This window comes from Heloderma suspectum, chromosome 7, assembly GCF_057233095.1.
Source record: "Heloderma suspectum isolate Gila_16-S chromosome 7, 16-S_ref, whole genome shotgun sequence".
NCBI lineage: Eukaryota > Metazoa > Chordata > Lepidosauria > Squamata > Helodermatidae > Heloderma > Heloderma suspectum.
Genome location: NC_139464.1, coordinates 56,608,845 through 56,753,023, shown reverse-complemented (window position 1 = coordinate 56,753,023; position 144,179 = coordinate 56,608,845). Strand labels below are relative to the sequence as shown.

Here is a 144,179-nt window from a genome sequence, read left to right as displayed (position 1 = left end):
TTTTAGGTCTATGACAGTGAACCAGGCGTGCTCTTCCGGAATTCCTACAAGGAGGGTGTGTGGGTTGGGGACCACAGGATGGGGGGCCTCAATCTGCTGATTAATGAGCCGGAGGTCTTGCACTAAGCGGTAGCCCTTGCCCCCCCCCTCCCCTTTTTGGCACAGCGATGATGGGCGTGTTATAGGGAGACATTATCTCAATGAGCCGGCCTTCTTCTCGGAGCTTTGTTATTACTGGTTGTAGGCCCTCCTTTCCTTGGCGGGAAAGGGGATACTGTTTCACATGAACAGGCCTTGCTCCCTCCTTGAGGGGAATTTTGTATGGTGCTGCCGACTTGGCACGAGAGGCCCCTCCAATCCCGGCCCAAGCTAGAGGGTTGACTCTGTTTTCTATTAAGCTCCAGTCCTCGGTGGCCTCTGGGATGGATTCTTCTGCAACCTTCAAAAGGGCCATTTGGTAGTTACTACTCTGCTGTTTAGGGAGCCGTATCTCCATCCTTCCGTCAGGAGTAAAAGCAATCTCAATTTGGAGTTTAGTCAATAAGTCCCTCCCTAGCAATGCCACCGGACAGGAGGGGGTACAGACAAATGCATGTTCTAGGTGTGTTTTCCCAACCTTGGTGAACAGGGGACGAGAGAGGGGCACTTGAGTTGCCCTTCCCTCGACCCCCATTATGGTGGTGAACCCCCCACCTCCCGTTGGGGGCTCACTGAGGGGGAGGACGGACAGGGCGGCCCCTGTGTCCACAAGGGCTTTGTAGGAGTGGCCCCCAACCTTTATTTTGACCATGGGGTCCCGTCTTGCCTCAGAGACGGCTAAGAGGGGGCCGGGCCCCGGTCTGTCCTAATCTCTTTCCTGTTCATACAGAACTCTCTGCGCTTCTCCCGTATTTTCCCCTCTCTCTTTCTGCTTCAAAGCCTCACAGTCACGCTTCCAGTGCCCCATTTTCTTACAAAAGGCACATTGATCTTTCCCCAGGGGAGATCCTTTCCTTCCCCCTTTCCTCCCCTTCCTAGCTCCCTCCTTGTCAGGTTTAAGAACCGCAGCAAGGAGCTTGGCCTGCCTCTTGTCTTTTTCTTTTCCTTCTTCTTCTTCTCACCTCTCATAAACCTTTTGAGCTACTTCAACTAAAACTCCTAAGTCAGCTGCCAACCCTCCTTCAACTTTTTGCAACTTCTTTCTGATGTCCTGGCAGCTATTTCCCACGAACTGAGTCGTGAGGATCCTTAAATTATTTGGATCATTCAAGTCAATGTCAGTATATTTAGCGAAGGCTTCCCTTAGCCTTTGGAGGAACACAGCAGGAGGTTCGTTTTTGTCTTGCTTTAGAGTCAGGACTTTTTGCAAATTGGGGGCCCTTCTCGCGGCTTGCTTCATGCCTGCTAAAATGAGTCGAAAATAGTCAGCATGTAAGCGTCTATGTGCCGCTGTGGCCACCCCCCAATTGGGTCACCCTGTGGGCAGAACCTCCGCCGTCTCCTCCTCAGTTGCTTGGGGATTTTCCTCCCTATACTTGGCTCGTGCCCCTGCAAGGATGGTTGGCTTTTGGCTGAGAAAACAGGTGTTCAATAGCATTTGTGTATCGTCCCATGTGGGGTTGTGAGTAAGCCTCACATTCTCCATCAGAGACAGGAGTGGCCCGGGATCCTCTTCAAAGGAGGGGTTAAATTGTTTCCAATTATACAAATCAGATGTTGTGAATGGGACATAAACAAACATCGTCCCTTGAGGATGTTGGGCGGTAGGGTCGGGGACTTCTCTGATGGGGAAGGTGAACTTCACCGGTGGTTGGGGGTCCTTTCGCAGGTTGTAGTTAGGTCCCCCTTTTGCCTCTCTCTGTAGGACCTCCAATTTTTCCTCTAGGGAATATAGACGATCTTGGAGAGTGTCCTGGCGTTCAACTAGAGGGGTGGGGTCCTCCGGTACTATTTCATGAGAGGGATCCTTCTCGGGGGCATCTAACCGCTGGGCGGGCCCCTCAGGAGAGGGTGGTGGTTGCAACGAGCGCCCTGCAACGGCTGTCCCGTAGGGAGGAGGAAGCAGTAGGTCCTCCGGTGCCGTGGCCACGACCCTGGGTGGTCCTTCTTTTGGTGGTTTCCTTTTGACCACCATGGGAAGGGCAAGGGACATGCATTTAACAACCCACGGAGCAGGCCTGCCGCCAAGGGGCACACAAGTTGCCCACGAATCAATATAAGGGAACTGGTCCCAACTTCCCCTCTGTGCTACTATTGTTCGCACATCAGATACCAAGGTTGGGTCAAAAGACCCCTCGGGTGGCCATTTGGGTTCTAATATTGGCCATTCCCGGGTGCAAAAAAAGACAAGACGATCCTTTGTCATCTTAGTTCCATAATCCTGCTTAAAATGTGACCAATTGCGCAAACAACACTCCAAGGGCGTATGGGACTTCTTCGCAGACTTAGATTGGGACCCGCCCATGACGGTGGGAATTTCAGTCAGCAATTCTTGCGCTTCGCCCTCCTCTGACCTAGCCCGTCTCCGGGGTAAGGAAATGCAGATCGGGGCTCCTCACTCGCTTCGCCCATAGGCGTCTCACACAATCACAAACACACCACCGTCCCGCGTTTATCCCCTGATGTAAGCTGTTTCACTTACCCCAAAAGCCTCTTCTGTCCCGCCCGCAGCTGCGTCCAGCTGCTTTATTGATCCACTGCCGGTGCCTAAAAGGAGTGATCACGTCTCCCTCTTCCTCTGGCGTTGGTCCCCAGGCACTTCTGCCGCCACCGTCGTGAGGAGAAGGCAGTATAAAACAACCGCCTGTGGCCACTTCTCCTCCGCGGCCCCTCGGCTCAGCGCGAAGGGGACGCGCCCCGAAGCAGGATCCGAGTCACGGCACCAAATTGTTAGATAAAATAGTCCTTGCTTTCGGTTTAGAAGAAAAGAATGCCAGGCAGGCAGCAGTGGATCCAACACTATTTTATTGAACGTTTTGCAAAACGGGTGCAGAGCAGTCTGGACCCCGAGACACGTGTGCAAAAGCCTTTTATATCATATCGCTTCTATTGTTCTCACCAGTAACCAATGAAACAGTTAGTACATCGGCTCACTAAGTTAATATCCAATAAACAGTCACTATCAGCTTACCAAGCCGTTAGTCATGAGTGCGTCAGTATGATTCCCTTTTTGCTCCGCCTATATTTTCCCGCCACTCGGGCTCTTACGTAACTTGAGACGCCAATGGTTATGGAGTCTCCTTTTTCTAACACCACCAAAGGGGGTGACACCAAAGGGGGTGTGCCCCTTTGGGTCACTTCTTTGGGGAGTGACAAGGGTGAGGGCACCATCCCCTTCTCGAGCAACTGTGTACGTGTGTACGTAAATGTCTTGGGTGAGTGAGGTATCCCAGGGTGAGAGGATGGTTTGTTTGTCTGGCTGAACTGGCCTTTTGTTATTACTTCTATATCATTTCAAAGTTGTATATGTGCTCAGGTGGATCCCAGAGGAGGGGGGAGGAATGCGGTGCCCCTATTGGAGTCATTTTAGGCAGAGGGAGGTATGGCGTTGGGGGCTGGACATGTCAGGTAAGCGAAAGACAGATCAGATATTTGAAATCTGCCCCATCTTTCAGTCCTTCCCCCATACCTCAAAATCTAGGTTGCCCTATCAGTCCACCCTCTGATTGTTGGTGCTGCTTTTGAATGCCAGATAGGTCCATAATAAAACAATTGCTATCCATGACTTGATTGTGGATGAAGGGTTGACCTGGTGTGTATTACTGAGACCTGGGTGGATGACCTGGGCAGGGTGGATCTGTCTCAGCTTTCTCCATCTGGGTACTCAGTGGGCACCAACCTAGATTGGAGGGTTGTGAGGGAGGAGTTGCCATCATCCATAAGGATTCCATCTCCCTTATGAAGAAACCCATAGAAATCATAGACATCATAGAATCATAGGGTTGGAAGGGTCCTACAAGACCATCTAATCCAACCCCCTGCTCAATGCAGGAAGCCTGATTCCCAGGCAGTCTCCCATCCAAGTACTAACCAGAGCTGACCCTGCTTAGCTTCCAAGATCAGACGAGATCAAATGTCTCAGTGCTCCATCCTAGCACCAGTTTTGATGGTCTGTACCTTGTGTTGGGCCAAAGAGACAGAACAGGTATGCTGCTGATGTACTGCCCACCCCGCTGCCTGAGCTGCCTGAGGTGGTCCTGGAGTTGGTGCTGGAGAACCCTAGGACTGTGGTTCTGCGGGACATCAACATCCATGCCAAGGCTATCCTGACAGGGCCTGCTCAAGACTTCATGGCAACCATGACAACCATGGGGCTGTCTCAGTACATCACTGGCCTGACACATGTGGCAGGACATATCCTGGACCTGGTTTTTGCTGTTGGGTGGATGAGGAATGATCGGGGGGGGGGGTGTCAATAACCCCGTTGTCATGGTTAGTTCATTTCCTTGTGAAGTTTGGTTTGGCAGTAGCATATCCTCCCTGCAGGGGTGGGGAACCAATTAAGATGGTCTGCCCCTGGAGACTTATGGAATCCAATGGATTCCTGAATGCTCTGGGGATTTTCCAGCTGATAGGGCTGGCGATTCAGTTGGGGCCTTGGTCTCACTATGGAATGGTGAGATGGGAAGGGCCATCAATACAATCTCTCCCAAGTGCCCACTCTGGTGCTGTGGAGCCCATAATTCACCTTGGTTTACAGAAGATCTATGGGCAATGAAACAGGCCAGACGATGGCTAGGGAGCAGGTGGTGCAGGTCTCGGAGCGAGTACGACTGAAGATTAGCAAAGACTCTTCCTTGTGCCTATCATGTGACAGTGAGGATGGCAAAAAAAATCTTATTACACCTCTGTTATCTCATCCTCAAAATGTCACCCAGCAGAATTGTTCTGAGTGGTGAAGAGCCTGTTGGGATCTGGCTCAGGCTCAGAGAAATTGGGATTGGAACCCTCAGTCATTCGCTGTAATAAATTTGCTAGGCATTTTGAGGAGAAAGTTGCTCGTATTCACTCAGAACTTTACGCCACGGTTATCGCAGAGTCTGGGGAGGCGTCCAGTATTCAACCTGCTTGTGTTTCCTGGGACCAGTTTCAGTTGTTGCAGCCTGATGATGTGGACAAGACACTTGAATCAGTTCATCCCACTACATGTAAGCTAGACCCTGGCCTTGCCCATCTTGGCTAATACAATCTAGCAGGGGTGGATTGATTGGGTGGGTCCAGTGGGTGGTAAATGCTTCAATCTGTCAGGGGGTGGTGCCTGCCACCTTGAAAGAGGTTGTAGTGCATCTTCTCCTGAAGAGGACCTCCCTGGACCAAGAGGTATGTGAGAACTATCACCCCATTGCTAATACCCCCTTTTGGGACAAGGTGCTTGAGCATGTGGTGGCTGGGCAGCTTCAGATGTTCTTGGAGGAAACTGATTATCTGGACCCATTTCAGTCTGGTTTCAGGCCAGGGTACAGCACTGAAATGGCCTTGGTTTCTCTGACTGACCACCTACTCCAGGTGAAAGACAAGGGGAGTGCTACCCTGTTGATCTTCCTGGATCTCTCAGCAGCTTTTGATACTATTGATCATGGTATCTTACTGGTTCAACTCTGCAGGATAGGAGTTGGGAGCTCTGTGTTACAGTGGTTCTGCTCCTACCTGCAGGGCTGATTCCAGAGAGTGGTATTGGGGGATTCCTGTTCCACCCCATGGCTATTAAGCTGTGGGGTGCCTCAGGGTTCTATTCTATCCCCCATGCTGTTCAACATCTATATGAAGCCATTGGGTGAGGTCATTAGGAGTTTTGCGGTGGGGTGTCACCAATATGCTGATGATACTCAGCTCTATTTCTCCTTGTTGTCAGAGTTGGCTGAGGCAGTGAAGGTGCTGGACCAGTGCCTAGAGGCTATAAGGGGCTGGATGAGGGCCAATAAATTGAAGCTAAATCCTGACAAGATGGAAGCTCTGTGGATTGGTGGTTCCGAGTCTGGGAACTGGGTAAGCAACCTGTCCTGGATGGGGTTGCACTCCCCCTGAAGGAGCAGGTGCATAGCTTGGGAGTACTCCTAGATCCATTACCAGCACTGGAGCCCCAGGTGGACTCCATGGCTCAGAGTACTTGGGGCCAACTTTGGCTGATTTGCCAGCTATGGCCTTTCCCAGACAGGGATAACCTAGCCTCAGGGGGTGTCCCCATGAGCAATTGACACTGAGCTGGCAGAGTTTGGAGGTCATTAGGGATATATGACATCGAGGCCATCCAGCAGCCACCCCGGAGATTATCAGGGAAAAACTGGATTTCCTGAGACTGCTTAAAGTCTGATTCTTTTCCTTAAGCCGGTTTCTTTCTCCCCAGTATAGTTGCTGTGTGCCCCAACCCCTGCATTTACCTTGGTATGCTAGCCCTGCCCAAGGGTGTGCCTTTCACCAGTCAAGGGGTGTTTCTTGTGTGTTTCCCGTCTCTGCACAAACCAATTAGTGTCAACTCAGGAGTAACTCCCAGTGTGTTCAATAAGGCTTCTCCCCTGAATGCCCACATCAGAACTTACAGAGATCCCCCTCAATTGAAATGGCGCAGTTTAAAGTTCAAGGAAAGCCTTTTCCTTTGTTGACACATATCATACTACTAATAAAGGCACATAAAGAAGGGCCTCAGAAGGAGATCTTAATGTCTGTGTAGGCTGTTATGAGAAGTTTTTTGGGTCCCAGGGCATTTAGGGCTTTAAAGTTAAGTACATAAACATGATGAATTGGAGCAGGAAGCAAATAGGCATCCAGTGACATTTGTTTAAAACTGGTGTAATATGCATAAACCTGGCTGGAGCAGCCCAAACACTGGCAGCCATATTCCACACCAACTGAAGCTTCTGAGTCGTCTTCAAGGGCAGCTCCTCATATAATGCATTGCAGTAGTCTGAGCAGTATACCTTTAAAGCAGCCAATCAATTCCTATGTTAAACTTGAACTTGAGCTCCTGCAAGGGGTGTTTTAGTAAGAGGCTTTAAATTATCTACTCCTAACCACATCCTTAAGCTATCTCAACAGTTAGCTTTTTTCTCACACACTTCAAAAGATAATCTTCACTAAATGTCTGAATATCTCTCATTCCTGTCTCCACAATCTGTGGTGGAAAAATCCATGCATATGTTCAACTGGAATGATGCATTTTTCTAGCACAAATTCACTTGGAATAAATCTAACAGAACTAGATGTTCTGCTTATCTTTGTAGCTGGGGAAAAGGCCAAAGCTTTCACTGAAAGAAATTCTAGTCGGGTGAGGTGGGGGAATAAGAATAATGTTTTGTATGTAGCCTTGTATTCATTTGCCAGAAAATGAGATGCAAATGTGATGAGTGAGAAAAAATGTACAGTGTTCAATTTTCAATGTTATTCAACTCTACACAGGACTATGCCACTCAAAAGGCACATGGGGTGTTGTTCCTTTGAAAGCGACTGTCTGTCAAATTCTCCAGACCATATAAAGGCAGTTTGGTGTGGTGGCTAGAATGTTGGATGGAGGGAGCAATCCTATGGCCACTAGACAGCGGCTAGACGGCCATAAGATATCTGGTTTTCTAGAGAACTGACCCCCCCGTTCTGTGCTGCCTCCGAGGCAACGTGGAACAGCCCCGTCCTCCACGCTCACAAGAGGAGCATGGAGCGGCCAAAAACAGACATTCCAGGAGGCGTTCCAGGGCAGGGAGGGCGGAAATGCCTGTACGACACATCCAAGGTGTTGTACAGCAGCTTCCTTCCCCGCTCAGCCCTCCTGTCTGGGCAGAGGAAGTGCGGAGGGAGCGATCCCCTCTGTGCTTCTCCTGCCCTGCATTGGATAGGCGGTCACCTCCAAGTTCGGAGGTGGCCACCTATCCCCATGGGATTGTGCCCTTAGGCTGGGAAGACCCAGGCTCAAGTCCCCACTCAGCCATGACACTCACTGGATGACTTTGGGCCAGTCACTGACTCTCAGTCTAACCTACCTCACAGGGTTGCTGTGAGGATAAAATGGAGAAGAGCATCATGTACACTGCCTTGAGCTCCTTGGAAGAAAAAGCAGAATATGAATGAAACAAACAAAGCTAGTATGATAGCTCAGTGACAAAGGACATGTTTTGCAGGCAAAAGGTCCTTGGTTCAGTCCTTGGCATCTCCAGGTAGGTGTGTGAGAAAGCTTCCTGTCTGAAACCCTGGAGAGTTGTTGCCAATGAGTGCAGGCAATACTAAACTCTGACTCCTCCTGTATATGCTAGTTGTGTATGGGCTAGGGAGATTATGGAGAGGTGCCATGGGGGGAAGGATGGTAGGGATGTCAGAGAATTCCGCCATGGATCTCGGTGAGGCCGAATGCCAATGCATTCGGCCCCCTGAAATCTGTGGTGGAATGGCCTGCCACCCCTCCGCCCCCCCCACGGATCCCCCCCGGGACGAGACTTACCTGGGGCGGAGGTTCCAGGCGGCGGCAGCTCCGGCGGCTGGTCTTCCAACCGGCTGCCATCGCTGCCATTTGCAGTCCGGTCGTTAGAGTTTTTTTTGTTTTTTTTTACAGAGACGTGATAGGCTACGTAAAGACTTATGTAGCCTATCACATCCCGGTTAAAAAACAACAAAAAACGCGTATGCAAATGGCGGCGCCTACGGCCGCCGCCATTTGCGTTCCTTATTTTTGGCCGTCTTAGTCTACGTAAATATTTACGTAGACTATTACGGCGAAAATAAAGGGGAATGCAAATAGCGCCCGCTACGCTATTTGCGTTCCAATTTATTTTGGCCGTAATAGTCTACGTAAATATTTACGTAGACTAAGACGGCCAAAAATAAGGAATGCAAATGGCCACCGCCATTTGCGTACGCTTTTTTTTTTTTTTAGCCTGCCGTGATAGGCTACGTAAATACTTACGTAGCCTATCACGGCCTCCACAGGGACGCAAAAGACACCCCTGTGTTAGCCATGATAGGCTACATATGTATTTACGTAGCCTATCACAGCATGAATGAAGAAGCGAATGGCGGCCGCAGGGCGGCTGCCATTCGCAAGTCGGTGCCGATGGGAGCAGGTAAGTGCTCCGTTTCGCGCTATTTTCGTGGGGTGGGGGCTTCGTGCCTCCCGACTTTCGTGGGTTGGGGGAGGCGGGGGCTTCGTTCTGCGATGGATTTTGGGCGACTGAATGCACTTGCATTCAGCCTCACTGAGATCCGTTGTGGAATTCTCTGACATCCCTACCCATGGGAACTCTGGCAGATGCAGAGGTGAGTGAAGCCCGGCCACTGTGGACTCCAGAGGTCGGATTCTTTGGGGTCTGGCTTCATTTGATTCCGCAGCAGATTTCTCCAGTATTCCTCATTCCAGGAGACAGGGTTAAAAAAAGAAAAAGAACAAAAAAAGCCTCCACTGGAATCAATGAACTGAAGGCTTCCCACTCAGCCTGTTTTTTTGGTTAACCACTTTGTGTGTGGGAGGGTGGAATTTTAAGACAAAAATGGGTGGGGGGAAGGTTCAGCCTCATGTCCCACATGGTCCCAATCCAAATTGGGCTACATGTGCTTTCTTGTTGTTGTTCAGTCGTTAAGTCATGTCCGACTCTTCATGACCCCATGGACCATAGCACACCAGGCCTTCCTGTCCTCCGCTCTCTCCCGGAGTGTGCTCAAGTCCATATTCATTGCATCAGTGATGCTATCTAGCTATCTCATCCTCCGCCGTCCCCTTCTCCTTTTGCCTTCAGTCTTTCCCAGCATCAGGGTCTTTTCCAGGGAGTTTTCTCTTCGCATTAGATGGCCAAAATATTTGAGCTTCAGCTTCAGTATCTGTCCTTCCAATGAGCACTCAGGGTTGATTTCCTTTAGGATGGACTGATTTGACCTCCTTGCAGTCCAGGGGACTCATAAGTGTCTTCTCCAGCACCACAGTTCGAAAGCATCGATTCTTTGGCGCTCAGCCTTCCTTATAGTCCAGCTCTCACAGCCATACATTTCTACTGGGAAAACCATAGCTTTGATTATACGAACCTTTGTTGGCAAGGTGATGTCTCTGCTTCTTACTATGCTGTCAAGGTGTGCCATAGCTTTCCTCCCAAGGAGCAAGCGTCTTTTAATTTCATGGCTACAGTCACCCTCTGTGGTGATCTTGGAGCCCAAGAAAATAAAATCTATCACTGCTTCCATTTCTTCCCCTTCTATATGCCAGGAAGTGATGGGGCCAGATGCCATGATCTTCATTTTTTTAATATTGAGTTTCAAACCAGCTTTTGCAGTCTCCTCTTTCACTCTCAACAAGAGGATCTTTAGATCCGCTTCACTTTCTGCCATTAGGGTGGTATCGTCTGCGTATCTGAGGTGGTTGATAATTCTCCCGGCAATCTTAACTCCGACCTGTGATTCATCCAACCCGGCGTTTCTCATGATGTACTCTGCATATAAATTAAATAAGCAGGGCGACAATATGCAGCCTTGTCGTACTCCTTTCCCAATTTTGAACCAGTCAGTTGTTCCATGCCCGGTTCTTACTGTTGCTTCTTGACCCTCGTACAGGTTTCTCAGGAGACAGGTAAGGTGGTCTGGTACTCCCATCTCTTTAAGAATTTGCGACAGTTTGTTATGATCCACACAATCAAAGGCTTTAGTGTAGTCAATGAAGCAGAAAGAGACATTTTTCTGGAATTCTCTTGCTTTCTCCATGATCCAGCAAATGTTGGCGATTTGATCTCTAGTTCCTCTGCCTCTTCGAAACCCAGCTTGTACTTCCGGTAGTTCTCAGTTCACATGCTGCTGAAGCCTAGCTTGTAGGATTTTGAGCATAACCTTGCTGGCATGTGAAATGAGAGCAATTGTATGGTAGTTTGAACACTCTTTGGCATTGCCTTTCTTTGGAATTGGAATGTAAACGGACCTTTTCCGGTCTTGTGGCCACTGCTGAGTGTTCCAGATTTGTTGGCATATTGAGTGCAGCACTTTAACAGCATCATCTTTTAGGATCTTAAATAGCTCAGTTGGAATACTGTCATCTCCGCTAGCTTTGTTGTTAGTAATGCTTCCTAAGGCCCACTTGACTTCACTCTCCAAGATGTCCAGCTCAAGTTCAGTGACCACACTATCATGGCTATCAGGGACATTAAGATCTTTCCTGTATAGTTCTTCTGTGTATTCTTTCCACCTCTTCTTAATCTCATCTGCTTCTGTTTGGTCCCTGCCTTCTTTGTCCTTTATCATGCCCATCTTTGCACAAAATGTTCCCTTGAGATCACCGATCTCTAGTCTTTCCCATTCTGTTGTTTTCCTCAATTTCTTTGCATTGTTCATTTAAGAAGGCCTTCTTGTCTCTCCTTGCTATTCTCTGGAACTCTGCATTCAGTTGGATATATCTTCCCCTTTCTCCCTTGCTTTTCACTTCCCTTCTTTCCTCAGCTACTTGTAAAACCTCATCAGACAGCTTCTTCAGCCTCAGTGGTTGGAGCCAGTATGGTTTGCTTCCGTATTCCGTTAATATGGAAGCCCTGTGGGAAAGTGGCTCCCATGGATGGGATTATTTGGTATTGCTGCCTTTCCTGGACAGGGCCATTCCTGTGGTCCACGTGCACCTGTAATCTCAGGATTGGACTGTTGCAGTGCACTTTATGTGGGACTGCCCTTAATTCTGGTCCAGTCTGCTGAAGCCAGGTTGATAACAGGAGCGACGTATAGCCAGCATAATATACCTATGCTGAGGGAAGGGAACTGGCTGTCTATATGCTGCTAGGCCAGGTTTAAGGTTTTGATCCTCTTAAATGGAGATACCAGAGATTCAGCCTGGGACCTTTTGCATGTAAAGCGTATGTTCTACCACTGAGCTATGGCTTTTCTCATTATGGTGAGGTCCCCACCTTCCAGAAACATTGTTTTAGCAACATTCACTGTGTGGATCAGGATGATCGTACAGTGAATTTTTCAATCACCATTCCATGTCACAGGCAGCCATTTCATACACGACAATGCAAACTAACAGAAGAAAATCCTAACACAGAAAGTCTACTCACTGAAAGAAATTCCTTATTAGCACATTTTTTAGCATTTTTTTTAAATAGTAATTAACTGCTGAAGTTTCCAGTTCTGAAAGTGTTGCTAGCACAATATCTCAGCAGTATTTTCTGATGGTTCCCAGTTTAAATATATTCAGGAGATATATCCTATGCCTCTAAATGTTTCCCTAAAGAGAAAATTGTATTTTGGAGAAGGGCACCTGATAGATATTCAGGTTGAATTGTCCTGACCCAAAAAAACCTTCATCCCCAAAACTCCAATGACCAGTGGGGGGGAGATGCATGAAACTATTTGGGAATCAGCATTGCATAACTAGAACTAAAAAGAACCAATTCTTACAAATGCAGCAACAGTTTATTTAACAAGTTTCATAACACTATGATCCGTTATGAAAGAAGCGGGGGGGGGGGGGATTCCTTTATGTCTGTGTAGTTCAGTAATACTGCATGACCACAGAGGAAAACAGATTTCTTCCCTAATCATTTGTTTCAGCAGCAAACAAAAGATGTTAGTGCCTCTGTTGAAGAATTTAACGTCTGTGATAACTTATAAGATTGTCCATGTTTTTGTCCTGCTATAGCATTAACTATGGTTTTAATTTGAAATCAAAGTTGCATTTATTTATCCCTTAGTATTATTTTACTTTGAAAAAGCAAGAAACATTTTCATATCAAAGTCCACTAATAAGCAATGCTTTGATATCAAAGTCTAGTAATAAGTCAACACTTGATTTCTCTTATTCCCATTCGGATCTGTGTTGTGCTAATTTTCTTTGGAAAGTCTTTCATGCACTGGGATGAAGGCACTGTCAGTCTGAATTTTAACAGCTGTTCCAGATAGAACAGTCTAACTATGACAGCACAGAGTAGCTCTCTAAACCTATTTTCTTTTCTTCACTCAGCCAACACCCTAATTGTTATAAGATGCTGCTTGGAATGAAATTTACCGCCAAGTAAGAAGAGCAGAGGAGACTCAACAAAAACTACAACTGAAAAAGAGGAAAGAAAGGGACAGTTGAAACCAGAGGCACAACATGTTCTAGGTACGTAGCTAATTATAGGTCTTATCCTGCACTGAGAGGGGGTTAAGTTAGATGATATTCAAGGTCCCTTCCAATTAAATAATTATTTGTGGATGGTATTAGTTGCCATTTGGGGACTTGTAACATGGAATGATAGCTTCAGTTGCATAGAGTCCATGTGTCTATTCCAGGCAAATCTGTGACTTAGGTCCACCATTCTGCCACTATCAGCCATCCAGCTACAAGGCAGTGGTGAAGCTGGAACTAACCACAGAATGATGCTGTGCTATATGCATATTGCCTAAATAACATGTCTGTTAAGGCTGTGGCCCTTAACAGCTGTAATTTCCCAGCATTTTGGAGCTTGAGTGAACATGGAAAGCCCTTAACACAATATGTTGAACCAAAAGATTTTTGTTAATTGCAAAATAGCAAAAACAAAATAGCAAAAACAAAATTGCAAAAACGCTAATAGCAAAAACAGTATTGTCATTTTGTCACAATATAACTGGAAAAAATATAATTACAGTAAATTAATGTAAATGATAAAATACTGAAAATACAAATACATATAGCACATAGATCTTTCCAAGCCTACAGTCTACATAGAAGCAAAGTTACGCAAAAGGCTATCTGTGCAGATAAGATATTTCTAACAGTTTTGTGCCCCCCAAATTTGCCACAAGATATCTTGCTTCCACTTGTTCAAATTAGCCCATAGTGCCTCACAGGAACTGTGTGTGACACATCCACTACAGAACTTATAGCAAGTGTGCAACTCATCTACCAGTCATGGCATGACATAAGAAGCTCCCTTAGCAACTGGACAAGGAAACCACTGTCAAGACATCTTATATTGCTGGCAACACATAAACTACCCATCCTTCAGTCATGGGCCACTTTGCCAGTGAGTGTGGTTGGAATAGGGGGACAGCAGCACCTCTCCCTATGTTACTTTAGCCCTGATGCAGAAGGCCAATATTCCAGGGTGCTAGCTTTGGAAGATGGGGACATGAATTCAAATCCTGATCTTGGTCAACATGGCCACTTTTTCTTCTCAGCTCCAAACCACCTACAACTGATTTATCAAGTACAAAAATTATTATTTGTGGTCATTGGAATAGATCTGAGGTTTCATATTATGAACTGGGAGGGGGAATAATTTCCTACTGTGGACCACTCCTTTACAAGGGCTCCCCCCACCCAGAAAAGAATTACTGATAGCCTGCCACTAGTCAAGATAAATACCCTAGTCTGCTTGGGAAGTTTCTGAGCCTTATTGCCAGGGACCCCTCCCTTCAGCCCATCCCTAGAAAAAAATAATTTTTCTTTGGATGTTCTTGCCCAAAGCCCAGAAACTCAGGACCCAACAGAAACCTTGTGAGAATCCCAACATCACAAATAGTAGTGTTGCAACGGTGTTGTCCTTTGCCTGGGGAAGAGGTTTTAATGAGTATTCCCTTTTAAAACAACACAGCCAAATGTCCAAATATAAAAAAGGTGTTTATTAGGGAGGGGAAGGGGAAGAAACAAGAGAAGGTAACAATCACATACAGAGAATTCCAAATAAACCCCCAAAGTCAGTCTAACTTAGCTAGTTACATGCTACCTACTTGAATAGAGTCTTGGGTTCTAGAGCATATGCAGGGTTCATTGCAGAGAGGATGGTGTGTGAGAGATAACATCTTGATTGCCAGCTAGATGGTATATGGAAGGATCTACAAGGAGTGAGTAAATTCTTACTTTTATAGGAATCTGAGTTCAGTAAAAGCCAGCCTGTTAGTAGAGACTGATCGTTTTGTCCAGTCATGCAATAGCCTCCATTTCTGATGTCAGTGGTCCAGCCAGCAAATCAGAAAATTACTTAGTGGCTGGATCCACCATTCTAATGACTCTAAACTTACATCTCAAAAGGCCAAAAGAGAGCTTACTTCTTTGGATATATATTGGAGAACCAGAGGTGAGATAAACTTATCCAGGCATCCTGGCATGGTGTCAATAGGCACTGTTGAGCTACATCAAAATATAGGCATTTTCTCAGATCTCCTTATCAAAAGAGCAACTAATGTCCTCCAGCATGCAGCAACACCTCTTGTATTTCTTTGGCTTGTACTATAGCACCATCACTTCTTTGATCCAATGCATAGGCTATTAGCTTATACCCAGAAGGAGGTGGGCAAGTGGCTGCTAGAACCTGCCTGATTCACCATTTTGGAGGGATGCTGTACCTTAAAAATTGGAAGGGAACACTGAGGTAAGGTATCCAGTGCTAAAGCCACACTTTCATTGGGAAGGGTTTCCCATTGTGGTCACATACAGGTATGTTTTGTGGATGAATCTGTGGGTGTTGGGAAGATCTTTCTGCATTTATAACAACCATGGAGACACAGTTGCTCTTGTTAAGACGTTTATTGAAAATTGTGAACGGCAAGTGAGGCATTGCAGAATCATACACAGTCATGTGCTCCATGGCACTCTCTTCTAGTATTGCTGTGCAACATGGCTCCAGTAAGAAGAACAACTTTATCTCTTGGAGTTTTGGCTGGGTGCCTCTCCAATTGAAGACATAGAACAGGAATGTATTAATAGTAGAGGTCTCTGGTTCAGAATTGGAATGACTAGTCCATGTAATTAAGTGCCAACCAATGCAGATTTGCCACATCTTGCCCATTGTCAGTTTACTTGCCAGAGAGCTCGACCATGTTTCAGCCATTTTGTGGAAAGAGGCCATCTTATGAAGAGACCTATTTTCTTTGGCATGGAAAAACATATAGCAGGATGCTGTAACTAGCTGTCTAGGAACAGTAAAATAATAGACAAGGTTTCCATAGCATGAGATAGCTCATGTTCATATTATTGAGTGAACTGGTTTCCATGCCATGACTACCATGTTATGTAACATCTTAACTCAGGGGCAAACAGCCTGGTGCCCTCCAAATGTTTTGGATTACAATTCACATAATCCCTGACCATTGACCATGTTGGTTAGGGTTTATGGGAGTTGTAGTCTAAAACATGTGCAGGGCATGAGGTTACCTATTGAAATATAATTGGATAATTGCTTTTGCTGAGGAATGGACTAATGTGATTCTCCTCCCAAGAAAGGAGATAAATATAAGATATTAGGCTAGTAGAATTTTGTATTTTTTGCACCATACTTTAAAGCAAGGTGGGCATTATTGAGAGGTCTGGGGGCCATTTTTTGCCCCACAGCAAAAAAATTAAAAATAAAGACAGGTGTGTATGTTTTTTTAAGTGTCTGGAGCAGCTATGGAGTACCAAAAGGGTCAAAATTAGTTTGTTTTCAAAATTAGCTTGTTTTTTACTAAAAGGGTAAAAAAAAAGTTTCAAAATGGCTGGTCTGGATGCCATTTTGTTTTTACAATATACCTTTTGAGGGGTGGTGTGGGCCACAGTGGGGGCCGCATATGGCTTGTGAGCCACGTTGCCCACCTCTGCTTGAAAGATACCATGAGTGTCGACACCATGAGTGTTGACAATACTTCCAGGGGTTCCCTGTTCCTACCTAGTGAGGCAGACAACAGTAGTAGAGTAGTAGATTCAGTCAACTACACTGCTATATACTAGTATAAACTATCTCAGTGCATTAGTCCAGCATTATGAATTGTATCCATGTAGTGATTTGCCCTTCACATTTACCCACCCACCATAATTGGTAGCACACCTTTTATTCTGGCTGGGCTCTGTGCCTTTAATAGTTGTATTATGGGTAGAAATTGAACAGATAAAACATTCCAATTATAGACATTAAGGAGGTGAGGAGGAACCTGTTGACTTGCCTCTCTCATGTAGGTGTTAAACAACAACAACCACAGAACAAAGGGGCCAACCCTAATCAGGGGCAATGACATGTCCTGTATCCCTAAGGCTCATACATACTTCTAGGTTGGAAGGAAGCCATTTTCTCTTTTCCTTCTTTGTTTCTTCTGTTTTGATTCCTTCTTATTTCAAGGCTTTAGCAGTAAGGAGCCTTCTAAGTAGAGTCTGCCTAGCAACAAAGAGTAGAGCCTACTTAGCAGCAAAAATGCTTTCTGGGGGCCTTCCCCAATTTTTACTTGCATGGGGATAACAAATAAAGTCCATGCAGATCAGTAGACAAACAGAAATAAGTCCATTTGGGGCAACCAAAACCTTTCCATTTTAAAGTAAAGACTCCTTTTGCCTGTGCCCACTCTCCGTGAATAGAATTGAAAATATTTCTCAGTTACCTTTACAGCCTCATCTGGGATCTGGGCCAGCAGACTACTCTGAGGATCAGGCTGGCTGTAATCATAAAAATGTTCTTCATTAAAGTCTTTAACATGTGAACTAGGGATTTTTCCCTTCAAGCTCTGACCTTGAAGCAGCCAAGCAGATAAAATCATACAGACTCATTTCAAAGGATTATTATCTTTTTTAACCATCTTTAAGGATTTCAACCTTTTAATTAGAACACACATGTATACTGAGTAAAAAACTGATTAACTGTGCCTCCCACATGAGACCAACACCTTCTTTGCTATATCTTGATAAAGAGATGGGTTACCAGAGGAAAGTGACAGAGTTTTCTAAATTCATGCACATGCTGTCTGATTAAAATGAGTGTAAGCAATAGATCTCTCTGCAATAGTTTTTGGGGTGGGGGAGAAATACCATTTTTAAAAAAACGAGAGCAGGAAGTTTCTCATTGCCCGAAGAAAATAATTTTCTAACTAACGATTTTTAGCATGTGCCCAGACTCATGAAAGTAGTAAAACTATTAGATACGTCCTTTGCAGGTATGTGAAGCAGCCCAGTGAAGGAGACAAATGGCATTATATTCTCTCATTGCAATGAAGATTGCATTAACTTCAAAGCTGTGTGTATTGCTTCATTAGAAAGGCTACTAGATACTCAATTAAGTGCTCATTAGAAAGGCAGTGACATCAAATGGAAATAATAATAGAATATTCAAAAGGAATTAAAAAATGCCCAGTAAAAGGTAGACATCGTCAAGCAGAGCGAACATTCTGGTTTCTGCTATCCTCAGTTGACATATTGTTTGTGTCCTTTCTTGATTTCATTTGTACATGAAACTTGTTTTATTAATTTGGTTTCTATGGGTGTTTAATCCATTGCACCTTTGATCCTGATGGGTTGAATGCGGCAATGTGCCCCAAAACAGCAACACCAAAACATGTTCCCAGAGGCATGTCAGGTAATGCTACCGCCACCCAGTCTGCCTTCCAGTCTCTCAGTGGGTTGGTCCTAGCTGAGGTTGGTAAAAAAAAGGGGGAGATTCCCTGTCTGAAGAACAGTAGTGCCTGCTTGGAGAACTAATCCCAACACCGACTGTGTTCAATAAATGGTGGCACCATTTTTAATGGTGCCACCATTTATTGAACACGGTCGGTGTTGGGATTAGTTCTCCAAGCAGGCACTACATAGAAGTGGGGTTGCCAGGGTTGCCACAGGCCCCCTGTGCTTGCTACCGCTGCATGACAGACAGCAGCTGTGACTATGAGCATTCGCCTTTACTGCAATGCTGGGTACTGCTGCATTCATTACATTCCTGTCTTTCATGCACTATGTAAAGGCAAAGGGCCCTGAAGGGGACAAAGGGGCCTCCCCATAGAACATCTATTTCAAAGAAGCTCTCAGGGGCTACATTCCGGTAATGGAGCCAAAAGCCAAAATATGAAGAATACCAGCATTTTTATTTATTTTTTTTGCTTAAAGCTCTTGCTTCCACTCACTAAGCCTTAGGGGAGGCATTTCAACCTTTTAGATTGGGGAAAAAGCTGTGCAAATGCCAGAAAATCACCAGACTATTGGGGGTCAGAGGAAAGGGGGTGGTGTCTGGAAGGGGTGTGGGCATCCGGAGACTCCAAGAGGGCCAGATTTGGCCCTTGGGCCAGCAGTTCTGCACCCCTGCCAAAGAAGCAGAGCTGGTTTCTCACTGGCCGAAAGGCAGGGGCCCTAGCTCCATGGCCAGTACCATGTTTTGCACCCAGAATGTTCTGGGTCCAGTTAGGCCCATCTCCACCTCCAAGGATCATAGGTAGAAGGGCTGGAAAGTCCCTTTTCTGAGTCCTCGGAGAGCTGCTGCTCATCAGAATGAACAATACTGAGCTAAAGAGACCAGCCTTATTCTCACTAAATGGAAGCTTTGTATGGGTATTTCATGAGGCCTGTGTTTGGGAATTCGCACGCCAGGCAAGATAATGTGGACATTTGGACAATAACTCAGTTATCCTTTTAAGTAGCTTGTACTGGAACTCTGTCTGTAGTTTCCACATGTTTCCCCATCTTGCAGGGAAGAGGAGGCAAAGCAGGAGGGTTCAGACAACCCTCCCCATAAAAGCATGTGTGAGGGGATTGTGGGGCCACCTGGGCTAGCCCTGCCCCAGTCCACATGTCCTCATGCCCCCCCACCTGATGCACATTTGGCAACTGTAAGCAGGGGCCTGACATACAAGAGGCCAATGGGGATCCCACCCTCATACCGAGGAGTTCTATACACATATATCAGTACATCTGTAGGGCCCTTCTCATTGTTGACAAATATGTGACCTTGGGGGTGCAGGCACATGCAGCCCCACAGCTACCTCAGATGTGTTTTTAATACATGGGGGGGGGGGTGAATCCACTCTGTTAGTGGCCTTATGAGTAGTATGAACACCTTGCCTGAGGTGGGACATAAAGAATTTTTAGGATACCCACACTGAAGGCTTCTCTTCTTCCCTTGGTTACTTGTTGGGGATGCCTTGTCCTTGCCGGCCCGCTTGCAGCGGTGGAGTTGGAGTTCCTGGTGGGACTTGAGAGTGCTCTGGCAAGTAACAATATTGCTGATGATCAAGAATAGCTAGGGTGGCCACTTATGAATCACCAAAAAGGAAGATATGCACCACCAAAATTGATTTGCACATGCTAATTTATATATAGGGGTGGACAGACTCACCCGTGCCCGGCTTCGTCAGGTGCTCGCTGAGCCGCTGCCACCGCCCGCCCCTACTCGCGGCACTGCATGAGCTTCATTGAGGCCCGGCATGTGCCCGAGGAAGCGATGGGGCCACCTGTCCTCCCTAGTGAGCCGCCGTCATGCGCAACAATGCTTCAGTCACACCTGTAATGTTGCATAAATGGGCCCTTTACAGCCTCCAGTTATGCAACATTACTTACACAGAAGCTCCTGAGCTGTCATTGTTGCTCACAATGGCAGCTCACTATGGAAGACAGACAACTTCCTGGTGCTCCCTGAGCCATGGGGTGCTTGCCGAGCAGGTCTGGGAGGGTGGGTGAGGACTCCACCACCACCACCACCCCGTGGACTCTCACAACATCCCTATTTATATGTATAGATGCACATTTAGAAATAATTATTATAATTTAAATAGTCATAAAGTGCATCTCAGCATAGAGTACAAAACTGTGACCAGGAGGCCTGTGTGCCTTGCTCAGTCTGCTGTGAAGGTGCTGTTGGTGGGCAGCTTTGAGGCTCAGCTCTTCCTTCTGTTGGTTCTTTATCTTTAAACCAGACTTGTACTGGACAGCTCTTCAAATGGAGGACAGTCCTCTGGCAGCCCTTCAAATAGAAGACAGTCCTCTGTAAAAGAGGACACATGGCCCCCCTAAGATGGCTAAGCAACTGCTGTTAGCATCTGGCCCAACAGGGATGAAGATACCTGGTATAGTTCCATCTCTGAAGTTAAGAAGGTCTGGGTGGGAAACGCCCTAGAAACCTTGAGCTTCTTAGAGGAAGAGCAGGCTGCATATTTGTATTGATTTTCATTGATTTGTATTCCTGACCAATGCAACCTATCAGTCAGGAAGGACTTGGAGACCACATCTTTCTCTGTCTTAGCTCCTCATTTGTGGAATGTTATGTTATCCAGTGAAAGGCACTCCAGTGCCTTTCAGAGAGTGAAGATGGATTGATTCAGCAAGGCCTTGAGCAACTATTTTGTGCTATTTTCTTCATTTCAGTTAAATTTCTTCTGTGGAAATATATGTCAGAATTAGATATTAGCCACTCTCGACTTTTCAAGAGACAACCCTGTAAGCTAAACAACCCTGTAAGCTAAATTTTAACACTGACAGGTGTGAATCTTTAATAACCTGTCAAACTGATTAATGTAAATTGTATAGATATAATTTCCTAAATCTGTTTCAACTTGTTGAACCAAATATTTCGGTTTGTTTTTCCTTGTTATTTTTCTGGTTGCTTCAGCACTGGACAAGAGCCCATCCCGAGTTCATACTATGGTTTTGCTATTGATTCACTGGTAAGTCTTTGGCAGACTTTGATTGTAAACCTTAAAATGTTTAAATAGTGGAGTGGTTAAGGGGGCAACCCTATGCTAGTTTAGACAGAAAAAAGTCCTAGAACTCCCACCATTCCCCAGCCAGCATAGCACTTTGGATTTAAAGTATGAATCTTTGTACACTTACCCATTGACCCATGCTAAACGTTTTATATAGATCTTAGTAAACGATGCCTCCCGAGGTGGGGGGGATGAGAGGAGTGAATATAAAAATTATTACCCTATCTCATGAATAATGCTGTATGTAATTTTTAGTATAGTCTACACCTCCAGAGATCGAAAATAGGTAGTAGACCCACAGCAGTCATGGTTTTGTGTGTAATCACAATTCTGTAGTAGTTGTAGAAGTATAACATTTATATCCCCCATTTTTTTCTGCTTGCAAAGAATCCAAGTCAGCTTACCTGGTCCTCCTCCTCTCCATTTTATCCTCACAACAACCCTGTGTGGTAGGTTAATCTGAGAGTTAGTGACAGACCCAAAGTCACCCAGTGAGCTTCATAGCTGAGTGGGGACTAGCTCTCCGGAGTCCCAGATCTCCAGGGTCCCAGTCCAACACTCTAAATATTCAATCATCAAAAAACCTGCCAGTTTAAAAGACCAGGCAATAAGGTGATCTCACCTTATCTCCATTCCCCCAATCTGGATTTGGGACTGAAAGACCCAGGAAACGTGTGGGTACATGGAGGGTAAATTGTAGGCAAGCACAATTTATGACATTGCACAACATCATGACTGATCTTGGGACATGTCAGATAAGGCATCAGCCTTTGCTTCTGATTTCCTGGCTTTGTGGAGTTTGGACCAACGTGAGATAGAATATTGCAAAGGGTTACATCAGTTTTTTTCCAGGCTGTATTACACCATTCTAGTGTCTGAATGATCCTGTGCACTCAGACCAGATTTGGATCTGGTCTGTGTTAACACCTGCCAAGATTTCAATGTCCTGGAAATGGCACAATCCTCCATATTACAGAATGAATGTTTTCAAAACACATGGGGCAATTAAAGGGCACAATAGACCAGGGTTTTGTCTCTACAAGAGGCCAAATTAAAGCATTATCCAAAAATACTTTGGCACGTGGGCAAGGTGATGCCAGGGGAGGGGGGACCTACACATGGGCCCTGGATCTTCTGAGCTGTGTCCCATCTCTTTAGAGATGCCCCAATTGCCATCATCTACCTTAATACAAGCCTGCTTCTTCCCTCTGGACTCAGTAGACTTGCAATTTCTAGGAGACCTTAGGACTCACTCCCTTAGCAGACTCATAGGGAGTGTAGCATGAAGGCACCGGCCCTTGAAACTGGAGGGGGGACTGCCACTCTTCCTCCCACAGTCCACTCATTATTTTCATGAAGTCAAAGACCCAACATTTCCCAACAGCACCACGGTCACCTGGCTTTCTCTGAGTATGCCTGACTCTGCAGAGACCTGCCCAGACCATTGCTTTTGTGCCCTGGGCTGCTGAGGCTCTGAAAAGGGGAAGAGCAGGCACATTGGCTGCTCACATATCAAATGGAGTGCCAGAGGACTTCTTCATCTGTTCTTCCTCAAAGATGGCCCAGACGCATTACCTTGGGGGGAAACACAAGTGGATTTGCTGGCAAAAAGGGTTTGAATGAGCAGCAGTGCCTGAATTTGGGGCAAGGCAATTAATGTCTGCTTGGCTTGCTGGCTACCTGGAGTATGTCTGGTGCTCCCTGGTTCTGCAACCATCTTTCTGGAGTGCACTTGCTTTTTGCATGATCCATGTGGCTGGATTCTGGTGGGTGCACGGTCCTCCTTGGCATCAGAGGTTTGTACTAGGCTAGAGAAAGTTGCATACATGCGGGAAGAGGACAGGGTCTTCTTGCTGCTTTGTGTTCAAAAGATACAATGCCTTGTAGCACCTTGAGGACTCCAAATTGACTGTGGCAACATAAGCTTCATGGATAGGGCTCCGCTGAGCAGAAAGTTATTTGGAAAGGTATTGCTTTTCATGTAACTGGAGAAAAATGCCCTTGCTGAAATAAAGGCACAGGAGCCCTGATGATCTCTGTTGGATCAAATCCCCCTGGACTACCTGGCTTTTTGCCCACATGTGCCTCCCCTCCTGCTGTCTCCTGGTTTTTTTTTTCCTGAAATCTCATGCCCTCCTCTCCCCTGTCCATGCATCCCTTCTTACAAATAGTGCTGTCCTTAGGAGACAGGTCCTTTAAAGACACACAGAGACATACCTTTTAGAGCTTGAGGCGACTGCTTCAGACAGCTGATTTGGGGCATCATGAAAAAGTAGCAAATGTGTCACTATTAATTAATTAATTAATTAATTAATTAGTTAATATTGCATTTTCAGGACCAGGGAAGGAGAGAGGTGCTTGTCGGATTTTCTGCCTCAGAGGCCAATAACAGCATACAGGAAGCATGTGAGACAATAAAAGAATCTCATCATAGGAAATTTTAGATATAGATATAGATATTCCTCCTCTCCACCCTTGGCTGTATTTAGGTTAATTTAACAGCATTATGGCCACGAATGGCGTCCACTACGCCATTTGTGTCCGGAGTTAGCCCTCACTCAGTCAGCCAGCGATATGGCATGGCAGTGGCGGCTGGCCGTGTCACCAGCGATGCGGAGCTGGTGGCCAGCTCCATGGGATCGCCGCACGGAGGAGCTGGCAGTGGCTCCTGAGAATTCCGGATGGAGGTGGAGATAAGTGCTTCATTCCGCCACAGACTCCGGAGGCCGGATTCTTTGGAATCCGGCCTCATTGCGGTCCGTGGCAGAATTCTCCACCATCCCTATCTACATGGCAGTTATCCCCACCCCCACCCCCATCCTCAATATTCCAAGTGCTGGCTTATGAAATCTCATAGGGATTCATTACACCAATAAAAATTATTTAAGAAATAAGTAAATTGATTTAAAAAAACAAAACATTCCACCAACTACAACAGAAAGGAAATAGGAAACCATATGTGGTTTTTATATATAGACTCCAGCTTTTGGGCAAATGATTGACACAAACATTTGCCAACACATGTTTTCAGTGCCAAAACTGTGTGACCTAGTATTTATTTTATTTTTTTCTGTTAACTTCCCTTTCTCCCTCAGTCTTTACCCAATATTCCTGAAATTTTCAGGTTATGTAAAATAGACATTTCTGTCTGGCACAAGGAATTTTCAGGAAGATTGATGAAACCCTTTCGATTTTATTAAGGTTAGAATAACCCAACCCACTGGTTTTCATTTAACATGGCAGAATCCTTTTTTGACTGATCACCTTATCTATTGGAGGCACAACTGTGGCTCCAATAATTATACCACACTGGCTTTATATAAATTTCACCCAAGACCAGCTCTGCCATGCAGCAAAGTGTAGTGACCGGCAGCAAGGGAGGGGTGGGAGGAATACAAGACACATGGTACTTTGTGTGGTCACCTACAGACCCAGTACAGTGTCATCTATGGCTGCAGTGGCAGGACTGGCTCATTGCTTTGTGTGCACACCAAACACTCCCAAGTGTATTGCACCAGCTAGTTAATGTTAGAACCTGGACTTAATTATCTGGGGGTGCTTTAGAGGGTGATATGTTCTGCTTCAGTTGTGAAACACACGACTGACATTTCTCTTCTCTATGCCCCCTCCTCCCCAAGTGCTTCTATGTTCCTGATATGTTGGGGGGGGGGAGGACCTGTTTGCCAACTATGATTACCAAAAAAGAAAAACTGTGAACACTATTGCATTTTAAACTCACTTAAATCATAGCACTATCATGGCTACATTGTTAGCAATGGCCTGTGGCTGCAAGCATTAAGTAGCTTCTGCTGCTCTGATGCTAAACACATTTACCTGGGAATAAGTGTTATTAGGGTATAGAAAAAGATAATATATTTTTGAAGTAAAAAATGTAATAAAAATGAGCATCCATACACGTTATGTACATGCCTGGCTGGCTGCCTCCAAATAGAAAATGTTTTTTAAACTAAGAAGAGCCAGTGTGGTGTAGCGGTGAGAGTGTTGGACTGGGAGCCAGGAGATCCGGATTCTAGTCCCCGCTCAGCCATGGAAGCTCACTGGGTGACTTTGGGCCAGTCACAGACTCTCAGGCCAACCTGCCTCACAAGATGATTGTTGTGAGGATAAAATGGAGAAGAGAAGCATCATGTATCCTGCCTTGGGTTCCTTGCAAGAGGAAAAAGGTGGGATAGAAATGCAGTAAATAAATGCAATAAATAAATACTATGGTGAGCATCAGCTAGCCCTGGTGGGCTCCAGTATGGCCCTGCTGGCCCAGGGGCCAGTGCCGGGCTGGTTTGCCCTGGCCTCCAGCATCTACTGCTTTCTGGGTGATCATTTGGGAGGGGGGTTGCTGTGCTGGGCTGTGGGGCCCTGGATGTTGCCCTGGGATCCAGCTCTAGTTCCAGCACTGTTTCTACCATGTCAGTAATGGCCAAGATGTGCAGAAATTAATTAGAAAGTGTGAATGGGCACTCCAGCGTCAGCTTCAAATCGTATACACAAAGCCCAGGGAAAGCGATCTCTATGAGAAGCCATCTTGTGTCTTTAGTTGGGGTGAAACTTGGCAGCCCCATTCCAATAATACCCTACTAAAAACTGATAAGGAACCCCCAAATGTGCACCCCCAAACTAAGCTTTCAGCCACCCCAGATCATATATCCAGCTCCCAGGAGAGGGAGCATTGCATCTGGGCTAATGCTTTGTTGGGTTGCAACAAAGATTAGCCCTGCTTTGGGGGTTAAAAATAATCTTTAAGCAGGTATCAGAATTCATTCTGATGGTATTGGAAGAGATGAGCCCAAACTCATGGAAGCAAAAAATGCAACTGGTTGTCATGAGTTTGGGATTTTCCGCCAACATGGGTCAGCCCATGAAGCTGATTGGTGGGCAATTCAGGATAGATAAAAGGAAGGACCTCTTCACACAGTGCACAGTTAAACTATGAATTTGCTACCACAAGATCTGGTGATGGCCACCACTTCGGATGGCTTTAAAAGGGGGTTGGACAAATTCATGGAGGATAAAGCTATCAATGGCTACTAGTCCTGATGGCTATGTGCTGCCTCCAGTACCAGAGGCAGTATGACTGTGTACCCCAGTTGTGTGCCCCAAAACAACAAACAAAGGAAATTTGGGATGGCAGCAAATGATGAAATACAGAAATTTATTTGGAATGGGGTGTGTGTGTCAAGAATATGTGTGAACCTTTCTGCAGAATTACCTTGTAAAATTCAAGTTGTCTGACACTATAATAGCCCACCCTCTTGCATCCTTCGGAAATGTGCTCACTCAGGAAGCCTGCACTTAACTGATTAAATTTTAAAAAAAAACTAGACAGGAATATCCTTCCAGAGTAGAAATTGCCCCTCTGTAATAATTGTAAGATTATTAAATGTTTGAGGGCATGAGGATTATTCTTAGGTAGCTGCCATAAAAGACAACATGAATTGCTTGAAGGAAATAATTACTCATGTAAATCTCACACATCTTCTATGAGTCACAAGTATGTGTCACCATCTTCATCATTCAAAGGTGCCTTTTAAGATTTTTTTTTCATTTACTAAACAGAGCTGAGATGCTGTATCAGACCAAAAGTTGAAATTAGCTTTATAACAAAAGGTTTAAAATGGTTTGATAAGATCCACCTCTGAATCAGATTCTGGCTTGAAAACTATAGAGCCCACAGCAGACCACTATAGAGCCCACAACATCATAGATTTGTATAAATAACATAGGCAGTTTTATTTTTGATTCCTTTCCAAATAATTCCCAACATGGAATTTGCCTTTTTCCACACACTGTGCCACACACTGACTGGGTTCAACAAGACAAACCTAAACAACAAAATATTTTTTAATAAAATAAAAAATAAAATTTTAATTTTTTTTTTTTAAATTGACTGGGTTGACATTTGCATTTTGCTCTCCACCACAACTTCAAGATCCTTTTCCTAGTCAGTCACAAGTAGCTAGGACCCCATCAGTGTATATGTGAAGTTGGGGGTGGGGAGGTTTCTCCAATGTGTATCTCTTTACTAGGGATGTACGAAAGTCACTTACCTTTTCGAAGGGTGACATTCGCGGTGGGGGGGAGGCGCTCCGTCCCTCCCCCTGAAATTCTCCCTGGCTGGCTCCGCTCCATGGCGACTCCACAGAACCGCCGGCCGGGGCTGCCTGCAGCCGGACATCCGGCCGCTGGGCAGCCTGCACATGGACGCAAATGGCGGCCACCGTTGCCACTGCCATTTGCGTCCCTGTATTTTGCCATGATAGGCTATGTAAGTATTTACATAGCCTATCATGGCAAAAAAAAAATAGGGGGGACGCAAATGGTGGTGGCTATGGCAGCCGCCATTTGCGTTCCCTTTTTTTTTGCCGTGATAGGCTATGTAAATATTTACGTAGCCTATCATGGCAAAAGACAGGGGCACAAATGGCGTAGTGGCCACCATTTGCACCCTTGTCTTTTGCTGCAATAGGCTACGTAAATATTTACATAGCCTATCATGGCAAAAAAAAGGGAATGCAAATGACAGCCGCTGCAGCCGCCGCCATTTGCGTTCCCCTTTTTTTTTTGCCGTGATAGGCTACGTAAATACTTACGTAGCCTATCACAGCCTCCACAGGAACGCAAATGGCATCCCTGCATTAGCCGTGATAGGCTACGTAATTATTTTTGTAGCCTATCATGGCTATAATGAAGAAACGAATGACGGTCACAGACGCCATTCGCAAAGCAGTGCGAACGGCAGCAGGTAAGTGCTCCATTTCGCGTGCCTTTCATGGGGGGGGCTTCGTTCCGCCATGGATTTCGGGGGGCCGAATGCACTGGCATTCGGCCTCACCAAGATCTGTGGCAGAATTCTCTGGCATCCTTACTCTTTTACACTAGGTTACACGAAACTGCATTTGCCATTTTGATGTCAGATTGGAGTAATTGTTTTGGAGCTTTTCACTGTTCCTCCAGCTTTTCTGAAGGGCAGATCCAAAGACATGTAGGACTACAAAGAAGTGATCTACAATACCAGTGACTCTGATTACAGACACTGCATGAATCAGCTTCTTCTTATTATTATTATTATTATTATTATTTCTATATCACCCCATAGCCAAAGCTTTCTGGGTGGTTTACAGAAGTTAAAACATTAAAATACAATATACAATGTTTAAAGGCATTTACATAAAATAACACGGACAATATACACAAGCAACATATACCTTAAAGCAACTTTGAACAGTCAGTCATAATGAAAGACACATCCAGGACCAATTAAAACTCATGTGCTGCCAAATGCCTGGGAAAAGAGATATGTTTATGTCTTAACCTGGTGCTGAAAAGTTAATAATGTTGTCTCCAGGCGGACCTCATTGGGGAGCTCATTCCACAGATGGGGGGCCACCACTGAGAAGGCCCTCTCCCTTGTTGCCGCCTTTTGAGCTTCCCTAGACTGTAAGCCCGTGGATATTGTTTTTATTGACCTTATATAACCACACTGGGAGCATTTATGGCTAAAGAGCAAGGTACAAAACCCAGCTTCCAATAAATAAATAAAGCTTTGAATAAATAAATAACTTCCAGTGGGATTGTGCACATTATGTGTTTGCATTCGCATTTCCATGCTAGCTCACAAAAACGTATTGTGGTTAATGAATACAGAAAAGACAGGAAATTTTACGGTATCCTTCTTCTCAGTAAAATTATTGCTGTGAAATAATGATGTCTTAATTATTTTTCAAATGCAGAAAAGGCAACATCAATAAATACTGGAATAAACCAGATTCCTGTTGAGATAATTATTTGCTGTTACATTTGCTTTATGATGGAACCAGTGTATTTGATATACAAAATACTGGCATGACTTTAAACATTAACATGTATCTAGATTCTCTCTTTGAACATAAACCTCCTGCTTACAAAAGATATTTATAAAAACTGCAATAGGTAGGTACTTATATTTATAATTCAGCCTGGGCTATGGGAAAATGTTTTTTTTTTACCCTTACAAATGTCCAAGGAAAATTGAAAGACACTTATTGACATCAAAAGAGCTATAATTAACATCTTTGCAGGCTAAACAAAAAAAGCAGCATGTAGAGACTTCTTGTACAGATTATAATATTCTAGCAAATGGCTTGGACATTTCTCTGATTAGTTTCCCAGTGTAATATGCAAATAAAATGTGACATGCATATTTCATAACTGAAGAGCTTGTCAGTTTCCACTGTTAAACATCAACGATCACTAAAGTTCCTTTCTTCAAATTAGAAGTCTATTGGGGGGTGCGGGGAAGGGAATCCAAAATCAACAGTAGTGTAATTACTTTTATTAGACCCAAGTAAAACATCACAAAGTAACAATCAAGTATTTGAATTCCCCAGTTTCTATTGTTGGGTTTGGGTTGGGTTATGACGCAGCTATCAGGTCCTCAGGGCTGCTTTGAAAATCAAATAACTGATGCTGGGAGAAAAAGTCTAAATCCTTCTACACGTGATCTAAATCTCTCCCTTCTTATAGCTGCTACTAGCATATGAGTGCATGTATTCAATGCCGGAGCCAATGGCAGCTTCAGGGAACAATTTTGATAGGGTAAATTGCACAGGGTAAGTATTCAGTCACCTCCCAGACCATTCCAGGGCAGTTGTGCAGGGTGGTAAAACAAAACAGACAAGCAGACAAAGGAGAAAAGCCTGATCACAGATCTCCTGTATCAGATTTTGGAATCTTGAAATACGTATAAAAATGGTATTGCCAGGTATTCGCCTTTTGGCATTGCTTATTCAAGATCTAGAATTCAGTCTTAGGTCACAATCCTATGGCTGCTAGACAGTGTCTAGTTGGCCATAAGATTTTTGAGTTTCTGGGAACCAAGCTCAGAGCCAGGTCTCCGAGCTCACTTCCCAAAAACCTCACTCCCCACCCCTCCCCCACCTCTTCATAGGCAGTATGGTTCCTCCCCATCTCTGCACTCATAAGAACATCACGGAGTAGGGAATGGGGAGGGGAGGAAACCCCAGAAGAGTCATTATGAGGCTTCCTATATGCCATCTCCCTCCACCCCCCAACATGCCTCAGCTAGAGATAGCTGCAAATGCAGGGCAGCTGGAGTGCAGAGGAGAGGATCTCCTCCCCGCTGTTTCCACCCTGCACTGGATAGTCGGCTGCCTCTGAGTTTGGAGGTGGCCAACTATCCCCATAGGATTGCACCCTCTGGCTGCTTCCAGATGGAGGGCTCTTAGCATTACCCAGCAAAATGCATTGTGCACCTGTTCCATCTTTTCTTCCGTAACATATTTTTTTTTCTCATAAGGAAAGAACCAGAAGAAGCAGAGGGAAAACACTAGGGGGTTACAAATTGAAGACAACGTCAATGGACTCCCTGTACAATTCCATGAATGAGGCAAGGTGATTAGAAAGCCTGGACACACCCTTCATAATAGAGTGGATAACTGTGGTGTAGAGGGAGTTAAGGAGACAGATATTTACAAAGAGTAAATTATGGGAAGAGTATTGTTTCGCTTTCCCTTTAGATTAATAAAATTCAGAATCAGCATTTCACCTTTCACCAGTCCTTTCAGCTGTGGCATTTCCTGGTACAAAAATTGCAAATGGTATATCAGTTAAGAAATTGGACTATGACAGAGCAGGAAATCAAAAGTGATGACATGAATAAGCGCTTGTTTTCAAAAATCTAGAGCAGGGTTCCTCAACCTGGGGCCCTCCAGATGTGTTGGATTACAACTTCCATCATCTCCAGCCAGCATGGCCTGATTCTGAATACTATTTTTAAAATATGTGTTTAAAAAAATGATATTGGAAGTTGGTATTCCACTTGTGGGTTTTGTTTTAATTTGTTTTATTATAATTTTAACTTTTTGTAAGCTGCCCTGGGCACCTGTAGAAATGTGTGTCATAGCTGTTGACTCAGAAAGGCTCTGGATTCTAAAGCTGGCCAAAGCTACATGTTCAAAAATTGCATCGTCTATTTCATAATGGTTTAAAATCCTGCCCATTCCACTTCCTTTCTCTCAGTATTGATGTTATTAATTCCTACCAGCTCATTCTTTCCGCTGTGTGCTTTTGTATTTTTCTCTTCTTTTTCTTCCCTATCTCCCACTGAGCTGGATTAGTTCCCCTCTGACCAATAGTTCCTTTGATTCCCTTTCTTTTTGCTTTCCCCCATTTTTTCCTCCCTCTTTCAGAACCTCCATCTCCGTGCTCCACAACCCTGTGTTGTTGTTGTTGTTGTTGTTCACTGCCACCTTGTGTCTGTTGTGACCTGAACTCCCTGATTGATATATCCTCCTGCATGTCCTGTCACCACCTCTAGCAGAATATGACAAATAAGGATCTCTCCACCATAATGCTTCCTTGTTGTCTCTCTCGTGCCCCTTCCGGTACTGCAGCTTTCTCCCATCTCCCAGGTCTGCTTCCATTTTATGCCTGGCTACATCAGCCTTTTCCAACCTGGTACCTTCCAGATATTTGGAACTACAACTCCTGTCAGCCCAAGCTAGCATGGCCAATGGTCAGGGGCGATGGAGAGTTGTTCTCCACAACATCTGAAGGACCCCTAGTTGGAGAAGACAGGCTACATCCAGGCTCTTTCCTAGATTTGCTCCTTCTTTTGTTTCAGCATTTTAAAAATAGCCCCTTTCCTTTCTCTGTCCTTTGCAAAAACAAACAAACTTAGGAATGTGCCAAATAATCATGGTTTTTGATTTTTAGTACAAAAATGAGTGATTTAGAGAACAGAAATATAGATGGCATTGAAAATTGAACATTCTCTGACAAACACCTTGCAGGCTTTCCTTTTGTCAGTAGTTATGAAGCCTCATAATGGGGGATTTAAATGCTCATTATACATTGAGATGTATCTCATCAAAATGCACTGTCGTCTTTAAAAATTAGTTTTCACTAATATGAAATACCGCAACACAGCGAACTCAGTATCTTTTTAAAAGGTAATTTGAAAAGCAGCCCTCATTCTCTATTCATAGCTAAATGAAGTTGGCTTGTAATGTTTTCCCATTAGTCATCGAGTGATCTGAGCAGGGCTGAGGTACTGATGTCAACTCACAACTCACAAAGGCAGGAAATGCTGAGCCGCTGAGATATTGACACCAGCTGGTCATTGCTGAGCATTTCTGAAACATTTCTGAAAACATGACACTCTTTTCTGTACCATGTCCCTAACTTCCAGTCCATCTTCTGCTACAGCTTCAGCTTTGAAAGACTCCTTCTTTATCTGTCTCAGAATGGTAGCCAGCCAGGGTAGACTGGTGCAGAGAATACAGCAAAGAGTCTTGTGGCACCTTAAAGTCTAACATATTTATTATGACACACGGTTTCATGGACTAAATTCCACTTCATCAGATGCATGGAGCATTATCCTCAGCTGGCTGGTACACACACAATCAGTTACACAGCATCCAGGCTCTGGAACACTCTCCCATGGGATGTCCATCTCTCTCCCTCTAAGGTAGCCTTGCTTAGGATGGTGAAATCTGCCCACCCGCCCAACCTCTTGCTCTGGGAGAGTCCCCCAAATGAAAGACTGAGCAGGCCATCTCTCCAGAGAGGCACATCAGCTGCTTTGTGCAGCTGATGCGGCTCTTGGAGAGGCCACTCTCCCACCCCATCTCTTGTTTGAGGGACACTCTCCAGAGAACCCACCCGCCGGATCTCTCACTCTGAGCCCTGTCACAAAATAGGAGATCAGGCAGACAGCCTCTCTGGAAACCCGCCCATCTGATCTCTTGCTTAGTGAGCGGGCTCAGAGCAGGAGATGCTGGGGTGGGTTGGGGGAGGCGGCTGCTCCTCCAAGGAGCCCAGCTTGCTGCTTTCCTTCTGTGGCAGTTGCCACAGTGGGCAAGTGGGGCTGGTGCAGTAGCAGTGCCCACAGGGGCCCTCCCAGCAGTGTGTGCGTGTGAGATCCACTGTCCCTTCCGACTTGCCACTTGAGCAGGGGATTCACCTGTCTCATGGGAGGGCTGGCCCTGATATTTTTGCTTAAAGCTCTTCCTGGCAGTAACTAAGCTTTAGGAAAGGCATTTCAACCTTTTAAGAATGGGAAAACCTGCACAAAAGATGGGAAATCAGCAAATGCTCAGTGACTGGGGGAAAGGGGAGGAGCCAGGGGAATAGGGCATGGCCATCTGGGGAACCCGGGGGGGGGGGAGGCAGATTGGAACCCCAGGAAGCAGGATTTGTCCTCAGTTCCTGAGGTTCTGCACTCTTGCTATAAGGTTTCAATGTATACAAGTAAGCACAGGGATCATTCACAAGAGCAACAGTTGATAACACAGTCAGAGCATAATCATTCTTGCATTGCTAGTTAGTTAACAGCTATAGTGGGACAGGATACCATTGTCTCAGTTCCAGCCTAAACAAATAGAATCAAGCTTCTTCTTAAGTTCTATGTCAAAAATGGGTGTTTATTTTTTGAAGTTCCATTGTGGAAGAATGGCAAATGTCATTATCTCTGGGTTTCTTTTTTTCTGGTGATATATTCCACCTGGATCTTATCTCAGCAACATAGCCACTCATCACCTGAAACTCAAGATGATGGGTCCCTAGCCCCTTTGTGACTGAAGTTAGATGTGGGGGAAGAGAGGAATAATTAAGAACTGTGAGAATCAACACCATTTTAGAGTTTGTACAAGCTTCCACACAGGATCAGAAAAACTAGATAAAGCCTTTTTATTTGAAAACTGGTTTTAAAAACCCCTTTTTATTTGGGGAAAGGGGAGAGAGGATGAATAGATGAATTGAGAATCAATAGTTTTATAGGGAAGATAAATGAATGTGGTGCATACATGTAAAGGTTTACTGCCCCAGCCATCAGAAGAAGATGGGAGGGCAGTCAGGGAAATATTATTTCTGAGGTCCCTGCCCCAGTGAATGAACATTGTGATCCTTTGGATCTTGGAAGGGCGCCCTCAGCCCCAAATTTTCAAGAAATGTCATTGGTTTCTACTTGTTTTCAGTATTCTACCCTCCCCAGGGGAAGGGAAAGCAGCTTGGAGGGAATTTTTCTAGGAGTCTTTTTATTGCATTTATCAACAGGATTGAAAAATGAATGCAAAAGAAAACAAGGAATCAACAGAAATAATCAATGAGCAGATGTCTAGTTTTGAGACAAAACATATAGTATGACCAAAGGAAACAAAAAGCCTTTCGACATTAAGGATGTATTTTGCACTCATGAATCCTCACTCACGGTAGTTTGCAGGTGCTTTAAACAATGGCATCATCTTCCAGGGCCTCTCCCATGCATTGCAACCATTATACTGTTTCTTTTTCTAAAAATGAGAGTCTGGTCTGGTGGCATGAAACCCTGGTGTATTTGTGCAATTCTGCTATGCCACAATGCCACCTAATGGTTGTGTAATGGAAAGGAAGAGAAAAAAAACATGTGTAAAGAGCCAATCCTAATCCCACAAAGAATCCAGAAGCAGAAACCTGGGTAAAGTGGCAGGTTAAAAGCCTCATTTAGGAAACCCCAAGGTGTTCAACAGTAACGTATAAGTGCATAAAAATGGACTACTTAGCCAAATATGTATTTCCAAAAAGCTTGGGGCGGGGGGGAATTGAGTAGAAAGAGTGAATAGAAGAGGAATGGTTCCACACTCTTCCCCATTCACCGATCTTTTGCTCAAGATTGCAGGCAGTGGTACAGTTAGGTACTTTCAGCCTCTTTACTGAATGGTCTCCCTCCCCCACCCCTGCCTCCCACTTTTAGATGGTAAAATGTATGACTTTACTTAATACAGCTGGTACAGAGTTGCATATCAGTGTGCCACAACTTAGTGTTTTAAGCAGAAGCAGCTGCTGGAGCCTGGAATCAGTGGCATCATCAGGGCAGGACTTTGGGGCAGATGTCAAGGGCCCCACTCAGCAGAATGAGCAGGAGTGCCTGCCAAAACACAGCTGAGTGGGGCCATTGATTCCAGGATCCAGCAGCTGCTTTTCCTTGTTGTTGTTTATTTGGTTAGTTGCTTCTGACTCTTCATGACTTCATGGACCAGCCCACGCCAGAGCTTCCTGTCGGCCGTCGCCACCCCCAGCTCCCCCAAGGTCGAGTCCGTCACCTCCAGAATATCATCCATCCATCTTGCCCTTGGTTGGCCCCTCTTCCTTTTGCCTTCCACTTTCCTTAGCATCAGCATCTTCTCCAGGGTATCCTGTCTTCTAATTATGTGGCTAAAGTACTTCAGTTTTGCCTTTAATATCATTCCCCCAAGTGAACAGTCTGGCTTTATTTCCTGGAGTATGGACTAGTTTGATCTTCTGGCAGTCCAAGGCACTCTCAGAATTTTCCTCCAGCACCACAGTTCAAAAGCATCTATCTTCCTTCGCTCAGCCTTTCTTATGGTCCAGCTCTCGCAGCCATAGGTTACTACGGGGAATACCATTGCTTTAACTATGCGGACCTTTGTTGTCAGTGTGATGTCTCTGCTCTTCACTATTTTATCAAGATTTGTCATTGCTCTCCTTCTAAGAAGTAGACGTCTTCTGATTTCCTGGCTGCAGTCAGCATCTGCAGTAATCTTTGCACCTAGAAATACAAAGTCGGTCATTGCCTCCACGTTTTCTCCCTCTATTTGCCAGTTCTCAATCAAGCTGGTTGCCATAATCTTGTTTTTTCTGAGGTTGAACTGCAACCCAGCTTTTGCACTTTCTTCTTTCACCTTCGGCATAAGGTTCCTCAGCTCCTCCTCACTTTCAGCCATCAAAGTGGCATCATCTGCATATCAGAGATTGTTCATGTTTCTTCCAGTGACTTAAACTCCAGCCTTGGCTTCATCAAGCCCAGCACATCACATGATGTGTTCTGCGTAGAGGTTGAATAGGTAGGGTGAGAGTATACAACCCTGCCATACTCCTTTCCCAATCTTAAACCAGTCCGTTGTTCCATGGTCTGTTCTTACTTCTTACCATTGCTACTTGGTCGTTATACAGATTCCTCAGGAGGCAGACAAGATGACTTGGTATCCCCATACCACCAAGTACTTGCCACAATTTGTGATGATCCACACAGTCAAAGGCTTTAGAATAGTCAATAAAACAGAAATAGATGTTTTTCTGAAACTCCCTGGCATTCTCCATTATCCAGCGGATAGTGGCAATTTGGTCTCTAGTTCCTCTGCCTTTTCTAAACCCAGCTTGTACATCTGGCAATTCTCATTCCATGAATTGCTGGAGTCTACCTTGCAAGATGTTGAGCATTACCTTACTGGCATGTGAAATAAGTGCCACTGTTTGATAGTAATTTGTGGCACACTGATACCCAACTCTGCACCAGGTGTAGTTTGGCCCTCAGTGTATGCTTTGTTACAAACACACTAGATAATTCCAGTGCACGCTTGCTCTATCCTCTGAAGGAAACTGACTTTGTAAGGCTGCTCCAAACGTCCATCGGCTTAGGCGTTAAGGGGCAAAATGTTACACATTGTTACAGATACAAAATGGCTATCTGTTGTCAGTAACTACTAAATGCTGCAACCAGGTTCAAAATCAGCTGATATAATATATTTGCAGGCTGGAGTACCTTTAGTAAATCTTACGTAATACTTCAGCACACCACGAAAAGTATTTGTGCCATGCAGAACTGAGCTAGAATATGTTGTGAATTAATGATCTGCAAAAAGATTTTGTTTTGAGTAGCTTTTCTTCTCTCAGGAACAGTTTTACAAGACAGTTGTCTTTAAAAAAGAATAATCTTGGTAAGTGTAGATCAAGCCTTAATCAAACACTCCATTTATAGATGAATGTTATTTTCTTCATTCTGCATCTTCCTTTGGGTGAATGTTGGAAGAGAGTCAAACTCTCTCAAAGATGCTGCCTGATATTAATCCAAAAAACAATCAAAGCAATTTATGTTAGTATTCTGCTTAACCCCACTTTGATTATTGCTTCTATGGATCTTTTATTTGCCATATTAGGTCATGTGAGATTTTACAATTTCCTGTTTACGTTTTCTTTTAATGCAATTGAGCAGGGTCGCATTAAAGTCATTGGGGCTCTTTCTGCGCAATCTCACTGTTTTAGCCAGAAAGATCAGGTGTTCATCTACATTCCTCACAAAATTTATGGCCTCCAAAAATGTCCCTTTCTGAGCCAAACCATTACACTATATGAAGTTTCAGATTTATTTAGCACCAGAGTGTCAATAACTTGACCTCAGCAGACATGACCTACTAAAACAGTTGCATTATCTCCAACCAGTAAACCTTTGAGGCTGATACCTAGCAGATACAAATATGCATTTTTACTAGCTATGTCACAATTTACTGTTGCTAACTTACACAAAAACAAAGACATTATCTTGGAAAAAATAGTCTATCATATATTTTTGGTAGCCAATGGTGCAAAAGAGCTTTGGCAGCCAACCACCTGCTTTATCTAAGTGTGCTGTAGTCTACCGATGCAATCCTGCACACACTGACCTGGGGGTAAGTCCCACTGAACTCCATGGGACTTACTCCCCAATAGATGTGTATGCTCTTTAAATAGATGCTCTTTAAAAGAGCTAATAATTGCATACAGATTTTAGAAGGGAGTTGGTGGTACATCATTGCATGCTGACCCCTAAAAATCCATATGTGCCTGTTTCTTCAGACTATCCTGTGCTGCTCTACTGTGCTCTGCAAAAGGGGATACAACTCAGGCATGATGACAGGAGATTTGTAACTGGATCTCTCACATTTCAAGTGGGAAATGCAGCACAGGGGGTGAGGGCGAGGTTGATTTATAGCAGGGTGCAGTGCTAGGGCAGGTTTGGCCATTTTCTCAACTTGAATCGAGCTCCCCCCACCCCCACCCCTGGAGTTGCTATTTGCCCTGCAGGGCAAATTACATGTACCAGCAAATTACAGGACCATTACATGTACCAGTAAGCTCCCTGAAGCAAATAGAACCTTGCAGGCTATAATCTGGATTGAGCAAATGGTGCCAGGAGAAGGGAGTTCAAAAAATCCCCCAAACCTCCTAACACCATTGCCCTGATTTAAATTTCCATCCCATGGCTGCATTTACCAATTCAGAAAATCATGGGATCATATCTCTCCCAATGTCATTTCTAATTTGATCCTTCGCATGGGCTACAGCATCCTTCCCTGACATGGTGATCTCCTGTTTTTGACTTCAGCTCCCATCAGCCCCATCCAGCATGGCCAGTGGTCAGACTGTTATCCATCTAGCCCAGTACTGTCTACTCTGACTGGCATCATCTCACTAGGCCCTGTGGGAGGGAGAGCAGTGTCCAGGCGAATCCCCATTGTTATCTCTGATCTGTGATTGGAGATAACAGGGATTCCTTGGGGGGGGGATTCCTCCAGGTTGCGGGTCTTGGAGATCAAGCCCTGCTCCCTGGAGGAACCTAAGGAGATACTGTGGGCCAGATGCGGAACTTTTGTGGTCCTGATGAGGCCTGTGGCTGGAGGTCCTTTATATCCCTGTTCTAGGTTTTTAAGCAGAGAAAGGTTTCTTATCATCTGCTACCCAATCCTTTAACAATGACAGTATGTGTGACCAGGTTACAATGTACCCTTCCCATGCCATTCATCCATGTTCTTTTGGGGGTGGGCAGGGACACTGCCCATCCCTGAGTTTAGTTTTCACAGTACTGAACTGGGATCATGACAAATTCTCATTAAGATGCACCATTAGGCTACAATCATGCATCTAATTTATCATTCATACATTTAATTGTTTCTATGAGTAACTGAGTGTTGACTACCATCATAAGCCTGGAAGATGTCACACCTCTTCTTCTTTTACATGTAGCGTATTAACTATGTTATTTGCAATACAGTTTTTCATAATCGAGATGTATGTAGGTAGAATAAGAAATGGCAGTACTTTTTTCTTGATGAAAAAAGAAAATGGTTTATCCTCATAGAAAAGAAAGGAACATCTACTGAATGTTTAAAAAACACAGATTAAATGTTCTTTGAAATTGATTTAGGAACAAAGGAAGCTGCCTTATACTCCTCTTAGCTGTTGGTCCATCTATGCCAGTATTTTGACATGACTGGCATTAGCTCTCCAGGGTTTCTGGCTGGAGTGCTCCCAGCCCAACCTGAATATACTAAGGACTGAACCTGGACCTTCTGCATAGAAAAAATGTGCTCTGCCACTGAACTATAGTCCCTCCCTAAAGAATTCTTTGTGCACCTTTAGTATATGCCATAAAGATCCATTAGAGACTTCTATCCCTGATCATCACAGTGAGCAACTTCATCTTCAAGGTTTTTCTGTAACCTGGAGTTTGATTGTAGATAGCAACTGATGGATCACTTCCTTGAGGTCCTAACCTTGCACACCTCTTAAAGTAATTCATTATTGGCCAGTCAGAATCAAGATAGTTGAAGAGATGGCTAATTTTGCTGTCATTCATATATATATATATATATATATATATATATATATATATACATACACACACACACACACACATACAGAGTGGCCCAAAAGTAGTTATACAGTAAAAAACTAAACAACTGTATACCTACTTAAGGGCCTCACTCTCTACACTTAACTGATTTAACTGTCACTCCCTGTCACTCACTCTTCCCAACTGTCATTCTGACTCCACCCACACATCTTCCACTCACACATTCTCTCCCCCTCGCATTAACATTCTAAACAACTGTATACCTACTTCTGGGCCACCTGGTATATATACAGAGAGAGAGAGAGAGAGAGATGCATATACACATTGCAGTGACTAGCCAATCGCGCAGTTCACCCAGCAACAGCTTTTCAATAATAAATAAATAAATAGTCCAAACAAAGGCAGCAGTATTAAAGAGGCTCAAGACTACAATCCTATACCCATTTACTTGGGAGTAAGCCCTCATTCAACTCAGCAGGAAGTCTGTGCAGATTAAGGTAACTGGCAAAAAAAAAAAAGTTCTGCCATTATAAGCTTCAAATTCTACTGCTTATATAAATTAAACTTGTAGAGCTAATAGCTTGAAATTTGGCTTCCATAATCTATCTGTTGAGGTCAGCAATTATGCAGTAGTTCAAACTGTTCCGATACAAACTGCCGCAGATGGTTGTTGTTTATTCGGTCAGTCACTTCCGACTCTTCATGACTTCATGGACCAGCCCACGCCAGAGCTTCCTGTTGGCTGTCGCCACCCCCAGCTCCCCCAAGGTCGAGTCCGTCACCTCCAGAATATCATCCATCCATCTTGCCCTTGGTTGGCCCCTCTTCCTTTTGCCTTCCACTTTCCCTAGCATCAGCATCTTCTCCAGGGTATCCTGTCTTCTAATTATGTGGCTAAAGTACTTCAGTTTTGCCTTTAATATCATTCCCTCAAGTGAGCAGTCTGGCTTTATTTCCTGGAGTATGGACTGGTTTGATCTTCTTGCAGTCCAAGGCACTCTCAGAATTTTCCTCCAGCACCACAGTTCAAAAGCATCTCTCTTCCTTCGCTCAGCCTTCCTTATGGTCCAGCTCTCGCAGCCATAGGTTACTACGGGGAATACCATTGCTTTAACTATGCGGACCTTTGTTGTCAGTGTGATGTCTCTGCTCTTCCCTATTTTATCAAGATTTGCCATTGCTCTCCTCCCAAGAAGTAAACGTCTTCTGATTTCCTGGCTGAAGTCAGCGTCTGCAGTAATCTTTGCACCTAGAAATACAAAATCTGTCACTGCCTCCACGTTTTCTCCCTCTATTTGCCAGTTCTCAATCAAGCTGGTTGCCATAATCTTGGGTTTTTTGAGGTTTAACTGCAACCCAGCTTTTCCACTTTCTTCTTTCACCTTTGTCATGAGGTTCCTCAGCTCCTCCTCGCTTTCAGCCATCAAAGTGGCATCATCTCCATATCGGAGATTGTTCATGTTTCTTCCAGTGATTTTAACTCCAGCCTTGGCTTCATCAAGCCCAGCACATCCATGATGTGTTCTGTGTACAGGGTGAATAGGTAGGGTGAGAGTATACAACCCTGCTGTACTCCTTTCCCAATCTTAAACCAGTCCGTTGTTCCGTGGTCTGTTCTTACCATTGCTACTTGGTCGCTATACAGATTCCTCAGGAAGCAGACAAGATAACTTGGTATCCCCATAACACCAAGAACCTGCCACAATGTGTGATGATCCACACAGTCAAGGGCTTTAGAACAGTCAATAAAACAGAAATAGATGTTTTTCTGAAACTCCCTGGCTTTCTCCATTATCCAGCAGATATTGGCAATTTGGTCTCTAGTTCCTCTGCCTTTTCTAAACCCAGCTTGTACATCTTGCAATTCCCGTTCCATGAATTGCTGGAGTCTACCTTGCAAGATCTTGAGCATTACCTTACTGGCATGTGAAATAAGTGCCACTGTTCAATAGTTTGAACATTCTTTGGTGCTTCCCTTTTTTGGTGTGGGGATATAAGTTGATCTTTTCCAATCTGTTGGCCATTCTTGTGTTTTCCAAATTTGCTGGCATATGGCATGCATCACCTTGACAGCATCATCTTGCAAGATTTTAAACAGTTCAGCTGGGATACCATCATCTCCTGCTGCCTTGTTATTAGCAATGCTTCTTAAGGCCCATTCAACCTCACTCTTCAGGATGTCTGGCTCTAGCTCACTGACCACACCATCAAATCTATCCCCGATATTATTATCCTTCCTATACAGATCTTCCCTATATTCTTGCCACCTTTTCTTGATCTCTTCTGCTTCTGTTAGGTCCTTGCCATCTTTGTTTTGATCATACCCATTTTTGCCTGGAATTTACCTCCAATGTTTCTAATTTTCTGGAAGAGGTCTCTTGTCCTTCCTATTCTATTATCTTCTTCCGCTTCTGCGCATTGCTTGTTTAAAAATAATTCCTTATCTCTTCTGGCTAACCTCTGGAATTTTGCATTTAATTGGGCATATCTCCCCCTATCAAAGTTGCCTTTTGCTTTCCTTCTTTTTTGGGCTGCTTCCAGTGTCTCAGCAGACAGCCATCTTGCCTTCTTGGTTTTCTTTTTCTTTGGGACGTTTTTTGTTGCCGCCTCCTGAACAATGTTGCAAACTTCTGTCCATAGTTCTTCTGGGATCCCATCTACTAAATCTCGTCCCTTAAATCTATTCTTCACCTTCACTGCATATTCATGAGGAATATTAGTGAGTTCATATCTAATATTCTGTGGGTCTTCCCTATTCTCTTTAGTCTGATTCTAAATTGTGCAATAAGAAGTTCGTGATCTGAACTACAATCAGCTCCAGGTCTTGTTTTTACCAACTGCATAGATGTCCGCCACCTTTGGCTACAAAGGATGTAGTCAATCTGATTTTGGTGTCAACCGTCTGGTGAAGTCCATGTATAAAGTCATCTCTTAGGTTGTTGGAAGAGAGTGTTTGTTATGCACAGTGAGTTGTCTTGGCAAAATTCTATCAGCCTATGTACTGCTTCATTTTGTTCTCCCAGACCATGCTTGCCTGTAATTCCAGGTGTCGTTTGACTACCCACCTTAGCATTCCAGTCTCCTGTAATGAAAATAACATCTTTGTTTGGCGTACTATCCAGTAGGTGCTGCAGATCCTCATAGAACTGATCTACTTCTGCTTCTTCAGCATCTGTAATTGGGGCGTATATTTGGATCACTGCAATGTTAAATGGCTTACCCTGAATTCGAATTGAGATCATTCTGTCATTTTTTGGATTGCATCCAAGCACTGCTTTAGCCACTTTATTCTTAATTATGAAGGGTACTCCATTTCTTCTGTGGTCCTCTTGTCCACAGTAGTAGATCTGGTGGTCATTTGATGGGAAGTGGCCCATTCCAGTCCATTTCAGTTCACTGACACCCAAAATGTCTATATTTAATCTTGACATCTCCCCAGTAACCACATCCAATTTGCCCTGGCTCATAGATCTTACATTCCAGGTTCCTATGGTGTGTTGATCTTTAGAACATCGGATTTGTCGTTCACCACCAGCACCATTGGCTGCTAGCCGTCCTTTCGGCTTTGAGCTAGCTGCGTCATCACATCTGGGGCTAGCTGAAATTATCCTCTGTTCCTCCCCAGTAGCATTTTGACCATCTTTCGACCTGGGAGTCCCATCTTCTGATGGTATACTGACATATCTCCGGTTGTACTGATCCATTTAGTTTTCATGGCAAGAATACTGGGGTGGGTTGCCGTTTCCTTCCCCAGGGATCGTATTTAGTCTGACCTCTCTGCCATGAGATAGAGATCAAATAGAGATCAAATCGCCAACATTCGCTGCATCATGGAGAAAGCAAGAGAATTCCAGAAAAACGTCTATTTCTGCTTCATTGACTACGCTAAAGCCTTTGATTGTGTGGATCACAACAAACTGTGGCAAATTCTTAAAGTGATGGGAGTACCAGACCACCTTACCTGTCTCCTGAGAAACCTGTACGAGGGTCAAGAAGCAACAGTAAGAACCGGACATGGAACAACCGATTGGTTCAAAATTGGGAAAGGAGTACGACAAGGCTGCATATTGTCACCCTGCTTATTTAACTTATATGCAGAGTACATCATGAGAAATGCCGGGTTGGATGAATCAGAGGTCGGAATTAAGATTGCTGGGAGAATTATCAACAACCTCCGATATGCAGATGATATCACCCTAATGGCAGAAAGCGAAGAGGATCTCAAGAGCCTCTTGTTGAGGGTGAAAGAGGAGAGTGCAAAAGCTGGTTTGAAACTCAACATTAAAAAAACAAAGATCATGGCATCTGGCCCCATCACTTCCTGGCATATAGAAGGGGAAGAAATGGAAGCAGTGACAGATTTTACTTTCTTGGGCTCCAAGATCACCGCAGACGGTGACTGTAGCCATGAAATTAAAAGACGCTTGCTCCTTGGGAGGAAAGCTATGGCCAACCTAGACAGCATAGTAAGAAGCAGAAACATCACCTTGCCGACAAAGGTCCGTCTAATCAAAGCTATGGTTTTCCCAGTAGTAATGTATGGCTGTGAGAGCTGGACTATAAGGAAGGCTGAGCGCCGAAGAATTGATGCTTTCGAACTGTGGTGCTGGAGAAGACTCTTATGAGTCCCCTGGACTGCAAGGAGGTCAAATCAGTCCATCCTAAAGGAAATCAACCCTGAGTGCTCATTGGAAGGACAGATACTGAAGCTGAAGCTCCAATATTTTGGCCACCTAATGCGAAGAGAAAACTCCCTGGAAAAGACCCTGATGCTGGGAAAGACTGAAGGCAAAAGGAGAAGGGGACGGCAGAGGATGAGATGGCTAGATAGCATCACGGATGCAATGAATATGAACTTGAGCACGCTCCGGGAGAGAGCGCAGGACAGGAAGGCCTGGCGTGCTATGGTCCATGGGGTCACGAAGAGTCGGACACGACTGAACGACTGAACAACAACAACAACAACAACAACTCTGCCATGACCTTCCCGTCTTGGGTGTCCCGGTTTAGCTCATGACGTCATTGAGGTGCTCAAGCTCCAGCACCACGACAAGGTAACAATCTCTTTTGCTGAAGCCACAGATACAGCAAGTTAAAAAGTGCTGAAAATTGAGACATTTGTAGTTTTTATTCAAGTTACGGCTTGGCATATCATATATTTCTTTCGAATTCTGGGGAAACTACTAATATACATTCAGGCTTATTGAGGAGGTGTCCCTTTCATTGGTTTGGTAAAATTCTGAGCAGCAGTTTAAAGATTATCAAGGTTTTTCTGCTTCCATCAAAGGCTGCAATTGCTGTCAGTTATGTCAGGCATGCTCAGTCTCACTCTGAAGCTAGAATGTTAGCAGTATTCCAGCCTCAACATTCTAGAGTTTATAAAAACAACACTTGTAGAGCTAATAACTTGAAACTTGGCATCCATAATCTACCTGATGAGGTCTACAATTTTGTAAAATTTCAAACTGATCCAATATAGTTTTGAATTCCACTGTTCCTGTCAGCGTTCTGACAGTGGGGAAGAGGGGTACCAAGGAACTGTCATCTGAGAGAAGAGTGAGGTAATTTTGAAGGCTGAGAGATGAAGAGAGAGAGGAAGAGGAAAAAGCTATGTTGGAATCCTGTGCAGGCTTCCTCAGAACTAAGCTTTTCTGAACATACAGGGACATATTTATGCATTTGTACACATCTACTCAGCAAATGACCCATTTGTGTTTTGTTTTAGTTTGTGTCTTTTTTTTTTTTTCAGAACACTAATAATAAATTTCCTTTTTTTTTAAAAAAAAGGGACATTTGATGATTTAAAAATCTGCCTATTTAAGACCAGGGTTAAGGCTATCTCATCTTGGCTCAAGCTCCACAAAGGCAGAAAATTGGAAGCTTAAGCTGATGCCTTAACAGATGTGCCCTGTGATCAGTAATGATGTTGCGCAATGTCACGAATTATGCTTGCTTACAAGCAATGAACAGGTATGGGTCAAGTCACAGGAGAATTCCTCTAGCAATACACTAAGGTTCAGGTGGTTCATAAAACAATACAGGACAGAACAATGTGGGGCATCTTTGCTGGTCCCAGGCACTCCATCCTCCCCATCTGGATTTGGGCCTGAAAGAACAACAAATAGTGTGGGTGCATGGAGGGTAAATTGTAAGCAAGCACAATTTGTGACATTGTACAACATTATTATTGTTATTGGGGCAGCTTCCAATTTCCTGGCTTTGTGGAGCTCGAGCCAAGAAGAGATAACTATACTTTGGTCTTAAACTGGCAGGGTTTTTTTTTTTAAAAAAATCATTGAGTAAGTATAGGATTGAGCTGTAAATGGGTATCTGCTATATCTCCCATTTTGTGAAACGGGTATGTGCTTATGTATCTCGTCAGGTGGCTTCAATATCAGATATTTTGCAAACTAGCTAAAATGTTCTGAAAGTGGCTGAAAGGAGAAGACAGACAATACCTGAAAAACTGAAAATCCTATCCTCCCTAGTGGTAGACATGGCTGGTGCCCCCAAATCTGGTGGCATGCTCAATATACAGATCCAAATCCATCCATAAATTAAGTCCTCAGCAGAGGAGCCGCATGATCATATTGAAGCATCAAGTAATGAGGCGTTCATGACTCAGGAGTTCATGTCTCAGGCATTCTTGTCCTTTGACATTAAAACAAACCCTTCCCATGTCAGATGCCTGATCACATAATTGGAGGACTGGAAGGAACTTAAGAATCAACTGGCTGGACATCTCCTTCCCTTAATAATTTAAGTCAAGATTTAAGGTTAAATGGTCATATGTAGGTTAAATTACATAAAACAATAATTTGGGGGGATTTTTTCATCTTGTGTTTGCTAGAGAAACTTACTGAAAGCAAGGACAGGATGTCAGAACAGATTCCTTTGGATGCAGTTTCCTTCCTTCACTTAACAGAGTCCTTTGGAAAAGACTTCACAATGGTCCTGACTGCAGGCTCTTTTTTTCGTTTTGACCCCGATAACCTTCCTTTGCAACATCTGCATGTGTCTGCATGGCTTTTCTTCATTTGATGTAACATTAGTGCTTTGAAAACAGCCTTGAAGTCTTCCATACCACAAGCTTTTTCTGTCAACCTGCCTGCACATTTTAAACACTTGCGTGATGGAAGAAAGATATAAGGCTGGTTTCAATGTTTAGGGCTTGTTGCGATTCTCTGATTGAAATTTGTTGCTGGTGTTGTTGTTCACAACTATCTTTAGATTGGAAGGAGATGAAAGGAGCATGTGATCCAAATAATGAAGACACCGATTGTGTCTGATCATTAATGTAATGTTTAATTTCAGTTTTGGGAGGGAAACAGCCACAGACATACTCTGATTCTTAGAACTGGCACATATTTTGCATTCTTTTAAAATCGTTACGAATAACAGACACGAGCACCCTGCAGCCATCTAGCAAATGAGAACTGAATCTTCAAGTGGTTGACATGACCCCATTTGCATTGAGCATATTGGTAATTACACTTTCTCAGAATTATGGCAGCTATAAAAATGAATTCCAGACATTTACTATAATCAAGCTCACCAAACAAAAAAATTAGGCTGTAGTCACCCACTTGGGAGCAATACCCACTGAACTCAGTGGGGGTTACTTCTGAGTAGAAATGTATAGAATTGCATAGTTAATTACTTCAAATGCAAAAGTAGTGTAGCTAAGAATGCATTTTTGCAAAATCTTTCTACAGCCATTTGACAAATACAACCACACATTCTGCTTCATTACCAGACCCATGTTTGGTGTATGAGATCCAAATATGCGAGTTCAAATTCACAAGTCCATCAAGGAGCCAGAGGTGAAAACAGTATTTTTTATATGGAATTATTATCCCCATAGTGGTGACAATGGGACAATTATATGCACTGTCTTGTGACTGAGGGAAGGTTTCATCAGAATGTAGGCCCAATGTCGAGTTTTACTAGCATTTCACAAAGCACACATAAAGGACATCTTTGTTGCCTTTAAAAAGTCATCCCTTCAGGTTTTTGTATTGCTGAATTTGCAGATGTAAACCAGCCTTCCCCAATCTGGTACCCTCCAGATGTTTTGAACTGTAACTTCCAGCATTCCTGACCATTTGCCATGCTGGCTGGGGCTGATGGGAGTTGAAGTCTAAGACATCAGTTTGGGGAAGGCTGATGTAAACATTAAAATGGAATTAAAACCACAATTGCTATCTGTCTCCCCTTTTTATGGCAAGTAAAATTCAAAGGAACTCAAATATTTGAAGATGTATCTACAATATCTGTAACATGATGCAGAAAAGTTTGAACGTGACATAGCCAACCATAGAAAATGATTACACTTTATACAGCTGCAAAGTCATGTATAGCATGTAACTGGAAGTCTCCGAAGCAACCAACTAAACAGCAGTGGATTGATAACATGTGGGAGACGATGGTTATGGATAAACTTACTCAGCAAATGCAGCAAGCTAGGAATCCTAATTGTGAGAAAGTTATTATGACACCTTGGGGTGTGTTTCCACGCTATCGCCTTCACTTCTTTTCCAACTTTGTTGTGCTGTTTCCCCAAGCGTATTTTCTCTCACGGGTGTTTCTATGTCTCAAAAGGACCCAGTCTATCATTGTTGTACCCTGGTGGGCTGCACTGTTTCCACAGAGCCCTAATCACATTATTCCCTTGATGGCTGAGTGGAGCCTTTTTGGAGTAGGTTGGGTCTGCTTACCCCATCTGTTTTCCCACCTCCTCCTGTTTCTGATTCCCCCCTGCCTTGCCCCCTCTGCCCCACTGAAGTTTCCTGCTCTGGCCAGTCTCGTCCCTGCCTTCCCAGTCCTTTTGTTTTGCTTTAGAGAAGGAGCAAAAAAAATCAAAGTGCTGTGTCTGGAGCATCCTCCTGCCCTTTAAACCTTCCTTGTTGCCCCTGAAATGGGGATTTAAAGCACAATTGTGCATTAATGTCAGGATTCCTTTAGCCCCCACCTTATTTCAGTGCTGAAGACAAACACAGACGAGAGGCTTCGATCTACAGCATTTAATTCCATTACTTCACAGGGACATACAGATGCAAATTCTCAGTGACTCTCAGTCTACAAAGGAATGCCTTCAGGGGAAGTCGAAAGGTAGTTAAGAATGTTGCCCACTGTTTGAAGAGGAAGGTGGCCTCACTAGCCTAACTGAAGGGGGGGAGGAACCTCTCTCCTGTGAGGCTTCTGAGAGCTGCATCTCACGCAAGGCCAATCGGGTAGACCGTCTAAGTTCTGCCCCGGCCTTCTCTCTCTTTGCTTTGCATCTGCACCTGGTGTCTATTAGATCAGATTCTGCAACCCACCCACCCTTTCTGTTTGCTGTCTCTCACAGGAGTGTCTGAAGAAGAATCCTCATCCTCAGCAGCTGGGTGTTTGTAACCTGAGAAGCTGGACCAGTCATGTCTGGACTAGCCTGGGAAAACACCTCCCCCATGTCTGGTGGTTCTCCTTCAGAATCTGAACTGCTATCCCACACCCTGCACTCAGAAACAACCCTGACATCATCCCTGCTTCCATGAGGCCCCCCCTCCTGCTCTCCCCGTGGGGTTCCAGGCTTGTGGGGGTATTGCTGATGGAAACAGTGTAGCAGCAAAGCAGCATGCAAATGTTCAGCTAGTTCCCGGGAACGTTTGTCCAGCCCATACCCCACCCAGTCCACCAAGTACCGCAGTCGCTGCCAGAAAAGGCATGAGTCCAGGATGTCAGTGACTTCAAACTCCTCCTCCCCACCACCAACACCAGAGGCAGGGGGGGAAAGCAAGGAGCGATGGAAAACAGGATGCACCTTCAGGGAGCAGGGGAGAGCCCGTCAAAAAGCAACAGGGTTAATCAGTGCCATAATCTAGAAAGGGCCTGTCTGTCAGGCTGCGAGGTTCTTAGTGGGAGGGGAAGTATTGGGTGGACAACCACACCCAGTCTCCAACCTGTAGGGGCAGGCCAGGCTGGCGATGCTGGTCCGCAGTTTCTTTATACGCTGCTTTAGCTTGTTTGATATTGTCCCATAAGAGGTGGTGTACAGAGCACAATTCCTCTAAAAATTCATGGGCAGCAGGCACCAAAGCAGGGCTGAACAAAGAGGGGAAGGCCTTGGGATGGTACCCAAAATTGGCAAAGAAAGGAGTTTGGCACATGGAGGCATGGCATGCATTGTTATAAGCAAATTCCACCAGAGACAGCAGGGAGACACAGTTGTCCTGGTGGTATTTTCCATAACAGCGCAAGTATTGCTCGAGTGTGGCATTGGCATTGGTCTGCCCATCCATCTGGGGGTGGTGAGCGGAGGAAAGCCAGAGTGTCACATTTAGGAGCGCAAGCAACTCCCACCAGAAATGAGCCATAAATTGGGACCCCCAATCCGAAACAAGCCCCTCAGGCCAGCCATGCAGCTGGAAAACATGTGTCAAAAAGAGTTCTGCTGTGTCTCTGGCTGTGGGCAGCCCTGAGCATGGGATAAAGTAGGCCATTTTCAAAAATAAGTCCACCACCACCAGAGTGGTGGTCTTACCTTGTGAATGGGGCAAGTCAGTGATGAAATCAAGGGAGAGCAGCTTCCAGGGGCCAGAGGGTGTAGGCAGGGGATGGAGCAAGCCAGTGGGTTTGCCCATGGGATCCTTCACTCACTGACAGGTTTCACAGGAGGCGACATAAGTTTTGACATCCTGACACACTCGGGGCCACCAAAAGTCCTGCGTAACTCCATATAAGGTCTTAGAGAAGCCACAATGCCCAGCAATGGAGAAGTCATGGCACTGATGGAGGACTTTTTCTCGGAGGTGTTTGGAAGGCACATAGACCCTGGGTGAGTGGTAAAGCAGCCCACCTTGCAATGAGAAGGAGTTGGACTTGGGGGTGCCAGCTGCTTGTCCCAATTCTGCCACCTTATCGTGCACAAAGGGATTGCGAGTTTGTTTGGTGCAAAGGAGCTCTATCCAAGAGTGAGGTTCAACAGCAGCTGCCAGACTTTGAGGAGGAAGAATCAGGGCTCTCCTCTTCTCCCGGCTGCAGTTCCAGCTTATGGGAGAGTGTGTTCGCCTGTTGGTTGTCGGTGGCTCTTACATGGCGAATCTTGAGTTTAAATCGTGAAAAAAATAAAGACCACCTAATTTGATGCTGATTTTAAGCTTGGGCTGTCCAGAGATGTTCCAGGTTGCGATAGTCAGTTCTCACTCCAACTGGGTGCTGTGCCTCCTCCAAGAGATGACGCCACGTCTCTTAAGGTGGACTTTATGTCTAACAGTTCCTTTTCCCAGATGGTATAATTCTGCTCGGAGACATTTAATTTCCTGGAGTGGTAAGCACAAGGCTGCAGCTCACCTCCTGCTGTTTCTGGCTGGAATTATATGTCCCCCACTGCAAAATCAGAGGCAACTGTTTGCACTACAAAAGGGTTCTGTGGGTTGGGATGTAAAAGGATCAGCTCAGAGCTAAATAGCCTCTTCAGCTGTTCAAAAGACTGCTGGACAGAGGCGGTCCAGTGAAAAAGGAGATTTCTTGCCTTTGAGGAGGTCTGTGAGAGGAGTTGTCAGTCTTGCATAGCCGGGCAGGAACTTTCTGTAGAAATTCGCAAAGCCCAGGAAGCGTAAGTCGTTCTTTGTGGATGGAGCCTGCCAGGAGAGGACTGCCTGGACCTTTGCAGGATCCATCTTAATGCCTTCCACTGAAATAATATAACCTAGGTAGTCCAAGGATGTCAAATCAAATGCACATTTCTCCAGCTTAACAAAGGGACGATGCTCCCAGAGGTGCTGTAGGACAGCTTTCACATGATGTTGATGTGAGTGGGGGGCCGAAGAAAATATAAGTAAATCATCTAAATAAATGATAAGAAAAGTGTCCAAATAATCCCTGAAGTTGTCATTCATAAAACGCGAAAACGTAGAGGGAGTGGACGCTAGGCCGAATGGCATGACTAAGTATTTATAGGATCCATAATGGCAGGAGAAACTGGTCTTCCACTCATCCCCCTCCCAGATGCGAATCAAATTGTAGGCACCACACAGATCCAACTTAGTGAAAATCTTGGCTTGCCCCAGGAGCTCCAGCATCGCAGGGATAAGGGGGAGGGGGTATTTGTCAGGGATAGTAATGGCATTGAGGTTTCTGTAGTCATGGAGGGGACGGAGCTCCCCTAATTTCTTCTTCACGAATGTAGTTGGAGTGCTGGCAGGGGCGGTGGAGGGGCAAATGAAAGCGCGCTGCAAGTTAGTGTCCAAAAACTCCCTGAGAGCTCGGAGTTCTGGCTCTGACATGGAGTACATGGCTCTGACATGGAGTACATCCCTGCTGGGATGGTAGCTCCTGGGATCAGGTCAATGGCACAATCATAGGGGCAGTGTGTGTGTGTGTGGGGGGGGAGTTGGATGGCTTCTTTCTTGTTGAAAACATCCTGGAAGCCACATATTTTTCTGGTAGGGTCTCCGAAGCAGAAAAATTGCTTGGGGAAGACAAGGAGGGAGAGGAAAGAGTTAATGCTTGAGCTGGGGCTGTCTTAGCTCTCAGGAAACAATGCTGTTGACAGTAGGGGGATGAAAATTGCACTTGAAGCTTCCAAGAAATCTGAGGATTGTGTTTAGAGAGCCAGGATATATCCAGCACAATTGAGTATTGGGGCACCTTGGCCAGGTGAAATTGAATCTGTTCAACGTGCCCCTGGGAACATAGGGTAACTGGAGTTGTAATCTGAGTGACTGCTCCAGAAGAGAGGAGACGCCCGTCGATAGTCTCCACTTTCAATGGGGTAGGCAGGAGCAGAGCAGATATGTTGCGTTGCCAAGCAAACATTTCATCCATATAACTAGTAGTAGCCCCAGAGTCCACCAGCACCATGGCATCTCCCCCCCCCCCCGGAAGAATGGAAGTGCACAGGAAGCAGCAGATGGGATGGGGGAAAGATGTGTGGGAGGCATACCCCGGTTGCGGATAGCCCCTCCGCACTGGAGACCCCCAACAGACTTGGGGGTGGCCTAGTCAGTCTTGGGGGACAGGAGATGGAGAGGGAGGCAGGGCTGTCAGTCAGGACCAGCAGAATCTAGCAAAGTGACCCTTATTTCCATACCTGAAGCACTGACATTCAGCACGCCGCTAGTCCAGTTCTTCCAGTGGCAGCATGGATCAGGTTGCTCCTAGTTGCACGGGGGTCTCCTCTACCCCTGCGGCAGGGCTGCAGGGGGGAGGGGGCAGCATCCGTGCGGGAATGGGAGGAGGGAAATCCCAGCTGGCAGAGCTATTCTTGGCTTGTCGGTGCCCTTCCAGCTGACTGTCGATCTGCAGGCACGACTGGATGAGCTCATCCAGCATCGGTGGGTGTGGTGCCTGCACTAGCTCATCTAAGATCTTGTCATTCAAACCGTCCAAAACTTGGGCCACCAGAGCTGCATCATTCCACTGTAAATCCTGCATCAGCAAGCAAAAACTGGCCGCATAACCAGAAACAGAGTCCTTGCCTTGCTTGAGGCAGCAGTAGGGATGGCGGAGAATTTCTCCCCGAAACTTCGGGGGGCCAAGCGCCAACGTGTTCAGCCCCCCGAACAAGTTTTGGGGAGAAATCCTCCGAACCCCCCCCGCACCCCCCCCGGGACGGGACTTACCTTCACCGAATGTCCATCCCGGTGGCTGGTCCGGCCGGCGGTTCGGCGAGTGTTCGAGCGGGGCGGGAGCGGCAGCCGGTCTTTCGACCAGCTGCTGCCGCCACCATTGCAATGAAAGAAAAAAAAAAAACGCCCCCTGATAGGCTGAATCGTCACGTAGCCTATCAGGGGGCGTTTTTTTTAAAAAAAACTTTCGCGTTCACGGCCAGGCGAGGCAGGAAGCCTCCTCCCCGGCCTGAATTTCGGCCGGGGCGAGGCGGGAAGCCTCCCCCCCGGCCTGAACTTCATGGGGGGACCAGCGAAGCGCCTCCCCCCCACCGCAAACGTCCTTCGACGACAGGTAAGGGACTTTCGTCCACCCCTAGGCAGTGGATATCCTGAGTCGCCATCTCCACACAAAGGGGATCACCAACCCCCCCCCAGCATTCATGAAACCCTGGTAGTCTGCCAGCCAGGGGTCATTAGAGAGGAGAAGTGCTGAGGCCCATTTAGTTACCACGCTGGAAAGCAGGTTAATGATAAACCTCGCACGAATCTGATCCATCTGGAAATCCTCTGGCCAGAGGAACATATACAGTTCCAATTGGGCATGGAAAATTTGAAACAGTCCCTTGTCTCCAGCAAATTTCTCTTAGGGATGTACGAAAGTCACTTACCTGTGACGAAATTTGATTCGTGGTGGGGGGGAGGCGCTCTGTCCCTCCCCCTGAAATTCTAGCCGGGGGGGAGGCGTCCCGTCCCTCCCCCCCAAAATTCTGGCCGGAGGGGAGGTGCCCTGTCCCTCCCACTGCGAATCCTGTCCTGCCGGGTCTGCAAATGGCAGCGGCCATAGCCGCCGCCATTTGCGTCCCTGCAGTCAGCCGTGATAGGCTACATAAATGTTTACGTAGCCTATCACGGCTGAGTGGGGGGGAAAAAACCCCGTGCGTACGCAAATGGCGGCGCCCATGGGCGCCACCATTTGAGTTCCTTATTTTGGCACATCTAGTCTACGTAAACATTTACGTAGACTACGGCGAAAATAAGGGGAACACAAATAGCGTAGATGCTGCGGCGAAAATAAGGGGAACGCAAATAGTGTAGATGCTACGCTATTTGCGTTCCCCTTATTTTCGCCGTAGTCTACGTAAATGTTTACGGAGACTAGACGTGCCAAAATAAGGAATGCAAATGGCGGCGCCCATGGGAGCCGCCATTTGCGTACGCGCAGTTGTTGTTTTTTCCACTCAGCCGTGATAGGCTATGTAAACATTTACATAGCCTATCACAGTATTTTTTAAAAATCTAGCCGTGATAGGCTACGTAAATCTTTACGTAGCCTATCACATTTTTGTTTTTGTTTTAACTTGGAAAAGGCGGCGGCGGCAGTCGGTTGGAAATGGCGGCGGCGGCATTTTTGACGGGGAGAGATTGGAGGTGGAGGGGGCTGAGCGGCCACTTGTAAGGCTTGAACAGCACCCGTCAATTGATTGACCTGATTGCAAAGAGCTTGGTTCTCCTGTGTCAATGTGTTCAAAGCCTGTTCCATGGTGCTGAGAGCGCGGGCACTGGAAAAGACGGATGAAGGGAGGAGAGAGAGAAAAAAAGAGGAGCGGGCAAGCTGTCAGGATTCTTTTAGCCCCCACCTTATTTCAACGCCAAAGACAAACACAGAGGAGAGGCTTCAATCTACAGCTTTTAATTCCATTACTTCACAGGGTCATACAGATGCAAATTCTCAGTGAGTCTCTGTCTACAAAGAAATGCCTTCAGGGGAAATCGAAAGGTAGTGGAGCAAGCCTCATTGACCACAATGGGAGTTACTTCTGACAAGACAGTAATGGGTTTGTTGTGGGAAAGAGAGTAAAACCAGCCCCCATTTTAATGCACAGACTCTCTATTTGGAAGCTGTGAAGGAGTTACATCCTAAGGCAATGGACCAAAGCCTCAAGATCTTGCTTAATCACATTTAAGGAACTGGGCTAAAAAGTGTGCCATTTCAATTGGGGGGAAATCTCTGTAAATTCTGATGTAGGCATTCAAAGGCAAGCCTCATTCAGCACAATGGGAGTTACTTCTGAGGAGACACTAATGGGTTTGTTGTGGGATAGAGAGTAGTAAAGACAAAGATAGAATCCAGCCCGCATTGTAACCCACAGGAGAGCTATAATGAAGCTACTAAGTACTTTTGCCCTAAGGCAATTCATTGCGACCTCACTTGGTTGCTTAAATGCTTTTAAGCAATTGGGCTTTCATGTGTGCCATTTCAGTTGAGGGGGAATCTCAGCCTCATCCACAGCAAAAGGAGTTACTTCTGAGGAGCCACTAATAGGTTAGTTGTGGGAAAGAGACTGAAACCAGCCCCCATTTTAACGCACAGGATCTCTATTTTGAAGCTGTGAAGGAGTTACATCCTAAGGCAATGGACCGAAGCCTTGAGATCACACTTAATTGCATTTCAAGAACTGAGGGCTTTGATATATGCCATGTCAGTTGAGGGGCTTCTCTGTCATTTCTGTGGTCATTGAGAGGGAAAGCCTCATTCAGCACAATGGGAGAAAACACCTCTTGACTGGGGTCATGGGCTGTGTTCTCATGCATATTTTCAATTATGTTTTAGAAGTTGGTCCCTCAGCATCCTGCTCCAAAACGGCAATGAAACGTCCAGAAAACAGGGAGGAGCAGAGTGACATCAGAGCGACACACCCACAAAGGCCGGGCTACACGCCCCATGGGCAGGGCTAAGACAGTGAACCCAGTGCGATTGTGGAAACAGGTCAGTAATGGAGCTGCCATAACCGGAAAAAGTCAGACTATAAGCAGTCTCAGAAGAAGCGGTTTTTCAGTGATAAAATGCGACACTGGGGTGGAATGGCCATGATGTCATGGAACCACAGAGACCCCACAGCGCAGGCAGGTTGGAGTAAATCGCTGGTGGAAACACAGCCTTGGTTTCCATTTATTTGCTATGGTGAAGTCTTCACAGTTTTGATCAAATTTCAACCAAGTACATTTTTTTTTCCTAATACACATACATACATATACATAGCAACACACACACACACACACACACACCTTATTTAGGCTATATAACTTGTAATTTTATTCTTTCATGGGCTAATGAGCTTCTGCTTAGGCTGTTTTAGCCTAGCTGTTCCGCTAGCATATTGGTGATAGACCAAGACTTATAATTAGTGAGTTTATTTCTTTAGTATCTTGTTATATTATTATGTATGTTCTTCTTTTTGGTTGCCTTTTTTTAACTTTATTTCAAAATAAAATAACATTTCATGTGAAAAAAATTAAAAAAGAAAGAAAAAGAAAAGAAAAGAAAAGAAAATGATTAAACCTATGGATCGCTCCGGATCTTAACTTGGAAAACATAGCCATCATACTGAGGTTCTAAGTCCATGTCACGCACACAATATCCATATGGACAGCTAGACCGTTTCCCGTCAGGGTTTTTTCCCCCTTTTTCTGGGCAGCATTCCCAGCTACTAATTGGCTTTTAACTCCTCACTCTCCACCAAATGCAAAAAATAATTGACTTGCTTCACACAGTGCATAAGTAATTTACACAATTCATTGACACAGGATGTGGTAATGGTTGGCCACTGGCATAATGGCTTTAAAAGGGGATTAGACAAATTCATGGAGGACAGCCCTATCAATGGCTATTAGTCCTGAAGACTATATGGACCCTCCCAGCGTGCTGGGGAGAAACAGCAAGAGAGAGCTCTTGCCTTCATGGCCTGCTTGTGAGAAGCAAGGTGCTGGACTGGACAGAGCACTAAATGGCAATCTCTTCTTATGTAAGCAAGCCACACTTGGAGTTGAAGCTGCAGCTTAAGAGATGTTTTGCATATCCATGGGCCTAATCTACATGGAAACAGAATGAGAAGCGCTTTCTGGTTTTATCCAGAATTTCATGAAATTGGCCTTGGTCCATCAGCAGCACACGAAGCCAGAAAAGTGGAGTGTACATCCCGTAAAAACCCACTTTCACAAGCCACACAGATGTGACACTTTCAACCACCTTACTTTGGGATTGGGCGGAGTCCTGCTGCCAGTTGAAGTGATGTCATTGATCGCAGAGATGCTGCTCAGCAAATGCGAGAGGGTTGTTTCCTGCCCTGTCCATGCTCCCACTACTGGCCGCCCCATCTCCTTCCCCTCTGTGAATGAAACTGCTCGGTCAAGTGCGATGGACGCACGTGACTTACTTCTGAGTAGGCACGTTTAGCGAACACCTCCCCTTGCATGCTGCCTCTTTCGGGGAAAGTCAGGGGAATTAAAATACTTGAATTAAATTGTTGTGGACCTGTGGACAGACAGGCTTGCACCACCACCCCGCACAGCCATGATTTCTTAAGTCAATAGGAGACATCGAGGTACTTCCACCCCCGTGTTCAGTCGAGTGAAGTGGATGAGAAGGGGGGTTGGGGCTGGGGGGATTATCACTTTTTGAGCTCATATATGCACACAGTAGAACCATCAGCTCTTAAAATCGATGAAGCTCCGCATACCTGCGCATCTCCAGTTTTTTAGCCCTCTGTTCCCACCCACCGCCACAGGCATTCCCCCCCCTGCTTGCAGTGGAGGAGTTACTTATGAGTAGACATGTAAACATCCTCCTGCCTGCCCCTCCAGCCCCAGTAGCAGTGGCACCCCTAAGCCTGGGTGAGGTAATGCAAAGATCTATGACAACACTCCTCTGGAAAAGCAATATTGTGAATGACTGAGCAGCAGCAGTAGTGCTAGTAGTAGTAGTGGTAGTAGTAGTAGTAGCAGTAGTAGTCCTGGAAGGATTAGGGGTCATTTGGGGGCCATCAACTCCTAAAATCAATAAAGCTTTGCATACCTGAGAATCGGGAAGAGGGGAGGGGAAGGGCCTTGCAGGAATGAGTGTAAAACTACAATGCTGTGTGCTTTTTATTTTTACAAAGGGATCCCAAAAGCACACTTTCTCAAGAGTAAGTAAATTGGGGGAAAAATGTGATTTACTTCTGAGGAGGCATGGTTCTCCATGCCAGCTAGTTGTTCCTTGAGGCAAAGAAATTAAAAGGGAGAAAAGAGAGAACTGGGCCCCATTCATATTTGAAGGTGTGCAGCTAGGGAGAAGCAGAAGGTTAACTCATTCCATTCCTTCCCTTTCCTGCTGCTTGAGGCTTGCTCTCTGCCACTCTCCCCCTCCCCCACTTGTGGGTGGTGAACTGCAAGGAGAGGACGAGTAACTTCCAAGTAGGGAAATGTAGTTTTAAAATGGCAGGCTTGAGGCTTGCTGTCCGCCATTCCCACTCCCACTCCCATGCTCAATGAATATTATAACAACAGGCAGATGAATTTCAACCTCTCTGCTCCTGTACTTGGCAAAGTGCAATTTGAAGTTACTTCTGCCACTCTGCATAGACATGACTCTGCTCTCCCCACACCCAACCCCTGCCAGTTTTCCTTCCACCAATCAGTGCTGCTCCAACAGCCTGCAGCGAAGGCAGTTCAGCTCACACAGACCTCGAAAGTAACATGAAAGTTCTGCGGGGGGATAATCCGTTAGAAAAGCAGTTTCAGAAACACCAGATTTTAGAGCTAGAAATAGCACACTGGCTACATAGAAGGGCATGTGTCATCTCACACTATCAACTTTGGGGCACAGTAAAACCCCCAAGTAGATCCAGCCCCTATATTAATCCAACTTGCCATGTCAGCAAAAGCATGGTGTACACTCGATTTATGCTAGTGTACCTTGCAACATGGGAGAGAGCGCAGGACAGGAAGGCCGGGCGTGCTATGGTCCATGGGGTCACGAAGAGTCGGACACGACTGAATGACTGAACAACAACAACCTTGCAACAGGTTGAAGCAGGGCAATTTCCTCATTTCTACTTCTCCCACTGTATAAATGTGTTAGGATTGAAACATCATGGCTATCAGTCTTATCTATTCTCACCTAGTTCCAAAGGAAAAGTTTGAAATGTTTTGCCCAGCTTTGGACCTAAAGATCGTAATAATGAGTTTTTAAGTGCAATAAAAGTGAACATGATCATGATGTCTCTTTTCACTCTCCTTTTCCTTTCAATTTTTTCTACATTTTTTATATTATTTTTTTCTTGATCTGTGCAGTTGCATAATTGCAAAAACTCTTCATCAAGAGGTAGCAAGGGGGTGGGGTGGGGGTATACCAGGAATGACCAGTCATTCGGTTGCAGATTAAAAACAACAACAAAAAGGGAGAATCTAGGTCCTATATGCTAAGAGGAGTAGGATGATGACAAAAAGTGAAAGTATGCCCAAACATTCCTGTGGGGCTGGGCCGGGGGGCATCCTGTTACTCTACATGGATGGTCCCTATAGATATTACTTCATGGGAATGAGATGTTCTAACTTAATCCAAATGTGTGAAGAATTAGGAGGCAATTTTAATGCTGGAACAATGTTAAGGAGCATCTAATCAGGCTCATGCTGTCACAGCCTTAAAACAAACGGAGTGACTCAACATCACACTAAATCAGATGTACTTCTACTGCTTTAAATGACTGCTTGTTTATACATCATCATTCATTTAAATCACCAATTAAAATTACCCATGGGCTAGAATTAATACTGTGTGTTTTTTAAAGCTAGCAACCAAATAGATTGGGCTGGTTTAAAACTAGTCAGATCGCACTCTTAAGTATGCCATTTCAAACACAATACATAGGAAATTACTTTCATTTAACTCTAGGAACTGTGATTAACCTCTCTGGCCACCCAGGTAAAAACCTGACGGCTCTAGAGGATAGTCATATTAGTCTATTGCAGCAAAACAGCAGAGTCTTGTGGCACCTTAAAGACTAACAAATTTATTTTGGCACAAGGTTTTGTGGACTATAGCCCACAACACTTAATGCCAGCATAAATTTGTTAGTCTTTACGATACCTCAAGACTCTGTTACATTTAGTATAGCAAATGCTAAATTCTTCAAGGGTCCTTAATGGAGGATATAAATCAAGATACAACACTTTCTGAGATCTTAATGATAAGTCTTTTACAAAATGAACATTGCAGTTTTGCAGATTTAGATCATTCTAATTTATAGAGAGAGAGGTCCCCCATTTACAGGTGGTGGTTAACTACACAGTGCAATCTTAGACACTCAAACGTAAGCCCTTTCTGAATTATCTGATTAGCTGTACACTCAAATTTATGAACAGTTTTAGCACATGAATAACAGACCTCGGAATATATCACAATACATCTGTCCAGAGCTATTTTTAACCTATAACCCCAAGGACACACCAGTTGACCTTATGGTTTATATGTACACACTTTCAGAGCATCTCTACACCAGCCTAAAATCTAGGGATGTACAAAAGTCACTTACCTTTCCGCGAATTATGTTGATTGGGGGGGAGGCGTTCCGTCCCTCCCCCCGGAATCCTCGATGGGGGGGAGGCGATCCATTCCTCCCCCCTGGAATCCTCCACGACCGGCTGTGCTCCGTGGCAGCTCTGCAGAGCAGCCAGCCAGGCCCAGCCCATCCCAGCCCAGAGCCGTCCGCAGCCGGATTTCCGGCCGCGGAGGGCTCTGGGAAAAAAAACAAAAAACCGCATACACAAATGGCAGCGGCTACGGCAGCCGCCATTTGCATTCCTTATTTTTGGCTGTCTTAATCTACGTAAATATTTACATAGACTATGACAGCAAAAATAAAGGGGAACGCAAATAGCGTAGCAGGCGCTATTTGCGTCCCTTTTTGATTCACCGTTTTAGCCTACGTAAATCTTTACATAGGCTAAAACGGCGAATGAAAAAGGGACGCAAATAGCGCCTGCTACGCTATTTGTGTTCCCCTTTATTTTTGCTGTCATAGTCTACATAAATATTTACGTAGACTAAGACGGCCAAAAATAAGGAACGCAAATGGCGGCGGCCATAGCCGCCATTTGCGTACGTGGTTTTGGTTTTTTAACCCAGCCATGATAGGCTACATAAATCTTTACACAGCCTATCACGTCGTTTTTTGGGGGGTTTTTTTACAAGACAAATGGTGGTGGCGGCAGCCGGTCGGAAGACTAGCCGCTGCAGCCGCCTCTGGAGCCGCCGCCACCCAGAAGATCCGCCCCAGGTAAGTCTCGTCCTGGGGGGGATCCGTGGGGGGGCAGGCCGTTCTGCCACAGATTTCAGGGGGCCGAATGCAGTGGCATTCGGCCTCACCGAGATCCATGGCGGAATTCTCTGACATCCCTACTAAAATCCCACATTTAAAATGGGGCTTTCGGCTTCCATTTTAAATGCAGGATCACAACAGACTCCCTTTACACATGCCTCCTTTCCCCCTCCTTCTCCCCCTTATCTGAGTCTTCCACATGTTTCATTGGTCTAGCTCCTCTTCTTGCGGCTTTTCATCTTTTCATGAGGGAACTTAAGCGGAACACAAGCACAGTGATTTGATACTTCATTTACTCCGATCTATTTAAAAATAGAATAAGGGTCATTTAGTGCAGGAGACACCCTGGAGGTTCACAACGTCATCTAAAGGGCCCACAAACTTCCATGAGTAACCAATCTCAATAGCAGGATAAAGCTCCGTGTGAAGAAGCCCTGTATGAGTCTGCTAGAATCAAAGGGCAAGCTTTTTATTTAAATGCTGTATGTATTCATTTTCCTTTCCTTCCCTAAATATATCTGTTGGATTCCCTGGCTTTTCATTTGGGTCACAAAGTCTTATTTTGAGCTGTGTATTTTGTACAGACAAGGAAGGAATGTTGGACATGGAACTTTTAGAACAAGGATGACATATTTTTGCTTGGGAGTACAGTGATACCTATTTGGTTGTTGTCATCTTCTTCTTTATTCAGTTGCGCCCCATCTTTCCATACACACACACACAAATGGTGCTCAAGGTGTCTAACAATCATAGGATCTTTAAAATGGATAGATAAAAACTTGGTTAAAAACAACTCTTTAAAAACCACATTATACATTAAAAACACAGATAAAGCACACAAAAATTACAGAATACAAAACAGCATCCAACCCAATAGACCAGCTTCCATGTTGAAAGCCTGCTGGAACAGAAATGTCTTCCCCTGCTGGCAGAAGGACAGCAGAGAGGGAGCCAACCTAGTTTCCTTCAGCAGGGAGTTCCATACCCTGAGAGCAGCCACTGAGAAGGTCCCCTCCCGCATACCCCTGAAGGCAATTGTACTGAGAGAAAAGCCTCCCCCAAAGACCTTAAAACCTGGGTAGGCTAATACAGGGGAGACTGTGCTCTTTCAGTAGCCTCATCCCAAGCCATATAGGGCTTTATAGGTCATAATCAGTACTTTGAATTGTGCCTGGAAACAGACCAGTAGCCAGTGAAGCTGTAGTAACAAGGAGTCACATGCTATGCGAGCAAAGAGCTGGATGTGCCCGATCTCATCTGATCTCAGAAGCTAAGCAGGGTCAGCCCTGCTTAGTGCTTGGATGGGAAACAGCCTGGGAATCAGGCTTCCTGCACTGAGCAGGGGGTTGGACCTGATGGTCTTGTAGACCCCTTCCAACCCTAAGATTCTATGTGCTATGTGCTCCCTGAAAGCTGCACCAGTCAACAGTCTGACCATAGCATTCTGGACTATCTAAAGTTTCCAAACAGTTTTCAAAGGCAGCCCCATGTAGAACTCATTACAGTAGTCTAAACAGGAGGTAACAAAGGCATGTGTGACTATGGCCATATCAGGTAGCTTTAGCTGTGCAAATGAACTCCTGTCCACTGCCAGAACCTGGGCATCCAGGTTCAGGGCTGAGTCCAGGAATACACCCAGATGGTGAGCCTGAGACTGCAGCGGGAATGTAACCATATCCAGCACAGGTTGAATCCCTATTCCATGATTTGCCTTCCAACTAACCAGGAGCACCTCTGTCTTGCCTGGATTATGCTTCAATTTGTTTACCTTCATCCAGTCCATTAGCAACATCAGACACTGATTTAGAAGTACAACAGCTCCCTTGGATTTAGATGGAAAGAAGAGATAGAGTTGGGTGTCCTCGGCACACTGGTGGCACTGAACCCCAAAACTCCAGACAATCTCTCCCAGAGGTTTCATGTATATGTCTTAAATAGCATGGGGGATATGATGGAACCCTGAGGGACACCACAGGACCATAGCCATGGCGTTGAACAGGAATCTCTCAGCATCATTTTCTGAAATAATCCCCCCAAGAAGAACTGGACCCACAACATAACAGTATCTCCCAGTTCCATCTCAGACAGATGCCCCAGAAGGATGCCATGGTCAATGATACTGAAACCTGCTGAGAAGTCTAGCAAAAGGAACAGGGACCCCCTCCCCTGTCCAGTTCTTGGTGAAGTTCATCCACAAAAGTGAACAAAGCAGTCTCTGTTTAATAACCAGGCCTGAAGCCAAATTGAGATGGATCTATATAATCTGCCTCATTCCGAAATCCCTGGAGCTGAGAAGCCACTGTGCACTCCAGCACTTTGCCCAAGAATGGAATATTGGAGGCTGGCCAGAAAACATCCAATACCATGGTGTTCAGGGAGGGCTTTTGTGTTTTTGTTCTTTAACAGAGGTCATACCATGGTCTCTCGTGGGCAAGGTGGAATCACACCTTGACATAAAGAGGTTTTCACTACTACCTTTACCTACTCAGCCAGTCCCCTCACCAGGCTGCTTTTATAAGCCAGGAAGGGCAAAGGTTCAACACATAAGTGATAGGCCTCCCCTCTCCAAGGATCCTGTCCACATCTTCAGGTTGTACAAATTGAAAAGTATCCATTATAACCAGGCAATTGGGGACCAAAGTTATATCCACCAAACCTGTGCCAACTATGGCATCCAAGTTGGCATGGATACGATTGATTTTATCTGCACAGTGTCACCCAAATTGGTCACAGCAGGCTATTGAGTGGCCTACTTCTTCTTCTTGCAGGTTAGAGTGTAATAGGCTTTTGACCACTCGAAAAAGGTTCATTGGGCAACTCTATGCAAACACAATGGTGGTAGAGAAACATGATTTCTCCACTGTCCTCACTGCCATGGAGGAGGCTTTCAAATGAGCTTTAGCCCATTTTCGATCAGGTTCATTTAGAGTTTTCCACCAACGTTGCTCTAGTCGATGTCCCTGAAAACCAAGGAGCTCCTTTGACTCTACTCCATGGGAAAGGATGCTCAGGAGTGAATGGCCAGGACATTTCTCCATTCCGGAGCTCAGCCATAGAATTGCTAGCTGAGATGGCAGGATAATCCCCAAAAGCCATCAGAAAGCCATCTGGATCCATCAGTCTCTCAGCCCCCCACCCCAGCCCTGCAGAGGCTCTGAGTCCAAATAAGTCTAAACCCCACCAAGCAGAGATATATCCATGACAACAGAACTATACAAACTTCCTCCATCCCATATCACCCTCATCCCACCCCAAATAGAAAAACAGATCCAACGTATGCCCAGCTGAATGAGTGAGGCCAGATTCCACTTGGGACAGACCCATGGTTGCCATGGGGGCCATGAAGCCCTGAGCCACACCTGACAAGATGGCCTCAGTGTGCATGTTGAGGTCTCCCAGTCCCAGCACAACAAACTGAGGAGACTCCAGCACCAGCGCCAAGACCACCCTGGCTAGCTCAGGAAGAGAGACTGTTGGGCAGTGGGGAGCCCTGTTCTGTCTGAAACACCCACCTTCAGAAACACACACTTGAAACTGGAAGACTGTGGGAGGGGGCACCTGGACAGGGGGGCAGAATCACAATAGACCACTGTGACTCTGCCTCCCTGTCCCCTAGGCTTGCCTGCTGCAACACAGAGAACCCAGGTGGGCAAAGTTGGGAAAGATTTACTCTGCTAGGCTCAGAAATGCATTGAAAATCACTTTCAGCTTTTCTCTGCCTTTTCTTGAAATTGGCTTTGGTCCGTCTGTGGCACACTAAGCTGAAAAAAGCGAACTATACCCCTCCCAACCCAACCGTTTTCAGAGGTCACACTCCACTGTACTCCACCTTAGTTTGGAGTGGGGAGGGCAGAGTCAAAATGAACATCATCAGCCACATAGGCTAGCCTATTGCGTGAAAAACCACAGATGCAAATGGCATAGCAGACACCATTTGCGGCCGTAAAGCCCTTAGTTTAAGCTAAATGCAGCCATTTATGGCTGCATTTAGCTTAATCTAAGAGCTTTATGGCTGCAAATGGTATAGTGGACGCTATTTGCATCTGGAGTCAGCCTCCTCAGCCAGTGATACAGCACAGCAATGGCGGCCATATCGCTGGTGCTCCGGAGCCACCAGCAGGGAGGATCCAGCCAGGGAAGATTCTGCAGGGAGGCGGAGGTAAGGGATCCTTTCTGCCACGGACTCCAGAGGCCAGATTCGGGGTCTGCGGCAGAATTCTCCAACATCCCTAAGCAGTACCTTCAACCCAGCAGTATCTATACCTGGGATTGGAGACTATCTTAGGAACTATCTTTTTCAGGGATCTCTGCAGGCTAGGGATATACGAATCCCTTACCTGGCTCTGCATAGTGACCGCCATTTGCATTTTCTTTAGAATTCAGCCCCCCGGAATCCATGGCAGAACAGCCTCCCGCCCCCCCCCCGTGAAATCCCCCCGCGACGGAACTTACCTGGGGCTGATGTGGCGGTGGCAGCTCCGGTGCTGGCGGCTGGTCTCCCGGCTGGCGGCGGCTGGGCTGCTGCGACCGCCATTTGCGTCCTTGCAGCCACGATAGACTACGTAAGTATTTACGTAGCCTATCACGGCAAAGAGCAGGGACACAAATGGCTGTCGCCGTGCCATTTGCGCCCATGCTCTTTGCCGTGATAGGCTACGTAAGTATTTATGTAGCCTATCACGGTAAAGGCAGCCACGCAAATGGCTGCCACTACACGGAGCCAGGTAAGGGATTCGTACATCCCTAGCCTGCAGAGATCCCTGAAAAAGATAGTTCACTAGAATCCGTGGTGGAATTCTCTGACACCCCTACCGCAGGTGCATATATATATATATATATATATATATATATATATATCCCTGAAGAAGGCCCATATTCAGGGCCGAAATGCATAGGACTACTTCTTGGAATAAAACCACATACATTTTTTCAATATCCTTAAACTTAGTCTCTTTATTCCATTGGCTCACAAAGAAGACAACAGCCAGAAAATAAAGTAGAGTCCACTTGGCAGGGTTTAAGTTCCTGTGCTGATTTACTAGATGATTAGATTCTTTTTGGAAAAGGGCTTACTCCCATCTGGGGATATTAATGTATCAGAAATATTCAGTGAAAGCGCTTTCTCACTTGAGCTCCCAGTGTATAAGGTTCTGCATGACCACTCACTGTATCTTGAAAAATAAATGGGGATAACTGGTTGTGCAAGATATGTGCAGATGCCCTCCAAAATAAACAAGGCCAGTACAAGCTTTCATGAGGCCCCAAATCAATGGAGGAAATACATTTGTGGTACACTTTGCCCATTTTCAGAAGGACCTTCTGGAATCAAATATAATAAAAGTCTGTGTGGGAAGGGATTATTAACATTTGCTGTTATGCCAAACATCACAGATGAGTGCTTAAGCTGTTATTTTCATTTATTTTATGGTTTATGGTGAAATGGTTTATAGTGAAAACTATTCCAACTGTCTTTAACTGCACTCTATTAGTTTATGCATGGATTTCATTCTTTTCTTCTTTCAGTGCTTCAAAGTCTTTTTCCTTGCTGTATGTGTTTTCTGAAATTAGTGTCTTAAAATATAAGGGATGCAAAGATTTCCTTCATCTGTTTCTTTCCTGCAATGTTTATAATTTAAATAGTTAAGAACATCTGGCCAACTCTCCCCACATTCCTGGGAATTACTACTCACTGCAATATTACTTCTTGTTGCTGGGACACTTTGTAACAAACAAACAAACCAAACAACCTGACACTATTTTAATACCCCCTGTTTTTAGAATGGAGCAATGAACATACTTTTTCCTTGGTAGTTTATTTTGCTTACACATCCATTTGGAAGACATTAGTTCTGGTTAGGTTTCCACAGTTGCCCCATTTGTTCATTCAACAACTTCTAGTAGACCAAATATGGCCAGGACTAGAGGATCCCAGATGAAATGGAAATGAATCTTATCAGTGCGGGAAAAAACTTTGCTTTTCTGTCTGTCACTAATTTCCAGGTAATCATTATGAGTAACAAAGATGCCAGGTTGCAGAGTGCAATCTTTTCCATTATCTTCCATTATCTTTTCATATGCTGTTACCTCGGTTAGCTTAAAAACCCTCCCAAAGCTACAGTCTCTGTGGGCCAAAACAGATGTCTTATTTATTCATTCATTCATTCATTCATTCATTATTACATGGATATCCCACCATTTTTCCCTCAAAGGAAACCAAGGTGGTTTACTTAGTCCTCCTCTTCTTCATTTTATCCTCACAACAACCCTGTGAGGTAGGTTAGGCTGTGAGTCAGGGACTGGCCCAAAGTCACCCAGTGACCAAGTGGGGACTAGAACCCAGATCTCCTGAGTCCCAATCCAACACTCTAACCACTACACCACTCTAGCTCTGTGACTAGCTCTACTGGATTTTTAAACATAATTTCATGCAGGTACAGGGTGAGAGCTGGACTATAAGGAAGGCTGAGCGCCGAAGAATCGATGCTTTCGAACTGTGGTGCTGGAGAAGACTCTTACGAGTCCCCTGGACTGCAAGGAGGTCAAATCAGTCCATCCTAAAGGAAATCAACCCTGAGTGCTCATTGGAAGGACAGATATTGAAGCTGAAGCTCCAATATTTTGGCCACCTAATGCGAAGAGAAAACTCCCTGGAAAAGACCCTGATGCTGGGAAAGACTGAAGGCAAAAGGAGAAGGGGACGGCAGAGGATGAGATGGCTAGATAGCATCACGGATGCAATGAATATGAACTTGAGCACGCTCCGGGAGAGAGCGCAGGACAGGAAGGCCTGGCGTGCTATGGTCCATGGGGTCACGAAGAGTCGGACACGACTGAACGACTGAACAACAACAACAACAGGGGGATCCCATTTGAATTAGAGCAGCAGTGCTTTATGCTTAACCCTTTCCTCCATGCCATGCCTCATGCATTAGAAAGGAAGCATTAAGAGGAGAAGCACAAATGACTTCTATTTACTGTCATCAGGTGCTGAGAGTCACTAAAGCAGCCTTCCCCCACCTGGTGCCCTCCAGATGTTTTGGATTTTAACTCCCATCAGCCTCAGCCAGCATGGCCAATGGGCAGGAATGCTGGGCAATGTGGTCCAAAACATTTGGAGGACACCAGGTTGGGGAAGGCTAAGCTAAAGCCACCCTCAATTACTGTGGTGTTGGAGCATGCAACTTTTCCAGCCTTTGACCAGACAGAATGAAAAAGAAGCCATTTTCAGCAGGAGGTTCGGTTGCCAAGTCAAACGGCTGCAACATTTCGTATAGAGAATGAGGGTCCCATCCTGCACTGGTGAACTGAATCAGCCCCTCATAGGATACAGCACTAGGTACAGGAACCAATATACTTGTGCAGCTGGTATTCCTGCCTGAGACCCACCCTCAACCACCCTGACCTACACGTGAGCACCATGCCACCATCAACATAATCATTTACAAGCATAGCTACATACAACAGAAACATGATGGTCTATATTCCAAATGAATTGGGGGTAGCCTGTCTCATCCTATAAGCTTTACTCAGTTCCAGCCCTGTTCATCCATGGTTTGTATGTTTGTTTGTTTGTTTGTTTGTTTGTTTTAGTGGATTTCTCTTCTTCTTGCTTCTCAGCAAAGAGCAGCTATGGACAAAAGATAGCAATATCTTTTAAAAACACAGTCGGCTTCCTGCCCAAATTGCTGCTTCTGCATGCTTCACTGCTGTTAGCCCTCCCTCAGAGACAAACCACTCTGTATGTTACTGAGGTTCGTGCAGCAATATTTCCCTGCAACTTTACAGTTGAACTGAGCCTCGGGGAGCAAGTATAAAACAACATGCCGAGACTAAAACTACTGAATAAAGTAAGAAATAATTGTGATTATTTACTAACCATAGGTCTATGTTTTGTTTGCCAGTGACACAGTCACTCACCGCAGAGAGGGGGAGAGAGAGAGCGCACAATCTATCCTTTCTCATGCAAGATTCAGTTCTAATCCAGTTCAGTATATTGGATTGTAAAGAACATGTTGGTGGAAATGAATTCAAAGCAACAATATTCTCTTGTATTCGTATGTACTGAGATTGAACTCCCCACAGTGTGACATTTTGAAGAAAATGTGAGGGGAAAATTCCCTTATTTGTGGGTCGGTGTACCCATATTTGGCAGCTCCTAAATCAGCCTCCTTCCCCAGCCTAGTGCTCCCCAGATGTGTTGGATTACAACTCACATCATCCTCCACCAGCATGGATAGTGGCCAGCAGTGATGGGAGTTGTAGTTTGACACAGGGCACCAGGTTGGGGAAGGCTGACCTAAATCTTCTTCCAGGTTCATGTTCAAGGATGGTAAAAAAATAATAATGCAAAAGTTGGTGAAAAAGTACTAAAGAACATCAATATTCTGAAAATGTGAGGAAAGGCATTTGATTCCTGCAGAATGGAAGATTCTGGGATCTCATTTTTTCTTATTAAAATCTTTAGATAAACTCCAACTGTGCTAAGTTTAGCCTTCTTACTTTATCTGAAGGGTAGACAGCATTTCTTTCTTTTGGTCTGCCTCTCTTTCTGTCCTCATCCTCCTCATTGTCTACTCCCAGAATCACAGGGTTGGAAGAGACCTTGGAAACAAGCTAGCCCAACCGCCTGTTTAATTCAGGCTCTGCAATGCAGGATGCAGCAACAGCATCCTTGATAGATGACTGTCCTGCCACTGCTTCAGTAAGCCAGACTCCGCTACTCTATTTATATATCATATTTTGAATCAGAGTTGACTTCTTGGTAAGTAAGGCATTTATCCTACTCAGAGCTGAGTCCTAAGGTTGCACCATCACATTAGTGCAGCAGCAGCCAACACAATATCACAAAACATGATATTATAGCAATAGGAGGCAGCTTTACGGTAGGACAGATTATTTGTCCATCCAGCACAGTATTGTCAGCTCCAATCAGGAGCTGCCATTCAGGGTTATATTTCCCATCACCTGCTACTTGCTCCTTTTGACAGGACCTCCTTTGATGGGACCTTCTGCAGACCAAGTATGTGCTCTGCCAACTGAACTATTGTCCTCCCAATGTGTCAGGTTAGAAAGATAAACCATAGAGATCACAGTCTTGCTGACATTCTTTAGAACAACAGATTGTATTTTGCTCAGTGACCTCCTAGATGAGGGTCAAATACCAGAGGTCCAGTTGTGCTAGCAGAATGTTCCGTTGTGCAGCAACAGAGCAGTGGGTTTTTTGTTTGTTTTTTTGCCAGTGAACGGCTCATCTTCGTGAATGTGGTAATGCTACCAGAGGCTGTCATTTGTCATTATAATTGGCATTTCTCTATTCCCTGAGCAGCAACGGGAGACGTCTTGACTAGAACCTTGGTTCTGGCCAGCTAAAAGCTTGTTTGGTTGCACAATCTTTAGTTGCGGACAGCCCTGCTGGCTGCGAATTCTAGGAGTTGCAGTCCAGCACATCTGGACTGCACCAGGTTGGAGAAGACTGCTCTTAATCATGGTAGAGTTTGGGTGCACAAGTAGGACACCCAATGTTAACATTTGCTCACTTAAAAACAAGATGCAATGAGTTGTTTTATGCAGTTGAACTTGCATTGCTGTGTGTTTCGCAGTCGTAGTGAAGGAAGTGATAATAATCCCCCCCCCTTTTTAATTACTTTTTACTGTGGTGTGGAAAACTCCTAAAAAATAATGATGCCACTACCCTCTCTCAAAAGCTCCCACCAAAATAACTCCATGCAGTTCTGAATGTGAACCAGTGCTTCTGTGCTTTGCCTCTGTGGCTCTTCCTGCTGTGTTGGATACCCTTCTGACCATGGTGGGAAGAGGACCAGGAGACCTGGTGCTGTACGAGCTGCCCTGGGTGGCTCTTTGGATCTTGCAAAGCGTCGCTGTGGCTGCCTCCAGCTGAGGCTCTTCTCTTGCCATTGCCCAGCCTCATTCACATAATTTTACAGAGGGTCCTGATGATGACATCTTCCACTCATAGCCCTCCTGCATGATCTTACCACTTCTTCCTTTTTTTTGTTGTTGTTGTTGCATAGTGCCTTCCGATTGCTGGGAGCCCTCGGTCTAGAAGCATCCTATGTTTCCCTCAGATGAAACAGCAGAACATAAGAAGAGCCATGCTGGATCAGACCACAGGCCTTCCAGCCAGTCACCCATGCAAAGCCCACAAGCAGGATGTGAGTGCAACAGCACCCTCTTGCTCGTCTTCCCCAGCAACTGGTATTGAGAGGTATACTGCCTTTGATACTAGAGATGATATTGAGAGGGTGGGTCCCCTCTCTTGGAGCTTGTGGCTCCCTGCTCTCCTGATTTTATTTTGTTTCTTGAGTTTTAGTAATTATAATTTTTAGCTGGAAGACTGGCATGCTGCAAAGTGAAGGGTTGCCTTCCAGCATCATCTTTATTTGGATTCAAAACAATAAACCCACCTTGTACGTAGCTTCTTGGGCAACTTACCTTTATTTTAGTCTCACCAGTTTCCTTTCTTTGAACTGAGTGTTTCGTGACCATCTATGCCCACCATCTTCAGCAAAGGAGATCGTTACCTTGTCGTGGTGCTGGAGCTTGAGCACCTCAATGATGTCATGAGCTAAACAGTGAAGGGACACCCAAGATGGGAAGGTCATGGCAGAGAGGTCAGACTAAATATGATCCCTGGGGAAGGAAACGGCAACCCACCCCAGTATTCTTGCCATGAAAACTAAATGGATCAGTACAACCAGAGATATGTCGGTATACTATCAGAAGATGGGACTCCCAGGTCGGAAGATGGTCAAAATGCTACTGGGGAGGAAGAGAGGATAAGTTCAACTAGCCCCAGATGTGATGACGCAGCTAGCTCAAAGCCGAAAGGACAGCTAGCAGCCAATGGTGCTGGTGGTGAACGACAAATCCGATGTTCTAAAGATCAACACACCATAGGAACCTGGAATGTAAGATCTATGAGCCAGGGCAAATTGGATGTGGTTATTGGGGAGATGTCAAGATTAAATATAGACATTTTGGGTGTCAGTGAACTGAAATGGACTAGAATGGGCCACTTCACATCAAATGACCACCAGATCTACTACTGTGGACAAGAGGACCACAGAAGAAATGGAGTAGCCTTCATAATTAAGAATAAAGTGGCTAAAGCAGTGCTTGGATACAATCTAAAAAATGACAGAATGATCTCAATTCAAATTCAGGGTAAGCCATTTAACATCACAGTGATCCAAATATACGCCCCAACCACAGATGCTGAAGAAGCAGAAGTAGATCAGTTCTATGAGGATCTGCAGCACCTACTGGATAGTACGCCAAACAAAGATGTTATTTTCATTACAGGAGACTGGAATGCTAAGGTGGGTAGTCAAACGACACCTGGAATTACAGGCAAGCATGGTCTGGGAGAACAAAATGAAGCAGTACATAGGCTGATAGAATTTTGCCAAGACAACTCACTGTGCATAACTAACACTCTCTTCCAACAACCTAAGAGACGACTTTATACATGGACTTCACCAGACGGTTGACACCGAAATCAGATTGATTACATCCTTTGTAGCCAAAGGTGGCGGACATCTATGCAGTTGGTAAAAACAAGACCTGGAGCTGATTGTAGTTCCGATCACGAACTTCTTATTGCACAATTTAGAATCAGACTAAGGAGAATAGGGAAGACTCACAGATCAGTTAGATATGAGCTCTCTAATATTCCTCATGAAAGAAGAAAGGTGAAACAAAGGTGAAAGAAAGAAAGTGCAAAAGCTGGGTTGCAGTTCAACCTCAAAAAAACCAAGATTATGGCAACCAGCTTGATTGAGAACTGGCAAACAGAGGGAGAAAACATGGAGGCAGTGACAGACTTTGTCTTTCTAGGCGCAAAGATCACTGCAGACACTGACTGCAGCCAGGAAATCAGAAGACGTTTACTTCTTGGGAGGAGAGCAATGGCAAATCTTGATAAAATAGTGAAGAGCAGAGACATCACACTGACAACAAAGGTCCGCATAGTTAAAGCAATGGTATTCCCCATAGTAACCTATGGCTGCGAGAGCTGGACCATAAGAAGGCTGAGCGAAGGAAGATAGATGCTTTTGAACTGTGGTGCTGGAGGTAAATTCTGAGAGTGCCTTGGACTGCCAGAAGATCAAACTAGTCCATACTCCAGGAAATAAAGCCAGACTGCTCACTTGAGGGAATGATATTAAAGGCAAAACTGAAATAGTTTGGCCACATAATGAGAAGACAGGACACCCTGGAGAAGATGCTGATGCTAGGGAAAGTGGAAGGCAAAAGGAAGAGGGGCCGACCAAGGGCAAGATGGATGGATGATATTCTGGAGGTGATGGACTCGACCTTGGGGGAGCCAGGGGTGGTGACAGCCGACAGGAAGCTCTGGCATGGGCTGGTCCATGAAGTCACAGAGTCGGAAGCGACTGACCGAATAAACAACAACAATGCCCACCATGGCAGCTATTTTATGAATAGGCAAGCCACACACACATACACCACATGGCAGCCATGAGCACCCATGACACTCTCTCAAAATTCCAGATGTGCCCACTGAGCTAAGAAGTTTGGTGATCCCTGATCATACAGCCATCATGACTACTAATAGCGTTACTTTCCATGAACTTGTCTAATCTTCCTTTAAAACCATCCAGGGGCTGATTTCGTATATTGTCCAGCTTTCTGACTTAAATGTTGATTCTAACATCAACAAAGCCATTTTCTTTCTCCAGATGAGAGCAGAATTCTAGCTTATTCTCTTGGGAGCTTGGGGTCCAAAGGAGGTCAAAAGTGCAATGGGGTTGTTGGTATAGCATCAACCTTGTACAAAGGCAGTTTGTTCCTATCACAAAAAACCACAGGCTAACTTTATACTACAGACATTTTGAAACAGCCCTCTTGGGATGGTATCTCTGTTTGGCTAGTGGTCTGTGGGCTGCAAAGTAGCCAGGAATAAGGCCTTTGTGACATTTATGATAAACAAATGCTTTGGGATACTTAGGTTAGCTTAGTGGGCACTTAAAGTAAAGGATAGGGGATCAGTTCCTGTTTTTAAACTGGCCAGACTTTGCTATGCCAGGCAGAATTTCATCTTCCTGACCATTAGCGAGAAGCCGAGAACACAAGGACACAGAACCAGAAAAATTCCACTTTGTTGGGGTTTGTCTTTTTAAAAAACATTTTAACTCTTTTAACCTGCTGTTTTATTCTTTTACCATGTCATTCACCACTCCGAAATCTTCTGATGTGGAGCGGTATATAAATGTCATAAATAAATAAATAAGTAAATAAATAGAAGAAAGAAAGAAAGAAAGAAAGAAAGAAAGAAAGACGGATGGATGGACAGACTGGATTAATGGCTATTTTGTTTGTTTCCACCATTTTTGATAAGATGCTTTAAAAAAAAGGCACCAACTAGGCATTCTGCACATGCTCAGAAGCACTCTTGGCACAGTGCAGCTAAGGTTAGTTGTGTGACCAAGTCTAACTGAAAAGTAATACAATGAGACTCATTTGCTTCTGATTCCCATTGACTTCAGTTAGATATGTAGTAATTTCAACAGGACGCACTCCCAAATAAGCATGCATAAGGTTAGCCTTAGTTGTGACTTACTTTTCCTAGGCTGTGCCACTTGCACTTATAATAATCCCTTAAAAAAAAAAAAAACCTACTGCCCAGTGGAGAGAAAAGACATCAGACCAATTAAAGGATATATGATCCCTATTCTGAACGCTAGTCTGGGTTTCAGCCTGCACCCATGCAAGCAGCACAAAGCCATGTTTACACAAAACAAATGCAGCTCTCCCTCCACTCGTCCTCCTCTTTCTTGTCCAGTGCCCAACCTCTTCAGTGCAGTTACTACTGCTGTGTGTGTATTCAGCGCCAAGAGTGTGCGATTTTCTGTATAACGACAATTCGGTTTGTGGCTTTCTTATGTTTGCCTAAGCCACTTTAGGCCTTTGTATAAGTACAAGTGGGATTGTATCCCAGTGTGTGTCCAGTGGGGCTTCCTCCCAAGTAAATGTGCATAGGCTTGCAGGCTTATTCTATTTGGCTGTTTTGCCTACTGCCTTTTTGTGCTTCTTTCTTTCTTTCTTTCTTTCTTTCTTTCTTTCTTTCTTTCTGTATTGGATGGGTGACTGTGAGGAAGATGAATGGGTGGGTTATGTGAGCCATCTCTGTTTTTTATTTGATTTTTCAAGGCCAATATAAACCTTAAGAGAGAATTCATTCTTTCATTTATTACATTTCTATACCGCTGAACAGCCAAAGCTCTCTGGGTGGTATACAAAAATTAAAATCTTAAAAATACATTATAGTAACATAATATTAAAAACACACACATTTACATCCCCCAAATATAAACAGTTTTCACAATCAACAATTAGAAATCCCGGAACCTTTAAAAAACTCTATTGTATACTGTCAAATGCCTGGGAGTAGAGGAAAGTCTTAACCTGTCACCCAAAAGGTGACAATATTGGCACAAGGTGGACACCACTGGGGAGAGTGTTCTGTTATTGGGGGGCCACTACCGGGAAGGCTTTCGTTACCATCTTCACCTCCCTCAGAGGAGGCACTTGGAGAAGATTTCTCACCAAATTGATACCAGAGCAAGTTCTCCCACTGCCTGAAGTGAGAGAGCACATATGTGCTGTGGCCACCACCCACCACTGCTGTAGCTGCATCTGTCTCCCTCCCTCCCTCCTCCACTCATTCACTTGTCCACCAACCCACTGACCAGTCTCCATCCTGCCCAGCCCACCCCACTTACCACTTTTGTGCTGCATCTCATGTTGTGTCTCCCACCCCATTGCCACTCTCTGATGAGTTGTCTTGGCTGGAAAAATGGCTGGTGTGGCCCTTCAGAGGGGTCTTTCCTTAGAGCCAGGCATTGTGGGAGGGGTGTTCCTGGAGAACAACCATGGCACAAAGTCGCCTGCCTGCCTGCTGCTTGCTCTGATCTGTCCAAGGGACAACAATCACCTGGATGCTCCACAAAGCTGGGCTTTATGGAGGAGTGACATTGCTGGGGGTGAGGGGAACCCATATCAAATCCCATTTGGATTTTGCCAGAAGGCTGGTGGGAGACACATCAAACATGTGGAGAAAGGATCTCTGGTCCGATGAGACCCAAACTTTTTGGCCTTACTGCAAAACGCTATCTGTGGCGCAACACCGACAGTGCTCATCGCCCTGAGCACACCATCCCCAGAGTGAAGCACGGAGGTGGCAGCATCACGTTGTGGGGATGCTTTTTATTGGCAGGGACTGGGAGACTGGCCAGGATTGAGGGCAAAACGGATGGAGCCAAATACAGGGCAATGCTAGAGAAAAACCTGTTTCAGTCTGCAAGGAACCTGGGACTGGGGCGGAGGTTCACTTTTCAGCAGGAGAATGACCCTAAACACACAGCCAAAGTTACACTGGAGTGGTTTAAAAACAAGAACCTGAATGTCTTAGAATGGCCCAGTCAAACCCCAGGCCTCATTCCAATTGCGGAGTCGTGGCAAGACTTGAAAATTGCTGTTCACCAACAGTCCCCATCCAACCTGACAGAGCTTGAGCAATTTTGCCAAGAAGAATGGGCAAAAATTGAAGGATCCAGATGCACAAAGCTGGTAGAGACTCACCCCCCAAAGGCTCATGACTGCAATTGCTGCCAATGGTGCTTGCACCAAATATTGACTCAGGGGGGTGAATACTTATGCAACCAACAAATGCCAGTTTGTTTTTGTTTAATTAACTTTTGTGCCATAATAAAAATATTTGGCACCTTCAAAGTATTAAGTATGTTGTGTAAATCAAAGGGTAAAAATGCTAACTAAATTCATTTTAATTCCAGGTTGTAACACAACAAAATTTGGAAAAGTCGAAGTGGGGTGAATACTTATGCAAGGCACTGTATAGTCTCTCTGAGAGCATCTCTACACCACCCTAAAATCCCACTTTCTGCTTCCATTTTAAATGCAGGATCATGATGGACTCCCTTTACACATGCTTCCTTTCCCCCCTTATCTCAGTCTTCCATATGTTTCATTATACAGCCGTTGGATGGCACGGTGGGCTCGCTCCTTTTATACAGCTTTTCCTCTTTTCACAAGGGAGCTCAAGTGTGGTAATTTGATAGCTCATTATCTCTGATCTTTTAACAAATGGAATTAAGGTCATTTAGTGCGGGAGACGCCCTGGAGGTTGACGAAGTCATCTAAAGGGCCCGCAAACTTCCGTGAGTAACCAATCTCAATAGCAGGATAAAAGCTCTGTGTGAAGAAGCCCAATGAATCTCTCAAGAAAGTTAATTGAAATAGAGCCTCTGGCAGATCTCTTTCAAGCACTGGAAAGCCACTTTTGAGTTAAGAATACATTGTTTGCTACTACCTTGAATCTTGAGGATGGATGATTTTCCTTCAAGGGCTCTAAAAGCAGATCCAGGCCTTCCAAAACCAAAGTCTGTTTTCTGCAGTCATGGTACAAATGTGACATGTACAGATCCAAAGGGATTGCTTTGAAAAGTAGTGCCAGAATAGCACGGTACTGTTAAATGTCCCCTTTCAGGTATTAAAGTGGTGCAGAGCACCATTTATTCATTTATTTGTTCATTCATTTCATTTCTATACCACAATAGCTGAAGCTCTCTGTACTCCCTGCATCAAAAGATGGTTGCAACATGTTCATAATGGCAGCAAAAAATGTGGTCTTTCTTCCTGAAGAGTAAATTCAGGCTTATGCCACAGCCACATTTAGGCACCCATTTCTTTGAGAAGTCATTGCTTGGATTTTTTTTCACCTGATGTTGCTGGTATTCAGGTGAAGATATCCAGTGCTCCACATAGAAGCAGATTCAATACTTTTCAACATCTATTCTCAGATGCAGAAGTAGGTGTGAAAGAAATTGTTCAGGCAAGGGACCAAGATGTGGTAGTTGTTGTTGTTCAGTCGTTAAATCATGTCCAACTCTTCGTGACCCCATGGACCATAGCACGCCAGGCCTTCCTGTCCTCCGCTCTCTCCCAGAGTGTGCTCAAGTCCATATTCATTGCATCGGTGATGCTATCTAGCCACCTCATCCTCTGCCGTCCCCTTCTCCTTTTGCCTTCAATCTTTCCCAGCATCAGGGTCTTTTCCAGGGAGTTTTCTCTTCGCATTAGGTGGCCAAAATATTTGAGCTTCAGCTCCAGTATCTGTCCTTCCAGTGAGCAGTCAGGGTTGATTTCCTTTAGGATTGACTGATTTGACCTCCTTGCAGTCCAGGGGACTCGTAAGAGTCTTCTCCAGCACCACAGTTCGAAAGCCAGCAGATAAATTGCACATCAGGTTTTTGATAGCTATATATTACCTCCAGGATCAGAGGAAGGATGCCTGTCAAATTCAGTTGCTGGGGAACATGAGCAAGAGGGTCCTATTGATGTCCTGATTATGTCCTGACAGTGCTTCAGAGGGAGGGCTCCTAACACTACCAGTTAGAAGGCCTTGTTCAGCAGCTATTTTGCCTTTTTCTTCTTAATGGATTACCTGTGGTAAGGGAAAAGATGGAAGCAGTGGTAGGAAAAGCTACACATCAAAGATAATATCATGTAGTCCCCCTGTAAAATTCCATGTATGACTCAGGGTTAGGCTGACTTTTGACTGCAAGTCCTTCGTGTCCCAAGGAAATTGCTGAGGTGATCATACCTGTTCACATACATAGTGGAGATGATACAGTTTCAGGGTTTTGTTTTTGTTTTGTATTTCTGGGCATGGAAAGAAAGCTGTCTTTGAACATGCAATGAAACTGCATGATGTGTGGGTCTTTACTGGCAATGGTTAGCACGTGTCTTCCAACAATACATACAGTTTTGGGCAGTATGGAGCTGTTCACAATTATGTCATTGGAATAATGCCAGCAAGATCCTGGCCCAAGCTTGGGTTTTTAAGTAACAACAAATGAAGACAAAACCAACCCTGAGGCTCCTTCCTGATAATTGCTGTCTTGAATTTCATGTTCCAGGGTGCTTCCAGAAAAGTTTGGGTTTTACCTACTGTTTTATCCTTTGATTTTGCTATTAATTGTATGTTATTGTTATTTTAATTTGCCATAGGCTGCCATGAGCATTTTAAATGGAAAGGCGGCCGGGGGGGGGGGGGATATTTTAATAAATAGATGAATGCTACACCAGTCATGATGGGTCCCCTGTAAGAAGTGTCAGACTCAGACTGGGAAGACCCAGCTTCAAATCCATAGCTTACTGTGTGACTTTGGGTCTGTTACTTATCTCTCAGCCTCACTCACAGGGTTGTTGTGAAGATAAAAGAGTTGCAGGGAGAGAATTATGTATGCCAACTTGAACATCTTAGACAAAAGGGAGTATATAAATGTAATAAATAAAATAACATGTTAAAATTACTGTTTGGTGACAGCTATCTACATTTTTCACCTGCACATTTTCTTCTTATTTTTGTGTGAACTTAGTATACTCTCTCCTCTTCTATGGTATCAAAACTCACTCACACACATCCCAAATTGTCAGATCTTTGTCCTGCTGAACTGCTCACAGAGTACTACTATTCTCCTCTACTATACAGAACACATTCAGATCTTAATGTGTGTCTGAAACCACTATGCCCATAAGGTTTCTTCATGCAGGCCACTGCAATATTTGTTCTTTACATTAAAATATATGTACTGCAACAGAAGACCATCAGATTAGGACTGTAGTCAAAATGCATGGTTACATTCTTAAACATTTTTATAAAATGCCTTGTAATTATGAGCTGAAAGTCCAGTTTTGAACCTCTTGTTAGGAAACATGCCACAGGGACATGGACAATCATACAATCATATAATGGATGTTTTCTTTTGGAGTATAAATGGGGCAGTCAGCAGAGTTGATCCATTAGAAATAATCCAGACATTAGCCCTATTCAGACATTTAGAAAGTGTGTTGTGTGAAGCGGAGAGCCTCCTCTATGCACAGGGCACTCCACACAATCTGGAACACTAATTATCCAGTGTTCCAGACTCCGCGGAGAGCCCCCCTAGATAGAGGAGGCTCTCTGCTTTGGACAGTCACCCTTCAGACCACCTGTGCTTCAGACGGTCACAAGAGCCATGAAGGAGAGTTGCAGAGCACTCTCTCCTCACATCTTTAAACAACAATGCCTGAAAAAGGCCAGTCCTTTAATACCTTTATTAAACCCAAGTAAAAATCACAACATGGTAAACTTGCTTTCAAGTTTCATAAATGAACTCTTCGTCAAGCTTGAAATGAAAGGAACATGGAAGGAAGGAAGTTGCTAGTGTAGGGTGTGGTAGGAGTTGCCTCTTCAATATGTTACAGGTTTGATGATGGACAAGGAAGACTAATTAGAAGTGCAGTCCTGAGGGGGAAAAAAATCCCTCTTTTGAAGCTGGTATTTGGGGGAAAATCCACCACTGATGAGGAAAATTCCCTTGTCATACATGCTCTAATTCCATTAATTATCACACATAGACACATTGCTGATGCAATTTGCATGTATAAAAGCCCACACATTAGATCCAACGATGCATGTAATGGCATGGCCAGCTTGGTCCCGTAATATTGTTGTTTACTCGGTCAGTCACTTCCGGCTCTTTGTGACTTCAGGGACTAGCCCACGCCAGAGCTTCCTGTCAGCCGTCACCACCCCCAGCTCCCCCAAGGTCAAGTTCGTCACCTCCAGAATATCATCCATCCATCTTGCCCTTGGTTGGCCCCTCTTCCTTTTGCCTTCCACTTTCCCTAGCATCAGCAACTTCTCCAGGGTATCCTGTCTTCTCATTATGTGGCCAAAGTACTTCAGTTTTGCCTTTAATATCATTCCCTCAAGTGAGCAGTCTGGCTTTATTTCCTGGAGTATGGACTGGTTTGATCTTCTGGCAGTCCAAGGCACTCTCAGAATTTTCCTCCAGCACCACAGTTCAAAAACATCTATCTTCCTTCCCTCAGCCTTCCTTATGGTCTAGCTCTCGCAGCCATAGGTTACTACAGGGAATACCATTGCTTTAACTATGTGGACCTTTGTTGTTGGTGTGATGTCTCTGCTCTTCACTATTTTATCAAGATTTGCCATTGCTCTCCTCCCAAGAAGTAAACGTCTTCTGATTTCCTGGCTGCAGTCAGCGTCTGCAGTAATCTTTGCACCTAGAAAGACAAAGTCTGTCACTGCCTCCACGTTTTCTCCCTCTATTTGCCAGTTCTCAAGCTGGTTGCCATAATCTTGGTTTTTTTTTTAGGTTGAACTGCAACCCAGCTTTTGCATTTTCTTCTTTCACCTTCGTCATGAGGTTCCTCAGCTCCTCCTCGCTTTCAGCCATCACAGTGGTATCATCTGCATATCTGAGATTGTTCATGTTTCTTCCAGCGATTTTAACTCCAGCCTTGGCTTCATCAAGCCCAGCACGTCGCATGATGTGTTCTGCGTACAGGTTGAATAGGTAGGGTGAGAGTGTACAATGGCTTAAAGTTAAAAGGCTTGAGAAAATATACAGTTTGGCTTGTTCCCTAAAAGCTAATAGAGTAGGTACCAGGCATGCTTCTTTGGGGAGGGCATCACAGCTGAGAATGCCCTCTCCCTAGCCACCACCCCTCTCACCTCCAACGCTGGGAGCTTCCAGATGACTTCCTCAGCAGATGACTCAAGTGAATTGGGGAAATTCCTAGGCCATTGATCTAATGGAACAGGCAGAGTGTAGAGAATGGCCTTGCTCAGATTGTGACTGAACTTCAGACTCCCCACCCCAATTCATTAGAATTATATTAAGTGATATAGGATTACTTACACACTATATTTTTCAATAACTGGCCTGTTATTTTTTCTAGATTTCTTTGCCTCTCCGTCCTGCTTAACATCCTTAACAATGCATTTATTGTTGCAAGTTAAGGAGGATATGGATAGACAGAGTAAAGGAGCCCCTCCTGCCCGAGCAAACCGGTACCAGTACTTGCAAATATCCCCCCCACACATACATCCCAGACTGCTTTTGCGGTTGTTCCTTTTGATTCTACAGTGCTTACCACCTGGTTGATCAGAGCCAAATTGGATGATATATTAATTGTATGACTGCAAGTACTATGCACATTTTTCAAAATGTATGTAGCAGCTGCAGGTGGGCAAATAGCAGCTTCAGGGGGGTGACTTTCATTGTGACCATGGTTGGGAAGAAAAGAATTAGAATTGTAGTCTCACTGCTGCTTGGCCCCAGTGTTATGGGGTTTTAATAGGAACATTAATTCCATTCATGCAATTAATGTCACATCTGGTCTGGCCCTAAGAGACCGGGCAAAAAACATGATGGAAAGGCTTCAGGGGTTGAGAAATCAGTGAAATGTGGCACCCCAAATATTAACTTCTGTTTATACAACTCAGTTTTAAAATATGCTGGATTAAAAGGCTAGCAGGTAAGCATTAGATACCTTTGAAGATCTCTGAGAATATTGCCTCCCTGCTTCCTTCCTTTGGAATAGTAAATTAGCTGGTAGTTTGGCCTCCGGGAAAAAAAAAAGTAATTAACTTCTTTAAAGTTTTGTATAAAGGGAAGGAAGTTTTAGGACCCAAAATATCTCTGGTATCATCATTTAACCTTCGGCCTGTTCATGCTGGGGAGTGGTTGGGGGAAGCTTTTAATGTTTTGCATAATCTTAAAGTGGTTAGGTTAAGCATATGGATCTTCTAAATTTTAGAATCTAAAAGGTGGAAGGCAATAAGATTGATGACCGGCAGTAAGAGGTTCCCATTTAAGCAGCAGTTTCAGGTCATACATTTTATCTTGTCTAGACATATTTCCCAAGATGTTACCATTGATCTTACATGCTTTGAGGCCCTGGTGACTATGGAAACAGGATGCTTCCTTTTAGAACAAGAACAGTGATCAGTGTTTGCTGAGTCCTAAAATGTTAACATAGAATTAGACCTGGATAAAGAGAAGAGCATGAAAGGGCTCCTTCACACAGACCTTTTATCCTGCTACTGAGGTGGCTCAATCATGGAAGTTTGCAGGCTCTTTAGGGGATGCATGACTCACCTGGGCATCTCCTTCACTAAATGCCCTTTGTTCCGTTTTTAAATAGATTGCAGATAATGAGCCATCAAATTACCCTGTTGTGTTCCGTTTGAGTTCGCTCCATGAAAAGAAGAAAAGCAGCAAGAAGAGGAGCAAGATCAGTGAAAGATATGGAAGACTCATATACAGGGAGAAGGAGGAGGAAAGGGAAGGCAGGGGAAAGGGAGGGGAAAGGGAGTCATTGTGACCCTGCATTTAAAATGGAAGCAGAAAGCCCCATTTTAAATGCAGGATTTTAGGCTGGTGTAAAGATGCCCAAGGCCTGGCAAGAGCTTTGGAACCCAAATGCTTCTGTTTCTTTAAATGAGTCTCTTTGGGCCAAAACAGGCATTACTTTAAATCTGTGTCTAGCAGATCAACTTCTGCTGCTTCTTTTTTCATATTTACTCATGGGTAGACACAAGGGGGCATATTTGGATCAGGACCTTAGTTGGGAGTTAGGAAGCCTTTAAGATCCAGATCAGGAGCCTTGCACATACTCTGAAATAAAAATGAAAGAAAAAAAGATGTAGCTGCTAGACACATATTTAAAGCAATATGTATTGGCCCTTAGACAAATGTCTTTCTGCAGTTATGAGCAGATGGCAGGCATAGCATGGCTGGTTCAATAAATTAAATATATGTGTAAAAAGAAAGAAAAAAGGAGGAAATACTAAATGTTGAAATATGAAGGGTTATGAGTAATAAGGAAATTATTTGCACATTTGGAAGATTTCTTCTTCTTCAAAAAGCCTTCATACATGCCTTCTTCAAGGGGACAGTAATGACCCCCTCTTGACAGGAACGGTTACCGCTTCAATGCCTAATCTGTCAAGTCTGCCCTCTGTTGATGTAATAACAAGCAAGGATCAAAGGCAGATCATGTGGTAGGCTGCAACTTTCCAGGCTCAGTTGGCATCTTCAAGCAGCAACAACTGGAACTCATCATCCAAGCAAGCGTGATCGTACCTTGTCTTATAAGCCAGGCTTTGTGAAGTCAAGTCTCATAGCTGGGATCCACAGAGATACATGTTCAAGGGCTTGCACTGGACCCTGGGTGGACAAGAAGCCAGCACAGGCATTCAATGGCACTGTGTAGGACTGGGCTATTGAGTGCAGATCCGGGGGCCCTCATCCCCAGATGCAGTAGCCATGTCATGATTATCATATCATATCATATATCATATATCATATATCATATATCATATATCATATCAATATTATATTATATTATATTATATTAATTTATTTTATTTATTGCATTTATACCCCACCTTTTTTCCTCTTGCAAGGAACCCAAGGCGGCTTACATTATCCTCCTCCTCTCCATTTTATCCTCACAACAACAACCCTGTGAGGTGGGTTGGGCTGAGAGTCTGTGACTGGCCCAAAGTCACCCAGTGAGCTTCCATGGCCGAGTGGGGACTAGAACCCGGATCTCCCAGCTCCTAGTCCAACACTCTTGCCACTACACCACACAGACTAACAGCAGAGTACTTACTCTCTTACTCTGTTGTTAGTCTATCTTTCTTTCTTGTATATTTTAACTTAAGACTGACTGCATCCATAGCAAATCCAGAGCCTCCTTGTTGCTTATGCTGTTGTGCCATTTTATACCTTTTTCTATATATACTGATGAGGGTGGAAGCTGAAACATTTAGCTTAAAATATATATTTTTAATACTCTGTTATTAATTTTTCTGTCTTCCTTAAATATATACTTACAGAAGAATTCGGGCATGATGCTACAAAGCAAAGGTGCAGTTGCCCCCAGCATCTTTATTTTTTCCTGAAGTAAGGTACTAGGGAGGTACGAATCCCTTACCTTGTTCTGGTCTGGGGCGTCCGCAGTGGGGGGGAGGCGATCTGTCCCTCCCCCCGGAATCCTCCCCAGCCGGCTCCGCTCTGTGGTGCGTCCACGGAGCCACCTGCCGGGGCCGCCCACAGCTGGACCTCTGTCTGCTGCCGGGCTGTGGCCATAAATGGCAGCTGCCATAGCAGCCGCCATTTGCGTCCCTGCATTAGCCATGATAGGCTATGTATATATTTACGTAGCCTATCTCAGCAAAGAGCAGGGATGCAAATGGTGGCTGCTACGCCATTTGCGTCCCTGCTCTTTTTGTGATAGGCTACGTAAATATATACGTAACCTATCATGGCTAATGCAGGGATGCAAATGGTGTAGCAGATGCTATTTGCGTCCCTGCTCATGGCTGTGATAGGCTACGTAAATACTTATGTAGCCTATCATGGCTAAAGTAGGGAGGGAAATGGCATCCGCAGACCAGGACAGCCATTCTCGGCCGCAGTTCAGGGACAGCGGATGGACCAGACAGCTGACACAAGGTAAGATCTGTCCCGGGGAAGTTTCGCGAGGTGGCCGGGGGGATTGCTCTGTTCTGCCACTGACTCAGGGGGCCAGATTCTAAAAAGAACTTGCTGGAAGTGCTGTTAAAAAAACAAAGCGAAATTGGGTGGTCATGGCTTCATTTAAACAAGCTGTAAACAGCTGTGAGTAGGAAATGACAAGTGCACAATAAATGCCTTGTGTAGAAAAGCTCAAAAAGAAAGGGTGCTGGCTTTACCACTGCCTGGAAAGGGAGGATTATAAGCAGGGGGAGCAAGCAGTGAAGGAGAAAGAGCAAAGATGGAGTGTGGGGGGAAGGAGAGCAGTGGGGGGAAGAATGAAGAGAGAGGGAGAGGGAGAGAGCAGCAGTGGGGAAGAGCAGAGAGAGAAAGAATGCCAGATGGAGAGCTAAGAAAGAGGGGGGAAGAACCAAGAATGAGCAAGCACCAGGGATGGGGGGGGTGAAGAAGACAGAAGAGAAAGAGAGAGAGAGAGAGAGAGAGGAGACACCAGGGAGGTGGAGTGCCCAGGAGCATGTGTGGGGCCCCTGAGGGCATGTTGCCCATGGTGCCACAGTAGGGATTTAAGTTGTCATAGAGTGATAGGTGAATGAATCTGGTGACAAGAGTTGTGGATACCAGTGAGAGGCCTGAGGTGTGCAAATGGGAAACCATATGGGAGAAGGTTGTAGAATTCAACCTTAGTAGTTTGGATGCAAATTTAATCATACTTAGAGTAGACCTAATGAAACCAATGGGACTTAAGTCAGTCACTGTAGCAGTAGCAACCCAGTGGACGTGGCAGTGATGTGGTGTGGTCCATACCCCACCTGATTGGCTGCTTGAGGTACACGGCTTGAGGTACATGGCTCATCATGGTCAGCTCTGCTTGGAGTGTGCTGCTGTTACTTTGTGAAAGGAGGGGAGTCAGCTAGGTGAGGTCCCACCAGTCTTAGGCTGGCTAGCATGAATCACAAAGCAAATGTAGGTAGGGAGATGTGATGGGCAGCAGAGGACAGTCCTCTATTTGAAGGGCTGCTAGAGAACTGTCCTTTATTTTGAAGGTGTCCTCTATTTTGAAGGGCTGTCCAATCCAAATCCAGTATAAAGGAAAAGAACCATCAGATGGAAGGCCTTGAAGCTGCCCATCAATAACACCTGGACAGCGGACTGAGCAAGGCACACTTGAGATGTACTGTATTTCTATTTAAATTATAATAATTATTTTTTAAATTTGCATCTATAGGTATAAATTACAATATGCAACTTCTATGCAAATCAGTGTCCTCTTTTGGGGTGACGCATGTCCTCTTTGTTAGCAGTTCACAAGTGGCTACCATGGGCCAGACCAAAACTGGTACATGAGAGACCTGCTTGTGGTTTTCGACCTACACAAGAAAAACTGGATAGTGTTATCAATGGGTTAATAGTTTCAGCTAGGGCACATGGCAAAGGATCGGGAACAAAGACTGGAAGGTATTATCAAAACATAAGCAACAGGACAGCAAGAAACAAAGAAATATTATTTTGCACGGATCATATTAGTTCTTGAGCGTTGGGAGTGGCTTTTATTTTTTTATTTTTTTTGAAAATTATAAAATGCATTGTTGAAGAGAAGCCATATTGTGGTCATTGCCTGAAGGCAGGGATGTGCTTCCAGTATATTCTAAATATATTATGTCCTGTGGATCTCATAATTATACTTGCTTGCACTCAAAGTTGTGAATGTGAATTTCAGTTACAGAATGTCCCTGCATCTATGGGTGGATGGACATTTTGTATCAGTTTTATGCAGGATTTGCTGTTTTAAATATCCTTACCATAGCCATTTCCATCATCCATGTAACAATCCAGGATGGATGAATGTGTGGAAGCAGCAGAGGGAAGAGAACATAAGAACATAAGAAGAGCCATGTTGGATCAGACCAAGGGTCCATCTAGTTCAGCATTCTGTTCACACAGTCCCAGCTGTCGATGGGGAACCCACAAGCAGGGCATGAGCACAACAGCACCCTCCCACCCATGTTCCCCAGCAACTGGTGTGCATAGCCACACTGCCTCTGATACTGGAGGTAGCACGTGGCCATCAGGACTAGTCGCCATTGATAGCTTTCTCCTCCAGGAATTTGTCTAACCCCCTTTTAAAACGTCAAACTTGTACCTCTGAGGCCTCCCTTGACCTCCATTCATTTATTTGAACTTGTGCACACAGTGTAAATTTGTGCACATAGGCTCCATCTGCATAATGTAGTGCCCTGGAAAAATCTAGGGTACAAATCATGCTGACAAAGCCTACAAGTGTGCATCTTGTACACATATAGATTCTGTGCCCAGGCATGGAGAGTGTGGGTACAGCTATGCAACCTGCCTCCATGCATTCATTCACCTTGGATTGTCATATGAGAAGGGATCATGATCATAGACCTATCTGTTGCTGTAGCCAGCCTCTCCCCCTATGTTTCCATATCACCAGCTGGGACTTCAGATCAATGAAATGGAAAATCAGTGACTGGCATACAAACATAAGAAGAGTGATGCTGGATTTGACCAAGAGTTCATCTAGCCGAGCATTCTGTTCACACAGTAGCCAACCAGCTGCATGTTGGAACCCACAAGTAGGACATGGGGGCAAGAGCATCCTCCCACTCATGTTCCTTATAATCATTGATGACGATTTCCTCATAATCAACCAAATGTCTATAACCCTGCTACCAAGACAGAGTACCTACATGTCTTGTAGTGTCTACTAAAATGGAATGAAGTATAAGACATGTATAAGTTAAATAACAGTTGTTTTTCTATTCAGAAGTACTTTCCTACTTCTACTATACACCTTTCTTAATTAAACATCTAGAGTAACAGAGAGAGAGGGTGGGGTGGGGAGGGTTTGTGTGTATGGATTTTGTGGATTGTGCCCATATTACCATAATCCTTTTACTGATTGTATGACTGCAACTTAAAAGTTTGGGGGGGTTTTGAAGATCACTTTAAGTTACATCTTACCTCAATTAAGTGTTCCACTTATGACCAAAGTGTGAAAATAATGTGTGTGTGTGTGTGTGTGTGTGTTTTGGGGGGGGAATCATAAGTGTAAAGGGAAAATGCTGAGATTATTAGTAACCTTGAATGAGTCTTTTAAGCTGCAATCCTACACCTGCTTACCTGAGAGTAAGCCCCATTAAACCCCATGAGACATCCAAGGAGACATGCCTAGCATTGTGCTGCCAGTCAGTCACTCATCTGGGGTTTGGTGGAGTGTTCAAAAACTTCAAAGGGGGCTAGGGTCACTCTAAAGAAAAATGATGTTGAAAAAGCGATCCCTCACTCCTTGATGCCCCCTGCCTTGCTCACAGTTATAGTAGTTGGAAGAGGATCATTCCCCATGCTCCTGATCACTTAGGCATGGCAAGCATGACAGTCATCTTGAAAAATATCCACCCTAAGTCAAGAGGAAATCTGTATGGACAGTGCTGCATTGGTTAATTGGGTTGAGCCTGGAACACAGTCATTTTGGAGAGCACCAGCTGGCACCAAACTCAGGCAAGCTCAAGGATCCCTGCTTACCCATGAGCCACCATTTTGCAGGAAACTGCGGGTAAGCTTTTTAAGAAATGGCCCGTTTGCACAAAATGGTAGCAGTAAATAGCACCATTTACACAAAATTGCATGCATAAATGGTCTAATTACATTTTTAAAAGCCTATCTGCGTTTTTCCGCAAAATGGCAGCTCGCGGGTGAACGGGACGCCGCATGCCGCTTACCGGGCACCTGTGGACCATCTGGCGGCTCACACTGCATGCTGAACAGGGTCAGGCAGCTGGCGGGGGTCTGGCGAGCGGCGCGTGAGGCGACAGTAAGTGAGTTTGGCCATCTCTATGTGGCGGTTCCATGTTTTTGAGGGCCCTTGGGCAAGGCACCCTCAGTAAGCCCCCACCCTTCTCACTGCAGTTGCCACCGGCTGCTATTGCTCCTGTTCGTCCTCGTTCTCACCACTGCTACCACTTGCTCGCTTGACAGGCAGAGAGCTGGTGAACAAGGAGGCAGGGGCATCTGCTGCTCCTCCTCCTCACCACCGCCATTGGCCGGGCCAGAGCGAGAGGCCGATGAACAAGCAGATTGCCATTATTTATTTTATTTATTTGTTAAATTTATTAATTGTCCATCTGGCTGGTCACCCAGCCACTCTGGGCAATGTACAAAGTATATCATAAAACAGTTTAAAACAATAAAATTCTACAGTAAAAACATTTTCTAAAATACCCTAACCCACCCCAAATGCCTGCCTGAACAACCACGTTTTTAATGCATGGCGGAAGCTCATTAAAGAGGGGGCACGGTGGAGTTCCCTAGGGAGGGAGTTCCACAGAGTGGGGGCCACCACAGAAAAGGCCCTCTCCCTCATCCCCACCAGTCTAGCTGTCCTGGCTGATAGGACAGAGAGAAGGCCATCTGAGGCTGATCTTGTTAAGCGGCCTGTCTGGTGTTGCTGGAGGCGCTCCTTAAGATAGGCTGGGCCGGAACCATATAGGGTTTTAAAGGTCAAAAACAACACCTTGAATTTGGCCTGGAAAACAACTGGTAACCAGTGCAACTCCTTCAGCACTGGAGTGATGTGATCTCGCCAGCGGCTGCCTTTAATCAGGCGAGCCACCGCATTCTGTACCAGCTGCAGCTTCCAAACCGTCTTCAAGGGTAACCTCACATAGAGCGCATTACAGTAGTCTAAACGAGAGGAGACCAGGGCATGTACTACCCATGGGAGCAGATGGTCAGGAAGGAAGGGGCACAGCTGCCGTATCAGATGGAGTTGATACAGCGCTGTCCAGCTCACAACTGACACCTGAGCCTCCATGGACAGCTGGGAGTCCAAAATGACCCCCAGGCTGCAGATCTGGTCTTTCAAGGGTAGCCGTACCCCATTCAACACCAGGTCAACATCCCCCAGCCTCCTCTTGTCTCCCACCAAAAGTACCTCGGTCTTGTCAGGGTTCAGCTTCAGCTTATTCCTCCCCATCCAGCCACTCACCGTCTCCAGACATTTGGACAGGGATTCTATGGCCAACCTTGGTGAAGATTTGAACAAGAGGTAGAGCTGCGTGTCATCCGCATATTGATGACACCGCACCTCAAACCTCCTGATGATAGCCCCCAGCAGCTTCACATAGATGTTAAATAGGATCAGGGAGAGGATGGAACCCTGTGGCACCCCACAAGTAAGCGGCCATGGGTCCGAAACCTCCTCTCCCAGTGCTACCCTCTGGTACCTGCCAGAGAGGAAGGACCAGAACCACAGCAATACGGTGAAGAGGAGCCGCAACTCCAGGGGGCTCTTGTCAGCTGGGGAGTGGGCCCTCAGTTGGTGCACAACCATGCCTCCTCTTGATGCTGGCCCTGACTGCTGCTTATATCCCTTAAACCAGAAATTGTGCTACTCCAAAAATAAGTTTGCAGTCTTTAAATGGAAGCTGGCAAGCCACAAATGAAAAAGCCTGTTTTCCAAAAAGATTCCCAGGTACAGTGAGCCGGTGCACCAGGTAGGGCAGTGCACCCACTGGCCCCATCCTGGCTACAGCCTTTAGTTGGAGGCAGAAAATACCATGTTAGATCATCATTTGAACTGATGTAATTAATGCTGTGAGAAGCTGTAGTGGTTTTTTGCACTCTCGCTTTTACGTTAATGAGAAATGCCATTGCCAATATTAGCTAAATTATCTCTCTGGGTGAAAACAAAAACAAAAAACCCTTTATAACTGCATGCTTCTATTCCCCTATTAAAAGATTGTATGAGTCATTGCCCTCTACTAGCTAACTTTGTGAAAAATCCACGTTAACACTCCCTAACTATTACAAATTAAATGCTAACAATATGCCTTAAATGTTGGAGATTCTTGGTTAGATATGCAGTACTATTATGATTTTTATTATTATGCAGTTTTTACCCATCTCTCAGCCCAAACTCAGAAGTTAAAAATAGGGAATGGCAGGGAAATCACTAAAGGTTCCAAATGTCTTCCATACACAAAATCCATTATTTTTAGTACTACTAATAGCAGCAGCAGTACTAGCAGGTGTACTGCTACTACTAGTACTACTAGTAATGTATTTTGTATATTGAAGGTTTTTTTAATGTAAGCTGTTGTGGGAGCCCTAGTAACTGCATCCAAAAAACACCAGACAGTTTCAAATCACTAAAATCATAATGTCTGCAGCATGGGTGGGCAACCTTTTTGTCCCTGGGGGCTGCATGTGGTGATGGGCAGTGGGTCGGGGGCTGCACTCCTGTACGCATCCATATACATGCACGTAAAAAAACAAACACACATATACACACACACACACATATTCATGCATGCACAAATACCCTTCCAACTCCCCCATCCCATCTCAGAGTACGGGGATAGGGAAGTTTAAACCTCACCTCTCTTCACACTGAGATCACCTTATGCCTTCCCACCCCACCATGAATCAGGGCAGGGCAGGAGGTGCATGATATAAAAGGAAAAAAGAATGCACAGGGATTACTCTTGTGTGCCTTCTTCCCCAGTACGACTCTGTCCCCAAACAGCTGTTGGGAGCCTAACTGTGCTGGGGAAGCAGGCATACAAGGAGAGTCATCCTCATGTGCTCTCTTCTGAGGCATAATTGTGGAAGCAGCAGCAGGGCAAATGTGGAGTGATGGGCACCCACAACCAGCCACAGAGGAGTCCTCTAAGGACTGTGTGCTGGCCACAGGTTGCCCTTATGTGATCTACAGTGTAGCTAACAAAAACCACAAGTTAAAACACACATACAAAAATCACTAGGCAAATTCATGGAGGATAAGGCTACTTGTCATGATGGCTACGTGCTACCTTCAGTATCAGAGGCAGTGTGCCTCTGTATACCCTTTGCTGGAGGGTGCTGTTGCATGTCCTACTTGTGGCTTGCCCACAGGCAGTGGTGTAATGTTGACCATGGTGTGAATGGAATGCTGGACTAGATGGAGCTCTGGTCTGATCCTGCAGGGCTGTTCTTATGTTTGCTTGTAATAACCAGGCAAGCTAGACTTAACAGTTTCTCCTGAAACTTGCAAGAGAGTCAACCAGGTGGATAGGGAATTCCACAGACATATCGCCACCACAAAAAAGGGCCAAGTCTAGCTGCTCTCATCGTACTTTCACAAGTGAGCGTTCCTTAAGTTGGGTCCCTTTGGATGGAAGTGATCTTAATGCAGGCGAGGGAATATATGAGAAGCAGTGGAGGCTGGCGGGCTGTGAATCCATTCTGAGTTTCAGTTAGGACCACGCAGACCTCTAAAAGAGCTAGCTAAGGTGCTGGACCCTATCCCCAAAATAGGTTCAGCACTTTGGATATCTCCCTTAGAGTTCTGGCTGGTTCTGACTGAAATTCAGAATGGAGTTACGGCCCCACTGAAACCAGAGCCACCAGCCTCCACTGATGAGAAGAGGTGCATCTCCAGAAACCCTGGGCCCAGGGTTCAAGAATCAAGCCCAGCACTTTGAATTGCATCCAGAAATTGGCTGGTGTAGAACATTTAATATGGGAGAGATGTGATCCTTGTGGCTAGTGGCCTTAGGGAGGCTATTTGCTGCGCTTTGGACCAGCCAGAGAAATTTAGGGACCCACTACACTTTACTGTACATTAAATGGCTGATGGCACTGAACATGTGTGGGTTTTGTTTTTATCATTAAATAGACCCTCGGAGGTGATGCTCCCCTCGATCTGGTGTGATGTATGGTGAGGAGGGGGTTAACTTTTTTCCACTGTGCCTCACTCCTGATGAAAATTACCTCCCTAATTTTGGTTATTGCAGGATGAAAGATCCTGGTGGTGTCAATGGAAGTTTCCCCGCAACAGTAAACAGCAGTTTACAGCAGTGGTTGGGTGGGTTCATTGGGTCTGTGGCATAGGGATTGGGGAGAAAGGGTTAAACTCTCTCTCCCAGTGGTCCCGATCACCCTGGCTGCTATTTAACAACAACAACAACACACCAGAAATGTTAAATGTGATCATATATTTAACGCAACATGCAGTTTGTCCTTTAGTCCTTCCGATCCCCCAAATATAAATAACTATGCATACTTTATGTTGTAGAGTTCAGGCATTTTGGAAGAATGTACTAGGATAAATCAGCAGAATATTTTATTAAATTTCATTCCCCCTTCTCAGGTTACTTCTGGCATTTTTAGGTTATTTAGGCTGCAATCTTGTACTCACTTACTGGGGATTAAGCCCCATTGTACTCAATGGGATGTACTTCTGAACAGACATGAATAGGATTGTATTGTTAGTTCCTATAAACCAACAAGAATTTTGATTAACCTGCTGATTGTTGAAAACAAAATGAAATAAAGATGCATACTTTATGGCAGGGTGGGCAACTTGTGCCCCGCACTTCCCCCTGTTATTTTGGCCTATACCTCCCATCAGCCCTAGCCAGCATAGCCAATGGTGAGGGTTGATGAAAGTTAGAGGCCAACACATCTGGAGGGACACAAATTGCCCAGCCTGGCTTTATGGCAACTCAGTCATGCTTATTCCCCATCTAGCAATGATGGGGGTCTGCAGATGTCCTAGTGGGAGCAGAGAGCACATGCAAAACCAGGGGCTGTGATCATAGTTCTTATTGTTGACTTGCCACATGAAGCACCATCTTGTGCCATCTACTCAATTCTACTTAACAAGATTTAAGGGCACAATCCTATGAGGGTTTAGACAGAAAAAGGTCCTACAACTCCCTGCATTCCCCAGACAGCATGTTGGGAGTTGTAACACTTTTTTTTCTGTCTAAGCATGCATAGGATTGGTCTCTAAGAATTCTGGATGCAACTACTGGGGGGTGGGAAGCTGCATGCAGGATTATACCTATGGCTTTTCACCACTTCAGTCCAAAGCCGAATAATGAGTCAAAGCAGGCTGCTTCAGAGGTGCCTCTATGTGATACAAGACAGAGCAGAATAGCAACGAGGCACCCCAGAGCGAAGCAGCTTGTATACTAAGCGCCTTGTCCACCTTGGTGATTTGTTCTTCTGAGCAACCCAGACAGCCTGGAGCCAAAAGCATCAACTTGAGAAAGTTCAGCGAGGGGTTGAGGAGGGGGGAGGGGAGGGGAGATGGGAGGAGGAGGAGGAGGAGGCAGGAGGGAGCTTTGGCAAATGGAAAGTCTAGTTGCTGAATCAGGGCTGAACATAACCCAGCAATCTCTAATCAGTGACAGTGGTGGTGGAGGGAGAAAGACTGAATAACTGGAGGAAAATGGCTGTGTTTAAGAGACAGAGATCATTCTGGTGGTGTTACTTAGGGATGTGAGAACACACCCCTGTCCAGGTTCTCTGGACATGCCCCCCCCCAGCTCCACTCGCCAATCCCTTCACCTCTGCCGCCATCACCATGTTTTTAAAAAACATGGCGACTGGAAGTCTATGTGCACATAGACTTATATACAAAAAGTTCCATGAATCTTGAGCATACAGTCTCTGTGTGCACATAGATTTATGCACAAAAAGCACTGTGAATCACCCAGGCAGGAGGAGGACAAGCGGAGGAGCATGATCCTGCCGCTTGCTAGCTGTCCCCTGCTCATGATCAGGAGACAGCTAGCAGTCCCTGACAGCCGTACAGCCTGGAGGGGGAGGCAGTGTGGGGCTGAGAGGTATAGCTCTTTGCTTTGAGAGTTTTTTGAGGAAAAAATCAAATTTCAGCTGCACCTACCACAAGGATTACTGGGCCAAACTGTCTGAAATTTGGCAAGTGGCATCCCCTCCATGTAGGCAGAGAGACTCCCAAGTTTCATTTATTTATCATGAAAACTGAAAAATGTTATTGCCATTTGTGCTTTCCTATGCAAGTAGGGATGTACAAAAGTTCCGCCACGGATCTCAGGGAGGCCGAATGCCAGTGCATTCGGCCCCCCAAAATTGATGGCAGAACGGCCCGCCCCCCCCGGGATGGGACTTACCTGGGGCAGATCTTCCTGGCAGTGGTGGCTCCAGTGGCGGCTCCGGCAGCGGTTTGGCGGCTGCGGCTGCGGCGGCCGGTCTTCCGACTGCCTGCCGCCGCCGCCACCATTTCCAAGTTTTAAAAAAAACAAAACAAAAATGTGATAGGCTACATAAAGATTTACGTAGCCTATCACGGCAAATTTTTTTAAAAAACACCGTGATAGGCTACGTAAATGTTTACATAGCCTATCACGGCTGATTAAAAAAAAAACACAACAATGTGCATACGCAAATGGCGGCGCCCATGGGCGCCACCATTTGCGTTCCTTATTTTGGCACGTCTTAGTCTATGTAAACATTTACGTAGACTAAGATGGCGAAAATAAGGGGAATGCAACTAGCGTAGACACTACGCTATTTGCGTTCCCCTTATTTTCGCCGTCTTAGTCTACGTAAATGTTTACGTAGACTAAGACGTGCCAAAATAAGGAACGCAAATGGTGGCGCCCATGGGTGCCGCCATTTGCGTGCGCGCGTTGTTGTTGTTGTTTTTTAATCAGCTGTGATAGGCTACGTAAACATTTACGTAGCCTATCACGGCTGACTGCAGGGACGCAAACAGCGGTGGCTACGGCCGCCACCATTTGCGTCCCTGCTAGCCAGCGGCCGGATGTCCAGCTGCTAGCGGAGCCAGCTGGCGGCTCCGCAGAATTGCTGTGGAGCACAGCCAGCAGGCCAGGATTCCGGGGGGGGGGGGGAGGAACGGAGCGCCTCCCCCCCTGGTGAGGATTCCGGGGGGAGGGACGGAACACCTCCCCCCACAGCATCAGCATAATCCCCGAAAGGTAAGTGATTTTCGTACATCGCTACATGCAAGTCAATGGGACAACACCCAAACTGAGTGATCTGGATATCCGAATCTCACTTTGGATCTGGAATCGAGTCAAAGTGGAGGGGGTCCAAATTGGTCCGAGTCAAACCGGGGCTGATTCGGAGGGACCAAAGCAGCATCCGAAGCAAAGCAGAGCATCCGTGCACAGCCCTAATTAGATCACTGGATTGGGGGCACAGACTGTTCCAGAGCTCATGCATACAAGATAATATTATCTGTCATCCGTCAAAATGACCTCCAGTGAAATCCACTCATGCAATGTCCCAGGGTGTTGTTGTTTTTAACTCTAACACACCCTGGGTATATTTTAGAAAACCCAGTGTTAGGTGGTTTGCAAGCACAGAAGCAGCTAATGAGGAAACTAGGGTAAAAGTAGAGATGTACAAAAGTCACTTACCTTTCCAAAGGGTGGCATTCGCGGTGGGGGGGAGGCACTCTGTCCCTCCCCCCGAAATTCTCCCCACCCAGCTCCGCTCTGTGGCTGCTCTGCAGAGCTGCCGGCCAGGGCCACACGCAGCCGGACATCCGGCCGCTGGGCAGCCTGCACAGGGACACAAATGGCGGCCACCGTAGCCACCGCCATTTGCGTCCCTATATTTTGCCGTGATAGGCTATGTAAATATTTACGTAGCCTATCACAGCAAAAAAAAAAAAGGGAACGCAAATGGCAGCCGCCATAGCCATCGCCATTTGCGTTCCCCTTTTTTTGCCATGATAGGCTATATAAATACTTATGTAGCCCATCATGACCTCCGCAGGGACGCAAATTGCATCCCTGCGTTAGCTGTGATAGTCTACATAAGTATTTACGTAGCCTATCATGGCTCTAATGAAGAAGCGAATGGTGGCCGCAGATGTGGCCACCATTCGCAAAGCAGTGCGAACAGCAGCAGGTAAGTGCTCTGTTTCGCGTGCCTTTCGTGGGGTGGGGGGGTGGGGGGCTTTGTTCCACCACAGATTTTGGGGGGCTGAATGCACTGGCATTCGGCCTCACCAAGATCCATGGCGGAATTCTCTGACATCCCTAGGTAAAAGTGTGCAGCAGAACCCTGAGATCATGACCAGTGAGCAGTGAGCACAAATCATCAGAGAACATGAGTTCAGTCAGCCTACATCATGTATTTATGCCAGGTTTTTTAAGAAGTACATCCAACTTTATTAGTGTTGTCACTTGTCTTTTTTCTTCTCTTTTGCAAGGAGATGACAGACAGGCTTCTTCATTTCTTGGCTTGGCTAGCCCACAAATATGTGACATTATCTTCCTGATGTATCCTTTTCAGGTTTTCTATTAATGGGTAAAAAATACAGATTGCTTTTACTAATTGGCTAATTTAACCCAAGCTGTTCTAATGAGAAGTTATATATAATTGTCACTCCCTTCTGCAAGAAATTAGAATGTAGTTACAGAATAGAAAATGGACCTTTGGCTCCAGTGGACCAGGGCCAATTTATGCTCTATTCATAACATTTGCAAATATGATAAGAGATTTGGTGGATGGAAGGTGAATTGTGCTTGACAGTTTTGCAGTGCAGGTGCTCATATCTATCACACATCCTATATTAACTCAGACTTTCTTTTTTAAAACGTTTTTAGTCAACTGCCCTTTTCTGCTCTATACCGTATAGCATACTTTCTCTCTGTACCACAAGGACTCTGAACTTTTATACGTGAGGTTTTGTTGTGCGCTCATCACACCTTACTCATGGTTGTTTGTATGGGTTCTTTTGACATCAACATGAACCTCCAGTTTCACTTCTGTTTGTGAACAGCACCTTCAGCAATTTTTTTTAGAACAGGGAAAATAGGGTATTATTTCTGATGCCAAAGGAAAGCACAATTTCCTCTTGTGTATTTGCATTATTCTGCTATATCACAGTGCACGTAGAGGTTATGTAGCAGAAGAGCAGGAAAGGAAATGCTCCTCTTGTAGTGCTCGCATCTCAATTCTGCAACGAAACTGAAAGTAGATGCAGTGGATTAACAGTGTTGTGTAGGAAAGCCCTTTGAACATCTCTCCTGTTAACCCTCCTTCCTTTTCTCTGTCCATCTGATAGTACACACTCTCCCTTCTCTCCCCCTGCACCTCCATTTCATTGATACTCTCTTTTTTCCATTTCCCCACACACAGATTTCTCTGTCAGCCCTTCTCTGTTACCAACCTTTTTAATTCTCTCTGCACCTCAAAGTATTCACTCATCTTTTTACTCTACCCCAGGTTTCGGGACAACCCAATTCTGTTACCCTCCTGCTTTCCCACCCCACATATCTTCTACGTCCTCATCTCTCAGCCCCCTTCCTCCCATCCATAGGTATTGCACTGCTCTCATATTATTGCCCCTTTTCTCCCTACGTCACAAATCAAGTTCTCCTCTCTCTGCACCACCGTAGGTCTCTTGGCACCCCAACCTTCGCTAACCCTTCTTTTCATTTTCACTTACCTCACAAGTCTCTCTGTACCTCCATCTCTCAGACCCTCCTCCCTTTCCCTTTCATTCTCTTTTTCACCCAGCAAGGGACTCTCAGATAGGGTGGCCAACAATCCTATATTGCAGGGGACGGTCCTTTATTTTGGAGAGCTGGCTGAGGACAGTCCTCTATTTAAAGGTGCCCTCTGTTTGATAGGCCATCAAGTCCAAGTTTGGTCAGGGATGGGCGAACGAGCAATGTTTGAGATTGCCAGCATTTTCTGAACATTGGCTCTGCTCATCTCAAATGCCTGATTTCCATCCCCGTTTGTGATCACTGCTTGCTCTGCGTGAATGGGAAAATTGCACAAATCGAGCAACAAGCAACCATGAAATTTGCACTTTCCCCTTTTCAATTGGCACAAATTTCCTAAACTTACACAAAATTCCTCTGTAGGCTAAAGCAGGGCTGATTCAATCTACAGGGGAAATTTGCACAAATTACAAAATTCGCATAAATTCAGGAAGTTTGTGCAAATCAACTGCAAGCACGTGTTCGGCAATTTATGAACATTTTCAATGAACACATGCTCATGATGGCATTTGAAGTTGCGAAGAGGGCATGCTTGCATGTTTTGCGAGCAAAAATGAAATTCTCATACATCGCTAAGTCTGGTTTAAAGTCAAAGAACCATAAGAAGGGAGAGCAGGGGCCTTGAAGTTGCTCATCAACAGTTAGGATCCGGACAGCAGACTGAGCACATCACATAGTCAGTCTTCTCCACTACAGTGAGATGTATTTATTTCTATTTAAATTGTTATTTCTACATCTGCATCTGTATAAATATTGCATATGCAAACATTATGCAAATAAATGCCCTCTTTTGTCATCTTTTTTGACGATGCAATTCCTCTTTTTGGGCAATGTGTAAATGGCCACCCTAGTCTCAGATGCAAGTGGGCTAAATATCATGGCTGCAGCGGGCTAGAAAAACTGGTGCCAACTCCATCATGAACCTCTGAATTCACAGAAAGAAGGGCCACTGTGGACATAGTGACACAGGCAATCTGCCACCTTCACCTCTATTTCTGATGGGCATTAATGGCCTTATGAACCCACAAAAGAAAGGGCTACAAATGAAAAACATTTGGAGTTTCACCCAGGGGCCATAAATAGTTAGGGCTTCAATCAATCCACAGGCCTTACATTGTGTGGAAGGTAAGGTAAGAAATCCAGAGGAATAAGCTACTGAATAGGAATTGTCCTCATTCTCTCTGCTGTAGGGCTTGGGGACCCTGTGGCTCTCCAGATCTCATTGCATTATGACTCCCATCATTCTGGCCATTGGCCCTGTTGGCTGTGGGTAATGGGAGCTGGAATCCAGAAACCTCTAGAGGGCCATAGGTTCCTCACACATGCTCTACTGGATGAAAACAGGCTGGAGGTTGCACATGGCTACTTGAAGCACAATCAGTATTGCCCTGGCTGAAAATCTTAGACCATCTGGAGTGGAAGGCTACTCTTATCCTTGAAGTCAAAAGGAAAATACACTCCAAAGGAAATAACATAGCATCTGTATGCAGTAGATCCACATTGGTTTCATTGGGACTTTAAAATGTTTAACTTTCTCTGGACTCCACCTAGTGACTCTAAAGAAACCATTTATTTACCCTGGTCAGAAAAGCTTTCCTCACTTTACCTCACTGAGGCATAACTTGCTTTGATGTCCCAGGCAGGAAAGGAGAAGTATAGGTGTGTAAAGTGGCTATCAGTATTGACTGTTATCTCTATCCCAGAGAGAACTCCTCCTTTCACCCCTGGATATTAGGAAACAGGTAGGAAAACCCTCTGAGCCAAATTTGCAAATATTTAGTTGTGCAAGACTGATTTCAGTTAATGAGATGTTTTCTCCTCTCCCCCACCACGCCCCATCACACACAAACGCTATCTGTTTAGAGGTGTTAAGAACATAAGAACCATGCTGGATCAGACCAAGGGTCCATCTAATCCAACATTCTGTTCACACAGTGGCCAACCAGTGCCCACAGGAACCCACATGCAGGACACGAGTGTAACAACACCTCCAGCCATGTCCCCCAGCAACTGGTGTGCATAGGCCTCCGATATTGGAGGTAGCATACAGCTTATCAGGACTAGTAGCCATTCCATCCTTCTCCACCAAGAATTTCTCTAACCCTTTTTTAAAGCCATCCAAATTGGTGGACATCACTACATCTTGTGGAAATGAATTCCACAGTTTAACTATGCGCTATGTGAAGTACTTCCTTCTCTCTGTCCTGAATCTCTCACCAATCAGCTCCGTGGGATTACCCTGAGTTCTAGTACTATGAGAGAGGGAGAAAAACATATGTTCACTTTCTCCACACTATGCATAATTTGGTTCACCTCTGTCATGACTCCCCTTATTCAACTTTTTCTTAGTGAAAAAATCCCAGGTGTTGTAATGTTTCCTCACAGGGGAGTTGCTCCAGCCCTTACCCTGTTCTGCACTTTTTCCAGCTCTACAATGCCTTTGTTTAGGTTACTATTAAAACCAATAATGTTACTGAAACATGATCGTGGTCCTACTTTAAAAAAAAAACAAAAAACCCTCCTCCATCTCCAGTCACATTTTCTTGAGGAAAAGAAGTAGCATTAAGCCAAAGCCACAATATTCTGGCTGTTGCTGTGGGTTCTCTCTCCCTCTTCCTTCTAAGCGTCTTAATGGCTGCGTCAACTTCCATGAATTGTTTCACCTGTATAGGATTTCCTGAGAACGTTCCTAATAATTCAGTTAGCAGTTGCCTTGGTTTATGCATTAGTAGACTGCATTTAGGTAAAAGCATGTTTTCTGGACCACAGGCAGTCTCAGAATAGAAGTTAGCTGCCTGGAGAACCTGAGCTATTTTTGCCATTTTGCAAAGTTACTTGCAAGACATGTGTTTGTTCATTTCCATCTTATGATTTAATATGACATGTCAGGAACAGGAAGAGGAAGTGTGAGGTCACCAATGAGAGAATGCAGATAAAGGAGTGGTGTAAAGTGTTTGAAAACTGCTGCCACTGACATAGTTTCCTTATCGTGTTTACCGATGCTTTGTATGTCTTCACTGCCAAATCTTAATAGCTCTTCTTCACCATGATGCAGTAGGATGTTCAGTCATTTCATTTTTTCATATTATGAATGTGGTTATTTATTTGTTTACCCCATTTATATCCAACTTTTCCTCCAACACTCCCCTCCTCATTTTTATCTCACGACAACCTTGTGAGGTAGGTTAGGTTGAGAGACTGTGGCGGAATGTATTTTCAGTGCCGTATTCTGAATGGATAGAATTCTTCTTCCAGGATAACTATGAGAAATAATTTACTCCACAACGTCTAATGCTTCCATATCACTGGTTTGTTACCTGTTCTAATGTGTCAGCTCCCCTGAAGAGTCAACTCCCTCTGTGGAGTGAGCTAGATTTGGAATCCCTATATTGTTCCCAATGTCCTTTTATCAACTATTTGTCACCTAGTTCTAATTAGGGACTTTGCACACAAGATCTTTTGCATTCGTCCTTTAGATCAGGGATGGGGAACCTCTAGTCTGTGGGTCTAATGCAGCCCATGGTGTTTCCCCATCTGGTCTGATGAGGCTTCCTCCCCAAGTTCTGCCCCCTTTCCAAGTCCCACCTCCTGGAGGCTAGCAGGGAGAGGAATCCCTACTGTTATCTCTGATGAGTGATCAGAGATAACAGTGTGTTATCTGCATGCAGATAATGCACACAGTTGCATGAAGATCCCTTTGCATGGAACTCCCCCCTTCTGGCCTGGGAAAGCCCACACACCATGAAGCCTGATGATGTCAGGAGCAGGACCACACCCCCTGACATCAGGAGTCTTAGCCCCAGCCCCTGACAGCACCTGCCCCACATAGGGGTCAGGGGGTCTCATCCAAAGTTTGATACCCCTGTTTTGTATCCATTTCAGAGACAACTTAAGCCCCTCCAGAAATCAGGACTAATATGATTCATCCCACCTTTTCCTAGGAGACCTGGCTGAGGATGGCTCATGGTGTGTCATTGGCAGAACCTCCCTGAGAGAGTGGATACAAGTTGTTCATGTCTGCAGCAATATTGGCTTTCTGTCATCTTGCTGCACCTGCTAGCCAGGCCAGCATCCAGGGATGGCGTTCACATGGTTCCCAGAATCCTTGGATGCTATTGTATGCACATTCCAAATGGGATCCACATTTGTATCCATGTTCCAAAAGGGATCCACATTTCAAATACACACATGGAAGAGGGATGAATCCCAGCTGCAAATCCTACCAACTGAAAAGCCAATAAACATTTTACTGCAACCCCCCACCCCCACCCCCCAATTTGGGTTGTAACATGCATCATTTTCCACTTCAAAATTCTTTATTCTGACTCGGGATGGCTTATGAAATTCCACCCTCTAAATATTGGGGTTCCATATTACGTGATCTTGTTTGTGGAGCAGCACTGAAGAGTTATTGAGGTGGCATTTATTTCCACAATTTGTTCAGTCTGATGCACATGCAAAAATTGCCACAATTTTCAGTTTACATTTTCCCCCACCCCTTGCAGATGCTTAGGACTGCTTATCCACGTTGTTTAAAACACCATGCAGGAATGACTCTTGATCCAATTGTGCAAATCTCATCAAGATCCCTCCAAAGGTCCATGCTTTGGCACACTGTTCATCTGTTTTGTTGTTCAGTCGTTAAGTCGTGTCCGACTCTTCATGACCCCATGGACCATAGCACACCAGGCCTTCCTGTAAAGGGAAATAAAAGTGAACTGACAACTGCAACAAACTGAGCATGAACCAGTTTTTAAATTAATTTTAGAAATTCTCCAAATTAAACAAGAAAGCAGGCAGAGCATGAGGCAGAGCCAATGCCCACAAGAAAAAAGCACAAATACAAGTACACACGTGAACATACCAATCTAAAATATTGTTAGATGTAGATGATTCTGATTTGGAGTTAAATTATTGACGAGCGGAAACATGAAAATAGTGCATGTTATATTTTTTTTCACTTGGTAAGAACATCGTTAAGTGATAAGAAGAGTTTCCAATCTGCCTCAGATGTCCCAATCTGCCTCAGATGCTGCTTCGGACCCTCTGAATCAGCCCTGCTTTGACTCGGACTGATTCGGACCCCCTCCACTTCAACTCGGTTCCAGATGCGAAGTGAGATTCAGATAGTGGAACCACTCAGTTTGGGCGTTTCCCCATTGACTTCCATGGGAAACACAAATGGCCATAACTTTTTAGTTTTCATGATAAATACATGAAAGTTGGGGGCCTCTCTGTCAACATGGAGGGGACCCCACCTGCCATATTTCAGACAGTTTTGCCCAGTACTCTTTGTGCTAGGTGCAGCTGAAATTTGATTTCCCCCCCCACAAAAACTCTCAAAGCAAAGAGCTATACCTCTCAATGCCGTGCCGCCGCCGCCCCCTGCCTGCTCGGCCGTCTATGGCTGTGTTTCCATGATAACAGAAGGAGAAGCTAATGGAGGAGTACCAGATTTTAATTTAAAAGGAATCAGCTTTGCTGCAATGTAGTCCATGTAGGGCTCCATGAGTAGGTTCTTTGCACCAATAAAAACCACTTCACAGAACATAATTCCTGGTGGGGGTGAGGTTTGGATTGAACATCATCTGACTGGCAGGGGCTGCTCAACCAATAAGAGAGGTCCCCCCCCCTTTCTCCTTTCCCCGAAAGGCCAGATGCACCTGCATTTCAGGAGCAAGCCTCATTGACCACAATGGGAGTTACTTCTGAGTAGACAGACATATGCTTGTGCTGGGAAAGAGAGCAGTAAAGACAAAGGGGACTAGGTAAAACAAGGATCCAAAAATTCAAAGAGGGATCCTCCTGATTTCATATGATTTTAAAGGGGAGACTCACAAAACCACCATCCAATCTCAAAGCACATCTGCCACCACAGACTGAAACAGAAAAATCATGGATCCACCACTCATGGGTGCAGCCACAGTGGAAAAAATTGGATTTGAGGCAGGGATCCTTAGGGAGCCTCATGATTTTTACAAAAAGGATACCTCCAAACACTGTCATATCACAGAGCACATCTAATGCCCACAGACTGAGTGACAAAGAACATAGATTTGGGGTCTTCATAGCACCGTCATGTTATAAAGCCATGGATAAGACACCCAATTCAATATGGATCCTCTGAATTTTTACATTGTGACCCCTCTGCCCAACCCCCCATCAAAGCACAGAACTCATCTTCATCTAAGTACGCACACTAAAAATCCCAGATTTGCTGCTTCACCTCAAATGGTGTGAAAAATCATATGAAATCAAGAGGATCCCTGCCTCGGATCCCTGTTTTTGCACCATGGCTGTGCCCACGAGTAGCGGATCCATTATTTTTCTGCTTCAGTCCATGGAGGCAGATGTGTTCTGTGATTGGATGGTGTTTGGGGGAGTCTCCCCTTTAAAAACCCTATGAAATCATGAGGATCCCTTTTTGATTTCATGGATCCTTGTTTTACTTTCTTTCAAGACAAAGATGGAAACCAGCCCCCATTTTAACCCTCAGGATCTCTGTAACGAAGGGGAGCTGTGCCTTGTCAGTTGAGGGGGTAAATCGCTGGTGAAAACACACCCAAGGACTGCTAGCCATCTTCTGCTCACAAGGAGGAGACAGCTAGTAAGTTGCAGGGATGTGCACCTCACCACATCCTCCTGCCTGGGCGATTCACAGCGCCTTTTGCGTATAAGTCAATGTGCACATAGACTTCTAATTGCCATGTTTTTTAAGAACCTGGCAATCACGGCGGAGGAACCAGCGAGCAGAGCAGGGGCTGGGGTGGGGGCTTTCTCACTTTTCATATTCCTAAGTAACACCACCAGAATGATCTCTGTCTCTGAAACACAGCCATTTTTCTCCAGTTATTCAATCTTCCCCCCTCCTCCACCACTGTCTCTGATTGGAGATCGCTGGGTTTCGTTCAGCCCTCATTTGACAACTAGCGTTTCCATTCACCAAAGCTCTCTCCCTCCCCCTCCCCCTCCAACCTATGCTGAACTTTCTGAAGTTGATACTTTTGGTGCCAGGCTGTCTGGGTTGCTCAGAACAAATCATCAAGTCCGACGAGGCGCTTCGTATACAAGCTGCTTTGTTCCGGGGTGCTTTGTTGCTATTCTGCTCTGCCTCGTAGGACAAAGGCACCTCCAAAACAGCCTGCTTCAACTCGTTATTCAGGCTTCGGACTGAAGTGGTGCACAGCCCTACGAATTTCTAATCCCAGTGTTCAAAGCATACTTTCCACTTCTCAGAATCTTCCATTAGGGAAAGAAAAGAAAAGGCTGCACCCCTACCTATCTAGTATTTCCTTTGCAGCACAGAAAACTGCTTCATGGCATAGATCTCTCGATAACTCCACCATACCATTCAGATAATAAAATTAGGAGAAAACAATAACTATATTAGATGTGTGCCACATTAGATAAATATTTGAAGTTGCCAACACAGAGAAATGCTGGATTCCTACTACAAGTTGTTGAGTTATGTTTATGACAAAGACACATTTAAAAAAAAATAAAACATTCCCACCAATAGTTATTCAGAGGACAGGAGCAAAGCGAGGTTAACCAACATTAAATGACATATAGTTGGCAGTTGCTTAGCAAAAGCCATTGCCAAGTATTGTAAAGTGAGATAAATTTAAGGGAACAAAAATAAGAGGGAAAATGGAGGATGACTATAAGGAACAATGGAAAAGCTACTAGCACGGTAGCTGCCTTCTGTACCTCCAGCTCTTTGTGTGACTGATTGCCATGAAGTAGCTGATGCAGCTCCCAGCATTGCAGTGGTTCTTCACCCGTTCCTTAACCCGTTCCTTAGTGTACAAACACTCTGACAACCCCTGTCCTCAGCCCCCTTTCCAGACCTTTCTGTCTCTGTTGGTGCTGATGACCATATCTTGGAAGCTGGACCAGTGTGGGAGGGAAACACTCCCATATCAGCACAAGCTACAGCAGTGATATCATGGCTCCCTACTCATTGACATTACACTTGCAAATGCCTCAGTCTTATTACTGATCTGTTCGTTCTCACTTTCGTCAAGGTTGCCCTCTGCTTTCATGCTTTGAATACAGCCTCCCCCAACCTGGTGCCTTCCCAATGTGTCAGACTAGGACTCCCATAATTCCCAAGCAGCATAGTTATTGGCCATGCTGGTTGAGGGCAGTGGAAATTGTAGTCTGACATATCTGGAGTGCACCAGCTGGACAAGGCTGTATATATATATATATATATATATATATATATATATATATGGCAGGATTCCGGGGGAGGAACGGTTGCGAAAAGGTAAGTGAGTTTCGTACATTCCTAATGAAATGTCCAGAAAACAGGGAGGGAAAGGGTTGGGTCCCTGAGGTCACGAGCGACACACTCACAAAGGCTGGTCTACATGCCCCATGGGCAGGACTATGATACCGAGCCCAATGCGGTTGTGGAAACAGGTCAATAATGGAGCCAAAGTAATCTGGAAAAGTCAGACTATAACCAGTCTCAGAAGAAGCGTTTTTTTTCCGTGATAAAATGCAGGGCTGGTGCTGAATATCCACAACGTCATGGAAACACAGAGACCTCACCGTGCAGACAGGTTGGAGTAAATCGCTGGTGGAAACACAGCCCAGGAGCTATGCAGAGGCACTGTGGTCCATACTTGACCAGGTGATGTGTTTGTATGAAGTACCTAGTACCAAATTATGCCATCTTTTGCCTGCATCTGTTTTCAGCAGCTCCTGATGCATGAACTAATCATGATGGGAAGCAGATTCACTATAATTCTCAACTTCAGCTACGCAGTAAAAAAAATTCACCAGCATGATTAATGATACCTAAATAAATGTTGAATAACAGATCCTTACCAGTGAGACCTGTAACAAAATGTTGCAGTATATCTTCACCTCTTATCAAGAGTGCTCCTGCACAAGGTTCCTCAACCCCCCCACACACTTTTCTGTTTTTCTTTTCCAACTGATATTCAACATTCTGTGGCTAATGAGCATGCTCTGTCTTTATTGGACTGGGTTTTCTCGAGGAATCACCACCTTACATTTTCTTTTCTTTTTTAATTAAGATTTGGGGGGGGTACTTAACCTTAGGGTTCCTCTGAGCATCCCACTACCTTCCTCTTGTTTCTCAGTGGCCCCATTTGGCTCCAATTTAATTGGCACTCGCCACCTGAGTTTGCTATTGGAGGGAATAAAGATTGTATTTTTGATGGTAGGGCTGTTCCATCAAGACATCCAAACAATTGCACTTTTAAACTGGTAATGTTCCTGCTCGCAGCTTTCTGTGTTGCTCTGGAAGTAGCTGTTCAGAGGGCAGCATGCATAAGATTTTTATCTGCCCTTTGTGAGGCCCAGAGTATATAGAGCATTGGGTGTGGATGCCTATCAAAAGACTGACATAAGCAAAACCACAATGTGGCTTCATTCTGCTGAAGATAGGAAAAGGCAGGCAAATTGAAAATCAGTACCTGAATTACCGTTGGCTGGCTGCACAATGATTGGACTCACTGAACTGGGAACAGAGTTATTTTTACTAGTTGAGCAGGTATAGCAAGAACTTAAAAGCATCCAAACTCCTCAGAGTAGCGGCATTTCTGACGGTAGAGTTTCTGCCAAAGTAATGTCTCTAGGGTTAGTTTGCAACAAGGTGTTCCCTCCACCTTCCCCTTTTCCTTGTCCTTCAACTCAGACCTGGGTCCTGCTTGCAAAACTCCAAGGGAAATAAAGTATTTATGGTAAGCAACTTGGCTCTCAGCAGCCATAGTTCATGGCCATAAAGCTAGGGGTGTACAAAACCCCACTTACCTGGCTCCGCTGGGTTCCGCAGGTGGGGGGAGGCGATCCGTTCCTCTCCCCGGAATCCTGCCTGGCTGGCTCTGCTCTGTGGCCAGGCTGTGGAGCCGCCGGCTGGGCCGACCCAGCCAATGCACAGCAGGCCCCCTAGCCACTGCCGGGCTGGTACAGATACAAATGGCATCCTGTGTAGGGGACACCATTTGCGTTCCCTTTTTTTTTTGCCGTGATAGGCTACGTAAATATTTACATAGCCTATCACGGCTAAAGCAGGGGCGCAAATGGCTTCCCCTACGCCATTTGCGTTCCTGCTTTAGCCGTGATAGGCTACGTAAATATTCCACATACATAAATATTTACGTAGCCTAACATGGCAAAAAAAAAAAAAGGGAACGCAAATGGAGGCGGCTATGGCAGCCGCCATTTGCGTTCCCTTTTTTAGCTGCGATAGGCTACATAAATATTTACGTAGCCTATCATGGCGGGAAAAAAAAGGAACACAAATGGAGGCCACCATAGCCACCGCCATTCGCGTTCCCTTCGTTTTGCCATGATAGGCTACATAAATACTTATGTAACCTATCACGGCTTCTTCAGGGACGCAAATGGCGTCCCTGCGTTAGCTGTGATAGGCTACGTAAGTATTTACGTAGCCTATCACGGCAAAACTAAGGGAACGCAAATGGTGGCGGTTATGGCGGCCGCCATTTGTGTTCCTTTTTTTTACATAGCCTATCACGTATTTACATAGCCTATCACGGCTATATGGAAGAAGCGAATGGCAGCCGCAGATGCGGCTGCCATTCGCAATGCAGCGCGGATGGCAGCAGGTAGGTGCTCCATTCCGGGCCTATTTCGCGGGGTGGGGGGTGGGGAGGCTTCATTCCACCATGGATTTCGGGGGGTCGAATGCACTGGCATTCGGCCTCACCGAGATCCGTGGTGGAATTCTCCACCATGCCTACGTAAAGCAGAGATTTCCTTCCGATCCACTACTATCCAGACCACAGGAGAAGGGGCTGCAAATCCCAGCTGTTGTGAATTAAGCTAATCTGCTCTACTGCACTTGTGGTGACACTCACCACTGAGAATCAGTGTCCCTTGAGACAGGTCTTCTTGTAAACACAAAACAAGGGCTTTGTGAAATGTTCACTGGTTATGAAGATGAAAATAGAGGTTTGGGGGATCCAAATATTTCACAGACCCTTTGTCTCCCCCACCCCAGGACTGTTCACTGCTGTTCACAACCATTGCTTTCCCTCCTGCTGTGCGTCACATTTTTTCCAGGTTAGGACTTCTTTCTTCTATTGAGAGTGGTCCCAGCCAATCAGGGATCACACAGTGAATGCAATGACATCACGGTGCTATGTAGCCAATCAAAATGGGAACAAGGACAAAGCTTCCTCCCTCAATTACAGGGTTGATCCCAGGGAGTCACACACTACACCAATTGCCCACATTCTACATAGGTGAAATGTCCCCTTCACCTATTTGATTCAATAGCTGAAATAATTCTAAAAGGGAGGTGTTGTTGTTGGTTTTTTACCCCTTTTCAAAAGTCCCCTTTGTTTCAGCTCTAAAATAGTCACTTTGGAAAGATATGATCTTCATCTCAAGGCACCCATAGTGATTTGTAATGCTGCTCCAGTTTTAAGGTTTCATGTTCCACATAATCTGTGATTTGTACACTGTTTGCATAAGAGGTGAACCTCTTCTTTCATATGAATAATTCACAGCAAGTATAACGTTCTTGTTTCATACAATCACACCAACATGTTAAGTGCCTAAACATGCAAAACCTATCAGGCCTAGTTCTCTCAAACAGAAGCTGGGGTGCAGTGGAGGTTGGTAGCTGCAATGTCAATGGGGCGGTGAATCTGCTGTGGGTTTCAATCAGAACTCTGAAGAAGCTAACCACGGTGCGAAACTCCTTTAGAGTCCTGACTGAAACACCAGCAGATTCACCACCCCACTGAAGCTCCTTTAGGGTTCTGACCGGTTCCGACTGAAACCCAGAGTGGATTCACTGCCCCACTGACATCAGAGCCATCAGCCTCCGTTACTAGGCTGGTAAATTTGCATCTGGACAGATCTGACAATTCTGGTTTCTCTTAGTGTCCCATTTTTCTAATCTTATGTTTGTGCCCTGTTTTCCTCCTCTCTTCTAAAAGGTTGAATTGCTTCTCCTAAGGCTTTAAAATAAAATATGCTGGTATTTTGGCCATGCCACTTTTGCTTTCAGCCCTGCCCACCACTGGAATGCGCCCCCCAGGGGCTTCTCTGAAATTGAATTCAGCCCTGAAAGAAGTTCAACTCCCCCGACATCGTAGTTCAGAAGTGCAAAATTAGGGAAATTCACATTAAAATGTCAGTCCCTAGTCTGGACTGTATCAGGTCAGACTGCAGGCAGAGGCTCAAATGACTGAATGCTCTTCTATTCAATAAAATAAAATAAAATACACTAAAATTAAAAGCCTTCTACATAGCAACCTAGATGTTAGTGTCTAGGAGAGGCTTTTTCCCCTGTCTCATAATACATGGGTCATCCCATGAAGCTGATTGGTGGGAGAGTCAGGATTGATAAAAGGAAATACTTTTTCAAGCAGAGCATTCTTAAACCAAGGAATTCGCTACCACAGGTAGGGGTGTACGAAACCCTGCTTACCTGGCTCCGCTGGGTTCCGCAGGTGGGTGGAGGCGATACATTCCTCCTCCCAGAATCCTCGATGGGGGGGAGGCAATCTGTTCCTCCCCCCCGGAATCCTGCCCGGCCGGCTCTGCTCCACAGCCAGGTCATGGAGCTGCCGGCCGGGCCAACCTGCAGCGGGGCCTCCAGCCGCTGCCGGGCTGCTTCGGATGAAAATGGCATCCTGCATAGGGGACGCCATTTGCGTACCTACGCAAGCCCATGATAGGCTATGTAAATATTTACATAGCCTATCTCGGCTAAAGCGGGAATGCAAATGGCGTAGGGGACGCCATTTGCGTCCCTGCTTTACCAGTGATAAGCTACATAAATATATACGTAGGCTATCATGGGCTGGCGTAGGGACGCAAATAGCAGCCGCTACGATGGCTGCCATTTGCGGCCGCAGCAGCTCGGCAGCGGCCAGAGCCGCCGCCGGAGCCAGGTAGGCTCAGTTTCGCGGGGCTTTCATGGGGTGCGGGGCTCTGTTCCGCCACGGATTCCGTGGGCCCGAATTCACTGGAATTCGCCCCCCCTGGATCCGTGGCAGAATCCTCTAACATCCCTAATCACAGGATGTGATGTCCACCAATTTGGATGGCTTTAAAAGGGGGTTAGACACATTCCTGGAGGAGAAGGCTATCAGTGGCTACTAGTCCCGATGGCTGTAAGCTACCTCCAGTACCAGAGGCAGTGTGCCTATGTACACCAGTTGCAGGGGGAATATGGGTGTGTGTGTGGGGGGGTGCTGTTGCGCTCATATCCTGCTTGTGGGTCTCCTGTGGGCAGCTGGTTGGCCACTGTGTGAACAGAATGCTGGACTAGATGTAGGGATGTCAGAGAATTCCGCCACGGATCTCAGGGAGGCCGAATGCCAGTGCATTCGGCCCCCCGAAATCGGTGGCGGAACGGTCTGCCATCCCCCGCCCCCCCCCCCGGGACTGGACTTACCTTGGGCGGATCTTCCTGGTGGCAGTGGCTCTGGCGGTGGTGCGGCGGCGGTGTGGCAGCGGCGGCTGTGGCGGCCGGTCTTCTGACCGGCTGCCACCACCGCCATTTCCAGTTAAAAAACAAAAAAAACAAAAAAAACATGATAGGCTACGTAAAGATTTACGTAGCCTATCACGGCTAGATTTTTAAAAAAACACCGTGATAAGCTACATAAATGTTTACATAGCCTATCATGGCTGATTTAAAAGAAAAAACACACACGCGAACACAAATGGCAGTGCCCATGGGCACCGCCATTTGCGTTCCTTATTTTGGCACGTCTTATTCTACGTAAACATTTAGATAGACTAAGATGGTGAAAATAAGGGGAACGCAAATAGCGTAGATGCTACGCTATTTGCGTTCCCCTTATTTTCGCCATCTTAGTCTATGTAAATGTTTACTTAGACTAAGACGTGCCAAAATACGGAACGCAAATGGCGTTTTTTTTTCTTTTAAATCAGCCATGATAGGCTACGTAAACATTTATGTAGCCTATCACGGCTGACTGCAGGGACGGAAATGGCGGCAGCTACAGCCACCGCCGTTTGCATCCCTGCTAGCCAGCGGCCGGATGTCCGGCCGCTGGCAGAGCCGGCCGGTGGCTCCGCAGAATCCCTGTGGAGTGGAGCCGGCCGGCCAGGATTCAGGGGGGAGGGACGGAGCACCTCCCCCCCGGCCAGAATTTCGGGGGGAGGGACGGAGCGCCTCCCCCCCCACAAATGTCACCCTTCGAAAAGGTAAGTGACTTTCGTACATCCTAGATGGACCCTTGGTCTGATCCAGGATGGCTCTTATGTTCTTAGAGGGACCATAGCTCAATGGTGAAGCATATGCTTTGCTGGTAGAAAGTTCCAGATTCAATCTCTGGCTTCACCAGTAACCCCCCCCCCAATTTATTTATTTATAAAATGCCCCCTCCACCTACCAGTTGCCCAAGGCAATGTACAATAAAACATTAAAAGAGCACATGAAATCATGATACACAACAGCAAAAACCCATACAAGGTAATAAGAGTGGCAATTAAAATTAAAGAGTGACAAACACAATATACAAGATTAAAAGCCCAATGGAACTAAATGGTCTTTGCTGCTTATCAAAAGCAGCACTGCCTCAGGAGGGAGTTCCACAGCTGGGGGTGGCGCTACTCAAAAGGGCCTGTCCAGCATACCTACAGGGCCTCCAATAATGACAGTAAATTATAGGCAGGTTCGTAGGAGTTGATTCTTCAGCTTTTTTGGCCCTAAACCATTTTGGCCTTTGTATGTCAAAACCAGCACCTTGATTTGTGCCCAGAAACAAACTGGAAGCCAGTGGAGTTGGTCCAAGACAGGAGTAATGTGGTCTACAAAACACACTCCTGACAAAAGTCTAGCTGCTGCATTTTGCACTAGCTGTATTTCCAAACACTTTTCAAGGGCAGTCCCACCTAGACTGTGGTACATCATCTAAACAAGAGGTGATCAAAGCATGAAGAAGAAGGAAAAGGAGCTTCATGGGAAACAGGCTGACAGGGAAAGGGTTAAGCACACCTTTCCCTCTCCCCAGGTCCTTCTCCACTTCAAAGCACCCCCCTCCATCCCGTGCTACACGCAGCTGAAGTAATATCTAGCTTGCTGCTAAGTCTCTCCTTCCTGAAGGATTTTGGCACCTTTTAATATGTACTTGCAGTTCTTTTGTACAGGATGGTTTGTCTTACAATTCCTATGACAGATGAAAAAATGTCCCTGTCAAGATGGAGCAGGTATTGCGTGGTCAGCCTCATGCTAACCATGACTAATCGGTAAGATCAACAACGGAACTGGAACACTGATAATAGTGAAGAAGCTCAATTGCATTATTGTTGGGATTTAAGTGAAGTGATTGCTGAACCTGTCATTTTAGCTTTGTGTCAGCACACACACACACACACACGTGAAAGAAAGTATATGAAATATGGTTCCTTTCTTTCCCGGGCCTGCTTCCTACTTGACGTTTTGCCAACACAGGTGTAGGCAAGGAATGCAAATATCTGTCTATATTGTCATATGTGAAGACCTCACATGCATCTCTTTTGCACGCACAATAGCATCTCCCCTCTGCTGATTACAGCTCTGCAGAGTGGGCATGCATGTTAAAACATGCATGGATGCCATATTCTTCAGACATGGTGTGCAACAACCTTACCTACCCTGGTGCCTTCCAGATCTGTTGGACTACACTTCCCATCCTCCCCAGCCAGCGTGCTGAATGTACGGAGTGCAAGTGTTTACACACACCCATGCTACATGTAAAGCAGCTCCCGGAACTCTAGTGTTATTTTTTAAAATACTTAAAAAGATTGTAATCTCACATGAACTAATTACTAAGAAATATTTAATATACTGCAGTGTTCTTCTGTCTGCTACCCTCACCAGTGGGCATGTGAATAACCTCATTTATATTCACTCTTTCATTTGCCTGCAGCCACGGGCATGTCAATACAATGCTAAAGGAAAAAAAGAAAATGACTTGTGTAATTTGCAACTGTTGCAGCACCCATTTTATGCCTGAATTTCTCACCTTCCAGGGAAAATTAGCTTACATTCAGTGCATAATATTAGGCCTGCATTTCATTGACTTGAGCTGTCAGGTAATACTTTCCCTTCCCTCCCCTCCCCTCCCCTTCCCTTCCATTTTAAAGCTTGCCGATTCTTCCTTTCACCACTTCTTTCACAGCTGGTGTTCAATTCAAAAGCCATAGCGCATAGAAGCCATCTGGGTCATTTCACTCTTTTTTCTTTTCTCACAACTACATAGTTTTCTAATTGGTTATTACCCCAATCTTAGCAACATTACTTACAGTTGGAGCCAGCAGAAGAGGGAGGGAAGAGGAAAAACACTCTGGTGTCTTTCATTTGAGCTACAACTTGTCCCTGAGTACAAGCAATAGACCTTCTATCTATTGCAAATGGAAATGCATGGAAACAAACAAAACAGTTTTTAAAAAAATGTAGTAAGGTTATATAGCGAGAAACAGCTCCCCTTGCAAAATAGTGTTTTACAACTTCTAAGAACATAAGAAGAGCCATACTGGATCAGACCAAGGGGCCATCTAGTCCAGCATTCTGTTCATACAGTGGCCAACCAGCTGTTGACCAGGGACCCACAAGCAGGGCATGAGTGCAACAGCACCCTCCCACCCATGTTCCCCAGCAACTAGCCTTTTCCTCCAGGAATTTGTCTAACCCCCTTTTAAAGCCATCCAAAGCAGTGGCCATCGCTACATCTTGTGGTAGCAAATTCCATAGTTTAACAATGCACTGTGTGAAGAAGTACTTCCTTTTATCTGTCCTGAATCTCCCACCAATCAGCCTCATTGAATGACCCTGGATTCTAGTATTTTTAGAGAGGAAGAAAAATGTCTTCCTATCCACATTCTCCACACCATACATAATTTTGTACACCTCTATCATGTCTCCCCTTATCCTCCTTTTTCCCAAGCTAAACTATCCCAGCTGTTGTAACCTTTTCTCATAGGGGAGATGCTCCAGCCCCTTGATCATTTTAGTTGCCCTTTTCTGCACCTTTTCCAGCTTTACAATATCCTTTTTTTAGGTGTGGTGACCAGAACTGGACACAGTATTCCAAGTGTGGTCGCACCATAGATTTGTATAGGGGCAGTATGATGTTGGCAGTTTTATTCTCAATTCCTTTTCTAATTATGCCTAACATGGAGTTTGCCTTTTTGTACAGCAGCTGTGCACTGGGTTGACATCTTCATTGAGCTGTCCACCACATCCCCAAGACCTCTTTCTTGGTTGGTCACCGCTACCGCAGATCCCGTCAAGCTATACTTGAAGTTGGGATTTTTTGCCCCAACGTGCATCACTTTACACATACTTACATTGCTAACCTTTGCTTACTTGCTTACATTTTAACTCACCATGCAAATCTGACTTAAATCCTACATAGGTTAGTATCTATGAGAATTTTATTTCAGTTTGTTAAACATCAGAACTTGTCCTGTTCTCAAAACCCAAACGGGAGCACATTTTTTCAGACAAAGCTTGCATATTCCCAAGCTTGCAATCACATTCGAAAAATGCATTCATTTGGAGAACGCACACTTTTAAAAATACACATTTTGAAAAAAATATGCATTTTCATGCTTTAGTCAATGGGGAAAAGTAAGCATTTTGGAAAAAATACACACCCCAATCATCACTTTTCCCATTCGAACATCTGTCATGCCCCCACTGGAGGAATCCTCCTCAGAGGAAGAACTCTGAGAAACTGAGGGCACCCTAGCTCGGTCACTGTCACCAGAATAGGAAGAGCCTGGGCCCTTGGGGGAGATGGCTACAGGTCCATCACCATCAGGGGAGGGGACTCTGCCTCTGAGGCAGAGACTGAGCAACCCCCTGCCCCCCAGGAGCATTCTCGCCTTGAGTGACAGGGTACCAGTGAGAAAGAGCGCTCACTTGCAAAAGAAGGACTCATCAGGAAAAAGTGACTCCTCATGAGTAGGGCTCTGGCCAGAGAGCGCTAATGTACTGCAGCTGAGCCCTGGGTGGGGCTCAGTAGGCTGTGGTGTTAAAAGCCTTCAGTGGTTACCTAGCCAGTGTTGGAACAACATTGTTCTATCTGCTCTAGTGCCCTGCACCCCTGACCTTGCCTTGTGATTGACACTCTGTACTACTGACCCTGAGACTCCTTCTTGACTCTGCTTCTGAACTGGGTAATGTATTTGATTGCCTAACTGTATTTTGATCTCTGCCTGCTATCTCAACCACTCTGCCTTAGCCTGAACCCAGTGGACTGAAACCTGTGTGCTAGACCCTTTGCCTGCTTCATTACTTTGCTTCTTGGGTAACCCCTTCATTCAGAGCCAATGCTGGACAACAACAACAAAAACTCACATGTAAGCTGAGCTTTGAGGTGGAAATTGGGAACCCAGCCAAGTTTTAGCTGCCCTGATTCTCCCATTCCTAATATATGTGTTCAAAATGGTAAGTGTGGAGGGGCTGCATGCTCTGCCCCTACCCCACACCTCTGTAACCCCCCCCCCATGTTGAAGGGGAAGGTGTGCCTGAAGATTGTACCCACACATGGATACAGTCTTTCCTGCTCTCAGGAACCCTGATCATGCAGGGTTCCTGATGGCAGTAAGGACTGGAAATGCATTCAGCTGACCATGATTATACTCTCTCTTTTGAGATCTTCCCACTCAGTGTGGGAAGGTCAGGGTTGGAGTGGGAAGGGAGATGGGGAAAGAACACTTCTGACACAGTAACTAGAGTGCAAAAGCAACCTTCCTTCTGCCCTTTGTCAGTTAGCACTTCCTGCATGATGCACTTTTCTCCCCAACCACCTCCCCTCAGCCTTGTGTTTGTGTGTGTGTGTGTGTGTTTCAGAGACAGATATGGTGGGATATTACATTAATAATATCTTATTAAGATTTATCTTACATTAAATATTTACGTAGGCTAGAACGGCAAAAAATAAAGGAATGCAAATAGCGTCCACTATGCTATTTGCGTTCCCCTTTTTTTTTTCACTGTTTTATCTTACATAAATATTTACGCCACCATTTGCATATGCTGCGTGGTTTTTGTTGGTTTGTTTTTAGGTTAGCACTTAGCCATGATAGGTAGCCTAACATGGCTGCAAGGATGGCAATGGCGGTGGCAGCAGCCCTGCTGTGGCTGGCCAGGAGACCAGCTGCTGCCGCTGCCACCACATCTGCCCCAGGTAAGTGCTGTCCCGAGGGGATTCTGCGGGGGCGGGGGGGGCAGGAGGCTGTTCCGCCACGAATTCCAGGTGGATTCTTTAGAATCCAGCCTCACTGGAATCTGTGGCAGAATTCTTCGCCATCCCTACGTTTCATTGCCATTATGGAGCAGGATGCCGAGGCACCAACTTTTAAAACATCATTGAAAATAAGCGCTAGAACACTAGTGCGTATACGCCAGGTATTGCGGGCAAGTAAGTACTCCCACTACAGCCTGAAAATCAAGTTTATCTCAGGTAGCTTCACTAGAACTACACATGGGGAAGATCCGCGGCTAATAGTCCTTTGTGTTGTTTGGACCAATGAAACGATGCTGCAAGCATCATAGTTTTCACACTAAATTGCTATCATTATCACACTATTGTGCAAGTCTTTGATCAATATTCACACCCTCTATGTCAGTATGTTCCTACGACTCTATCGCTCTATCACTCAATGGCAAAATAGAACTAACATGCAGTTGCGCTATTGTGCGATAATGCTATCACGTGATAGCGCATTTTATGGAACAAGCTCCCTTGACCTCAACAGGAGCCAGCAGGCACCCCTGGACTTATGCACTATTGCACAATAGCGCAAAAGTGTGTTAGTGCTATTTTGCGATTCACCGATCAAGTGATAGAGTTATAGAGTCATAGGAACATACTGACATGGAGGGTATGCATATTGATGGAAGACTTGCACAATAGTGTGATAATGAGATAGCGACTTGGCATGTGCCTCCTAATGCGGTAGCCTGCTATTTAGAGGGGAAGGAAGAAAAATGGGCGGAATTGGGCATATGTCCGGGAAGTCTACTCAGAAGTAACTCCCATTGTGGTCAATGAGGCTTGTTCCTGAGATTGCCATTAAGAGGAGTAGAGCCTGGAAGGGGGAGCCACTCTGACTGGTTCAGCAACCCCTGCCAGTCTGATGATGTTCACTTCCAATCCCCCCACCTCACCCGGAAGTATGTTTCTGTCAGCAAAGGGGGAGAGGGAGGGGGGACTCAGCAAGAGGAGGCGGCGGGAGCATGGATGAGGTCATCAGACCCAACCCAGGCTCCACCCAGCCATCAAGAAAATAATTCGATTAGAGTTCAGTGGAAACAGCGCAAAGCCCCAGCTTATAGCAATGATAAACTGGGACTTTAAGCACTGTGGAAACTAGGGATGGACAAAAGGGACTTACCTGGTCCCGCAGCTTGCTTCGCGGTGTGGGGGAGATGTTTCGGTTCTCCCCCTGAAGTTCAGGTGAGGGGGGGAGGCGCCCCACCTCGCCTGGCCGAAATTCAGGCTGTGGGGGAGGCGCCCCATCCCTCGCCGCCGAACTTCAGGCCGGGGAGGAGCGCCCCGTCTACCCGGCCACGAAAAAAAAAGTAAAGTTAAAAAAAAAAAAACCACCCATGATAGGCTACGTGACGATTTACATATTAATAATCGTAAATTGTTACATAGCCTATCACGGGTGACTTTGAAAAAAATAATGCGTATGTAAATGGCGGCGCCCATGGGGCGCCGCCATTTGAGTTCCTTAGTTTGGCAAGTCTAGTCTACGTAAAGATTTACGTAGACTACGGCGAAAATAAGGGAACGCTATTTGTGTTGCTCTTATTTTCGCTGTAGTCTACTTCCCAAAGTCACCCATGATAGGCTACGTGACGATTTACATAGCCTATCATGGGTGTGTGTGTGTGTGTTTTTTCACTTTCCTTTTTTATTTTGCAATGGCGGCGGCGGCAGCTGGTCAGAAGACCGGCCGCCGCCACCACCCCTGCTGAAACGCCGCCGGGACCTGCCGCCGAGAGGGACATTCACACGAGGTAAGTCCCATCCCGGGGGGGGGGTGGGGGGCCGGCGGAGAATTTCACCAACAATTTCGGGGGGCCGAATGCGTTGGCTTTCGGCCTCCCGGAGATTCGTGGAGAAATTCTCTGCCATCCCTAGCTGTAAAAGGAGCAGATGTGATTGAGCAAATATAGCAATGAAGTTGCAAGCCAGGTGAAGCTGATAGCATGGAAACACACCCCAGGTTTAACATAACTGGGCAGATCTGAACTGTGTATGGGAGCCCTGAGGCTTTGGGGGCCTGAAAGAGCACCTGAACCTATCGCCTTAAGGAGCATTCAGATGGAGGAGTTTGTGAATGCTAGGAGAACTGAATTAATGCAGGAGTATGTGTTTGAAGGGAGGCAGGGGGTACAGAAGTAGGCAGGCTGGGTGCGCATGGCCATGACACACGCATGTTCACACATTCACACACACATTCTCTTTCACTATATACACACACACACACACCTGCCTACACACACACACATCAGGGATCAGGATTTCTGTTAGCAGTAGGAAAACAGCCATCTTGATCAGGATTGCTAGGGGGTAGATTAAACTCCCCCCCACTGCCCACACACACACTCATCAATCCTGTTCCCCAACCAGGTGTTTGGAAGGTTGTCAGAAGCTCAGTTTTGTTGGGAAACTGGGCCCATGGGGATGACTCTGCTAACATACCCTGCATGGTGGTGTCAACAGTGGCAGGAGATTGGGGGGCAGAGCAACTGTAGTGGGCTGCACAGGTGGCCCCCAAGGGCTGCACGCAGCCTGCAGGCCATGGATCAACCACCCCTGAATCAGTGCAATACTGCACCAAATGTCTGAGATTTTTTGTTGTTACCAAAGTTGCCAACTTGGGTGATGTGAAAATGTTCATGAAAAAATTCTCCTCTCGACTCTTTCACTTTGGGGGCAGGCCGAGGGGTGGCGGTGGTGGCGGTGGCTGTTCACAGCCATTGTTCCCCTGATTTGCTGCATCTGAATGAGTCTGTCGTTTCTCCTTCTTGCGTTGCTTTTAGTGGGGTGTGCATTTGGCTGCCCACCCCAATGTGAGGAAAGATAGCCCACCTACCTCTCCTTTAGCAATAGGGATGTATCCCCCTTTTTTCCCCTTCCCATATGGGGATCAGTTAAGAACAGTGTACCCTCTCACCCACAGATGCAAATCATTGCTGGAAAGGGAGCTGTTTTTCAGGGGTCCATAAAAAATAGATGTTACATGTTTTGGTTAAACATTTTGGTTCAACCACTAAGGGTGCAATCCTATGCATGTTTAGACACACAAAAAAGCCCTACAATTCCCAGCATGCCCAGCCAGCCATTCTGGGAATTGTAGGACTTTTTTTTTCTGTCTAAGCATGCATAGGATTTCACCCTAAACTGGTGTGCCTGGGGCTGTGGCAATCTCCATTCTGATTGCTTTTAGGCCGAACAGGCCAGCAATATGAGAAATGGTGAATGGTAATGTCTTTTTTTGCAAAGCAAGCAGTAGATTTTTTTGGGGGGAAAAGCACCAGATCTTGAGTTACCCAGCTGCCATCCGGAAGCATCCTTAAAGCTAAAGGAATCTAATATATGCTTAATTCATCCTTAAAACAGCAGCAAGGACCTTGAAATAATTAAAGGTTCTGGTTATGAGGGTTTTTTTCCCAACAGCTTTTAACTAACACCAACTTCTGCATCTGCTTTGTATGCCCAGGTTAGTACATCTTTTCTCCTTATCTTATTTACTGCCCTAGCATTACTGCTGGTAAATCTGACTTTGGCAAGTGCTGATGCCATGGCTCCAAATTTGATTTATTCTTTTGGTGGGAGTTGGATTAAAATGAGAGATTGACTTGAGCCTTTGGTCACTACTATAAATCTGTCATACAGAGGTTGCTGGATACACCCCACATAGGAACATGTTGGATCTCCTTTCCATTTGTGCAGATGGCATTAGGACATTAACTGGATATGCATGCTGTGAATTAGATATGCGTACTCTTTAGACCTGACAACTTTATCCTTCCACTGTGCTCCACAAAGGGGGAAATTGACTGATATTCCATTAAATGTAGGGATAAGCCAGCTGCTGCCCTGTAGATGTTTTGGACTAAAACTCCCATCTGCCCCAGCCAGCATGGTCAATGGTTGTGGATGATGGGAATTGTAGTCCAAAACATCTGGAGAGCGCCAGCTTGCTTACCCCTCTAATATAGGCTTATGCAGGATATTTGGTGGTGGTGGTGGTTATTATTATTATTATTATTATTATTCATTGTAAAAATGAATTCTAGAGGATTCTGACTGGTGGTTAATAACTGAAGGAGAGTTTTCACAGTGACTCTGATTCTGTGTAAATAAATTCAGCCTATCTCAGGTAATCTTTTTTCTTTTTTTTTCCAGGGGCCTCTTAGGAAATTCTCATCATTTGATGGATAGTAACCTGATTGTTTAAGAGAATACAGAGGCCCTGTTACAATTACTGTAGTTTTTTCCAGTATTCTACAGGAAATTGCTGGGACTGATGTTCAGGCTCCTCTCTTGGTTTTCTGACCTGTAATATGGAGCAGCTTATCCATTTCTTTGTTGGAGTAGCCAGATGAGGTTACCTCTATTGCAGTTTCCGCTATTGCACAGGTCAGTAATGTAGTGTCCATGGGTGCACTAGCATCCACCAGGATCCCCAAATGTGCCTGCCAGCCCCTGCCCCATGCTCCCTCTACCCCCCACACCACTGCTTTTTCAGCCTACCTCAAATTTCCTTTCTTCCTCCTCCCCTGCTTTCTCCACCACCATGAATTTCACCTACCGCTTTGTTCACCTCAACAGCAAAGAAGCAAGAATTCAGCTGTGTGTGTGTGTGGGGGGGAAATCCCAAGCAGGGGAGGAGGAGAGTGGTGGTAGGCAGAAAAATGGAGCCGGGGGGGGGGGAGAAAAGAAAGAGGGAAGCAATGTGTGTGTGTGTCCAGGGCGGGGGAGGAAATTCTGAGCAGGGGGAAGGGGAGGAGAAGAAGGAAGGAAATCCAGGGAAGAAAGGCAAGAAAAGAAGGACTCCAGGAAGGGGGTCAAGAAAGAGGAAATCCAAGGAGGAGGGGGCAAGTGAGACTCCTGGGGGAAAATGACACATGCACTCACAGGCACCCACAGGCCTGAAAAGGTTCCCTACCCCAGCTCTACGGGATAGGAAGCACTCGTGGTCTCTGTATCAGGACAATGTTCTGTTCCACTTCCTGCATGTGCGTTTGTCTGATGTATTTCCCAATGTATTTAACTCCTCCCTTTTCTTTTGTACTTTGGGACCTTAAAGGGGCATAATTAAGAGCTGTCTCAGGGTGTTTCTACATTAAGCAAACACCCCACAAAAATCCACATCCTTTCGAGGGCTTCCTGCTTTCGGTTTCTTTGTGGGATTAGGGATGGCAGAGAATTCTGCCACGGATCTCAGGGAGGCCGAATGCCAGTGCATTCGGCCCCCCGAAATCTGTGGTGGAACGGCCTGCCCCCCGCGCCGCCCCCCCACGGATCACCCCGGGACGAGACTTACCTGGGGTGAATCTTCCGGGAGGCGGCGGCTGCGGCTTCGGTGGCAGTGGCGGCGGCTGGTCTTCCGACCGGCTGCTGCTGCCGCCGCCATTTGCAGTTTGTTTTTTTTTACACACACGTGATAGGCTACATAAGTTTTTACGTAGCCTAAAATGACTGGGTTAAAAAAAAAAAAAGGTGTACGCAAATGGCGGCTATGGCCACCACCATTTGCATTCCTTATTTGGGGCCGACTTAGTCTACGTAAATAATTACGTAGACTAAGACGGCGAAAATAAGGGGAACGTAAATAGTGTCCACTACGCTATTTGCGTTCCCCTTATTTTCACTGTCTTAATCTACGTAATTATTTATGTAGATTAAGATGTCAAAAATAAGGAACACAAATGTGTATGCGTTTTTTTTCCCCAGAGCCCTCCGCGGCCGGAAATCCGGCTGGGCCTGGCCAGCTGCTCTGCGGAGCTGCTGCGGAGCACAGCCGGCCACAGAGGATTCCGGAGGGGAGAAACGGAGCACCTCCCCCCGTCCAGGATTCCAGAGGGAGGAACAGAGTGCCTCCTCCCGTCCAGGATTCCGGGGGGAGGGACGGAATGCCTCCCCCTACCATAAACATAATCTGTGAACAGGTAAGTGATTTTCGTATATCCCTATGCGGGATTAGGAAGGGCTCCTTTACATGGCAGACACTGGTTTGAACTGAGGGAGTGCCTCCCTCCCTCCCTGGCATGTGTGCAAAGGAGGGGGGTGTTCTTATTTCCATAGCTTAACTCCTGCTGTACTCTTTTCTCACAACTGCCAGGAAACCTCTAACTTACTTCTGAGTAGACATAAAATGTAAGATTGTGCTGTAAGTCTGCAACCCTTGGCACACTTACTTGGGAGTAAGCCCCACTGAACTTAATGGGATGCTCTGAATCAACAGAGGACGTTGCTTATGAGCTTGGTGGGGTAGGGAATCAGATGTGTCTCCCTTTGTTGCAGGGAGGCATTTTACCCTCTTCTCCCTCCAACTGAGAAATGTGCTGAAGCATTTACATGGCAGACACCTCTGCCATGTAATCGAGGAAAGTCCTTCCTCAGCAAGACTTGAGCAGAGACAGGAGTTGCAATTGGCGGGCGATTCTTGCCCTCATGCCTGTCAAATCTGCTCCTGCACACCCCACTCCCATCCTCAATGCCTTCATCATCCTGACCACGCACACCCCCAGCAACTGAAAACAAAAGCCCACAGCAGGCAGGCAGAGTGTTTTCTTCCACTATTGGAGAATTTCACGGGGAGGTTACGCTGGTCCTGTTCCTTGAGCTGGAAAAAATACCATATTTATTGCATTTGGGGAAAACACGGGATAGGCTAGGGGAAATTGTGGGAGACACCCTGGAGGGTAACAGCATCTTCTAAAGAGCCTGCAAACTTCCGTGAGAGAGCCATCTCAATAGCAGGATAAAAGCTCCATGTGATGAACCCCTTATTCCATGTGTTTGCTATCTGACCGTGAAGGGCAACAGTCTAAAAGGCAGGGCTTAGGGAAAGCTGATGTTCCAATTCTGCCAAATCCTCCCAGTGGAACTCTGCCATTTCAATCATAGATTTTTTTTATTTTTTAAACTATTTTAAAATCTGGCCAATCCTGTGGGTACAATCCAGCCAAAGTTAGACGCTTGTATGTCCCAGTGGGAAAGATTTGAACATGTTCTTAGCTCTGCCATTGTGAATCCAAGGGGCTTACAAATGCTTAACAATGGCTAGATTGTGCCCTTTATATTCATGGATATACTTCTTGGTGTTTGTGGGGGGGCGGGTGTCTGGAAGAGAGAGAGAGACCTGCTGTTTCTGGAAACACGCCTATTTCAGTTTTTAGTTGGATGGTAGTAGGCAGTAATAGAGCAGGTAAACTGGTGCCTGGAATCAGTAATGGCCTGGAAAAGAGCTAACAAACTGAAATCCAAGCCACACAAGAAAGATGTACTGCTGGTGGGTGGTTCATCTGTCCTGAGAGGCGAGGTTCAGCATGTTCTAAATGGGGTTGCAATCCCTGAAAAAGGACACACTTTGCAGTGTCCTGGTGCTATTAGATCCAGCTTTCTCTCAGGAGGCGCAACTGGTTTCTATGGCATGGAACACCTTTTGCCAGACTGCTATGGCCTCTTCTGGACAGAGATAGCCTGGCCACTGATATCCATGCTATGGTAACAACTAGTTTGGATTCCTGTATGCATTCGATGTGGGGCTGCCCTTGAAGTCTGTTCAGAAACTACAACTGGTTCAAAATACAGCAGCTTGCTTACTGACTGACTGGGGCCAGGTGAATGGAACATATTACTCCCGTTTTAAAACAGATGCACTGGCTCACATCATGTTTCTTGGCCCAATTCAAACTGACAGCACTGCTTAGGCTGATATTAAAACTGCTTAGGACCCAGGTAGGGATGTCAGAGAAATCCACAACATATTCAAATGAGAGAGGATTTCTGTTAATTTGACCTGTGAATTTCACAATTGACTGGCTTTTTCTGAGTCAGGTGGATTCTGCAGACTTGTGAAACTTTTTTTTACATTTGGGGAATTTGCGCAAGTGCACTTAGCACAAGTGCGCATTTGCAAACAAATGAAATTTGCATACAAAAAAATCTGATTAAATCAATGAGTGGACAACGGAACGAAAGATGCCTGACAATCCACAAGACATGGACGGAATGGATTTAACAAAATCCATATACCCCTCGACCCAATTACTTCAGGGGACCACTTCATTCTGCATGAACCTGCCCATGATTTAAGAGGAGCTTCAGAGGCCCTTCTCCAAGTTCCACCACCACTGGATGTAAACCAACACAGAACCAGAGACAGGGCCTTCTCTGTGGTTTTGCCCCAGCTTTGGCCCTCAGAAAACACATAGCCTAGCACATAGTCTGTGGTCTTTTTGGCACCAGGAAATGTTTATATCTCTGTTGTTGTTGTTTATTCGTTCAGTCTCTTCCAACTCTGTGACTTCATGGACCAGCCCATGCCAGAGCTTCCTGTTGGCCGTCGCCACCCCCAGCTCCTCCAACGTCAAGTCCGTCACCTCCAGAATATCTTTTATCTAGTTATGTTGCTCTTGCATTTTGCTATAAATTCTTTACTCATTTTCTTTTACTTTTGATTTATTTTTTTAAATATTCAAATAAATAAAGATATTTGGACCTGTAAAACATCACACACATTTTCTTGATGGCTGTTTTGTAACTCCTGCCATTAAAAGATCATACAAAGGTTACACAATCATTTTAAATGTCAGTTTTGATCTTATCCTTTAATTAGGACACTTTTAGCATTTTGAAAAGTAACAAATAGGGAAAATTCTAATAGTGTTTCCTAAAATGTTTGCAAAGACTCTTTAACACAATTAGTGGTTTTGAAATCTGAGTTAAAATCTGAAGTGAAACTAAAATTAGGATTGTAGAGATTTACTGTGGAAGTATTGTAGTGGATAGCCAAGAGCCTCTGTTTGAAGGGATAGCTTAAGGAAGATATACCGCTGTGTTCTCTTGATCTATTAATATGTTTTGAACCAGGGGTAGGCAAGTGGTGCCCACAGGCATCAGTGGAATCCTGGAAACCTTTCTTGGCACCCACCAAGGTATCTTAACCCTCCTATTAAAAAAAAAATGACTACATTTTCTTACTGGTAGCTGGGATTACTGTGAAATAGGTTTCTGTTGGTTCAAATGAGTTATTTAGTGTGTTGGGGCTCAGTCTCCACCTCTGCCTTGTACTCAAACTTTTGGGCAGGTAACTAGTCCTTTGCCACACCTCCCATGGCAGCCATTTTGTGGTGGTTCCCAAGGCAGTTTGTCAAATTGACAAAGATTGCCTACCCCTATTTTAAAACTATGCATTCACATGACCTACTGGCAACCCATCTAGTAATAAATAAATTTAACAGGCAAGGTTTTGATGTATTAACCAACTTATGATGGAAATTTCAGATGACTTGGCTAGCACATGATGGGTTGGATCTAGACAGCTTTCATTTTTTAAAGCTAGTCTCTAGTCCTTGTAGCACCTGAAACATGAGGCAAAATGCATAGCCCCTATTCTGCCCATTCGTTTTGAAAGCAAAAATAGCCTGCTCCATTTTCCAGGGTTTTAAGCCAATGAATGAAGTCATAGCAATGTTTGACACAGCCACAGTCTGAAGAAGGAAGTTCCTGGATCATTATAAAGCCTTGGAGGGCAGAGGGGTTTCCCTGGTGGGAAGTGATTGGTGCCTCAAAAAATCTGTTCAGAAATCCAGGATTTCAGTGTAGCTCAGATTGAATAGCATTGTGTCTACCAAAAAAGAAAATTTAGGAGCAAAGACAGGAGTTCATTATCTTTCTAAGTCAGGTCTTATCAATATTTTTTTCTGAGTTTGTACACATTTAAATTGTACACATTAAAAAATTACCCCGACAATGCATGCAGATAAAGTTAATCAAAAATATATCTACATTGCAGGAGTCAGAGCTGTGGCTGAAATTGTGTAGGTTACAGCAGCCCTTCAAAGTTGTAGTTATTCCCATTTTATTGGCGGGGAGTGGGGGCGGTTAGAGTAGTGTATGACAACTCTGCAGTGTAGTTGAGTGTTATCCAGTCTATTGGTTATTTTCACCAACACGACGGCTAACCAGTGTGTTGGCTATTTTAGGGAAATTCAGGGGCAGGGAGTGAAGTTGACCGATGCAGCAGTACAATTTATCTAGGGGGAGTTGTTAGGATGTATGTATGTATGTGTACATAGCTTTAAGGGCTCATACAAGTTTTGGTTCATGCAGGCCTGGGTGGAGCTTCTCCCTATCTCTTTTAATGCAGGCTTTGTTGGGCCTGAGACAGTGTACCAGGCAGCTCCTAAGAAGTTAGTGTTTTCTCATGTATTGCAGTAGTAAAGAACCCTGTTGTGAAGATGCCTGAATCTATTATGTGTTGCCTACAGAGCATGGCTACTTTGGGTTCTTTTCATGTACACAAAATGGGTAACCACACACAAAATGTGCAGTTCCAGGGGAAAAAAAATCCAGTTCCAAAAGAACATTCCTTCAGTTCAAAACCCAAGCAATGCAAACATTGTATTACATTGATGTAAACAGTGGCTGACAACAATGTGAAAAGTAAGGTGAGTAGTCCAGGCTCATGTAGAAACCTAAACCCTGATCAAGCATACTCATTTTTCCACCTCCTGCCAAAGACACTCTTAACAGATTCCAGCTAGAGTGTTCATTAATGCTCTCAAGATTAAAGAAATCAATCTAGAACAACTCATGTGAAGTTGTAAATGTTATGATAAGGAAAGTGATTCCATAAAATATCCAATATGACATTTTTAAGACTGCTGTTCTGTGTTTATGCGTCTGTTTTCCCCCTCTTGTTCTTAGGTTGTTTTTTTTTCAATATCCCTCACTCCAAACACTGTTTAGTTGGAGTTCCTGTGTGAAAATGTGTCTAAAATACTCTCCTGCATTGGAGCTGTCAAATTTCCAGGATTTCTGCCATTCTGGGTAGGCTTCTAAATTTCATGGAATATGACTGAGCAACAAAGCACTGCAGATACACAAGGAAAATTCATGCATTATGCGTGTTATGCATGAGAATTGTAATGATACCATGTGCAGCTTTGCTCCCCTGAAAAATTCCTGCAGATGTCCATGTTCCTTCCATTTGCAGAAAGGACTCCAATCCAGTGGAGGACCATGCAAGAAAAAGAGGGGAAGGCAATTTTCACCATTTCCCCCTTCCCATTGCAGCACCCTGTGCCCCTGCAAAGCTGCTCCAGAGGATTAGGGGACCCTCTAGAACAGCATGGGAGGTAGCATTGGGGGCTGCAGGGGGAAAGAAGACTCAACAAAAATTGCCTCTCCCCTCCCACCTCCTCCAAAGAACATCCTGTAAGCAGAACTGTGCTCATAAGAAGTCTGGATCACACCACCACATACACCTATTAATTCTAATAACCATGTGAAAACATGGTTATATGAATTTTCCCCCAACATCTGTTACTGGGAGCACAGCTTGTTCTTGAAAAAAATATAATTGTGAGGAAATATTATTTTTAGCATTAGTCTGCATCTGTTTACTTCTATTAAGCTACTGCAGTAGTACAGTGACTGGGGCTGCAATCCTATGCACATTTTCCTAGGATTAAGCCCCTTTGAACTCAATGTGACTTACTTCTGAGTACACATGCAAAGGGTTGTGCTGTTACAATGCAATTCTATATGTGCCTACTCAGAATTAAGCCCCACTGCATGCAGTGGGGTTTATTCTCATATAAGTGTGTCTGGGATTGCAGCCTTAGAGAAAAAAACTCACAAGTGTGGAGTTCCTGCTTCAAATTCAGCTCACCATGAACTCAGTGAGAGGTCTTATTACTGTCTCGCAGACTCATTTAACCTCATCTGTAATATGGGGACAGTAATAATGACTTTGCCAAAGTCTGCCTAAGGCTTAGGAGTGGTTATAGGGCAAGTGAAGGGGGTTCCATCTGAAGAGGAGTCTCAGAAGCATCACTGGACATGCTGAAGCTTTACTGCGCAACCCGCTGGATTCCAGCCATTATCTCAAATAACTGTGCTGCAACAAATGTCATATAATTTCCATCACAATATAGGATCCACTGCTGTTTTCATATTATAATGTGATGTGATGTATTTTTGAGCGCCGGCTCATAACCGTTAGGTAAATGCAACTATGGATTTATGTGTGCAGTGTTGACATTTGCGGTTTCATGCAAGGACTGTTAATGCCGCAGAGTGCACATAATACAAATTAAACATGCAATATATTTATTAAAAATGGAATGGCAATTTGGGGTCTAATAATAATCACACTTGTAACAGGCTCAGTGGAAGTCGTGCTGGCAGTTGGACAATCCTCTGTCAAAATTGCTACTCCCTGCCGATAGCACTGCTGTTGCCGCAAATTGGTCTGGAGAAAAGGAAGTGCCTTTGTAATTTGGGGTTTCAAAACAGACCTCAATGGGCTCATTGTATTAACCAGTGTTCAGAACACATAATATGTAGTGCAAAGGCTGGGACATTTTAATACTTTTGGACGTGCTCCTTCACTAGCCTCTCCCGAAATGTGGCATGATTGCTATAATAAATCTTGTAGTTTGGCGACAATCCAGTATCATCAATGATTTCTTGTGAAATCCACTAACACTCATAAAATTATTTTTTTTTTAATAAGACCGGAATCTTCCTCCTTGACTTGCATCTCCCACCCACAATCACAAAGCACATTAAAATGTGTTGGTTGACTATCCTGCTTTTCAGCCAAAAGTGGGCTCTCCGAGTGGCTTGCAGCAATTAAAATTCAAGAACCAAACGTAAAGTAATACTGTCTTGGACATTGCAATATATCAAAGGCCATAACAAAAATACAAATGTTGCTGAAAAACATGGGGACATTTATAAACCGAAGAATACAATAGAATATGTAAAAATTGTGACAAAGTACACCAAAATACCATACAATTACCAAACATTACATTGGGCTGGATCCAAGATCTGCCTGCCATGAGAGGAAGGGCTTCATGTGTGAAAGACCCCTCTACCCAATTTAGGGGGATCCCCAACACACCACAGCTCACCTTATTCAGCATGGTGTCCTGGCTCTCTGGGCCTGGTTCTGGTAATCACACATAGTTTAGCATCTCCCAGAGGTGTCCAAGGAGATTGCCTCTGTTGTGGGTGATATTCCAGGATGCCCTCCCATATTATCTGGCTCTGAGGAAGGACCCCTCCCCTTTGAACCAGGCATTTGTGTCTGTCCTGCTCCCTGAAGAGCCACACTAGCTGCTTTCTCTGACCAACATGGCTCTCCAGAGAATCTGTCTGCCCTCTGGCTCACTCTGAGGTGGTCCTCAGAGCAAAACAGAGGCCAGATTGCTGCTCCGAAGAGCCCCACTGGCCCCGCACTCCTGCTGCTGCAAATGCCACAGCAGGAGAGTGGCCGGTGGGTCTCTCACTGTAGTGCCATTACTGCAGCAAGGCAATCCTGGAGGAGGGGGTGCTATGCATGCAATTCATCACTCCTCCCACACCATGGCCTGAGGTGGGGGATTCACCTGGCCTCATGAGAGTGCCAGCCCTGGCTGTCCTCCATGCTGTTGTCATTAAGGAGCCACTTTAAGACATATTTATATGTACAAGCTTTTGGGCTTTGAGCAAATGTTTTATTTGTTTTCTGGTGTTGTCGTGATGGTTTTATTGTACTTTATTGTGTATTTGTAGTTTTAGAGTTCTAATTTTAACAGTGTTCATGTGTTGTATTGTTTGTATATGGGTTGTTAGGCTGTCCTGGGCTCCTTGCAAGGAAGGGCAGGATATAAACATTAGGGATGTCCGCCATTTGTAAATCTGGCCTTTTGGGGGCCCGACGTGTTCCCGCTGCCCAGCTGGCTTGGCTTGCATTTGTGAACCAAGCTGTGGGTTTCCCCCCAAATCCAAGAACTTTCTTTGTGTGCGTGTTTTTTTAAAATAGAAATTTGCGTAAGTGCAGCTGCAATTTGCATAATTTCTAGCTGTAATTTGCACAAATTACAGCCATGCTTTTCATGATTTGTGCACATTGCAGCTGCAATGTGCACAAATTAAGTGAAGTATGGCCACAATTTGTGCAAATTTCTATTTATAAACCCCCACCCCTGCCCCGGAAAATCGGCGAATCAGGCCAGCTTGGGGGAAAATGAGCAGAGCTGATGAAGACTCGATGAGTTTCACCCTCAGACAGATTCCTCCGACATCATTAATAAACATACATTCATTCGTACATACATACATACATACATACATACATAAAAACTATTCAGGCATTTGGAGTCTGGGTATGCTAAATGCATGGGGAGGGGCCTTCCTCTTCCTCACCCCCTCTTCATTTCCATTGCTTTCTACATGTGGAGGAGGACCTTCTGATTGAGCTTCCTGTATCTGTGGGGGCTCTTGCCATGATTTAGAATCCTGGTCAATCAGGGTTCTAAATCATGGGTCTAGCCTTCGCAGATAGAGCAGGCTCTCCCCTTCAGAAACTCACCCTCCACATGTACAGAGCATATTTACACATTTCAAATGCCTGAATAGGGCTCCTGTATGGCTTATGTTTCTAGGATAACAATACCTGAAGCATCATTTTGCCATCAGCATTCCAGGTTATTGGTTTGTATCAACTGTATGCTGGTAGCCTAAAATGGTCGAGATTTAAGCCTGTTTTTGGAATGGTTACTTATGCTGAACTACTGCTAAGTAAAAACCAGACAGTAGTCATTTGTTGGGGAAGAGGAGTCGAGTCGAATGTAGAAAACGGCAAGCAAACAAACACAGAGGGAGACAGGAGACAGGATATAGGTTGTCCACAAAATAACCAACAGCAGGGGAAGGAGACAGGGAAATAGCGGTGTCCGGGAGACAAAAGACACTAAAATCCTCCCAGGTGGTCAAATCAAGACCTGTGGGAGCCGTTTTAGATGGCCAAGCCTGTTAAATTGGAGTCTGTGGGAGTAACAACTGTCTGTTGCTTCTGCTTTGGCATGCGTGCACCCCATCCTCCTGGAAACATTTGACAGGAACCAGACTAAAGCAGTAGACTTCTTTTGAGATTAAACACCTGTGTGTCTCTTCTAGCTGGACTTTGCCTTTATACGAGTATAATTCCTGACATCGTAAGGGAGAGACCTCTGGATTACCCTGCTAAATTTTTGCCCCTAATTAGAGAAACTACTTGTGCATGATTTCTGTTTTTGGATTCAAAGAGTGGATGGCCTTAACACAGAATCCCCATCGTCTGGTCTTGATGATTGAACTGGTAGCAGAGCGGTCCCTGAGGTGTCCTTTGTTTTTCAGCAACCTCTTCTCATGTTCTGAAATAGCTCTAGTTTGTTGATTTTCCAAAGACGGTTCCAAGCCTATTGATTTACATGAGTTGGCAGGGGGATGGGGTGAGAAGAATGCTTGGAGGTTGGGAGGGGAAACACTGTTCAAGTCTGTAAATCAGGGCCATTTTTCAAGTTGTTAAAAAGTCCAGGCCCCAGAGGTATTGAGCTCTTACATCCTGTTTTGTGTTACTGCATTTACCCCTCAATAGCATTGCATAATGAGAAAGGACAGGAATACAACATAGAACAGCCAGTTTAAAATGTGTTCATGTTGTAATTCAAATAAGTGGTTTTACATCGCAATCCTATATATGTCTACTCAAAAGTCAGCCTTGTTGAATTCAATGGGATTTACTCCCGGGTAAGTGTAAATGGGACTGCAGACTTATAACTGATTAATCATTTGCTTTTTAAATTAATTATTTAATTGATAATATTTATTAAATATGCTAATCATCAAAAACATCTGTTTCCTCTTCTTTTTTTAATATTCTCTGTTACAGTCACACCATAAAAATAAAATAGCTTCAAAAACAAAACAAGTGTTGCCTTAATCTTTGATTATAATTTTGTCTTAAAAACTCAATTAAAATTGGGCCTCACTTATTAATCTCCTGAAACTTTAATTGATTAATAGAGCAATTAAGCTAATTAAAGTATGTGGCTCTAGTTACAAACAAAACAGGGAAAAGTTTACAAAACAAAACGCAGGTTAACAGGCAGGCTATTTCCCTTTTACTAGGTTCACTGATTTTGTAGTAAAAGATTATTAATTTGTGCATTTTGCTGGGGCTGTGTGGCTCTGTTACATTTCTCAGGGCGCAATCCAGGCATGTTTAGACAGAGAAAAGGCCTACAATTCCCAGCATTCCCCAGCCAGCAAGGGGAGTTATAGGCCTTTTCTCTGACTAAACATGCATAGGATTGCACCCTCAATCAGCTGAATCATAGACCCTACCCCAGATGAATTTGGCTTAAATATTATGCTGCAATCCTATGGTCCTGGGGCAGGGGGTCTCCAAAGGAGGAGAAAGAAGTCTGCCCTTGAAGGGGGAGATCCAACCTTGGAAATCCTCTCCCAGCTGCTTCAGAAACTTCTCTGATGTCAGAACTCCAACTTTGGAAAGTGTGGGGAAGGTGCCAGATGAGGCTGTGGGTCTGCAGCCCAAATGAGCTGCATATCAATACTAACTGGCATAGATTAATTTTCTCCCATTGAAACTAATGGGAGGGATTTAAAAAAAGTCAGTAAGGGAAGGAAAATGAGAAGCAAAAATGCTGCTCCTCCCTAACTTCCCTTGGAGCCTCCATCATCAGAGCTCCCTCTTGCCACAGGTAGGATTTCTCTGTTAATGGACGTGAGTTCAGCTGCCCATCATCTGGGTCCCCCATCTCAGAGGTTGTACCTAAAGAAGACTGTGTTGCAGGCATGGATCCCATTGAACCAAAGCTGATGCCATTCGGACACATCAGTCCTCCCTGGATGCCCCCCTACTAACTGCCATTCTCTTGTCTGTATTTTCTCCATGGTGATGAGCCCCCACACTAACTCAGGCTTCCCCAACCTGGGACCCTCCAGATGTGTTAGACTGCACCTCCCATCATTCCCAGCTGGCATAGCCATGTCCAACCCCCTGCTTAGTGCAGGAATCCAGTTGAAAGCATCCTTGACAGATGGCTGCCCAATTTCTGCTTGAATATCTCCAGCAACGGAGAGCCCACTACCTTCCTAGGCAATTGGGGCCATTGTCTGACTGCTCTTACCGCTAGAACGTTTGGCTTGATGTTCTACCGAAACCTGCCTTCCTGTAACTTGAGCCAATTATTTTGTGTCCTGCAGTCTTAGATTATAGAGAACAGGTTGCAGCCCTCTTCTGTGTGACAACTCTATTGGTACTTGAAAAGTGCTATCATATTCCCCCCCCCCCGGTCTTCTCAAGGCTAACATACCCGCCTCCTCCAATCTTTCCTCATATAACTTAGTTTCTAGTCCCCTGATAATCTTTTCTGTCCTTCTCCGAACTTGTTCCAATTTATCTGAATCCTTCTTAAAGACTGGTGTCCAGAAATAGACACAGTGACATAGCAGAAATTGCTTTTGAAAAGAAATTCAAAGGAGGAGAAATTTCAGAGAAATTCTCATCGGTTGGGTTTGGGGTTCTCATCCTTACTTTACTTATGAGATGGCCATGGATTTGTGTGGGTGTCCTGTCTTTCACTGTACAATAATCTCTGTGGCAGCCTGTAGCCTCCTCAGCTTCCCACGCTTCAGTTAAAGCCATCATGAGAAAGACATCATGAGGCAATTGCTCCCATGGGGATTTTTCAGTTCAGGAAGTGCAGGGGGCCTGGGAGGCTGCAGAGCAATGAAAAGATGTGTAATAGAGAGAGAAACACACACAGCACCCTTGGCCACCTTGCAGTGATTAGGTAAGCTCAAAAACCAAAAGAAATTCAAAATTCTGCCTCAGAAAAGTGGAAGCCTCAGCATAGTTGATGCTGTTGCCACTTGCAGGAGCAGTGCAATAAATCAAAAACCCGTAGGAAAAAAGGAAGAAGCTGTGCTACAACCCCTGCCCATAGTGAGCCCTATCTGTGAGAGAATGTTGGAGAATGTTGGAGAATGTCTCCTTCTCTAGGAGAAATTCGGTGAAATTGTCCCCCCAATCTCTCTGCCACAAATAGGCTGGAGAATTTTGAGAGTCCATTTGGCACAGCTCTAGTAGAAATACTAAATTTCTAGTACTAAACTAAATACTAGTAGAGTTCCTTCTTCCCTCTCAGAAATAAAGAGCATTTGACTTGTGTTTTGAAAATGTGTTAGATGGTTATGATTTTATTGTTGTTGTTCAGTCGTTCAGTCATGTCCGGCTCTTCGTGACCCCATGGACCATAGCACGCCAGGCCTTCCTGTCCTGCGCTCTCTCCCGGAGCGTGCTCAAGTTCATATTCATTGCATCCGTGATGCTATCTAGCCATCTCATCCTCTGCCGTCCCCTTCTCCTTTTGCCTTCAGTCTTTCCCAGCATCAGGGTCTTTTCCAGGGAGTTTTCTCTTCGCATTAGGTGGCCAAAATATTGGAGCTTCAGCTTCATTATCTGTCCTTCCAATGAGCACTCAGGGTTGATTTCCTTTAGGATGGACTGATTTGACCTCCTTGCAGTTCAGGGGACTCGTAAGAGTCTTCTCCAGCACCACAGTTCGAAAGCATCAATTCTTCGGCACTCAGCCTTCCTTATAGTCCAGCTCTCACAGCCATACATTACTACTGGGAAAACCATAGCTTTGATTAGATGGACCTTTGTCGGCAAGGTGATGTCTCTGCTTCTTACTATGCTGTCTAGGTTGGCCATAGCTTTCCTCCCAAGGAGCAAGCGTCTTTTAATTTCATGGCTACAGTCACCGTCTGCGGTGATCTTGGAGCCCAAGAAAGTAAAATCTGTCACTGCTTCCATTTCTTCCCCTTCTATATGCCAGGAAGTGATGGGGCCAGATGCCATGATCTTCGTTTTTTTAATGTTGAGTTTCAAACCAGCTTTTGCACTCTCCTCTTTCACCCTCAACAAGAGGCTCTTGAGATCCTCTTCGCTTTCTGCCATTAGGGTGGTATCGTCTGCATATCAGAGGTTGTTGATAATTCTCCCAGCAATCTTAATTCCGACCTCTGATTCATCCAACCCGGCATTTCTCATGATGTACTCTGCATATAAGTTAAATAAGCAGGGTGACAATATGCAGCCTTGTCATACTCCTTTCCCAATTTTGAACCAATCGGTTGTTCCATGTCTGGTTCTTACTGTTGCTTCTTGACCCTCGTACAGGTTTCTCAGGAGACAGGTAAGGTGGTCTGGTACTCCCATCACTTTAAGAATTTCCCACAGTTTGTTGTGATCCACACAATCAAAGGCTTTAGCGTAGTCAATGAAGCAGAAATAGACGTTTTTCTGGAATTCTCTTGCTTTCTCCATGATGCCACGAATGTTGGCGATTTGATCTCTAGTTCTTCTGCCTCTTCGAAACCCAGCTTGTACTTCCGGTAGTTCTCGGTTCGCTTACTGCTGAAGCCTAGCTTGTAGGATTTTGAGCATCACCTTGCTGGCATGTGAAATGAGCACAATGGTGCGGTAGTTTGAACACTCTTTGGCATTGCCCTTCTTTGGAATTGGAATGTAAACTGACCTTTTCCAGTCTTGTGGCCACTGTTGAGTGTTCCAGATTTGTTGGCATATTGAATGCAGCACTTTAACAGCATCATCTTTTAGGATTTTAAATAGCTCGGTTGGAATACTGTCATCTCCGCTAGCTTTGTTGTTACTAATGCTTCCTAAGGCCCACTTGACTTCACTCTCTAGGATGTCCGGCTCAAGTTCAGTGACCGCACTATCATGGCTATCAGGGACATTCAGATCTTTCCTGTATAGTTCTTCTGTGTATTCTTGCCACCTCTACTTAATCTCATCTGCTTCTGTTAGGTCCCTGCCTTCTTTGTCCTTTATCATGCCCGTCTTTGCACAAAACGTTCCCTTGAGATCTCCAATTTTCTTGAAGAGATCTCTAGTCTTTCCCATTCTGTTGTTTCCCTCGATTTCTTTGCATTGATCATTTAAGAAGGCCTTCTTGTCTCTCCTTGCTATTCTCTGGAACTCTGCATTCAGTTGGGTATATCTTCCCCTTTCTCCCTTGCTTTTCGCTTCCCTTCTTTCGTGAGCTACTTGTAAAGCCTCATCAGACAGCCACTTTGCTTTCTTGCATTTCTTTTTCTTTGGGATGGATTGAGTTGCTGCCTCCTTAACAATGTTACGGACCTCCGTCCATAGTTCCTCAGGCACTCTGTCTATCAGGTCTAATCCCTGAAATCTATTCCTCACCTCCACTGTATATTCATCAGAGATATGATTTAGGTCATACCTGAACGGTTTAGTGGTTTTCCCGATGTTCTTCAATTTAAGCCGAAATTTTGCAAGAAGCAGCTCATGATCTGAGCCACAGTCAGCTCCAGGTCTTGTTTTTACTGACTGTATGGAGCTTCTCCATCTTTGGCTGCAAAGGACATAATCAATCTGATTTCGATATTGACCATCTGGTGACGTCCATGTGTAGAGTCGCCTCTTGTGCTGTTGGAAAAGAGTGTTTGCTATGATCAGCATGTTCTCTTGGCAAAACTCTATTAGCCTTCGTCCTGCTTCATTTTGTACACCAAGGCCATGCCTGCCTGTTATCCCGGTGATTTCTTGACTTCCTACTTTAGCATTCCAATCCCCTATGATGAAGAGGACATCTTTTTTTGGTGTTAGTTCTAGAAGGTGTTGTAGGTCTTCATAGAACCAATCAACCTCAGCTTCTTCGGCCTCAGTGGTTGGGGCATAGACTTGAATTACTGTGATGTTGGATGGTTTGCCTTGGATTCGTACTGAGATCATTTTATCATTTTTAAGATTGTACCCCAGTACTGCTTTTCCCACCCTTTTGTTGACGATGAGTGCTACTCCATTTCTTCTAAGGGATTCTTGCCCACAATAGTAGATATGATGGTCACCTGAATTAAATTCACCCATGCCTGTCCATTTTAGTTCGCTGATTCCCAAGATGTCGATGTTCAATCTTGCCATCTCATGTTTGACCACCTCCAGCTTACCTTGATTCATTGATCTGACATTCCAGGTTCCTAAACAATATTGTTCTTTACAGCATCGGATTTTCTTTTCACCACCAGACACATCCACAGCTGAGTGTCCTTTTGGGTTTGGCCCAGCTGCTTCACTCTTTCTGGCGCTACTTGGATATACCCTCTGCTCTTCCCCAGTAGCATATTGGACACCTTCCGACCTGAGGGGCTCATCTTCCGGCGTCATCTCTTTTAGCCTTGTGATACATTCCATGGGGTTTTCTTGGCAAGAATACTGGAGTGGGTTGCCATTTCCTTCTCCAGTGGACCACATTTTGTCAGAACTCTCTGCCATGACCTGTCCGTCTTGGGTGGCCCTGCACGGCATAGCTTATGGCTTCACTGAGTTACGCAAGCCCCTTCACCACAACAAGGCAGTGATCCATGAAGGGGTATGATTTTATTACATCTTATTTAAATCTCGACATTCCTGTCACAGATGAATCGTTCATGCATATTCTGTTAAAGATGTATGATCCTTACATCAAAGAACTAGACTGCTAATAGTTCTAATTTTAACATGTTCGCAAACAGTATCTTATTTCTTCTGGCTGGGGTGTGAATCTCTAAGCATGCGTTGGTTCAATTAGATTGGAGATACACATGTGAAACACATTTAAGTCTGCAGGATCTGAAAGTTCTAAGTAGACTGATGGATCCAGCTGATATCAAGACTTTGTTGTATGCTTTGCTGAACACTCAGTTTTTGAGTGGAAAGGTGATGCATAAATGTTTGAGAGATAAAATAGATAAGGTTGCCAACTTGTAAACACCAACATTCTTTAAAAACCCACCCACTTTCTGAGAGTAGGGAAATGATAAGGAAAAATAAACTTTAATTCAGAATAAAACAGCCAATTATTGGCCTTCCTGCCAATCTCATCCCCCCTCCCCCAGATTTGTTGGATTACAACTTTCATCATCCCCAGCCAACAGGTTATTGGACATGCTGTTTTGGGATTATTGGACTTGTAGTCTAACACATCTGGAAGGGACTAAGTTGGGAAAAGCTGGTTTATATGTATGTATGAACAGTATTTAAACATTAAGTTTCAATTAGGGTGGCCAGATGTCCTACATTATAGAGAACAGTCCTCCATTTTGGAGAGCTGGCAGAGGACAATCCTTTCTGAATGTGTTTGCTGTTTAAAGAAGTGTCCAGTCCAAGTTTGGTTTAAAGTCAAAGAACTATAAGAAGGGAAGTTGCTCATCAACAGTTGGGATCTGGACAGCAGCCGCACAGATCATCTAGTCAATCTTCTCCACCATGGTGAGATATATTGTATTTTTGTTTAAATTATAGTTACTATTTCTAAATTTGCACCTATACATATAAATGTACATATGCACATCTTATCCAGATTTGTGTCCTCTTTATTGATGATGTGTTCCCTTTGTTCTGGCAATGAGTATGTGTCCACTCTAGTTCCAATGTGTGTTCATAATCCAGTTAAAACACAATGCCAAGTGCCTGGCAGAATCAATATACCTTAACTACTTTCTGAAAAGAGGCCAAAGAAGAAGACATATGAACTTCGTGAGGGAGAAGAGTATTACAGCTCCAGAGCCACTTATATTATACAGCTTATAATGAGCCAGGTAACTTATGATTTTGCTTCATGAGAAGTTGGAATCTGGAGCAGGGCCTCACTGACAGATCTTAAAGCTCTGGCAGGGATTGTTTGGGAAAGGCATTTCAAGTGATATTTGGAGTATAGGCTATGGAGAGCTTCATAAGTTGAAACGTTTCGTACTATCCCCCAGGATGCAGGTTCCATACACACGGGGGTTAGTGGTGATGGAGTGAGACCTGGGATCACCTTCTCTACCACATGTTGAATAGTGGTATCTGACTCGGGGCACATGTACTACCTGCCCCACAAATAAGGGGTGGGTATATGACCTTCTGCATGGGGAGAAGTCTGAGTTCACACAGGAGGCAGTGTGAGGCAGCCCTGGGGGGAAGGATTGTGCTTTGCCTTCAAACACATTTATTTATTTATTTAATCAATAAACAAACAAACGAATTTTGAAGGTCAAATTCTCCTATAGTGCTGACTTTACTAGACTACCAGGGGCCAGCAGAGGCTGGTGGCTCCGATGTCAGTGGGGTGGTGAATCTGCTCCGGGTTTCAGTCAGAACCAGTCAGAACTCTAAAGAAACTATCCAAGATAGTTTCTTTTAGAGTTCTGACTGAAACCTGGATCAGATTCACCGCCCCACTGACATCAGAGCCACCAGCCTCCACTGCTACAGGCAAGTTGCTATTTTTGCTGCCTCTGCTGCCTGCTGGTAAAATGAAAATAAGAATTTCCTATTTCATAAGAAGAGAGAGGGAGAGAGAAAATAAGATTAAGCTGATGAAGCATTTGGGGCACTAAGGCACTTTAGGAAAAGGCTTTTAAAATATTAACAACTTGAACCTGAAACAAACATCAGGGTTTGAAAGCTTAAGTGCTTGGATTCTCTTATAATAGAGGAAAGGGTTGCTCATTTAAAATGTCAAGCCTAAGGGATGCTCTGGATTGTGATGTGGGAAAGACAGGATCACTCCCTGACTGCTTCAAGCAGCACTTTCAGGGGTCAAACAGCAGCTCTGGGAGCACTGTTGATAGAGAAATGCTATGGGAACAGAAGGGTTAACACACACACACACACTCACACACACACACACACACTCATGCCAGTGAGGAGGCCCTGGTGCAGCTGCTTTTGGTAGAAAAAAGAGAGTGGACAATTATAAGCATGTGCCTTAAAGCACCTGGGTAACATAACGTGACATTGGACCCTAAACACCAAATTATATATGATGGTAAATGAATCTTTGCATGTAATGTGCAAGGTTTCAAAAATGGAAGTAGCATCTGCTGAGGGGTGGGGTGATTATCAATATTGCGGCAGTTCCTTCCTTGCTGCAACCCTGAGAGGGGTCCCTTCTCTGAAGCAGGTATTTACATTTAGAGGAAATCCCCCGTTGGAACCAATGCAAATAGAAGCCTCAGACAGGGCCGGCCCTACCATTAGGCAGAGAGAGGCAAACACCTCAGGCAGCAGATGCTGGGGTGTGGTGGCTGTTCCTCCTAAACTTGCCAGCTGTTCCCTCTGTCTGAGGACACAGCTGTGTATACCACACAACCTTCCCGGGGGTCCCTAAACTAGCCTGCTGTCTCAGTTGTGGTGGAGGGCATTATCCCATTGCCTCTGTTGAAGCAAGATTCAACTGCCAGTCCATCTGGCTTCTGTATATGATACAGGGAGGGGGTGCCATCTTGTCTGCCTCAGGCAGCAAAATGTATTGGGAGGCCCTGGCCTCAGAAGAGGGATTTTCCTCAGGATTGTAGCAGCTGAGGGAAAGGCTTAAATTCCTCCTCCATGTCTGCCACAATCCCAATACATAGCAGCCCTGCCCCCCCCATCTCACAGCTGATAGTTTAAAATCCTGCACATTGTGCATAGTTTTTGACCCCTTATATCTGTGTCTGCAAGCCCTACATCTGATGAACATCCAAATTGGCCCTAAGAATCCCAACTGACTTTGGGGACACCAATGACCATTATTCAAAGTGCCCCTTTAGGCATATGTGAGAGCTGTGCAAGCCGTTGGGTTTTCCTCATTTTTCTTCTCTGAGCAGCTTCTAAGAATGTATTGTGACTGCTTCTAAAGGACCCTGAATTCCAGGGCTGGTTTGTCTGTGGGATGTGGGAGTTGCTTCCCGAAAGAGGAGGTCAAGGCACCATCCTTTTAGATTGAGGCTGATACCTCTAGGTATAAAGCAAAATGCAGCAAGTAAAATGCAAGTAAAAATGCAAGTAAAAATGCAGTTAAAATGCAAGTAAAAATGCTGTAAAAATGCAAGTAAAATGCAGCAAGTAAAATGCAGCAAGAAATATCTGTACTATGGGGAATTGAAATGGTGAAAGAGTTCAGCAGATCAGGAAATATTCCCTTTATGAGGCTTTACAATGAAAGTACTGCTTATGACATCGGGGCGGGGGGAGGGATATTGGAAGAGTGTTAAAGATTATTAATTTTTCCCCTCCGCTCTATTAATTATTAATCACAAACTGGGCAAAAGCAAAGTCTTTATTAAACTAATAAAGTAATATCAGTTGTGCAAGAAGGACTTCTAGTGGCTACAATAGGGTACTGCTCTTGGTTCTTTGTGAGAGGATAATAATGAGATTGATGGCACGCAAGAACTCTGTTTAGGTGCTTGTCTGAACCAGTAAGGGCTTAAAGTGAGCAGAGAGATGAGTCTGCGCACACTGCCCCTGCCCCCTACATATATGAGCACATGGGCCCCGCCACCCTTAGTTCAGACTTTGCCATCAGTTGCGGGGGGGGGGGGGAGAAGTTCAAACTTCCCTTAACCACATGTAGTGGTCCTGATCTGGACTGGAGGCTCATGCACTTACTTGAGAGTAAAAGAAAAAAGAAAAAAGGCAGGATCAGCTACATGCTACATATTTCACGTATCATGTAGTCTGATCCCAATTTGCAAAGCCAAAAGGGAACGAAACTAGCACCCAGCTTGAGCATTTGCTGTGAGCTATGTTTTCTTGTTTGATCTGGCTGCATCTGGAGAGTATCTTCTTGACCATGGCTGCCTTTACACCAAAGAAAACACCCACAGTCCTCCTGCCTTTCTGTGCTTACAGAGGGTTCCCAGATGGCAACCATGTGATGGCTGAGAGGGGAGGTTTTTAATTTTCAAGGTTCCATAGCGCTCAATGAAACATCGCCATCTAGTGGCTGTTTTAATGGTGTAACAATCCAACTTAGTTCATTATTTCCAGATCTTTTTGAGATGGAATAACCAGGAAATACCTCTGGATGTGCCTTGGAGGTTGCCGATGTCATGAAAAGGACCTGCAAACTTCCATGAGTGGGCAATTTCAATAGCAGGATAAAAGCTCCATGTGAAGAAGCC

At 45.1% G+C, this 144,179-nt stretch overlaps 1 long non-coding RNA gene across 1 annotated transcript; it reads left to right on the top strand.

Annotated features, from left to right (window-relative positions):
* Positions 1-69,155: 69,155 nt before the first annotated feature.
* LOC146339832 (uncharacterized) lies at positions 69,156-128,099 on the top strand. The gene is made up of 5 exons (XR_014784388.1): positions 69,156-69,280; positions 107,660-107,788; positions 122,553-122,786; positions 124,104-124,318; positions 126,664-128,099. It is a non-coding gene; the product is annotated as an uncharacterized LOC146339832 (long non-coding RNA).
* Positions 128,100-144,179: the final 16,080 nt, after the last annotated feature.